We start from the raw sequence: 116131 nt of genomic DNA on the forward strand, positions 1-116131 counted from the left end.
ATGATTGTGCAGAGCGGGCAGTACAATTAGCTACTGACTTCAATGAAGTCCTGACAAAAAATGAACAACAGCTCCAGCTTCTCTATCAGGTGGTCGAGCACCACAGGAAGCTGCTTCCAACAAGTGCAATAAAGTCAACCAATGGCTTGACTCTTTACAAACATTTCTCTTGCAATTTCTGGGCAATGTGTTGTCACCTGAAGCGTTGCGATCGTGACTGGTGAACGTACTTTTATGCGGTTTTAGCTAAAATTTAGTGCATTTAATTTCATACCAAACGCTTGTTAATGTGATCTATTTTGCGTATTATTTCTGTTTTTCTGCATGTGGAAACACTTATTATATCATAAATTCAGAGTAAAACAATGGTTAACACAAAAATGCTGCAACTGCAATGTAGAGATAAGTCAAAAAAGAATTACGTCACATATTCAAGGAATTTTGACAAATTATGCCAAAGAAAGCAAACTTTGAGGTCGGTGGGAGAGCACTTCCTCTTGTCGGATTCACTTCAAATTTTCACAGTGTCATTTTTTCATGAATCCTCCTAAAATGAGAGGGTGTGCAAACAAAAATAAAAAATTTCAATTTTTTTTGGCCACCCTACTACTCGTATAATTTAATTTTGTAACCAACCTTGCCTTATCAATATTACTAGATCAAAGCCAGACATTGTGACGTAAAACTCGAACTAAGTTGTACGTGATTAGTGAAAAAGTACCGGTATTCCCATCGATTCTTAGCGAAGAATTCGCCTTTGTTACGCTGATCATTGTTATCAATTGTTGAAGCAATGTAAAAATCGAAAGTTTTCCTTCGTGAATGGAAGCTAAGAGATACAGTATTCACATTTTCTAGATGCGCGGGAAATTATATTCTCGCAACAAATGTTTGTTCTATGCAATGACGGTTTGAATCGCTATAGTTCCTCTGTTATTTCTCGGCGGACAAATATGACCGATCTAGATGGTACTTCCCGCGGACATCACATGCTGTGACGGCGGACATGTCCGCCGTGAATTTCGAGGCCTGGGGAATGAGTTCGATACTACGCGGAAGTGTTCTTTTTTTTTCATTTTAAACTAAATTTTGACCCGAATTGACTCAATCGTTAGGCTGCTGCATTTTTGTGGTCAATTTTTAATTGGCAGTGGCTATTTAACCGGCGCCGGTCTTTGAATCTGAAACGCTATTTGACCGTCATTACGTCATTATACAGTCACTTTTTTTCTCTTTCAAAGCAAAAGACGAGAAGCGCGTATATAAATTCTAATCCGACCATTTTATTCAACTCGATACGTGGCGCGTGCGATAAGTCGCCGGCTCCGATTCTAGAGGGACTGAGTTCGATACTACCTGGAAGCGTTCTTTAAAATTTCTTTTTTTAACTAAATTTTGACCCGAAGTGCATTTTTGTAGTCAATTTTTAATTTGAGTTGCATTACATCTACATACCATTACCATTTTTTTTAAAAGAAACATTGTATATAACTAACTTGTTGAGAGCAAAAATGTAATGCTTTGTTCGGCAAACACGGTCACATCAATCAATCATTTTATTTTTCGTCATTAACGCGTCCGGGACGAAAAAGATACTAACTACAAAAATCGATATAGACCTACCAGCACGTTAATGAACGGTAAAAGGTGGCAAAACCTTGGAAAGTTTAAAACGTGCCTGAATGAAAAATTATGTATGATACTAGGCTATATATCAGTAGTTAGCACGGCCACAAACGGAAAATTACAGGGGTCCCACTCGGCATAAAATCATAAAAAATCATAAAATTTTGCTTGATTTGCTAAAAATCATAAAATAGCATAAAATTTAGACACAATCATAAAAAATCATAAAATTTAGTTGTGATGGAGAACTGAGCATGTAAAAATCAAAAAATTGATATAGTGTAATGTGTAACAGTTCCAACCATGATAACAGAATAATTATTTGTGCAACGATTGTGACGCCGTCTGTTGAATGCACTGATTTAGGATAACATGTGGTTGCGTAATCAAGTCCAGCGTTGCCTGTGGAGCTGGAATTAGAAAAGGATAGTAGCTAGATACTTTCATTGCATGTTTTAAACGTCATTAGACATAGGCTAGACAAGTAGACGCTGACAAGATTTCAAGACATTGCAGTTATTGTGGGAGCATGGTGAAAGGATAATTTGACAGCAATGTTTTGGGAAAAAGCGTAGGATTAGGCAAGGAAACTATTGAGGCCATTTGCATTGTTCACCATGTTTATCACTCGCTACCCCAAACATCTGGAATTTATTTGAAAGCAACCAGATGTCAAGTGAAAGAGCAATTGGTATGGTGAAAAAATGCATTACTGAAGGAAAAGTAACTTAGGATAGTAATGATATGCACTATGCAGGCACAAGTTGATGACAGAATAAGAGATTATGTTATTTTGATGATGCTCTGATTACTTGTGGCAATCAATGTTGCCAAGGCTGTGGACTGACTGGACTGTGTAGCCACTGTAAGAGATCATTAGCTCCAGCACCATCAAGCATTTATCCAATAGCTCCGGCTCCAGAGCCATCAAGCATTCATGCAATAGCTCCGGCTCCAGAGCAGCAAATTTTTAAAAAATTGCTTCGGCTCCGTTAAGTATGTTTATACCATTTACCACAGTAGGACACAATGGTTTAGTAATTTGCGTTGTAGCATTATATTATATATAAAATTCTGTAGGGGCAAGCACACTAAAGTAGTAATTTTGCAGCTTCATGTCATCAGTTTATCAGTATTCTTACTACAGTACTTGATTTTAAGCTAATCAAGATTAGGCTGCCTCTACCCAACCCTGAAGCTGGAGCAGATAAAAGTTTTGAAGCTTTGGCTCCACAGACATTTAGAAAAAAGGCTCCGCCTGCATACTCCACAGCCCTGAATGTTGCTGCAATAAATTGCAATCTTGTTCGTTTTTGATGTGGTTATGGTAGCATTTAAAATGTTTGTTTTTTGATTGATGTTTCAAAAATTTGATGTTGACAAGCACCAAAGGAGTACAATCAGTACATTGAACATTGTAGTATCGTACTGCAGTAGTATTCATAGGCGCCGACTCCAGGGGGGCGGGGGGGCAGCGCCCCCCCGTGAATTTAGCTCGGGGTGGCTGCCCCCCTGCAAATTATTTAAAAAAAAATCCTAAAGCAAATGTTTCTAATTTCAAATTTGCGTTAGTTTGACCTTCATTGCGGATCGATCTCAATTCAAAGATCTACTTATTGCAACAAGAGCGCTGCTCCTAAGATAACAAAAGAAACGAAGTACGGTAGCTGATAAACGCCAGCATGGTGCCGTTGAAGCATAATAACAACAATGATTGGAAAACGTTTTTCTTGATTTCTTCCGCTTTTTTTTTTCTTGGCAGTGTCAATAACGAGGTGCAGTTTGCTCAGTTTAGTATCTACGCGTATTAAGAGCTAAAGGCTTTCATCATACCAACGACTTGCGCTTGAAGAGTCAAAGCGCCGTGTAGCTGGTCAATACGTCACATAACTGGTTAACTTCCCCCGAACGAGGTCGTGTGGCTTATTGCGTCACAATACTTTGGGCAGGAGTCGGAAAATTTCTACAATGACGCTACTATTTTCTAACTCTGAAACTCTGTGTGCAAACTCTGAAACTGTGAAACTCTGCTGTGCAAAGCAAACCTGCAAACCAAAACTTAACAAATTTTGTTGCATCTTGCTGTAATAGCGTAGTCGTATAATCTAATTTAGTAACCAACCTTGCCGTATCATCATTACTCGGAGATCAAAGCCAGATATTGTGACGTAAAACTTGAACTAAATTGCGCGTGATTAGTGTAGAAGTACCTGTACTCCTATCGATTCTTAGCGAAGAATTTACCTTTATTACGCTGATTCAATGTCATCAATCCTTGAAGCAATGTAAAAATGGAAAGTTTTTTTCCTTGAATGGAAGCTAAGGGATACAGTATTCACATTTTCTAGATGCGCGCTAGAATGCGCTGGAAATTATATTATTGCAACAATTGTTTATGCTATGCAATGACGATTTGTATCGCTAGTTCCTGTGTTATTTCTCGGCGGACAAATATGACCGATCTAGATGGTACTTCCCGCGGACATCACATGCTGTGACGGCGGACATGTCCGATGTCTGCCGTGGATTTCGATGCCTGAGACTACATTATAAAGCTTGGCGATATACAATGGCATATTGACGCAAAAAACATCATTGCTGACAAACAAACATCAGCATTTTGAATGTAAGCAATCAGTCGGTTAGAAAGTTTGCCCCCCGCGGCGATTTTCAAAACCCGGCGCCTATGGTAGTATTGATGGTTTCATGCAGTGTGTACCAAAAATGTGTCTACTTTTTTGTGTGCTCAGTCCTCAACTTACATGTTCTTTTAATAATAAAAAATGGACAGAAGTTATTGTTGCACTTGCTACCATATTGGGTTTGGTGCCTTTGAAGCAGAAGCAAAAAATAGATCAGTTAATGCAAATCAAGAGATATGTTTATTTTTTTGGTACACCCTGTAGATAAGGTTTGTTTAAATGTAGACAAGTGACAGTTGGGACCTCGAAACCATGGAGTTGAGAAAAAATATTTCACATGTGGTCATAACTACTTATTTCCTGTCAAAAAACAATGGTTTTATTATTGGTTTAAAAAAACGTAGTGCACCCTAAGTTGCATGGCGCATGCATCCATACGTCATTCGCTCACATGAGCAATCGAAGAAACTAAGCCCACAATTTTCTTCATGCTTTGTACACATGCACAATCGTGCAATGTTTTTTTTCAATCCACGTGCGTATGCGACTCTGTTATTGTTTGACTGGTGGCTAGAGTGTTTCATTTGCTCCCTTTATTTGAATTTTGATCTGTCCCTAAGTTAATTCTGTTCCATTTGGGAAAAAAATAACCTTAAAATAATTTTTAATTTCATGGCCCCCCATTTACCCCCCCCCCCCACCGCAACTCCAAAATTTCTGCCTACTCCAATCGCCATAACTCAAAAACCGCTTTAGATAGACATGGGTTGTTGGGTATCAAAGTTATTGGCATACCCCACTTTAATTCAAAAATGCTGCCAAACTTTCAATCTGAGCAAAAAAAAAATTTTTTTTGCACAACCTAAGAAAAGCAGTTAGCATGAATATTGAATAGCCAAACCTGCGATGTGAACAACCAAACATACGTGGCAACTGACACAACACCAAAATTAATCACATGATACAATATTATCAAAAACCATCTATGAAGTAATAGGACATCACAATAAGTAATAGCACAGCAGGGGCTCACATAACCTCCATTAAGCAGGCAGCAACGTGGTGTGTTGTGCTTAGCGCATTGGTCTTCGCACCAAAGAGTGTTTGCATTAATTTCAGCTACTGAAACCACTGTGTTGCTGTTTTCTTGTGCAAAAAAGGTCAAAATGATTGCCTCCATCCAGTAATGGGTATTCAGCCCTCGAAATTAGCTTCCATCTACGACGGCAAAAACATTGCCGTCGCCAAATCAACAAACCTTGGATTGCGGCGGCAATTGCCGTAATGCTTTAATCAAACGAAATTTTATGCGCTTATTCTTCGTGTTTCATACGGCGGTAGCGGAGAGCATCACGCAAGGTATTTTATGCGCTGACAATGCTCTTGTGAACTGTAAAAAGTTTGCAACCTTGTAAATACTGGCTTAATTGTTACGAAAAAGTTATTCTTTCATCGAATGCTTATTGTTTACCGGTGTCGTTGCGAATATAAATCATGGTGAAGGATACAGTTAAAAAGTGGAATTTACCTGCTATAGGTTATCAAACAAAGGGAACAGAAGGAAAAGTTAGTGCGGCATTTTGCAAAATTTATAAAGAATTTTATGACGGAAACAAATCGGAATTAGAAAAGCTACGGGGTCAAGTTAAAAAAGTAGAACAAATTTGGATATATAAATGATTTTTCGGCAGTAAAATAATGCTTCCGATCATATGGCATCAAACGTTCACGAACGGGCAGTTTTGCCTCTTCAATTATTCCAGTGACGACGCGACAACCTCATCCTCCGATATAGCATCTGATGATTCCGATTCTGACTAGTTCTTTATCCAACAGACTTTGTGTTGCTCACACGCAGTATCCCAATTGTGCCGAAATTATGTTAGTATAAACGTAAATCGAGCCAATCTTCTCGCAGGGAGCTATTAATTTGTTACCGGTACATGTTTGAGCAATTAACGTTATTTTATGATGGTTCAACGTCGCTAGATGTCGAAAAACAAACGTAAATTTTTTCTTGGGCATTGTTGTTACCCAGGCAGCAAAATTCGTTATTTTTGCATTGATTTTGCATCTGTAGACGTTGAATCGATGTAGAAATGATGGTTTTGCTGTCTGGGTGCGCAATATAACCTGCCAGGAAAATTAAATCGATTTGTGCTCACTCGAACGTTGAATCAACCCAAAATTAACTTACTTTCCCCTGAGTTATTGGCTGTGAATTAACGTAACAGCGTGCGTATTGCGTTGCTCGCTTTATCGCTACTTTTAGTATTATTACATCACAACAAATCAAACGATGCGGTCGTGATAGACTACTCTAGTATATTTTTCCCTTCTTGTTTTACATGTTTTGGTACAATTTTTTCGTAATAAACGTTCACAGCAATTGCCGACGCAATTTCAACTTTTCCGTCCTAGAGGATAAAAATTCAATGACGACAATACAAGTGGGTCATGAATCATGAATAGTAACACAGCAACAGCTAACGCTAATTGAGTAGGAAATGGATAGGATACTAAGGCCGCATTTTAAGATGAAACTCAAGTTTGACTTGGTCCATGTATTTGGTATACCATAGCCCAAGTCCAACTTTTTTGAAGTATTCAGCAGCATGTATCAAGATTCAAGATAGTCTGCAGCGTCCCTTGTTGTGGTCTGCCTGTAGACACCATATAGGGGAAGTCACTCTCTCTCAAATTTTTAATGATCTAAAATTTGAAATTACCAAGTCTCCTGATGTTACGCTGTACTGCTCAGGATAGTTTCCAGAGGGGTGATTAATTAAAGTTCATTGAACTCTGTCGTATTTTCCTGGAAAATTTACTGCAAAATCCAATAACCTTCAAAAACCCAGGAGCTTTGCATAAAGCCAGATGGATGGCAAAGCTGATTTACTCCATTAAGATATGTCTTCTGGGAAAGTGCATTGGAGAGCTTCCACCTGGCACTGTTACTACCACTCAAAGACAAACAAACCTCAAAGATAAGAGGCTTTGTCAACTTCGTCACTTGTGTGTATTCTCAGTGGTGGTTGACTGCATGTTCATCACCCACTGATGCTCCATGGAATGATTTAAAGTTTTACAAGATCCTGTTCACTTCCCTTAAAGCAACATCAATAACTGTATTGCTCTGAAGGCAGAGACACCTTTAGTACTTGACAGAGGAAATGATTTCTCTTTCTCTATTCAGAGAACACACTCCTGTTGAAGAAACTTGGTTTATTGCTGATGGAATGCTACAATGCATTGATACACACTCGTCACTCAGCCACCCCAAAACAGCGACATGGATCTGGGTTTGAAAAACCAAAATTTCCACAATACTTTGGGCCATCAACAAGGCTTGGTGATTTAGTTGGACAAGGTTCATGCTATTTTATCAACTTGTTGAACCGGAACCATAAAATTTTGCAGCTGCCTGTTAATTAATGGCATGATAACATCATCTTAAAAGAAAACCTGGTAAATGTCCTAGGAATCAATGTAATTAATGACTGTGCTGAAAGGTATATAAAATTAAGCTCAGACTTCTTGAGATCTTCTCCCAGTGAAGACCATTACCAAGACACCCTGCAACTGGCAGAAAAACACAGAAAGTGTCAACCATTCCTTCACAAAAGCAGCACCCACTGTTGATGATGCCCAACTGCCTCTTTGACGATGATATGCATGCATCATCAATCATGATAATATGTTAACCAATTGGCTTGGATACTAATCGTACTTGCAGTTTCTGAAAAGGGTAACTATTTGCAGGATTATAGATAACTTAAGCCCGTATTGTAAGATCCAACTTGAGTTCAAGCTGAAACTCAAGTTTGACTTGGTCCATGTATTAGTCATACGGTAGCCCAAGTTCAACTTGTGTTCAAGCTTGAACTTAAGTTGGATCTTAGAATACGAGCCTTAGTATCCTATCCATGTCCTACTTAATCAGAGTTAGCTGTTGCTGTGTTACTATTCATGATTCATGTCCCACTTGTGTTGTCGTCATTGAATTTTTATCCTCCAGGAGAAAACATCATTGAAGCACAGTACATTGGTAATTTTTGCAGTACTCGCTTTGGAGTTGCCTGCAATGCACTGTTTCCAGTGACTTACATTAGTATATATGGCTTGAATTTGGAACTACCCATTACTGGATGGAGGCAATCATTTTGACCTTTCTTGCACAAGAAAACAGCAACACAGTGGTTTCAGTAGCTGAAATTAATGTAAACACTCTTTGGTGCGAAGACCAATGCGCTAAGCACAACACACCACGTTGCTGCCTGCTTAATGGAGGTTGTGTGAGCCCCTGCTGTGCTATTACTTATTGTGATGTCCTATTTCTTCATAGAGGGTTTTTGATAATGTAATTAATTTTGGTGTTGTGTCAGTTGCCACTTATGTTTGGTTGTTCACATCGTATGTTTGGCTATTCAATATTCATGCTAACTGCTGTTCTTATGTTGTGCAAAAATGAAAAAAAATTTTTTTTTTTTTGCTCAGATTGTTATTTTGGCAGCATTTTTGAATTAAAGTGGGGTATGTCAATAACTTTGATACCCAACAACCCATGTCTATCTAAAGCGGTTTTTGAGTTATGGCGATTGGAGTAGGCAGAAATTTTGGAGTTGCGGTGGGGTGGGGTAAACGGGGGGCCATGGAATTAAAAATTATTTTAAGGTTATTTTTTTCCCAAATGGAACAGAATTAACTTAGGGACAGATCAAAATTCAAATAAAGGGAGCAAATGAAACACCCTACTGGTGGCATAACAACATTGAGCAGATGGCCCTTCTAAAGGAGTTGGCTCTGAAATATCTCGGTATATCTGCCACATCAGCAATCAGCATCTTCCGAGTGATGCTTTTCCAGTGCGGGCTTGGCGGCAACTAAGCTCCGCTCCGGTTTGACTGGCAGTCATTTGGAATGCCTTAATCCGTTGTACTGCAACAAACATCTACTCAATGATTGTGTTGTTTTTGTGTTTAAAATTGCAACTAAACATTGCATTTTTTACTTTTTGCGTTGCTGGAGCCTGGAAGTTAATAGGATTCAGTATTCTGGATTCGATTTAGTATTATGGAGTACGATAACTCTGTAATAGTGAATTATTTTGAATTGCAGATCCCTAGCTTATAACCTTTATTTAGACATAATGACTGACAAACGACCTTCGCTGCATTGTTTACTTTCACCAACATCTGGTATAACCAACAAATCTTCTCCATGGCATCATCCATCATTATATGATCGTTTCAACTGCAAAGACTCTATGGTAGTTAACAGAAAACTGGCCGCTTTGTCTTCAAAGAAAAATCAACCAAAGAACCCCATCAAAGCAGTGTTGGCTGGTTTGTTTTATAGTTTGCACAAGTTATTTCATAGCTCACAGTTAAAAGTGCAACTTGTGTTTGTGAACTGCTATGTGATAGCATTTAATCTAAAACAAGACTCTCCAACTTTATACTGGGGGGTTTTTTCGGTCATTTATCGACCATTGACCGATTTTTTTCCAAAATGTCTGAAAAAAATATAGTCAATTTTGTCAAAATGTCCGAAAAAAAATATAGTCAATTGACTATAGTAGTAGGCATGCTTCCATCTTTTCAGATGATGGTAGCACTCTGGGTACGGCAGCTTCTTATGTGGCTCTGAAGTCCAATCCTGGCATGGCAGTCTCGTCCACAGTTTGGACATATGAAATCAGAGGAGTTCTGAGGCTACTGTCTCTCTTTTCTTAGCTGAAACAGGCCTCTCCTGCTGACAAGGTCAAAAGCCTTCGTCAGGTCAATAAAGGCAATGTATGTCGGCCTCTGCTGCTCACGGCACTTCTCTTGAAGCTGTCGTACGGAGAAAATCATGTCTGTTGTGGACCTCTGGGCGTGGAACCCTCACTGAGATTCAGGGTAGACCCTGTCGGCCAATACCTGAAGGCGCCTAAGGACCAAAGACTATTCCCACGATGCTAAGCAGAGAGATGCCTCTGCAGCTGTTGCAATCAGTGCGATCCCCCTTGTTCTTGTACAGAGTAATGATCTTGGAGTTGCGCATGGACTGCGGTACTTGGCCCTCTTTCCAACAAAGACGCAGTAACTCGTGCAGTGGTTTTAGCAGGACAGGTTTCCCACACTTTATGACCTCAGCTGGAATGTTATCCTCTCCCGGTGCTTTCCCACTTTGCATAGAGTCAATGGCTTTACTCAGTTCTTCTAAAGTTGCTTGTTTGATGCCCTCATACATTTTTCTTATGTTGCCACTGTCTGATGCAAGCTGGATACGTTCTGACAGCAGAAGCCAGTGGTTGTTTGCACAGCGGCGTGGGGTTTGCTGAGCTTTGTGTCGGGCGGCTTTTAGGGCTTGTAGGTTCTGACTGCTCGGGTTTTGTTTATAGCTGAGCAGTGCTTTACGTTTCAGGTCGATAATAGGTTCCAACATAGAGATGTGTGCTTCAAACCAGTCTGTGTTCTTCTGCTCCTTGTCTCCATAGGTCTGGACGGCTGCACGGTGGATGGTCTTACTCAGTGACTCCCACATGTGTTCTGCGTCCTGAGTCTGGACAATGTTCAGGCTTTCTTCAAGACGTTCAAAGAACTTCTGGTTTTTGTTTGGAAGGGAGGTTTTGCTGACATCGATTTTTGGCTGGCCTTTCTTCTTGATGTGATGCAGCCTCTTGGGCTTTATTGATATCCTTGAGGCAACAAGACAGTGGTCAGTGTCGCAGTCTGCACTGTGGTATGATCTTGTGTTGCAGACACTGTTTAAAGAGGTACGTCGTGTGATGACTAGATCCAACTGGTGCCATCGTTGCGATCTGGGGTGTCGCCAGGATGCTTTATGGATAGCTTTGTTTTGGAAGAAAGTGTTTGTTACACAAAGGTTGTGGTAGCAGCAAAGCTCGAGGAGCCTTTGCCCGTTGTTGTTCATTTTGCCAGTCCCATGGTGACCCAGCACAGTCTGCCAAGACTCATTGTCTGCGCCCCCCTCCCTGGCGTTGAAGCGGTACACGGCAACTGGGCGAGACAAAGTGGGTGATACCCACTTGGGCGAGACCAGGTGGGCGACGGACCAAGCGGGCGACGAGTCAAGTGGGTGACAAGCCAAGTGGGTGACAAGCCAAGTGGGCGGCAAGCCAAGTGGGCGACTGACCAAGTGGGCGACGAGCCAAGTGGGTGACGGAAGCGAAAGTTTAGCCATTCGGAAAAAAATATGACTTTTAATTTTTAAATAAAGTAAACAATATCACACCAAATCAGAAGAATCGGTTTATTTAAATACAGAGCTTTCGCCACACAAGTGTGGCTTGATCAGTATAAACTGCAACAGTAATAAAGAATGATATACTATTAAGATGATTATAATTGATGATTGATAAAATTTAATGAAAGTGTTAAAAAAGTAGATAATATAGTAAAAGAATAAAAAAGATCAAATATTATACATAACTATAAGACTTTAGGTCAATACACTAGATAATACGATGATAATCAACATGTAAAAATTCAAATGTATTAAAATTGTAATTGAACTTCAAGAGAACTTTTAACTATAAAACTAGTTTCTACGTATTATAGCTCCTATCATTTGTCTGACTTGCCTGACTTCTAACGATGACATAGCCTACACTATTTATTATCGTGGTAGTATATATGGAATAAAGACAAACTGAACCGCTAATTGAAACAGAACTAAATTCTAAGAATGTTGAGATGCAATGGCATTGGCATAGCAACGATAGGTTAAAAGTAAAAATGCATTTCAATAATGATGTCATAATGAAAATTTTATATTAGAAATGAATTAAAAATGAACAACGGAGTAGTAAAGAAAAAAACGTATTGAAATGTTTAAATCAATTAGTGAAAGAAAAGAACATCTAAAACGAGAGAATTAGGAAAATAGACAAAACAAGAAGGTCTAAAAAGTAGTTAGTAAAAAGATCGTCAGTAAAAGAGTGATAAGATTGTTTATTCTCTAATGTTTATCCCAGTAGGTTCTTGTGAGTGAAGTGTTTTAATCCAAAATTGTTCTTTAGTTTTTTTATATTCACAAGTTTTGTTAAGTTTGTCAATGGCAATGGCGTGAAAATCAACAGTGGTATGATTTTGTTTGTTGAAATGTAAAGCTACAGCTGTGTTTTTATTGTTCTTGATGTCTCGTAAGTGTTCACTAATTCTGATTTTAAATTTGCGTCCAGTTTCTCCAACGTATTGTTGGAAACATTTTTGGCAAGTAATTAAATAAATGATGTTAGAAGAATCACAATTAACTGACTGAAAAATATTAAACTGTTTATTTGTTACACTAGTGGAAAAGTTTTCGCAAGGATTAGAATGAGCACAAGTGGAACAACTAGTTTTATAGTTAAAAGTTCTCTTCAATTACAATTTTAATAGATTTGAATTATTACATGTTGATTATCATCTTATTATCTAGTGTATTGACCTAAAGTCTTATAGTTATGTATAATATTTGATCTTTTCTATTCTTTTACTATACATATATATATATTGTGTACTTTTTTAACACTTTCATTAAATTTTATAATCATCTTAATAGTATATCATTCTTTATTATTATTGCAGTTTATACTAATGAAGCCACACTTGTGTGGCGAAAGCTCTGTATTTAAAAAAACCGATTCTTCTGATTTGGTGTGATATTGTTTACTTTATTTAAAATGTTTTGTCACACCGTGCAATCGTGCATCCCAGTGGATCATCAGTTGAATTATAGCAAAATTTGATGAAAAGTTTAGGAACGAAGTTTTGTTTTGGAATTTTAATTTTTACATTAAAATACAATGATTGATTTGTGGAAGGGAGGCAATGAGAGTTCTCACACTGAGTTTCACGAAGCATTGGAAGCAACATTTTCATTATTTTTTGTAGTCTAGTAATAACGCTTGCTGTTTGATGTTAATTTGCATTGCAGGGGTCGACCTTAACTTTTTTTCGCACTGGCCAACCGGACCAGTGGCTCACCATTTGCACTGGTCCGCACGAGATCGCACTGGTCCGTCCCGTTTACTGATAAAAACAAGATTGTTGTGGGAAGCACGAGGCCAACCCAGGGAAAACCACCTTAAAACGACAATAATGAATGGTGGCAATAACATGGAAATATACAATGGCAATAACAGTAACAACAGTTTATCTAGGCAAGACATTCAATCTACGCTGACGTTGAGTCTTCAAGCTACTTGGGGCTCTTCAATTTCTGAATCCGATGATGGGTCATAATCGGAATCTGATGACGGGACGATCACGGAGTCATAGTCGGAATCCGATGTGTGTTTGTCTGGCCTTGTAAACACATAGCCAGTGTCGGGTCTTCTTGACCTCACCGATGAATCGTTTGCCATCCATAGATGTATGGCAGGTTTGGGATCGAAATCTTTTATTTCTGCTGACTGTAGCTGGATGGTCAGAAGATCTGTTACGTGGTCAGCCCGGAGCTTTGTCCTCAGCTTCGTCTTGACAATTTTCAATTGGCTGAAGCCACGCTCAGCTTCAGCAGAGCTGGCTGGCATACTCAGAACCAGGTCTACTAAGGTTAGAATGTTGTTAAACCTGCCCGTGTCAACATAAGCCGCATTCACCGTTTGCCAATTCTGTTTCTGTACAGGGCCTGATCTGCAAGGCAAAGACAGATATAATAACAAAATTAATTGTGCACACAATATTTGCTGCATACTAACAACACTCAGATATTAATTCAACTATACTGCCACGTTTGGCTGAAAAAGACGAATTACACTACAGCTTCTGCTACTTGCAAAAAAGCATGATTGAACACACAAATTATCATGGTTACTTTCAGCTTGATACTATCATAGAGATCATATTATTTACCTGTTGTACAGTGCAGTTTTGAGGAACGTCCACTCTGGTGCAATCTCATCGGTTTTGACCCCAGCCTCTTCCAATGCAACATTGTAGTGCTCCGTGAGGGTGCAGATGCTCTCATCTCCAAAATCTGAGCCACGACGAATAAGAACAGTTAGTAACTAGTGAAAAATGTTACCGTGCTCACTAATTAAAAGTGTCAGGAAAAAACATTAGTTGTTGACAAGTTCACTTTCAATTACCTTCCATATCTTCTTTAGCCGGCCACATTGAAAAGCTGGCAAAAGATGTGGCCAGCACAACTTCTTTTTCACTTTCCACAAACCGGTTTGATAATGCTTCTTGAAGCGTATCAATGACTTTGTCCTTTGTGGACTTTACAACGTCACTGTCACCAGTTAGTGTTTGACCTTTAAAGGTTGTACTGTTTGACCGCAGTGACTTCTCTTTCGGGGTCAAGCACCTGTTAAGAACATCACTGAGTAGAGTAGAAACAAACTAGTGCAATATACCAAAGTTGAACGTAAAGATCCAATAATCAAGACACACTCTCTGGGTGTGTTTAAAATTAGGAATAACAAGAAACTATGGTAATAATCACCTTTTGTACTTGGCAAGTGTTGCCTTTGTCACTTCCAAGACACGGTACACATCGCCAACAGTCGTTTCCCTGCCCTGGGCTATCAATGACAATTGCTTCAGAGCAAGGACAATGTCCCACATAAAAAGTGCGAACGAGATGAGGTCCCTACGACGAAGCTGCTTGAGGAAACGTTTGGCCTTTGCAATTTGGTCAGGCCGGCCAGTCTGGACTTGCATCTGTAATGAGAACTGTTCTAACATTTGAAAGTACAGTATAACTATAAACCAGTAAGTTACACTGACTGCAACAAACACATAATAATCAAACTAACAAATGCAGTGATCATTCTAGAAAATTTAATGTGGTTACCTGGCCAAGGTGAGTCGTGATTGCTTCATATCCACAAATTACTATCTTTATAGCGTGCTCCAGATGAGCCATCCACCTTGTCCCTCCTACACGGCTTGGTACCAATACATTCTGCCCCAGTGCTATATATCGCTCACCTAGAACCGAACTATGTTATGTCCATTTTTCAAGTTTTGAGAAAAACAGGAAAATAGATTTTGAATTGAGTTCAGTTCAGCACAGTTCAGTTTAAAAAGTTTGAAATTTCTGCAGGACTTAATTGACATAGGAGAAATCTGAGCATACCATCAGATAGAGCTATGTCCACAACCCAAGAAAAGTTGAAAAAGTGATTTTTGCAAAAATTGGACATAACATAGTTCGGTTCTAGGTGAGCGATATGTTGTTTTCAAATTGCTTCTGTTGAGAGCACTGTTGTGGTAGAAGAGATATAGGTTTAAGAGTAAAGTACCCAAACTCGTGTACAAGGAACAAGACTTCAGAGCATCTTTATATGCCAATTCCAGTCTGTGGGCAAAGCAGTGGATTGACTGGAGTGAAGGTTGTTTGTGGCGCAGGATGGCTGCAACTCCGTTCTTCTTTCCGACCATTACAGCAGCCCCATCTGAACCAAGTGCTATCAGTCGTTTTAACCATTGCGTTTCAGCCTCCCTGCTAAGAGAGGTTACCGCATTGATGATAGCTGCACTGATAGACTTGGCATCAGCCTTGTCCACATTCACCACCGCCACAAACCGGCATGTAACTGTACCTTGGTAGGCAAATCGTAAATACACAATTTCGGCTTCCTGGATAGAAGCATCGGTGGTGCCATCTGAAATGACCGACAAGAATTTGGCCTTTCGCATTTTTTCGGCAAGAAGATTCCTCTCTACCTGCGCTATGCAGTGTGTAAACTTTTCGGCTTGCTTATCATTGCGATATGTAGACCCCACATCCAGGCCTTTGGCTTCATCCAGGTGACACATCCAAGTGATGTCTGTGTAAGGCCTGGAATGTCGTGCAATAGCGTGGCAAGATCTGCAAATAATTGGATGGCCCAAGATTAGTTAACACAATCTAATTAGTTTGTGAAGGAACTGCACAATTTAAAATTGTCACATTAAAGTTGCTCTCAACAGAATTGTTACATTAAAGTTTACGTTTACCTGAAAAGCTTAACCAAACGATCCATTTGTTGCTGATTCAATGTTTCCAGCATGACTTCGGCTCGGCTGGTGCCTGCAGGCAAGTTGATGGCCTCTTCCCTAGCGTAAGCCTTTTGGTGCCCCTCACTCTGGTGATGAGATTTAACAGAGTCTATTTTAAAATTATCAGTTCCCTGTTTAAAAACATTTTTGTTTCCTCCCTTGCCGACCATCGCAACTTCAGGATGTTTTCTACATATTGCACAAAACATGATGTTTTCATCTTCTTCATAGCACAACCATGGGAACTGTTGTTTCCATGCAAGGTTAAATTTTCTCTACCGCTTTGTTTGATCATATGCCTGATTGCGTTTTTTTTTCTTTTGTGGGTCTTGCTCCGAGTCTACTCCCTTCCTCTTCACGTCTGGCTTCGGAACTGTACTACCCGTGGTCGACGTCAACCACCGCAACATTTTCTTCGTTCAGTAAAGCAAATTTTGTAATAAAGAGAACTTTACTGAACAGAACGCGAATTCTTTAAGCAATCGTGCATAAACCTTAAGTACGGTATTCTTATTCAATAGTACCTAATTCAATAATAACAGTCAACAATCATTATTAATTTAACCTATTTATTAAGTTAATTTGATGCCTCATCACTCACATGCTCTCTAAACTCTAGCACAATCTTAACATTTTTATGCATCGAATCTCTTGAGAGTACTGTACTACTAGGCTATACCAGAGCTCACGTGTTGTTGCGATTCCCCTTTTTCTTTCGATTTAACATCCGATCGTCACGTGATGTTGCGATTGCTTTTTTGTTATGATTTAACACGTGATATTGCTGCCTTTTTCTTACGGTTTGACACGCACGGATCACGTGTTTTCTTGTTTAAATAGAAGCGCAAACGAGAACCACGCACTCTAAACGATCAAACGACATAATGCGATGATATTTTCGCACTGGACAGTCGGACCAGTGCGAAACGATTCGTACTGGTCCGCGGGGAACTTGCACTAGACATTGGCCAGAGGACCACTGCTAAGATCGAACCCTGCATTGTGACATCATCTTGACATATTATTTTGCAATTTGAGGCGTCAGGGTTTATCGTGAAGCTTAAGAGAAACCCCTCAGAAAAGACACAAACGAATGGCCAAAGAATGATTTAAGTCAGTTATGAACGTTCCCTAACCGTTATCAAAGCTTGTCAGTATAAAATATGACTACTAGGGCCATTTTGTTTATGACCTAAAAATTGAAAAATTTGACTTTACCTTTAGAGCATCAAAGTTATGCTAATCTCCGTAGTTAATGATTCGTATGTAAGTTTTTACATGTATTTTAAACAATAACACACTCAAACAACTAACAAAAACTTCTGTTTTGCTTGAAAATCACTACAAACGTTCCAATGTCTAATGCATGTACCTACCAAACCAGCTACTTAGTAGGTAAGATCTCAGCACTGGCTGATCTAGTGACTCACCGCAAGTGTTTATAATATTCAGAGACTGGATTGTGTGTTGCAAAATAATGTGTCAAGATGATGTCACAATGCAAATTAACATCAAACAGCCAGCGCTATTACTAGACTACAAAAAATAATGAAAATGTTGCTTCCAATGCTTCGTGAATCTCAGCGTGAGAACTCTCATTGCCTCCCTTACACAAATCAACCATTGTATTTTAAAGTAAAAATTAAAAGTCATATTTTATACTGACAAGCTTCGATAACGGTTTGGGAGCGTTCATAACTGACTTAAACCACTCTATGACCATTCGTTTGTCTCTTTTCTGAGAGGTTTCTCTTAAGCTTCACGATAAACCCTGACGCCGCAAATTGCAAAATAGTGTGTCAAGATGATGTCACAATGCAAATTAACATCAAACAGCAAGCGCTATTACTAGACTACAAAAAATAATGAAGATGTTGCTTCCAATGCTTCGTGAATGCCTCCCTTCCACAAACCAACCATTGTATTTTAAAGTAAAAATTAAAAGTCATATTTTATATCGTATATTCCTTCTACGCCTTCAGGGCTACGGTCTTTCGCACTCTCTCATTGGATGCACACTGTCAGTTTTTGTTTTATGTATGTTTCGGCGTTTCGCATCCAAACAAAAATAAAAATAAAATGACCATCCATCCCCTCAGAAAAGAGACAAACGAATGGCCAAAGAGTGGTTAAAGTCAGTTATGAATGCTCCTTAACCGTTGTCAAAGCTTTTCGGTATAAAATATGACTTTATTTCTTACTTTGTTGTCTGGTGTATGGCATACAACCCACCTATCGAGTAAGACTCTAAGCTCCACACACCCAATGAAGCAGGTAAGACTGACAGGTCAGCACCTACCTGGCCGGGGGCTGTCCGGCTTAAAGCGGGCGGTAGCTGAACCAGTAGGATTTCGAGGATCCTTCCCACTGTCAAAGACCGGAATGGCCCGTTTGGGCGAGTCCGATTCGACTAGTCCGATTCGGCGAGTTCCCTATTCGGCGAGAGCCTTTTTCGGCGAGTGCCCTATTCGGCGAGTTTTTGAAATTTTTAAAAGGAAATTATCGGGTACCATAGCCTAACTACAATTGCCGTTTTTACATCGTTTTAACGTCGCTAAACGTTGAAATCGTGCAGAAAGGAATAAAAATAAAATGTTTGAACTATTAAATTAAAATTTGTCATGTCAGTTCAGTTATTTTTGACCATACACACAGGGCTGCGATTTTTTCTTTCTTGTCGAACGACCAAAAATTCTGCGTTTGTTTTTTTGAATAGTAATATGACGCCATAAGAGTCAGATTATAAGCGTTTGGCCGCGAATTACCGCACAAGTTGTGTGGTATCAGAGTCACTTAAGTTTTAATCGCACGCTGGTTGAGTGATTGCAAAGGAGTATCAAGCGCTAAGTTATGTACCTACCGGACATGTATATTATTTGTTTTGCTCCATGGAGAACTGTTGTAAACGCGAAACTGAGGATCGCAAAAGAAAAAATCCCTTAGGCTATACACCTAGCGTAGCCTACTGTGAGAATTTTTCCTTTGGCATCTCTTTAGTCTCGCTTAGTACGTAAATGGTTAGGCACGTACCCGCACGCAAACACAGTTAGGAGCGAAATATGCAAGTTACCAAGAAACACAGCGAAGATATATATAGTGAAAAATGAACTGCAGATAAAAGAAAACGGAACAATACTACGATAATACGAAACAACGGCGTAATGTTACAGCGTTTAAGGTGTGCCGAGATCGGAGATGGCAAACAAGCCCCTTCGTACAACATTGCAACTTCAGACCGAAACCCAGATCTTTCCATTGTTGGTGGTACTTCAACATGAGAGGTCGTTTCAACTTCCTGATGAGTTTGAACGTCTAGTGAAGCCGTGCTATCGCCAGGGCCTGACCTTATATTTGCAGATGGTAGCTCACCGACCGAACTGCTTGTGCAAACTCAGAAACGTCATCACTATCTCGTCGAGAAAAGAATGTAGGCTATCGATGCGTTGTTCTTTATGCGCTTGAACGGGTTTATTTATAAAATTTTATTGTTGAAAAGTGAAAACGGATTAGGCGCATTTTACTAAGCATGCTTTTGCTTATACCACTATTAAATTAAACATGTACAAAATTGAGAATGCTTTGCGATGTTAGGCTACTAAACACTATTAGCTGGAAGTTTATCTGAATGATAAATTCCAAAGTGACGTGGCAATGCTTCTCACGATAGCTCTTTCGAACAGATCCCGCACTTCACTCGCTGTTTGCTGAACCTTAACCGCTTTCCGGTAAGACCGACCGAAGCTTTTGCCATCCGTGTTGTAGCAGGATTCTTTCGTTTTTTAGTCATTATAGGATACTGACTAACTGAAGGCTATCCTATCTATAGTTGGGCAAAGCTATGCTGTTTTTACAACTTGCCTATTACCTTGCCTTGTCCACTCCCAGTGACTACGGTACCTACTATTCTTCTAGAAGCGAACTCTAATATACAGCGACCTTTCTTATCTGTGTTTCTGATTCTGAACATCTGGTCAGAAACTAGGCTATTTTCTTGATGTAAAAAACTTGCGTAATAAGTAGGCTTTATACTGTGTTCTTTTATTGTGTGCTTCTGCCATTATTTTCTCCTGTATCAATCGCCTGCTTTAAGTTATATAACGGAAAGGAAATCTTAAATTTGTTTTCGTCATCATGCACTGGCTACATAAATCCATCATTGTTAAATCTTTCAAAGAATGACATCTCGCCTGGTGCGAGACAAATTTCCTGCAGATGTCCAGACTTCCCAGCCAGCAAACTTGTTTATACATGTGATGCATTGTGATAGGCTACATACTGGCTACAATGTAATGGCTACAATGTAAAAACGACGGGTTTTGCTAGCTGGGTTGTGTGCTTTTGTGAATGTGCAAAATCGTCCATTACGTAATCACAGAAACTCTTTTAGTGGAAGGAAGTCGAGTTGCAACCGTGTTGAGCTGTCTACTATTCTTTATTCACATTGCAAAACATTTCTGCAATCTTGGAACAACAAGTGCACTGCATAAGTCAGACATAAATACAAACTTGCAAACACGTTGACAACTAAAAGTAGCCTACTTCGGTTATTTTATCTATAAAAGAAACCCGTTGTGTCGAATAGCACGAAACGTGTGTGGCGAAATGTTTGATGGCAGGCGTTAGACCTTCGAACAAAGCATTTTCCCGCAGTGTTCAAAATGTTCTGGAAGCGAACTCCTTTCCATAAAAATAGCGGATTTTTTCATCTGTATTTCTGAACATGTGGTCGGAAACTAGGGTGTTTTCTACATGTGAAAAACTTTCATAGCTAGTACCCAACAGTCATTTTACCAGAGCAATATTGTTAATTGGCTCAAACGGCGAAATACAAACAGGCATAGACGTTGACAACTCAACGTAGCCTAGGTTATTTCATCTATAAAAGAAACCCGTTGTGTCGAATAGCACGAAAAGTGTGGTTGCGAAATGTTTGATGCCGGGCGTTGGAACTTCGATCAAAGCATTCTCCCGCAGAGTTCAAAATGGCGGCGCTGACGCCTTGGTAGTTTCTCGTGTGAAGCGTCGCTTTTAGACCTTGCTTTGAAGTACCTGGCGCAAGAAAGTTTACGTAAGTCAGCACTTTTATGATTGCATCACGTGATGCCCCCCATGATTGTTCCTCGACCTGACGATGTTTAGTCCTCTCTCAGTTTTTTCCCTTTTTATTTTTTTTTCGTTTTTTTGTTTGTTTTTTTCGTAAGGCACGACGTTTGTCGAATAGTGATGGCGCGTGTCGAGTGACCTCGTCACCGAAAAAGGCAAAAATCGCAGCCCTGCATACACATACACCTAACACTTATGCATCAAGAGATGTTGTTTTTAACTATTGAATTGTGTAGTATAGTTTATAATGAACTAGCACAGCAATCGTTAGTCTTCTACCACAATTACAATAAAAGTAAAGTTATGGGGCTCTGAAAATGGCTGAATTGCTATTCGCTACCCCCCCAAGTGAAAAATAAGGGTAGCGCCGAAATTCAAATGGCCGCCATGGGAAAACCGTTTGAGATATTGATCTAAAACTTAGGATTCTTTCGTTTGAAAGCCTAAGGCATAGTATGACAACTTTTCAGCAAAATATTTGAGGTACCATATACAAGATATCTTCATATTGGCTGTTTTGATATGGAATGACCCAATTATGAGAACATAAAAACACTGTGAGAGGTCACTAAATGTTGGTGGATTCACCCAAAATTTTGCCAGGAAGGTTTTTTCAGGCAAATGCAAAGATTAAATAGGTGTGCACAAATAAAAACAAAAATTTCCGAAAAATTAAACGGTCTACTATATTGCCGTATATCTTTATACTTGCATACCAGTAATGCATTGCATATGCAATGCATTGGATAAGTGATAAAAGTGCAGAGCCATGTGTAGTTGTGTACTGCTTACGTTACTCTTATTTTATCCTATTAATTAAAACTTTTCATCTAGTTATGAGATTGATTAAATTTTTATCCAGCCATTTAGTCACAAGTCAACAGTTCAATCCCATCAATTCAAAAATAGTGTTATTCATTACATTTATCTCAAAATAAACAGCAAGTTGTCACTATTTTAGTATATAATATAAATTGCAGTACGGTAGCCTAGTCTCGCTTATTAAGCCCAATTTGGTTTAGTTTGGAATTAGTTAATGTAAAAGAGTATATGTATACAGAGAATTGTCCCCGCTCAATAAGCCCAAAATTGAGCTTAATAATCGTCGACTGAATTGCCGAGTGGTGAGAGCCCTGGAACGGCAATCGAAAGAGTGCCGGTTCGACACCGCTCATGAGCATGCAGCTGTGTCTTTGGCAGGACACTTAAAGGCATGCCTGAAGGTGGACATGAAGATTGGCTTCCTTGCCTTCCCGTCCACTTAATCTAAATCTTCAACCACCAGGTGTAAGCCTGGATACGACAAACAAACAAGCCCAAAATTCTCTGATCCCGAAGTAGGCTTAATAAGTTGGGACTTGGGTTTTTTTTCCTTGAGACTTTTCGGTCATTTGTCCGAAATGATTTGAAAAAATTCGGTCATTTTTTATTTATTTCGGTCATATTTAGTCATTTTGACCGAATTGACTATATTTTTTTCGGACATTTTGCTAAAAAATCGGTCAATGACCGAAAAAAAAAACCAGTTTGGGACTACTTGATTACATTTTATAGTCAATCGTGCTTCGCTGTAACTTTTCTAATCAGTCATAAACTGGAACACTACAAGTAAGTTTTTTTCACAATAAATAAAACTCATAAAATATGCCCTCATAGTTGAAAACATTGTGGTCAAACTCACCCTTACAGCCAAGTGGTCTCTGATGTTCTGCTACTTAAACTTGCATGACTAAAAATGTATTCAGCCCTCGACATTAGCTTCCATCTACGACGGCAAAAAAATTGCCGTAGCCCAGGGCGGTAGCCCAGAACATTACGCAAGCTATTTTATGCGCTGACAATGCTCTTGTGAACTGTAAAAAGTTTGCAACCTTACAAATACTGCTTTAATTGTTACGCAAAAGTTATTCTTTCATCGAATAAATGGTTCTTCGGCAGTAAAGAAAAGTAATGCTTCCGATCATATGTCATCGCGTTCATGAAAAGGCAGTTTTGCGTCTTCAAGTATTCCAGTGACGACGCGACAACCTCATCCTCCGATGATTCCGACTCTGATTAGTTCTTTATCCAACAGACTTTCTGTTGCTCGCAGTATCCTAATTGTGCCGAAATTATGTTAGTGTATACGTAAATCGAGGCAATCTTCTCGCAGGGAGCTATTGATTTGTTATCGGTACCTGATTGAGCAATTAACGTTATTTCATGATAATTCAACGTCGCTAGATGTCGAATTAATGTAAAACAAACGTAAATTTCTTATCATTGGGCATTGTTGTTACGCATTATAACCCGCCGGAAAATTAAATCGATTTGTGCTGCCTTGAACTTTGAATCAACCCAAAATTAACTTACTTTTTCCTCCCCAATGACTTATTTAACGTGAATCACCGTAACAGCATGCGTATCGCGTTGCTCGCTTTATCGCTACTTTTGGTATTATTACATCACAACAAATCAAACAGTGCGGTCGTGATAGACTATTTGATTATTTTTTTCTCTTCTCGTTTTACATGTTTTGGTACATTTTTTTCGGTACAAATAAATTGTTTTGGTACAAATAAACGTTCACAGCAATTGCCGAGGTAATTTCAACTTTTGCCGTTTGGCCTCGTCAACGTTTTTGCGAAGTAAAAATATCCTAAATTCGAAGACTGACTGCGTGAGTGTTCACAGCAAGTAAAATAGTCCGAGGTGAGGTTTCGGTGCGATGTTTCTGCTAATTAAACTCACTCTGCGAGTAAATAACACAGGAAGAAATTTTAAACAATTTTTGTCTGAATTAAATGCTTATTTTGCGACGGCATTTTTATTGCCATAGCAGAATGGCCATTATGACGTTTGCTGCGGCATTTACCACGGCAATTGCCTTGTGCCGCCGCTAATTTCGAGGACTGTGTATTTATATATATGTCATTAGAATCAGCAATTTTTGAAATCTTACTCATTATTTCGCTGGAGAAACGAAGAAGGGTTGGATGCACCAACTACAGGTCATCCTTTCATGAAACAAATCAGCCGATTAACTCGCTAATCTGCAAATTTATCTTTTTCTTTGAGCACTAACCAAAATCTGTTGATTAGAATTCCTGATCCACACAAGAACTCCGTGCGAACTGATCTTGATTAACTAACCTAAACTAGATTAGTTTAACCTGTTGCCTGAAAGATCTGTTGTGGGTGCGGCCAACCATGAGCCTTACTTATTTTTTCATTCAGATCTCACACATGTGTGTTCGGCCAGTTACATTTTTATTGCTGGCATAGCGATCTCTATACACAGGTCGTAACAACGTGCAAACTGAAGGCCGATGTAATTTCGATTTTGAACTCTAGGCCTAAACTAAGTTTACTTCATATCCCTTTGAAACTATACTATGACAAACCAAATTACACAGTGTGATCACTGGATCTCAAATCACTGCAAAACTCTTAATTTTTTGTTGAAAAAATGACAAATGTTTCCCAATTACCAGTGTTGCCAGACGTTTTTTTGGATTTTCAGCATAAATGCCAAAATCTAACACATTATTTAAATGGTAACAATAGCACTAAAATAAATCAAAATCACACAAAAAGTATGTTTATTAACTAACGCTCAAACTATCAATTTATTTTAGCGACTTTGGCTAGTCAAATTTTAAGCTGCACGTTGTCATAGTCTGTGTATAAAGGTCGCCATGATTGCTAAATGCTAGTTAATTTTTGTTTAGATTATAATCACTACTTTACATCAAAGTTGATCTGCCGTACGTTTTATAACAAACGACATTGTGAGTTGTGCGGTACTTTTGAACTTTGGTTTAGTCTTTTTTTTATGAATGTGTCTTTACTCTTTTTTATTCATAACAAATATCAATTTAAGGTGGAATTGCTGGTGGTATTGAGATTTGCATCACATTTCCAACTGAATATGTTAAAACACAATTGCAATTAGCTGAAAGTACCCATCCACCCAAATATAAAGGTAAGTAATAACTGACATTGACAAGTATTATTTCATTGTAGTAGATCAAAGGTGGGCACTTGGCAACCTATGGGTCGGATCCGGCCCATGTGCAGCTTTTGTGCGACCCATGACAACATTTATAATTGCTCCATGTATCCAGCCCGTCATCGCATAAAAAATTAGTGCTTTTCCTGATTGTACAGATGCAATTTCTGCTTATACGAACCAATGTGTTTTAGGTAAAAAAAACCAAACATTTTAAACTAATCACTGATACTGCTAGGGCGCTAGGCCTCGGAATCGCCCGTTTCGGTGAGTCCGATTCGGTGAGTCCGATTCGGTGAGGCCGATTCGGTGAGGCCGATTCGGTGAGTCCGATCCCTTAACGGGGGATTTTTTCATTTTTTTTTTTAATTATTGGGTACCAGGTCTTAAAACTCGTATTTTTCCCGGCAGCCATTGTGGCCTACCAAGAGCTCCTTCTCGGCGGCCAAATCTGCGTGCTTGGAGGCCAAAATACAAACAACGATAGCACAAGTAAATAGAATTAAACTTGCTACAGTGTGAAAATGATCACTTGGCGTTGTTAAAGTCTGGGCGACGTCCTGCAATAGAATCGTTATACCACGCAATAACTGCTTTATCGGGATTGTCACTGTCACATGCTATTGCGGGACCATCTAACGACACTAAATTGTTGCAACTTCTCGCAGCTCAGGAGATTGTTTCAACTGCATAGCCTACCGCCTTTCATAAAACCTGACTACGGTATTTATTCCGTTATGATGCTGTTTTGTTTTTTTTGCTGAGACTTTTCGGTTATTTGTCCGAAATGACTTGAAAAAATTTGGTCATTTTTTATTTATTTCGGTCATTTTTTCTGATAAAAATATTTCTTTTCAAGTAGCTGATACAAATCAAAATTTGCACTTCCTGACTTGCTACAACATTAAGTTTCGCTGAGAAACGTTGTCGTGTTTTATCTGAGAAAAGTTAGAACAGACAAACGTTTCTTCAACGTTCATCAGCGAAACTAAACCTTGCAACACCCGGTTGCAGACATCTTTTATTGCACCGAATTGACTATATATTTTTTCGGACATTTTGAACAAATTGACTATATTTTTTTCCGACATTTTGCTAAAAAAATCGGTCAATGACCGAAAGAAGTACCCAGTTATGATGTCACCATTGGGGGTGTGAAGTCACTAACCCACAGCGGGAACATTTCTCAACTATGAAGACACGTGTTTTCCCCTCCGATTTCAACTAACCTAGTTCTCCTTTTTAACAACAATTCAATGTCCGACAACATTGTATCGATATAAAAACGACAATATTGCCAGCCGATGTAAACTAGCGCTTCGGATTAACACTTTGTTAAAATAAACGTTGGGAATTGCAAACAAGACTTACAGCGCTGGTGATCGCAGCTGGATATATGCCATTTACATACAATAGCAAATGTTCCCGCGCAATACAAAAGTGGTGATTATGACGCGCTGACCTAATTCTGCGTCACTCTTTGATACTACATATTTTCGACATTTAATCCACGATCATTCTAATGCGAAATTAAATAATTGGCTAGAAGAAACCGGCGGCCAAACTTGGCCGACTGAAGAGGTAGCACCGGCACTCCGGCAGTCATTCAAGCACTACTTGGCGGCCATGGCCGCCGGCTGCTTTAAGGCTTGAGTACCGTAGTCTAATTATCATTGCAGTTTTAGGGTTAGGGGCTAGGGGTTAGAGCAGTGGTTCCCAACCTTTTTTGGTGTCGGGGCCGAATTTCAAACTTCAGAGTGCGTATGGAGCCGCATGAAAACACTCAAGTAATTATAACGAAAATTTTAAAGCATGAAAGCATGTACCAACGAATAGCGACACTAACAAGAAAAATATCACAAATCAATTTAATGTCCAACTTGGCATTGGCTTTGAGCCAAGTTTGTCAAAGCGAGGCGCAATTGCAGAGGATGCAGTAGCTGCTTGAGGTGCTCATCGGTCAATCGATTGCGATATTTATTTTTGATTCTGATCATTTTGCTGAAAAGTGCTTCATATGCGTAAGTTGATCCAAATACAGAGGCATTTTTCTGGGCATTGGTTTTCAAGTTGGGATACTTTCCCTCTGGAACTCGACTCCAAAATTCAAGTAGCAACTCCAATTGTAAATTATCAGGAGCAGTGGCCACATTAACTGCAATAGGATTTGATTTATAACTTCACATGTCGTATCCCCTGCTTTGGTACTTCGTACCCCCAAACGGTACACGTACGCCTGGTTAAGAACCCCTGGTGTAAGATGTAAAATGAAAAGTTCACTGACAGTCCAACCTCTACGGCACAACGACAATGCACAGTTTGTAAACAATTTTGACTTCGTAAACTATTTTGACAAGTCAAAAAATAATCGCCTTAATTATTATAAATAGATTTTTTATATGTTTTGTGGGATTTTCAGGGGTCAATGAGAGCCGCAAGAAGGCTAGCTTGGAGCCGCAGGCGGCTCTAAGAGCCGCGGTTGGGAATCACTGGGTTAGAGGTTAGGAACTCACCGAATCGGACTAACCGAATCGGACTCACCGAATAGTAGCAGACCCGCTAGGCCTACCCTATGGCCTACAGACATACCGTAGTGGTAAGTTCTATGATCATGTTATGTCCATTATTAAAATTCACATCGTAAAATTGTTCTACCTGTGTGAGTGCATAAGAAATAGTAGGGTAGGGTGGCTAGTCCCTTACTCTCAGCCACCTTTCCTGCAGCAATTATGTCCAACCAATTTATTACAACGTAGGTAGAGGTGTGCAGTGTTTTCAACAACCAGCTGAAGGTGGGAGTCGAACCAGGTTTGCATAATTGGAAAGTCAATGCCTATCTTGTTGCCCCATCTTACAATGTAGTACCAGTAGCTGTAAAATTCTACAAAATGCTAATTAACTGAGATTGATTTCGGAAAATGTAATTTTGTCTGTTACATTGTATCTAACAAACATGAAAATTACGGGCACATAAAATTTGGTAACAATTACTACCTTGAACTTTCACAAAGAAAAGATTTCAGAAAAAGCATACCGTAATTATGGAGTTGGATAACAACTATAACATGAAACCAGCCAAGTTATTGAATTGATTACATCATCGCCAAAGCTGCACAATAATACTGATCTGAAGAAATAATTCGTTACATAGGTACTAGGTAGCCAATTTTACGTCGATGCAACGTCGCCAGACTTTTATTGTCAATTGGCATTTTTATACATCAGGTCACAAGATCAAGTATTCTCTTGGATGTACTATCATCCCTTGGTCTTTGTGCAAGTTATGGTCAAGTAATAGGGTTTAAACGATCCTCTACGTAAGCCAAGCGAATAGTGATAATACAGATGAGGTAAAGGACTCTACATGTCATCCCGGCTCTTTCTGTCAGTTGGTAGCAGATAACTTCGATTTTAACGAAGATAAAGGTAAATGAACTCATGATACAACGCATGTGATGGGCATTATAAATTGTCAAACACCAAAAATGGCAACTCGACCACTAGTTATTGAAAAAATGACACGTCAGTGCAACTGACCTGTGACTGGAATTAGGCAATTTTAGCGATTTAGTCAAGTCATATACTTCTGCAAAGACGGGTACTTGGAAAGACGTAGGCTACGAATTAAGCAGCTGAATGCCTCTCTCGTGTTATTTACGCACCATGAATCGCTTGATACTCTATGGCTGTGTTCAAACATATTCAATTCTAATCCAGTACAATGGCAAGGGTTCATGGCTAATGCAGTTCAAGGTGAGTTTCAGGTTTTGTCAGTATCATTTAATCATAATGATACCGCTTAATCCCGCAACAGATGAAGCTGTTTACAATACAATGATATTCGTTTAAGACCAAGCGAGAAAAATCAGTATAATATTATATATGTTGTGCATTCTTAACGTTTGACCAACCCCTCTACTTCAGAGCATTCAAAATTAAACAGGTCAATTTTGTTTTTTTCAACAATATTCATTTACGCCTTGGTGGTTTTCATCAACTGATGTCCATTCTCGGAGCAGGGTAATGCAAACTGATGGAAAGAAGTAGTTTGGATGATTTACGGAAAACTGTTTATGCATCGAAATCTTTGCCAAAAATGATGGGGAAGATTTGTGCAACGTTTCTACAGGGCATTATTGTTGGTACTTGTGTAAATGTGGATAAAGGATTACTCCTTAATTAATAATAATGGTAACGATATTATTTGCAAAATATGTGGAAAGAATCTGAAAGAGATTTCTCTAAGAAGATCTGACTAAGCAAGTCTACCTATAACGCTATGCGAAAAGCCTTAAAATGTGAAGATGAAGAGATACACATATCATCCACCGAAATCTTTCACAGATTACTGTGTATAGCCTGTTTGCAGGGGCCACTGGAACCAGAGATATTTTCATATGAACTTGCCAATGTTCCACCATCACTTTTCTCAGATGACGCAAGGATGTGGAAATCTCTGAAATCTGCATTGTTCAAATACATAATCTTGCAAAATGAGGATATTTTGTGCACTCATTCTCGATTATCTTGTATTTGATGGCTGTGCTTTCATTCACCGACTTTCCTGACCAAAATTTGGGAATATGAGAAATTTGCTTGAAATATTCATTCGATATATTCTACTCAGGGAAAATACCAATATCAGTGTTGTTTTTGACAATTGTGATATTGAAACAACCATAGAACCAGAGCAAAAGTGTAGAAAGCTGACCACAACTTGTCCCGATGTAGCAATTCGCTTGGACACACCCATCCTGGCAAATAAATAGGCGTTTTTATCAAATAAACGTAACAAGCAAAAAGATGCTGATATAGGCTACATTTGCTTTATCACGCACCATGCGGAAACAGCATTTATATGGAAACGTCTAACACGAAAATTTCCATTCGTCGAGCTCAGCTTGCTCTTGGAGAAAATATGTGCCGATTGTTGCTATTTTGCCATGCATTTTCTGGATTCGATACAACATCCTGCTTTCACGAAATGGGAAAAGTGAAAGTTTTTTAAATTTTGTAAGTCTGAACAAAGTGCAACGTAAATGTACCGCTTTCGGAAACAAGGAAGCTTTAAAAGAAAAGATATTTCCAGAATAGTAGTAGAATTTGTCCAAATTTTGTACAAGCAAGTGTTTTCCATGCCTACTTTGAATTTTATTGCGCTACCATTACTCTGTATCCCTAAAATATATATCAGTTGAAAGAATGCCCTCAAGAAGTAGAGCATTCTACTTTTACAACCTTCGTGTGCATCATCAAGTGTCAATATGGTTTCATTTGAAAACTGTGCTGAATCTTACTTTCTATGGATACAAGGAAACAGCTACACCCAAAACCGTTCTGAAAGAAATTAGGCGCAATTGAGGAGCGCTAAACGTTTATGCACATCTTGTGGTTGCTCTAAGAAAGGCTTTAAATCCAGTATTTACTGTGCTTGTGAAGCTCAGTGTGAAAATTCATCACTTTTAAATTGTTAGATACCCAAGAGCTGTGAGTGTACAAGTATATTTACTTTAATAAAACTAGTTGCACGAAGAAGAAGAATCCCTAGAATGGGACCTAAAGTTGTTACTGTGATAGTTTTGCAAGTAAAATATTTTCTGCAATGAATGATTTGTAAATGAAAGTGCAAAGAATACAAGACATGTAACCGAGTCGTTCATATCAAGCATTGTTGTGGGTTTGAGACCTGTCAGAAGATACTTCATTCTTTTGATTGTAAATGAAAGTGAACGCATATATTAAATATACGGTACTCTGCCTTTTCTGTTGAAGCAAAGCAACAGTACTGACTACTGAATAAACGACATTAAATGGTCTCCAGATTAGCATTAATCGCTCAAATTACCGATGTTTATCTTTCTATTATATGTTGATTCTACATCTGCCAACGTTGTATAACCATTTGTTTCAATTGCCAATGATGTTGAAGTGTCATATAGCCTGGATTGCCATACGGGTCATTCCATGCCAAATGAGCAAATGGGTTACACCACATGTCATAGATTTTATTGAAACTTGGCATACTTGTAGATTAGGGTGGTTCAAAAAAAGGAAAATTTGGAAATTGTAAAGTCTCATCCTTTCAAAAGTTTCCATTTACTACAAAAACACCTTGTGTAAAATATTTTTGAAAAATATTAATGTTTAGAGGTAGCTCAAGGCTTTCGAAATTAAGGGGTATTTGACGAAATGGGTCAAACTTTAAATACCTGTATTTCGTAAATCCTTAAAACAAACATACATCTGTTTGGGTTCATTTTCATCAGGTTGGAGAGTACTATAACTTTGTAAAGTTAAACAATGGTAAATATGTAATTTTGGAAAATTGCAGCTTTAAATTTTTTACAAAATTACTTCGATAAGCATTCAACATTCCAACCATAGGCACCAACTCCGGGGGGGCGGAGGGGCGCCTCCGTGAATTTAGCTCGGGGTGGCTGCCCCCACGCAAATTATTTTAAAAAAATCCTAAAGCAAATGTTTCTAAGTTCAAATTTGCGTTAGTTTGACCTTCATTGCGGATCGAACTCAATTAAAACATCTACTTGTTGCAACAAGAGCGCTGCTCCTAAGATAACAACAGAAACTTGTACGGTAGCTGATAAACGCCAGCATGGTGCCGCTGAAGCATTGTAACAATGATTGAAAAACGTTTTTCTTGATTTCTTCCGCTTTGTTTTTTCTTGGGAGTGTCAATAACGAGGTGCAGTTTGCTCAGTTTAGTATCTACGCGCAGTGTTTTTTTTAGGTGTTTTGGGGGACCGAAACGGTCCCCTAAATTTCTCCTGCGGTTTCCCAAAATTTGGACTTGCAACTACAGTAGAAAAGTAATGGTTGTTTCTCGCTATGTCTTGTCGATAATACGAATATAGCCTACGATCAATAGTTCACGTCCGGAAAAAAGAACAGGCCTAAGTGGAGGTACAGCGAACAGCTGAATCAAAGAGTTATTCACAAAAGAAGTGCACCTTCGATACTCGTCAATGTTTATTTCTGATTTATGGCGCATAATGATCAGTTTTTACGTGTGGAAACATAACAAGCAGAAGCCAACAAGCACACTTTGTTTGATTGTGCAGAAAACTTGTTTGGCGGCCGTCTTGGGCAGGCTGTTTGGTCGCTGTTACAATCATTTAAGATGTGCCTTGTCGAATAATTCATTTTATGTTGCGTTGATTGTATGTAGGCCTAGTTATGGCTATTTTTTGGTATTTAAATGAAACACTTGCGGTCTCTTAAAACTACTTAGCGGTCACCCAAACCAAACCTTAAAAAAAACCCTGTCTACGCGTATTAAGAGCTAAAGTTCAAAGTGACTAGCATATAATTCGAAGTAGCCTACAGGCCTCGAAATTCGTTTATGTTGACGGCGGACAAACGTGTCCGGTCTGAGCAGCTATCTCGGCGGACACACCAGTTTTAGCCGTCGATTGTCATGCTTAATCACTTTATCTTGATAATAATTCTTCGCCATTTCAGAACTATAACTACGGTTTTAGAAGGCTTTTTAAAAAATCAATAAAGTCACTCTGAAAGGCTTTCATCAGACCAACGACTTGCGCTTGAAGAGTCAAAGCGCCGTGTAGCTAGTCAATACGTCACATAACTGGTTAACTTCCCCCGAACGAGGTCGTGTGGCTTATTGCGTCACAATACTTTGGGCAGGAGTCGGAAAATTTCTACAATGACGCTACTATTTTCTAACTCTGAAACTCTGTGTGCAAACTCTGAAACTGTGAAACTCTGCTGTGCAAAGCAAACCTGCAAACCAAAACTTAACAAATTTTGTTGCATCTTGCTGTAATAGCGTAGTCGTATAATCTAATTTAGTAACCAACCTTGCCGTATCATCATTACTCGGAGATCAAAGCCAGATATTGTGACGTAAAACTTGAACTAAATTGCGCGTGATTAGTGTAGAAGTACCTGTACTCCTATCGATTCTTAGCGAAGAATTTACCTTTATTACGCTGATTCAATGTCATCAATCCTTGAAGCAACGTAAAAATCGAAAGTTTTCCTCCTTAAATGGAAGCTAAGGGATACAGTATTCACATTTTCTAGATGCGCGCTAGAATGTGCTGGAAAATATATTATTGCAATGCAATGACGATTTGTATCGCTAGGTCCCGTGTTGTTTCTCGGCGGACAAATATGACCGATCTAGATGGTACATCCCGCGGACATCACATGCTGTGACGGCGGACATGTCCGCCGGGACTTTTGAGGCCTGAGCCTACATTATAAAGCTTGGCGATATACAATGGCAGATAGACGCAAACAAACATCAATGCTGACAAACAAACATCAGCATTTTGAACGTAAGCAATCAGTCGGCTAAAAAGTTTGCCCCCCCCGGCAATTTTCAAAACCCGGCGCCTATGATTTCAACGCATCATGCCAACATTCCAAGAAAGTATTTTCTACGAACAAGGATTTGCTGGAACAGATCATTTATGGCAAAAACCATTGCCTTTGATATATCATAGCTCGTATAAGTGCAAAGATTTGTTTGCACTTATAAATACGTTTGTTTCGTTTTGTATGAAAATTTAATTTTTAGGTTTTCCTTATGTTGAGGTCTATGTCGACGGCAACCCTGCATATAGCCTACATTGAATTACACTTTAACGTAGGCAATTATAATAGCGTGCAAATAATTAGACTGTAATAAATGACCAAACACTGCACAAACATAGGCGTCGGCAGAAAAAAATGCAAGGGTGAGGGTCTGAGAGAGAAGTTAGGGGCAAGGAGGCCACAATTTTTGAAACCAAATTCATCTTGTAAACTGCAACATAGGTAAGAAAAGTTCTAAATTTAAAGTAACATTTGAGTGGTGGTGAGGTGTGAAAATTGTGAAAAAAATTACTATTAACGTCTGATGTAAGTGCGCAAAAATATTTAGAGAAATCAAAAGACTGAAGTAGAGTTGGTTGCAAACCTGATGAGAATGTGTTTACGTGGAAGACGAATCCAATTTTTGAAAATTGAAAAATCATAATCCAAGGCACCCTCTGCAAATTCAAAATGCGATTTTGGGGCCGTTTCCCAGGTCAGATATTTGCCGAATTTTGGAATCGTTGGTCTGACTACCAGACAAGCCTCCTGCAACCAAGAAATGGTTGTAGTCAAAAATATCCAAGTCCAATGTCTCTTCTTACTCACCTATAAAACTATCAACCAATGTATTTATTGAATTAATGTTCACCAGGTGTATTGGACTGTGTCAAAGTTACTGTTCAATCTCATGGCATTCGAGGTCTGTATCGTGGGCTCAGTTCACTTGTATATGGATCAATCCCTAAATCAGCCGTCAGGTAAGGTTGGTTGTAAACAATAAACATGATACAGTATACACTAAACAAAGTATACATGGTCATTGGTCACCAATATAATTAACATTGTAACTTCAAACAACTGTATTTAACAAGTGATAGACAATTTTTGAGCTATAAACAATAAACATATAATATTATTGTCAAACAAATAAATTGTGTTGTCGGCTGAAGTAAAAGTTTTGAATACGTTTATTTGCAATGATTCAAACTTAATTTTCAAATTGAATGATTTCTTGTTAATTCTAAACTTTATGCACTTGTTGAGCAATATGCAAAGCTCACGGGACAAAACAGCGGGAAGAGCTGTTTTAAGAGATCGATTTATTTTTATTTTTGCTTGTAGGATATAATCGTTCTTACATAACATTGCACGATCGTTGAAGTCGATGTCAAACCTTAGCGGCCGCATAAAACAATGATGTCAGGTTGGTTAGGTGATAATAGCATTAAAAGACGCCGTTAATGCAAGCAATATCTGCGACCAAGACCATTAAACACCTTTTCTTTACAAAGCGTTCTGTTGAATCATAATTGATCTCACAGCGGGAAGACCTCGTTGAAAATAGCACTTCTAATTTAGCTGGTTTACTTAATATTGCCGTGAATAGTTACGTGGCTATTCCAGCAGCATAAGTTACTCTGCGCTCTACTTTGAAATTTTCTCACCGTATGTCAATGCCAATAGATGAACCATCGAATGATAGTGTCGGTATTAATAGGGGGGTATGTTAAAATTAAAAAATCTCAGTACCCCGCAAAATTGTGCCACTGGGTATAAAAAAACATATTATGAAAAAAAATTTTGGTTGCCCCTCTGGGAACTCCCCGCTATTGGGGGGTCCAACAAGCGATTTCCAAAATGCATGGGATTTGACACCTTACTTTTGAACCGGTGGTCATAGCAAGCTGGGACTAGTCTCAAAAGTTTCGTCTTGAAAATTTAAGATAAGAATTAGAATGTAACAGTTTCAGAAGTGTCAGGTGTATAGTTTGGCCTGGACAAGCCCATTTTGGCCCAAAATGACCCATTTAGCCTACCACAATGGTACAACATCGAAAATTTGGCAATAATTGGACTTAATGAGTTGGAAATGGACCTAAAAATTTTGATTAATAAGCTATGATAGAGTTGCAATATTTTTGCATGAGTCATATATGCCCGACTTGACTATGCTTCAGGTACATCATTTCCTGCAAACATCAGAGTGTGTTACTTCTTTTTCATCAATTGATATGTTCAAATCGACACTACCTCAACCAACAATTTTCAGCTCGATTGATGTTTGCTTGCAAGAACACTGTAATGAAGTTAAGAGCTTGCTTGCTCTATTCCTTCAATCTTTTGCAAAAGGCTTGGCAACTCAAAAAGGGTCTCTGTTTGGTTTTGGTCCTTCTGCAAATGAGGACACAGGATCGCTGTTGAAAATTGGATCGGCAAGTGATGATGTCCTACAGAAACTGGATAATCTGCCAGTTCACAACCTGGGTGAAGAATGTAGTGTCACATTAGTGAACTGCAAGATAAATATTTATGGTGAAAAAAATCTTGATACAGTCTCCAGAAGTTTAGTTCTCAATAAAAGCACGGATTTACTTGAAAATATTCAGAAGATTGACAAAAAGAAATGGGAGAAACCAATACAAGACATCAAAGAAATTAGACTGCAATGGAATGAAAAGATGAAAGCTTATGAAGAAAAAGGTTAGTCTGAAAAAAAGCTCTTAATATCAGGGCAGAGCAAAGTAAACTTGCTGATTTAGATTTCTTGAAAGAGAAAAATCCACCAGGACCTTTTACCACCTCTGAGGAAGTGACTGCTTACCTTCAAAGTGATGCTGTAACAGATCACATAAAGAACAATTTAAGACTTTGCACTGAAGTTCGCTATGCAAAGAAGACATGCCTCTACCTAAAATCAAGTGCTTCAATATTCCGACTGAAACAAGACTATAAAAATTCCAGATTTGAAGACTACGCCAACAACCTTATCAGCTAGTTAGATAATTCACGTTCATGTGCAACTATAACTACGTCAGACCTCCAAAGTGTGCTTTCTGCTATGCATTTGCTTACAGAGGCAAATTCAAGCTCCACATCAAATGACCAGGAACCTGATTCTGCAGCACCAGCCTATCAAGTTGGTAAGTTTGTAGTTGCCGTCTGGATTCAAGGAAGCGAATAACACTGGTTCCTTGCTAACATTGTGAATAATGATGCCTAATTACTACTTACATACTTCAAAAGGTTGGTAACAGTAGAGATGGAGAAATATGGATTTCCCCTGAAAATCCTGAACTTCTTGTTACTGATACTTAGATCATTCATAATAGCTTGGATGTGTCGACTTGTGTCGTATGTCAGATCTGTCCGAATCAAATGCTGTGTTTCAAATGAAACAGTTCAACTATTGAAAGAAGCTCTTAATGAAAAGATAAAAAAAACACTGACTAATTTGATATCTGGAACTACACAATACTTCCATAACATTGGACCTTTGAAACATAACTATTAACAAACTATCATTTAATATTACATAGCATCCTGTTCTTATTATTTTATCAGTATATATATACTGAATATATATAATAATAATACTGAATAAAATATAATAATATATAGAATAAAAAATACAATAATAATATGAATGTATTTTATTTAGTATCATTTATATATATAATAATATTATATTAATATATATATTACGTCTCATTGGTAACTGACACGTACATATATTTATATTTCAAAAGAGCAAACATGAGCAAGAAAATTGAAAATGCTTTATTATAATGACTGGCTGTATGCCTATATTTTAATTTTTATGACATTACCCAAAATGTCCCTGATTTTAAACGTAATGACGTCATATAATCAATCAATTTTCTACAACTAGACATGCATATGATTCATTTGAAAGTACTAATCCGAATCATTACGTTTTAAACAAAAAACTATCCCCTATTACAGGTAAAATTTTGAATTTCATACAATCAGGATAGGCCAAACAGGCCGTTTCGGACCAAAATGGGCCTGTCTATGCACCTGACTTTTCTGAAACTGAACTACATTCCTATCTTAACTTTTCAAAACAAAACTTTTGAGACTGGTCCCAGCCTTCTATGACAACCGGTTCAAATTTTAGTTATCAAATCCTATGTATTTTGACAATCTCTCATAAAACCCCCGGTAGCGGGGAGTTCCCGGAGGAGCAATCCAACATTTTTTTCATAAAAAGTTTTTTTACTCCCAGTGGCAATATTTTGGGGGGTACTCAGAGTTTGTAATCAAAATTCGTATTTTATACATGGGAGAAGGAAATACCACCGATTTCAGCTCAAAAGTAGGGGTTCGATTTATACACGAGATGGACCTATACTCGAGTATAGGCTACGGTAGTGCAGGAGTGTATATAGATGAGTGTATATTGATGAGTGTATGAGATGTATATATTTGCGCAATGTATACAATACATCAATACATTGCTTATTTAGGCAAAACACGGATGACAGTTTTGAAAAATGCATTTTTTCTTTCCCCTGTTCACGTAATTGTTTGTTGTGTCGTAGTTTCAACTTGATAAAGTTTGCTAAAATCGATTTCATGTTTGAAGTCACAAAAAATCTAACGGACGCTTGGATAACTCTTGAAATGAGAATAAACATTCAACCTCGCATTCGCTTTTTTGCTACCACGCGTTTTGACTTTGAAGTTGCTCCTCACGCGCGGGAAGATAAGCAGTGTGTGACTGTGAGCGTGCGTGCCCTGCGCAGTGCGCATCTCAGTAGTAATTCACGTTCCAGAGAAAGCCATGCGACCAGCTGCTGTTATGTAGGCAAGAGCAACGTAGGCTTTTTTGCTTTCGGCGTTTTTAAGTCCGTTTAAATGATCTAAATCTCTTTCGCAAACTATTTTATCTTTAAACACTACTTGTAATAGCCGTTTTTGTTGCTCCTCAACCTTAAATTTACAGGGGGCGCCGTTTCCCCCGGAAGTCGGCGCGTATGATCATGCACATATTGTTTCAATAAAATGGTAATGTCTTAGTTGTCAGTTTTGCCTTCTTAGCAACAGGAGCATCTGACATTTTGTTAATCTGAAAGCACTGCAGAATACGGTAGCCTACAGTAGTACAGTAGGCTACTTAATTTAGCGTTTGAAGAAATATACCATGTGACATTCATAAAATAATTTAATTAACATTCAATAAAACAGCAAATAGCTCTACTCTCCCTAAAGAAACTTGGTAGGTTACAATGAAGAAGCGCAATCTTCGTGCACCGACAGCACAACAATTACAGCAACATACGATTTATTGATTAGGCCTGCCAGCACTTCACTTATGCCTTGAACAAATGAACAGTTCAATAGGATACTTGTCAACTGGTAAAATAAGTTTTGAAGAAGTTAATGAAGAACGTTTTATCAAGGATTTATAGAACTCTCTGTGGACCAACAGAAATTCCAGGTGGACCACCAGTGGTCCACCTGGACCACGTTGAGAATCACTGCTTTAAACGACCCCTACGTAGAACTACAATCTGATTGGTCGGTCGGTGGAATCGTATGCAAAGCGTAAATATGCTTCCCGGAAAGTATTTTTTGCCTTCATGCTGTTTAACTCCTCAAGAAAAGTATTTTTGGTTATACTTTTACGCTGATACCTTCCGCGGGCCGTACATAACAGCGTGGCGAGCCGCATATGGCCCGCGGGCCGCCAGTTGGTGACCCCTGCTTTATGGTATTCATCCTTTAATTTAAATTACTTTCTACGAAACAGTGATTGTAAATAAATTTTGTACTGAAAAAATGACATATTGTCTCGCATGGTTTAAGGTTGAGATTTTTGTAAGATTAAAAAATCCTGGGCAGTATTTACAGTGAACAAATCGCTATGAAACTTTGGGAACTCAACTTTTTAACCATTTGAGGCTCAAAAATAAATGAGCACTTAAAAAAAATTTTTTGGACCATCCTTGTGCACTGTTCACGTTCAGGTCCTCTCAACTCTTGTCCACTGTACTTTGGTAAGAGTTGAAGATTTAATTTTTGTATGTTAATAATGTAATTTCATTTCAGACATGTGGACATAGAGATGAAAAAAAGCTTAAGTAATAGTATGGTACCTGGGAAGAGATTTAATTAGAGATTTACCGATATATCGGTATCGGCAACATCGGCCATTTTTTTAGTATCAGTATCGGCAAAATTTAGCCAATACTGTTACCGATACTAAACATGTAAAAAAGGTGTTTGCTGCGGATTTTCTACAGAAGATATAGATTTATATTAATAATAATTTTTACTATGTCACATTGATGACATAGTAAAATAACAACCTGTTCAAATTTTTGATATCTCACACTCCCATGACTTCTTGCACGCACATTTTGGCATTGGTAGCTTGCAGCGATTCTTTCACTCAAACAACACGTTTTGTTTCAGCAGTTTTGCGTTGTTCGATTCTTAAGTCGTAAAGGAGACTCAATTTCTCCAATATTTATCACTTTTATTTCTTTTTTACTCTCAGCAGAGTATAAAACTTGTAAAAGTTTTTCATCCATGCGACGTGGTCTGGTGAGCACTTTAACGTAACACACTCTTCGAAAAAACGTACACACGAATCAGCTGATTTCAGTCATATGATTTAACACGTGATATTCTGATCGTCTTTATGGAAAGATTTTGATACAAAGAAATTTAACTGAATGCATCGCCACAACCAGCGTGGCCTAATGGGTTAGGGCAAAGGAGTAGTAATTTCGATTGCGTGGGTTCGATTCCCACCCTCTGCTAATGCTATTTTTTTCTTTTGTAACTAAACTGAGTGCAAAAAGGATCTTAAGACTGCAATCAATGCAGTTTATAAGAAAAATTGTGACAAAAACATCAGTAGTCATATATGTTACGCATGATTGCGTTATGAATTCGGACAGTGTGGTAAGGTTAAAGTGCCTACCATATGACGTCATGAATGAAATACCTCAAATTGGCTTAGTGGCATGACATCATCTAAATATTTTATAGAATATTGAATTAACAAATTCGATCGTCACAAGTGGTTTAGTTGTGGTAAACAAATACGTTTTAACTTTGAAGTTTAGTCAAACAAAATATCCATTAATCGATATGTAATATAGTTATGTAGTCACTTGTCAAATCCCATGTCAAGAATAAGTCCATATTTTTTAAGGTTTACATCAGCTCCAGACATCAGTAGGTACAACAAAATCTTTTACTGATTGGTTCAGTGAGGATTCGTGGTCTGTTGTTCTCATTTTTAGTGAATAGACTCGTTTTCAATTCATTCTTATAAGACATGAAAAATGTCTTATAAGAAATGTACTTAATGAAGAAATATGTGATTAGGTTGGAAGACAAATTGAATTTAAGAATTTATTCTTTTGTTCATAGTCGTGTGCTCATTGTCATAATCTGCTATGACATGGTTTAAGCTTGATAAGTATATTACAATGAAAGATGGAAATTAAATCACATACTGATAGAACCAGCTTACTAAAAACAACCAAGTTACATGGGTTTTTTACATATTCAGCAACGTAAAAACGATGCAAAATTATACATTTTTACTACTTGGGTAGTCTTGGCCTGGCAAAAGCTTCTCAACCAAACGACAAAACCCTTAGGTTGCACATCACTTGTTGAATAGTTTTTGTACGACTACACAAATGGCTTGGTTTACATCTTATATCTATTATGATAGCCTATTTGGAGAGTTTGCATAAACCCTTTATTAATTTTTCAGAAACCCCAATTCTGATATAATGTTTCTTCCCCGTATACCCCAGTCCTCAATCACGGTGGCCTTTCATTACTAAAACCTATTATTATGACACAACAATGCTGTTGAGATTGGATTGTTGAATCTTTGATAAATTATGCCAATTCAAAGCTTTTTTTAACAGTTTTATGCAAATAAGGTCAAACTTAGCATTTGATATAATTCCTTGCAACTACCAAAATTGCTTCTTTTTGTAACACTAAAGTATCTGCCAAAATATTGGTATTGGCCTAAAAGAGTGATATCGGTATCGGCTAAAATATTGGTATCGGTACATCTCTCATCACTGACATCTCTAGATTTAATGCTTGATAAAAAATTATAGATTTAGTTTTGATGTCCTGGCAATGTTAGTTATACCTCAACAGCGCAACCTGGAAACAACCAATTCCGGTGGCACTTTGGTCCAGAGTCATTCAGGTTCACTGCATTGGGGCCATACATGAAGGCTTGCTTCAATGTCATAACTTTGAAAGTTATTTCTAAGCGTGCTTGTCAGAAGATATTTCAGTTTCTTTCTAAACGTTTATCAACAAATTATATGAGATATTTCTATGCTGGTAAACACTAAGTTTCCATCTAGTGTTGAGTGCACTAATATTAGTAAGGACAGCATTAATATACAATGTACATCACCAAGGCAATAAATTTTGTTTGTACGGTACCAATGTCTGTGCAGTGTGCATCTATCGTTCACTGACAGTGGGAACAATGTATCTTGTTTTGAAAACCGAAAGTTTAATTTGAAGTTGTATGGCAGATATCTCACATCAAATTCAGACAAACTTCTTCGTATTTATATTTACTGGTGCAGAGTGAGGGATGAGGGAAAAACCATATATATACTAGGGAAAAAACAAGAAAGAACTACAATCTGTACATATTTATCCCAATACCAGTTAGTGGCCTCACAGCCTGGCCGTGTTAGTATTGCTTTAAAGTTGCCGTTTGCAGTGGAATTAATCCTGTATTTGGAAAATTCTTGCTTTAAGAAAACAACATGGATAGCATCATGATCATTGGTACGGTTAGCTATCAAACCAGATTAAACTAAGGTCCAAGATAGTATCTATGACGCATGCAAACACCAAGTGCAATCCTAGATCTTGGTCCATAAATCTTAATTTGAGAATTCGTTACTGCAGTAACAACATTTTTTCAGATTCGGTACCTTTGAATGGTTGTCTAATTTTGTACGCGATGAAAATGGGATTTTGACTGTTCAAAAGGGATTTATGTGTGGCTTAGGTGCCGGATTAGCGGAAGCTGTGTTTGCTGTGTGTCCCATGGAAACAATTAAGGTAAACCTTCTTGTTTTAAATGTTACTATTGAATTTTTAACTGCATGGTGTGAGATATCATTGAATTGAATCCTAGTAGTAGTAAATCCAGTGCGGTGAACAGCATTATAATTGATGTATTGAAATTTGTAAAATCAAAACATTATACAACTCTAGATAATGAACACTTGGAACAATTTATTTGTATAACTTTAACAACACATTGTTCAAGCTTTCAAAGATTACCAGTAGGGTGGAGTGAAAAAAATAAAAATTGCTAATTCAAAAAACGTCCCCTCTCAGTAGTTGCCTTTGGTCCCAAAACTAAGTTTAAAAGTGGTTTTGGGAAGTTGCCTCGAATACTCAGGTGACAACCTTGACGCAAAGGTCATGAGGGGGTCAAATCCCATAAAAATGCCATAACTCTGTGAGCGGTGATGTTAGAGAGCTAATTTTGATGCCAAAAGAAGCAGAATTTGCACTTTCCTATCTGTCTCAAAAGAAGTTTTTTTCGAAATTTCGCTAGATATATGGTTATTTTCACAAAATGTAATTTTCAGGTCAAATATGAATAACATATAGCATTATGCACAGTTTAACATCACCATAATGAGTATGATATATCTCTAACCAATGAAACACACATTTGAGTGGTTTTAGAGCAAGCACAAGCACAGGATGGTAACAACAAACAAATATAACATTGGGTTTCATAATATTACAATAGCCTAGACGACAGACGTTAAATGCCAGTTTTATGCAGGGGGGAATGGTATCGGCAGGAAGACCTAAGATTGAAATTGCTTTTTGGTATTGTATTGCTTCATCAGTTTTCGTGATCGAATCTTTAGCCTGATCAGACCGTCACGTCTGTTGAAGCCACCTATTGCTAATGAAGCTTTGGTTACAAGCTTTATGTGGCGCTCCACAGCTTAGTTGTGGCATGGGTGGCGAATAATGAGCTTTTCTTCTCTGATTTTTTCGATGTTGCAGTTACTCAGGTGTCGAATTGCTGGTGGTTGGTTGGTTTGGTCAGAATTTAAGTTCACAAGTTTGTAGTAAGATTTAGCATGATTGAATTTTCTCACATGGACAGAAGCTACGGATTCTTCCCCATCGGATGGCTCATTTTGGACTGGTGCAGCTTCGCTTTCAGGCACTTCATTTTGGATTGAAAATTGTTCAATGACCCCCCTCAAACTAAGGATTTTGTTCACAGCTAAATGACGAAAATTATGGGTACAGAATCTGTATGGCCGTAATGTTGGGCACTGTTGATGAAGATGTCGAGCTTCTCGAAGTTGGAGGACTTTCCCATGCAAGGTAGCTGACCTTGGCCTGTCGCATACTCCGTTTCTATGTTTCTATACAACGACCAACCACAACATTGACAACAATTGCAGAATTTTGCATTAGAGTTTACTTTCCGGCATAGTTTGAAATCAAGCACTACCACACGATCACAGATAGACCGAAAAACTTCTTCAATATGCTACAAAGAGTCGTCAAATTTCCGAACAATAAAGTCAAGAAGATTGCACTGGATGTCCTTATGCGAAATGCACTCTTTGCGCACCAAGAAAACATTCTCTTGGGGATGTTGGCAGATGAAACAGTTCGTCATTTAGCTGTGAACAAAATCCTTAGTTTGAGAGAGGTCATTGAACAATTTTTAATCGAAAATGAAGTGCCTGAAAGCGAAGCAGCACCAGTCCAAAACGAGCCATCCGATGGGGAAGAATTCGTAGCTTCTGTCCATGTGAAAAAATTCAATGTTCCAGCAATCAACGTTCATGCTAAATCTTGCTACAAACTTGTGAACTTAAATTTTGACCAAACCAACGAACCACCAGCAATTCCACACCTGAGTAACTGCGACATCGAAAAAATCAGAGAAAAAAAAGCTCATTATGCCACCCATGCCACAATTAAGCTGTGGAGCGCCACATGAAGCTTGTAACCGAAGCTTCATCAGCAGTAGCTGGCTTCAACAGACGTGACGGTCTGATCTGGCTAAAGATTCGGTCACGAAAACTGATGAAGCAATACAATATCAAAAAGCAATTTCAATCTTAGGTCTTCCTGCCCATACCATTTCCCCCTGCATAAAACTGGCATTTAACGTCTGTCGTCTAGGCTATTGTAATATTATGAAACCCAATTTCATATTTGTTTGTTGTTACCATCCTGTGCTTGTGCTTGCTCTAAAACCACTCAAATGTGTGTTTCATTGGTTAGAGATATATCATACTCATTATGCTGATTTCTTGTGGAGTGATTATGTTATGGTGATGTTAAACTGTGCATAATGCTACGTGTTATTCATATTTCACCCGAAAATTACATTTTGTGAAAATAACCATATATCTAGCGAAATTTCGAAAAAAACTTCTTTTGAGACAGATAGGAAAGTGCAAATTCTGCTTCTTTTGGCATCAAAATTAGCTCTCTAACATCACCGCTCACAGAGTGATGGCATTTTTATGGGATTTGACCCCCTCATGACCTTTACGTCAAGGTTGTCACCTGACTATTCGAGGCAACTTCCCAAAACCACTTTTAAACTTAGTTTTGGGACCAAAGGCAACTATTGAGAGGGGACGTTTTTTGAATTAGCAATTTTTATTTTTTTCACTCCACCCTAATTACCAGATCAACGACAACCTAAAGTTGGTATTTATAATGTTGTTGATAAAATCTTGTTTGTTCTATTAAACTATTTGACATAAAACTTGCATTGTTACCCATAGCTGTTAACCATTATTTGTATTGGCACTGCTGATTTTGCTCGGACCTCTCTAGCGGAATGACCCGTTTCGGAGAATCCAATTCGGAGAAATCCCAATTCGAAGACAGCCTTTTTCGGAGAATGACCTTTCGGAAAATTTTTGAAATCTAACCACGCCTTCTGTTTATTTAGAGAATTTTGTATTTTATTCCACAATATTGTTTCTGACAAAGAAAAATAAATTGAATTGAAATTTAGCGAAAAATAAAAAGTGAATTAAATATATTTTTAAACTATTAAATTAAAACGTTTGCTCACATAAAATTGACATGTGTCCTGCATCGCAGTCTGTATGCAAACTTAGAATATATTCGAATCCTCAACTATTAGAAAATTTCAATCCCCAGTTTAACAAGTCAATACAAAACCATTGGACATGATTCAATCGATGAATCGATGTCAAATAACTAAACAAACAAAAAATAACAGTTGATGTGTTCATTTGGAAATTATGGCTGATACCACATAGGAAGTCCCACATGGACTGAGGTGGAACATTGCTAAGCGAACGACAATTTTCTTGGTGCGGTCGTCAGCATCTCTATATTTTTTCAACTTTCGTGGCTAACCCAGGTTTATTCTAAACTGCCACTTAGGTTTTAACTTAGTTGATTATGTCAAATGCTATTTGGCAACTGTCTTTTTTTCTGTTTCTCGGCAGCCGATTTGTAGCAAGAATTGACAGCGATAGACACCGTGTTTCGCCCATGAGGCTGGGCTCGTCAGTATCGCACCACTAGTGTTAAACTGTTTTATTTGCATCAACAGCGCACGGGTACAAATAATTGACACGGCGAGAGAGCACAAACAAACATAGCCAGGTCAAAGACTTTAGAAAACCGGCCTGCCACACCCCGCGGCGGCGGGGAGCGGCGTGATTTAGGGGTGACGATGCACCCGGAGGGGTAAGTCCACCAGCTTAGGTCGCGGGGGCCAGGCTGGGGAGTCGAGGTACCTGTGGAGGGAGAGTGTGGATCGAAAACGTTACATGACCCATCCGCAAATTTAGAATGGCGGAGCGGGCCAGGGAGACAGGCTCTTTCTGCATTGCCCAGAAAGATGGCCTGCGACGGGCCGGGCGACCCGTCGCGTGTGGACGCTGGAACCGGCAGTAATTGACCGCCGGGCGGCGCCCACGTCTCCCTCACGCGACCTCGGCGCAGGTACTTGACTCTTATACCCGGTCTGCCAGTAGGCAGAGCGGATAAAATTGGGGTCTACCACGAGGAAGAGAGTCAACTATTTAAGGATAATTTGGTTCTCGTGGCAAACAAAATTCAAATAAAAATGTGGAGCAGAGGCTCGATTAATCAATAGAAACAAAAAATATAGGTGGGATTGTAATACATACTCACTGGAGAAGAGTAAGCTTTGATTCGGCGAGCACGGATGTGCACTGGCCAGACGTTGACGCAGGTTCGCCCAGCTGGGTCGGGGAGGCTAGCGATTGAAACTAGAATGATATTCGACCACCGCTTTAGCAGTCAGTTTAACTCTTATCTTTGTGGAAACAAAGAAAGAGCCAACAAAACCAGCAGGCGCCAGGGCAGAGGACATGTGAAGAGAGGGGCGTTCTTCCAGGCTATCAGCACAAGGCTGAGCACTTGCTAGTACAGCGAGCAGCTGCGATTCGCTAACCATAACGGTGTAGCTTCCACGCAAGCCATTCAGACTTTCCAATCACTGATATGTTTCTCGGCAGCCGATTTGTAGCAAGAATTGACAGCGATAGACACCGTGTTTCGCCCATGAGGCTGGGCTCGTCAGTATCGCACCACTAGTGTTAAACTGTTTTATTTGCATCAACAGCGCACGGGTACAAATAATTGACATGGCGAGAGAGCACAAACAAACATAGCCAGGTCGAAGACTTTAGAAAACCGGCCTGCCACACCCCGCGGCGGCGTGATTTAGGGGTGACGATGCACCCGGAGGGGTAAGTCCACCAGCTTAGGTCGCGGGAGCCAGGCTGGGGAGTCGAGGTACCTGTGGAGGGAGAGTGTGGATCGAAAACGTTACATGACCCGTCCGCAAATTTAGAATGGCGGAGCGGGCCAGGGAGACAGGCTCTTTCTGCATTGCCCAGAAAGATGGCCTGCGACGGGCCGGGCGACCCGTCGCGTGTGGACGCTGGAACCGGCAGTAATTGACCGCCGGGCGGCGCCCACGTCTCCCTCACGCGACCTCGGCGCAGGTACTTGACTCTTATACCCGGTCTGCCAGTAGGCAGAGCGGATAAAATTGGGGTCTACCACGAGGAAGAGAGTCAACTATTTAAGGATAATTTGGTTCTCGTGGCAAACAAAATTCAAATAATATTCGACCACCGCTTTACCAGTCAGTTTAACTCTTATCTTTGTGGAAACAAAGAAAGAGCCAACAAAACCAGCAGGCGCCAGGGCAGAGGACATGTGAAGAGAGGCTGAGGCTGAGCACTAGCGAGTGCTCAGCCTTGTGCTGATAGCCTGGAAGAACGCCCCTCTCTTCACATGTCTTTTTTTTGTTAACACTTTTTCACTGAGACTTTATCTCATTAACCTCTATTGTTAATCATGAAACGCTGCTTGAAAACTGTTTTTTTTTCTCGCTGAGACTTTGTTTTATTTTCACTGCCAGCATTTTGAAAAAATAAGAGGAGTTCTCCTCTTGCTCTTGTTGCCATGGTAATGAAAAAATTTGTTGCCAAACTATTGAAACGCAATTTGGAATTTTGGAGCAAATTGGTGTTTCAAGTGATCGGCGAAGTGACCATTGCATTTACAAACGCGCTGCGCCAGTCAGCAAAACAATTTTTTAACATTGAATCAACCTGTCCAGACGTGAAATCAGTGTAAAGAAAAATGATAAGCCAACTGAGTTATTCAACGTATTCAGACATTAAATGAATGTAAATACAAACTCAGGCTAATTGGGTTCTTTGAACTAATCAAATGGCTTTTGTAACTGTTTCTCAGTAACAACCTATACCTAGTCAGCAAAAGTTCCCTTTTGTACACGATTTCAACGTCTCGCGACGTTGAAACGTCGAAACAGGAGCTAGGTTACCGTACCGAAGTTAAACTTGACCAGTTAGGCGGTTGCAAACATATTTCCTTTCGATGAAACCTATGTGCTACCACGTTTGGTTTGCCTTTACATTACCTACATTCAAAAGTTTTGTTGACATCAAAAATTCTTAAATTTTGTGATCATTCATTTCTCTTACTGTAAGCTAATTACTTTCAATATACCTATGCCGCTGTAATTTTACAATTCTCCGAAAAATTCTTTTTCCGAAAAAGGCTGTCTCCGAATAGGGATTTCTCCGAATCGGATATTCCGAAACAGATTCTCCCAATAGTAGCATACCCCTCACTAGTGTTTGTAGTTTTCGACCAGTAACTTTCATTGAACAAGTTTGCCCAGTGCCCACCCCTGCTAGCCTGATCGTTTCGAACACTAAACCAACGTTTATGATATAAGTCGCCATTTTTACTTGCAGCAGATTACACTTTAGCGGGGAATGTTTTTTTTCTTTCATATCAAAAAAACAATGTAACGTTTAGGCCTAAAATTAACTTTCAAAGTGATTTTAGTCATCTGCCATCTGCACCCAGATGCCCGAAAGGTCATGTGACTTTCAAAATCGGCAACAATTTCATAATTTATGAGCCAGTTGAGCTGAAATGCTGGTTTTTGGCTTAGAATGCTCAGAAGGTCAATGTTTATATCTGCTAAAATAGAACATTTGCTTTTAAATGTACCACTTTGATCACGAATGGCATAAACACATTTTATCTAAAAGATCATTGTCAATGCAAAGAAACACATTGTAACACATCAATATTTTGACTTTCAATGTGTAAGATATTTCACACAGAACGATCATCATTGATCCCCACAACTATATTTGTGTTTGCACCCCACCACTGTATTGTGTTTGCGACTTGCAGGTTAAATTTATCCATGACCAAACCAGCGCCAATCCAAAGTACAAAGGTTATTTTCGTGGTGTCTTTCAAATTGTTAAAGAATCAGGTGTGTTTTTTCTTCAATTGTATTTGTCTTTAGATTTTACATCCTGTCCATTTTTTTTTTATTGTATTTCTTGTACATTTTTTAAATTTTACCTAAAACCTCACTCTCGAAACATTTTTATATCCTAGAAAAGCCATGCTTCTTCCAACGTCCTAACTCGACACCTTTTTAACTTTAGTATCAATTTCTAAAATTGTTGTGAATTGTGATATCTGTAGTTAATATGCCATGACAGGTTTTCGTGGAATCTACCAAGGGCTTATTCCAACCATGATGAAGCAGGGTTCAAATCAAGCGATACGGTTTTCTGTCATGACTACTCTGAGAAACTGGTAAAAAGGTGTTTCCAATTATACTTTGTACTCATCTGAAATATAGTGATTATTTTTGTTACCACTATTATATTATTATAAGCAAACGAAACTTAGCAACGGCATGGCATTTAACATGAGAAAAGAGGTCAATAATCGCCATTTTTTTCACACTGTAGTCCTTGACGTACATCTCACATGTCAATGCCTGCCTTCTAGACGCTCCTTGTGGCATTTCATGAAGATTACTTTGACCTTATACAGTCATGGAGAGACTGCTGGAAAAACACCTCACGGCCCGATCAGGTTCAAGTCATAGTAGTCCAGTTTTAATCCGGTGATGTTCCATTGTCCCCGTTACTGAGGGTGGCCGATTTCACCTCCAAGTGCCGCAATCGCCTTCACACCCTGCCTCCACATCGATCTGTCTAACGCGTCCTCTCTTGTCAAGCCCACCTTTCTGCTTTCCTCCTCAATTTGCCTTTTCCTCATTTTCTTGGGTCTTCCTTATTTTCTAATACCCTCTACTTGCAACTTCAGCGCTCTTCTCAAAACATCATCTTCATCCCTTCTCAAAACATGCTCATACTACCTCATTCCATTCGCCAACTTATCAACATTCTCATTCTATCCAAGCAAGTTCATAAGTTCTTCGGTATTCCTTTTGTCCATCAGCTTCACACCACACATTGCTCTCACCTGCCGCTTCACAACCACCACTGGCATTCAATCTATCTCCTAGATAGCAAAAGGCATTCACTGATTCAACTTCGTCATTCGGCTTTTCAACAGGACCAAACATTCCTTCAATTTTCTTGCATCTTTCACATTCAAAACCATCTGCGGATCTGCATGGCACTCTCTTTGCACATCGTCCATGCACCCAATTCCTGCATTTCGTACTCATAACATAATTTTCCATCACTCTTCTTCCACATACGCCACTTGGGTCAATTTTGCTCATTGTGATTTCCCCTTCCGTTCCGCTTATTACGACCTTTGTCTTTTTGATGTTGACACATACCTTTCCCAGCCAGCAAGCCCATATGGGCCCCATATACTATTTTAATGGGCTTGTGGGCATGTGGGTTCTATGTGGGTTTTTGTGTTTTTGCCATATGTGCCCAATATGGGCTTTCTTGCAGAATGTGTTGCTAAATGACAAGGTGGAATATAAAACTTCCAGTTTTCAAATGCGTGATCATATAAATGCATTTTAATAAATTTAGCCACATAAAATTATTGATCATGGACTAAGCATGAAATATTGATGGGCTTCCCACTTTGTTTATGGGCAGACCATGGGCTGCCCACATTTTTTATGGGCAGACCATGGGCTACCCACATTTTTCATGGGCAGGCCATGGGCTGCCCACATTTTTTATGGGCAGACCATGGACTGCCCACATTTTTTATGGGCAGACCATTGGCTGCCCACATTTTTTATGGGCAGACCATGGGCTACCCACACAGTGATTCAAAGGTTTGTGGGCAACCCATACTAATATGATATACACCTCGATCAGCATTTGTCTAAACTTTGAGATTTTTTAGTTGTCTCAAACGACTTTTATTGATCTTTTAAACAAACACAAAATGAAATTGAACAAGCAAAATTACTGGGGGCACCTTGCTATGCATTGCGCAAAACTCACTGCTTGCAGTTGGAGCACTTTGGCAAGGTTGCCAGTAGTACTATTTTTGGTGTTTACGTACCACAAATAGGAAAATGTCACATGGAGCTATATACCTTCATGGCCATTCCAGTGTATAAATTACTAAACGGTGGTCACTGCGCTTTACTGGGGGCACCTTGCTATGCATTGCGCAAAGTTCACTGCTTGCAGTTTGAGCACTTTGGCATCTGTCTGCAGTTATATATATACCTGATATACATATGGGCAGCCTGTATTAGATTTATGGGTTACATATGGGCAGCCCATATTAGATTTGTGGGTTGAGTGTGAGCAACCCATAAATGAATATGGGCAGCCTATATGGGGGCAATGTGATGCCCGCGGACACAATGCGTATGGGCCCCATATGGGCAGCTCACATGGGGCCCGTACATCAGCCCATATGGGTCCCCATGTGGGGCCCATATGGGCTTGCTGGCTGGGTTACATTGAAGTGACTCTTTCCACTTCTCAAATTTCTCTCTCAGATCTTCCATTGTGTCACTCAACATAACCAAATCATCCGCGTGTAGTATCTCCATCAATGAATCTTCTTCTTCACATTCGGTAATCACATCAATCACAATGGCAAAAATTAGAGGAGAGAGGACGGAAACCTGGTATACACCCACCTTTACCGAAAACTCGTCTTAGAGGGCAGATCCAACTCTAACTCTTGTACTTGCGCCGTCATAAAGACTCATTACTGCTTGCACGAGTGCCTCTGGTATTTCTTTTTTCTCATTGCCCATTTCATTACTCTTCTTGGAACTCTATCAAACGCCTTTTCCATGTTCACGAAGCACATGTACAAGTTCTTTCCCTTGTCCCGATATTCTTCTTGCAACCTTCTCAAAATAAAAATAGCATCTGTTTCCCTTGCCAGGCATAAATCCACAGTGCATCTCGTCCAGCTTCTCCAAAGATCTTATTCTATTCTCCAACACCCTTGCATAATTTTTATGCAGTCAGGTTCTTTTGTCATTTAAACTTTGTACAAGATATATGACTTCAGTTTTGATTTTTGCGCAGATCGTAGAGCTCCATCTTTGAACAGTGACGTTAGGTACGGTGATAACTCGTAGAAGTACCGGTAGTCTGCAATTTCGTTTTCTGGCTTTCTTTCTGACAACAACCAATCTCAAAAAGAGTATTAATTAGTCCAGTCAATCCGGCTCAAAATAGGGCTTGACCCACCACTAATTGCAAATGTTTTGACCCATACATTTTCTGAAAGCTTACATCATACAGAATAACATACTAAAAATCTGCTACGAAAAATTTAGTGGAACACCCCTTTTTGGGGGTAAAAACAAAATGGCTGCCATGTGTCCCAAAAATCTTCATTTTAACGTATCTTTTCACCTAGTTCATGTAATTTAGTTCTGTAAAAGAGCTCGTTTTATATTTCTGGAACAAGGAATTTATAAACAGACACTGGAAAGTTGAAAAATGAGATAAAAATTTGTCTTAATAAAATTTTATAACAATATTTAAAAATAAAATGGCCGCCATGAATCTCAAAAATCTTCGTTTTTCCTTATCGTTTAACCTAATTCGCACAATTTAGTTCTGTAAAAGACCTAATTTTATCAAACAATTAATAGTTCAACCAAGGCATCATCATCAGAGTCAATGTCTTCCATTAGGCCTAATGACGAATTTGAACATGACCCATGACATTCACCACATGCAACCAGTGGCGTAGCCAGAAAAAAAATTTGGGGGGAGGGCCAAATATTTGATGAATTGAAGAGAGTAACAAAGTGTTTGATTTAAGCCATCGCCAGTTGATGTGCAGTGACGTATCCTGGTGGGTTGAGCAAGGGAAACAATGAAAGTGGTGGGGGGGTTAGAGCGTGCCGAAGGCACGCATTTTCTAGGGGGGTCCGGGGGCATGCCTCCCCGGAAAATTTTTGAAAATTTACACTCAAATAATGGATTGTAGCGCTTTCTGGAAACACTTAAGGTAATATTTGTATGAAGTTTATTAGCAGATAAACAGCTATTAACTTATTAAAGGTAGCTCTTACACACGAACGGCAAAAACTGCGGCTAAAATTAGAGAACACCAAAAACTCAGCTACACAAAAACTCAATAACTACAGTACATAAAAACCCAACAGAGTAAACCATTCTAAAATTGCTTCCACAAATTAGTTCAAAGAAACGTAAATCGCGTAAATTTTGCGCGATTTACGATTTGCAAAATTTATTGGTGTCTATCTGTGTGTCTAAAACAAGTCCTGGGGGGTGTTAATAACCAGATGTCTTGGAAAACGTTATAAATTTCTACAAATTTTATTACATTTTCAACAAAGAGCTCAACTTCGGAATCCAATGTTGGAAAATTTGGGGGGGTCATGGCCCCTTTCGCCCCCCCTGGCTACGCCTATGCATGCAACTGTACATTCTAAACCAGATTTCCGACATGTGCATCGAAGTGTAGAACAGCCGGTCTTACAGTTGCAGACAATCATTTTCAGGAACTGAGATGGAGTTGGAGGTTTGTCTGTCATCACAGGCACCAGACTGCCTTCACTAAAACGCCAACCCCACTGTTCCGGTGGCACATCTGCCTCATGACCCAGCCACACCTGCACTTGATGATATACCCTGAGACTGTGAAACCTCGCTGCTGATAACGTGGGAGGAAGAGAACATGGGTCTACTGCAGTCGTACTTCTTGCTGTCTTTCCGCAGAAAATTTGATATCTTAGATCGTCAAGATTGTCATCTTGCTTTCAATTGTAGGCTACATGGCAATTAGAGCCGACTTTCCTGCTTTTACAAACATCATTTGCATTTGCAGAGAAAGACATGAAAGTTGCTGCAGCTGTTCTGAAGTTTTTATCAGTTCTTAGTTTTGTAACAGCTTTCTGTTTGCCTATTCCAAATATCCTTGAAGTGGTAGTATCACATCCCAACAGTGCATGGGCAAAGAGAAGATTATTTGACACAGTGTCTCCAAGAAGTTTTCTGGTGACTGAAATGTTCCAGCACTTTGATGGTTTTTTAGTGCCCTTTTTAGATGCTGTTTGCAACCAGATGTTGTGTGTGGTATTACTCTTCTTGTAATGTATGAGAAAAATCAGAATGTCAGTATCACTTGCTAAAACTACAGTGTCTTGTTGCTGTGCAGATGACATCGCGGTTTCTACTATCAGGACATCTGCATCTCCTCTGGCATGGTGGACAACACATCCTGCTCTTTCGAGTCTGTCCCCTGTCATATGGATTAGTCGCTGTTTATTTTTATGATTAGCAAGAAAGTCTTCCTTTTTGGTTTGGAGCTTCATTGTTATATCGAAGATTACTTCAGCCCCAATCCTACCAACAGTTCTTCGGAAGTGAGCACCATCTTTTGTGGAAGGCGAATCTGTGTAACCATCAAACACAACAATACAGGCTCCATATTTGGACATCACATAATCAGTGTACATCTGCATGATTTCATCCCATGCAGCTCCTTTTGTCCAAGGACATGCTCGACTAAGGGCTTAGATGGTTTTGGAACAGACTCAATTGATGAAGACCACAAGAAGTCAGCCAAGGAGACCTTGTTGGCTGGTCTAATGATGCACTTTGATTCAAATAAGGCTGATGGAAATGGACAAAGTTCATACTGGAATACCTCTGGTAGCTGATTCGTTGTTGTGCCAGCACAGACTAAACGTTGAAATACGAGGATGGGATCAACACTCACTTCCCTGTCCTTGACTTTGACCGATTCTTTTGCACCCATGGTGATGGCTTGGTGTTTCTTTCTGAAGAAATGCTCAGTCACCTTTACTCCAGGCATTAGTGCAAGGGTTTTCATACCTACATCCCATGCTGAGTCACAGTTGACACTGTCATGAGCTGCAATGCCTGTCACTATGCTTCTCAGGCTTGGTGGGCCATCCTTTCGAAATCGATTTCTCACTGTCAAATACTGAATTAGATCTTGAAGATCTTTCATATCTCTGCTCATCCTTGCTGGGGTACTCTCTTTGTGTTGCTCACTGGTGAAAAATTTCACCCCTGTGAACTCTTGCATGGTTTCTTTTACTTGGGCGCATGCTGGTGCAGATAGAACCCAGATGAGTCGTTGTGTCTCTGTCAATCCACGCCCTCTTGTAAGTCCACCCCTTGACTTCAGGCTCCTCATTAGACATTGTTCGATTGTCAGGTCAGTCCAGAGACCAGCCCAGCATCTGTCTGTGCGACAAACAACTTGATGTCCTTCCATGAAGTGCTTGTGGACACGAGGCATCTCACTCTGAAGTTTGGTCATCTTGGCTAGGTACAAGTGGATACTTTTCACATAGTGATTGTGACCTGATGCTGCCAAGTACGGAAGCATTTCATACATGGACTGCAGATGCAATGGCCATAAGCCTAGTCGCTCTGCTTTAATGAATCTGCACAGGATTGTGACCATCGAAATGTATTGTAGCCAAAGTCGTGCTGTTCTAAATTCTTTTAGGGTGTCTTTAGTTTGCTGTACTTTCTGTTCTAAGCACTGGAGCACTTCATTCTGATCTAAATCTGATGGAGACACTGCGCCTAATAGTAGTCGTTTCATTAGATGCCTCAACTGAAGAATCAAGTGGTTGTCTTGTTCGTGGTCATTTGAAAAACACCCATCGGATCCAGGAATATGAGACAAGTTGATATCTAATACTGACGAGGTTAACAGTGCATTAAGGGCTGCATCCACCAAAAGATGTCCTCTGACTGCGCGACTCACTGCTTTTCCGGACAGCATGTGGACCACTGAATTAGGTACATAAACTATTTCCAAGAGTTGTTGAAGTCCAGTTTCGTTCATCAAATGTCCAATGCTGCCGAGGTAGCTCATCATGGTGTAAAATCCTCCGAGTCTTATCACAGATGGTTGAAGTTCTGGCTGACTTTCAACCATGCTAAATGCCTTTAGCCACAATGGTTGATCAAGTGTGATGACAGGACACACTTTGTATCTGGTTGCATGAGACGAAATGAATTTCAGGGTAGAATACATGCATGAGAGATCACTGGGGTCCATGGCAATCATGGGCAGGAACAAGACGGAAATTTTACCTTGATGTTCTCCTTGGTGGATAAGTTGCATGAAGCCAGACCATTTAGGACGTGGTATTAACCCTTTGGCCGCCAGCACTCATATATGAGGGCAAAACTAAACATGCAAAATCTTCAAAACCTCTTTTCCGATTATGGTGGTTAAATTTAAGATTTTTGGGACTTGTGGAGGCCATTTTATTTTTAAATTGTTATAAACTTTAAAAAGACACGTTTTTGTCTCATATTGCAACTTTCCAATGTCTGTTTTTGGATTCCTGTATAGAATGAGCTCTTTTACAGACCTAAATTATATGAATTAGGTGAAAAAATATGGAAAAATAAAGATTTTTGGGACACATGGCGGCCATTTTTTTTTTACCCCTAAAAAGAGGGTTCCACTAAATTTTTCGTGGCAGATTTTTAGTATGTTATTCTGTATGATGTAAGCTTTCAGAAAATGTATGGGTCGAAACATTTGCAATTAGTGGTGGGTCAAACCTTATTTTGACTGGACTATAATAGATCAAAGGTGATAGTATCATGACCAATTTTTAGACTGGCATAAAGGCTCTGAGCACTTATTTGCTTCTTCCTCTTGAAGGAAAAACTAGCAAAGGTTTTACCATCAAGTTCAGTTTGGATAGACGCCCCATTTCCTCAGCTCGGTCACAGGTCACACTGTTGTTGTCATCAATCAACCCTGAGTCTAGAGCCATAAGCTGAACTCCAACTTTAAATGGATTGTGTGAACGAAACCAGATTTGTACTTAAAATCATTATTATCATGTTTGATTCTTCCAGCAAATGCCTCTGTGTTTATGATCAGAATTTAACAATGATGAGACTGTACTGAGTGCATCTGTCACTTCTGCACATCTGTGCATGGTTTTAGTCCACACCCTTAATACAGTATCGGTGATGCCCTTGCCGATGACCCCGCCTTTTCCTTTTAGAGACTTCATGCGAATCTGTTCAATAGACAAATCAGTCCAGAATCCTTCCCATTGTTTGTTAAAATGCCTGACCGTACATAAATTGCTGGTAGATATCTGGGTGACTTGTTTCCAATTCTGCAACTGTTTGAAGATGCAGGCGACATGTTTTTGCATAATTGTTGTGGCCTGTGGCAGAAAATAGGTTCAGCATGCTTTTTGACGCAGAAATGTGTAGTAACCAGTCGCTTGTTCTCTCTGCTCGAATAAAGTCCTGCACAACTGAAACGTAATTAACATAGTTCAACCACAGAGCTGATATACGTGATTTCCATGTGAGCTGCTCCTTTTTGTACATGAAGAATGTCATCATCTTATGCCCATTGCCCAATGTTATCATTATTATGATTAGAAGAACTGTCTGAGTCATACAATTTCTCCAAGGCACTGACTCTGCTCTCCGGGCGTCAACTCACTCCAAAATTCTTTCAACGTAAGGGACAGAATAGCTGTTGCGCATAACAGATGACCTCGAACAGCTCGGGAAAATGTTTTCTCGCTAAACTTTTGCTACAGTTACAGGAGCGTATGCTGCCTCAGATCACTTCTCAAGCCACTTGCTTCCATAAGGGCAACCAATTGATCCCAGAAGACTCATAAGTTGGTGAAAGCAACCCGATCGAATAAATACGCTCATGTTCTTTTTGATGATTCTATGTCGTACGCTTTTAAGCTACATAAAGCTGTTGGTCGAAGATTACACATGGCATTCGGACATTCAGTTTTCGGCACTGTTCAGCCACAAACGATAGAAACGAGTATAAAGCTGTTAAACCTGTGGCGTGTAAGTCGATCACTGGCAACATGCTAACAACAGATTTTGGATTAGATTGCGATGTTGTTTTAGCACTCATGTATCCAGACCAACTGGGGGGTGACTTCTTGAAGATGTAGGATGCGCTCCTGAGAAGATCAATAAAGTGATTGTGAAGGTCCTCCTGAAAGTAAATATGAAAAACAATATATACGGTTTGTGTGGCATTCTGTAATCAAATCATGATTCCAATCCTATATTGACAACGGTGTACAGTCCATATCATTTTCCATTTTTTTACATGCAGCATTAAACAATGTCATGTTTTCATTGGATGTTATACGACCAGTTGTTGAATACTGAGCAGGATTTTCAAACCTTGTTCTGCATGGTAGCCTACATGGCATCTGGCTTCAGTAACCACCAGACCGTGTGCACTAAGCAGTCGTTTCTGAACAGTTTTCGCAAGTTCTAAAGCAAGTTCCTGACGATTTTGTCCACACCTCTTCAAATTTATTTCGATAGGGTGCCGTTCATCAAACATACAATTAGCCTATATCCACAGTAAAAACACTGCTTTTTAAAGTCGAACGACTGTTGATCTGACCGGGTCGATACTCTCTTGTTACTGGATTGTTCATTACTTGAGGCTGGACGTTTCTTGGATCTCGCATGGTTTCTCAAGAAATTATGGCTTAAGTAATATGGCCATTTTCTCTATTTTTCTGCAGAGTTGCGACCAGCGTTTCACAAGCCAGTTTCAAAGCATGACCAATTATTATAGTGTCCAAAGTGTGTGTGGTAGGGCTACTATCACTCTCGCAGAAATAAGCTCCAACATGACACAGTGAATCACCAGTCTGATAGCCTTGTCTACACTTAATACAAATTGCTGTTACGTCTACACTTAATACAAATTGCTGTTACTTCTTGACTTGAATCCATCTACAATGTATCACACTGACCGTAGTAAGTAAACAATAACATAATGAAGTTTTGATGAACAATAGCTCTACTGGTGCCCCCCCCCCCCCGTCTTGCTCACTCTTACCCCCTGAAACGGATTCTGTTTTCATTTATACGTTTTGCATCTATATCCTGGTTTTCTGTTGATAATTCATTAGTTTCTAGCCTTTTGTTCTTCCATTATAGGAAAGATCATAATATAAATATTCTTATGTTAAATTTTTTCTCCTAATTTCAACTTTTACCCCCTGGCACGTTTTTGGTCGTAACCTTTTTTTCCCCCAAGGTAAATTAAATGACAAAACCCATCATTGAAAAGCTGATAAAATTATTATACGTCTTCATAAGAATTTTTTGTAGCTTGACCTATTTTTAGACCAAATTCTACAGGACTACATTCAACATTACTGGCATCCAACCTGCTGAGCTTCGTCGTGAAGAAGCCACTTTGTCTCTCGATCGATGGGCATTGGAACCCAACCATCTTCTCCATTCCAAGATCTCTGCTCCGCCAAGACAGCATCCCCAGTCGACTGAAATTAAGACACCCATTCGTGCCAGCCGCTCAACTTCTGATCAACGAAGCTGATGGAAAAAAAAACATCTCTGTGGCTAATTGGGTGGACCAATGGATGTCGAACATATCAGACTCCATTAGTTCATCCCCGATGCTGACACCCGCCAGACTGGCCTGATACCGTACTACAAAGACAGGCGTGTGTGCTCCTCAAACGTCTCCGTACGGGCGTCGGGCTTTTCCCTTCAACCATGCACCAATGGAGAATGGCTTCTTTCTCTACATGTGAATGTGGTGTTAAGGAACAGACCGCAGACCACATCATCAATGAATGCACCATCTTCAGTTCAATCCACCTAATGGAGTGGAAAGTGTGCGTGTCTTGGATGATGAAACAGAAGCTGGCTGCTCTCTATTAGCCTTCCAGCGTAGTTCTTGAACATTGTGAATCTGGCGTGGTAAAAAGGATACACCCTCGGCCCCAGAGGCTCACACGACGACATAATTTATCAGCAACTCAGCACAAAATGGATAATTGTTAGTTGGTACTTTTAATTAATTATTGGATAATTTTTGTGCGTCTGCTGTTTCGTAAGGCTTTAAATTTGGAGTGGTTACTTATCGAGGTCGAATATTAATGATTTCATATATTATTCGAAAAAACGCGGTAATGGTACTGGAGCAGTTGTATGAAAGAGCCCCAGGGCTGGAGCTATACTCTGATAGAAGAGAGCTCCGGAGCTGGAGCAGTTTCGTTTTTATGCCTCCTCCAAAACCATGGTTTTAAAATCTGTTGACGTAATCCTTGCCCATACCAATACCGAGGTTGGTTTTTGCCTCCTGAACGAAGTTCGACGTTCAACAGGCAATGAGTCTTTAGGCTTAATCCAAATCCGACCGTTTTGGCTATTGAGTATGGCTTGAACAGTACCGTATAAACTCGAATATAGATCGAGATTTTCGCAATCGATTTTCACCTCAAAAATACATGACGGGACAAGGTGGTCTCCAGCTCGGTAGGCTTTAAAATTAACGCATTTTTGCTGCGGCAAAATCATTGCCGATGTAGATTACGGAATGTGAAATGGCGTCGACCGAAATAAAAGTTTTGCATACATTTATTATCAGTGATTCAAACTTAATTTTCAAATTTAATGATTTCTTGTTAATTCTAAACTCCATACACTTGTAGAGCAATATGCAAAGCTCACGAGACAAAACAGCAAAAAGAGCTATTTTAAGCGATCAATTTTTTTTTTTTGCTTGTAGGATATAATCGTTCTTTTTACGTAACATTCCATGATCGTTGAAGTCGATGTCAAACCTTAGCGGTCGCATAAAACAGTGATGTCAGGTTGGCTAGGTAACAATAGCGGTAAGAGACGTCGTTAATGCAGGCAATATCTGTGACCAAGACCATTAAACACCTTTTCGTTTATCGGTATTCGATTTAATTCTCACACGTTGCGAGTGTCTTTGCTTCAAGAACCTCGTTGGGAGCCATAATAGCACATTTTTCTGGCCTAGTTTTGTTTGAGTTCAACCACTCACGTCAGAAGTTACAGTTTTTTCTTTGCACTAGTGGATAAGCTTTTTCGCCCGAGAAAAACAATTGCTGGCGGACATTAGCCCATTTTTTTACATTGATTCAATGTCTACCAGTGTTGAATGTTCATTACGATAACAAAACAAATAAAACAATGCGTTCTGTTGAATCATAATTGATCTCACAGCGGGAAGACCTCGTTGAAAAAAGATCATCTAACGTAGCTGGTTTACTTATTATTGACGTGAATAGTGTTACATGACTATTCCAGCAGGGTAAGTTGCTCTACGCTCTACTTTGAAATTTCCTCACCTTATGTCAACGCCAATACTTAGATGAACTATTGAATGGTAGTGTCGGGATTATGCTATTCGACTTATGTACGGGAGAAGGAAATATCACCGATTTTCAGCTCAAAAGTAGGGGTTCGGCTTATACACGAAATCGACCTATAGTCCTATACTCAAGTATAGGGTAAATAATTTCTCATCAGTTCAGAAAACTTGTGGCTGCGTGCTATCAAGGAGCAGCTACTAGTCTCAGTGAAGTTTTAACTGCCTTGCATACACCAGAACCACTCACATTTAAAGTCTTAGCCATGGGTGTACTGTAACTTTAATTTTCCAGAGAGTTTATAGAATATTAATAATCTAGACTGATTTTACTATAAATCTGTAATAAATACAACTGCTATATTTATGCTGTTTTTCATTACAACTCTGAAACCTGGAATATCTCAACAACAATGGCTGAAAAATTTAATGCTTTTGAAATGTGGTGCTTCCGTAGAATGTAACGTATTTCATGGCTTTCAAAGAAGACAAATAAAGAAGTTTTACACCAAGTGAACTGAACCAGATTTCTGTTAAAAAAATATGAAGACCAGACAATATAAATTTCTTGGCCATGTAACAAGAAGAAAAAACTGGAGCATCTCTCTTTACCTGGTAAAATTTTTGTAAAGCGGACAAAGACAAACTCATCTGAAACAATTTAACGACAAGACAGAAACAATCATCCATGCAACATACAAGAGGAACATTTGGTATAATTATTTCTGCAGATAAACAAGGCCGTCGATGCCTTGTTCAGGCAAGGCAATTGAAGAAGAAAAAGAATAAATACAAATAATTTAGTAGTCTGGAAATGTGTTCAAGTTTAATATGAAATTTAGTCTACACTTCGCTGGGCCATCCTGTAGACTGTAGATGCAAAAATTGATGGCTAATTATTTTCATCAAACTGGTCATGTTGAAAATAATATTTCGATTTGTTAATCGATCGTTAACGATAAAAGCCGACTCCGTTTGCTGTAGTTTGCGGAAAATGCTTTGATCGTACAACCAATGCTGGCAATGCACTCTGTTGTGTGACACAGCACCAATAAATTCCTACAAGTTTAATTAGACTTGTAAACAGTTATATGATTAAACCACACAGTTGTGAAGCCCAATGCAACCGAGTTAGCATACGCATATTCCCAACAATAACGCCTAAACACAATAAACGTCTTTTCTTGAGCGAATTGATCAATTGGATAATCGTATCAAAAGGTCTGGCGAATGGCTGATACGATTCACTGGTTTCGTTTGTATCAGTATTTTTCTCCATTTTGTGGGGAAATGCAGTTTTTTGCACCTAACTTGAAATCTAGATCAGATAGAGCTATATGAATATGATGCATTCAAGTTGGATGGGAAACGATACATTCTGCATCATTTGATTCTTAAATGAAGCTTCTCCCATTTGTGGTTCATAAGATATGGACGTTGGAGTCATTTGGCACCCTGCAAAAAAATGAGGAGACTTGAGCTTCTCTAAACATGAAAATTTTGATGATATTTTTTCACCAAATGGAACACTTTAAACACCTGGCACCAATAAAATTCCAAAAAAAGTGTTTTAAGCACCACTCTACAGTGCCGACAAAAAAATCTTTACATTCAATCGGCAAAAAAAAACTTGACATTATCAATCTGCACAATTTCTTAGCTTACTGTTCCTGCCTGAAGCATTGCGTCACAAAAACGCTTATAGCTACGTCATAAACTACTGTCTGGCTACGCTTCACCGAAAAGCCATTGCTCTGCGTGCCTCGTGCTGCTTTACAGCTTCGTGAATAGTAAGGTCAGTAAAATCGCACAATATTTTTCATTTTCTCAAAGTTTCGAGGTCTTGCGAAATTTATTCAAAAACTAAAATAGGTCGAAAGATGCAAATGGAGGAAATATCTCGTGCCTTGACATTGTTAAAGAAGGGAGATTCTGTGATTGTTGTAGCCAGAGATATTGGGGTCTCAAAAGAGGCAATTTATCAATTAAAAAGGTCGGTATTCAGTCAGTGTAAAGATTTTTTTGCCCGCACTGTAATTAAGATGGACAGTTGGACATATTATGTTGATTGTTGATGCGTAATCTACTGGCAATTAATAAAACCCATGAATCTCATTTGGAAATAATAAAAACAATGATTTACTCTTTGATTTGCAAAATTTCATACAATTTTGTATAAGAATGTTAATACTGTCAATAATGGTATTAATATTAAATTACTACGTATTTTCCACAAAATTATGTGCTTTCGAAATGTTTGGGTGGCAAGGATTTAAAACATTTTTTTGTTCTAAAGCCAACCGAGCTTGTTGAGCACTGGATCCACTGCAATATTTACTGTATCAGAGCAAGTGGTGCAAATTTCTAGACTTCAAAAGGTAATTACAAGTTTTAGATACTTAGAATCTCAGCCCAAGAAAGGTAAAGGGGTAGCTACGAAAAGAGTAAAATTGAACTTCTGTGCAGTTCTTGACAAGCTTGGTAACAATGCTTACAGATGCAGGTTTTGTTCTTCAGTTCCGCTCATGGAACCAGTCTTTGCAGTAGCCTACATCTCTTTCTGTAGAAAAAACACCTTTTGGAAATCACTTCCCCTACCTTTAAATTTGTAAACCCTGGACGTTCACTTCTCCTCTGAGTCACAGTTTTTCTTGCAAGCATTTAAACAGTGGTTTAAGGTTGTTATACAGGGTGTCTCACAAAACTTTTAACCCATTCAAATAGCTTTATTTCATGAACCAATCAACATAGTTACAAAAACTAAACTGAAATGGAAAGCTGAGATGTTAACAATTCTGAAAAACAACATGCCTACAATGTAACACTACATCCACAGTAGTAATACAGCAGTTCATAAAACATGCTCCAGATGGCCACCGTTGCGCTGGAGGCATATTTGAGCACGGCGAGCGAAGTTGTCAATGACCCGAACACATTCTTCCTTTGGGATGGCCCTGATCTTCTGGGTGATGGCTTGTTTTAGTTCAGGGATGGTCTGAGGATTATCCTGGTACACATTGTCCTTCAGATAGCCCCACAGATAGAAGTCAGGGGAGTTGAGGTCCGGGGAATGGGGGACCACTCAGGGTCTCTGCGGCGGCTGATTAGGCGGTCTGGGAACTTTTCATCCAACCACGCCAGGGTGACATTAGCAGTGTGGGGGGTGGCACCATCTTGCTGGAACCATTGCTTTGCTCTTAGGAACGGACTTCTTCCTCTGGCTCTGTTTCTACGCCCCAGAGCGGTCCAGAACTGCTGGAGAACCACAAGGTAACGCTCCTTGTTGACGGTGACTGCATTCTCATTTTCATCTTCGAACCAGATTGGGCCAATGATGCCATGTTTTGAAGTTGCAACCCAGGCAGTGCATCTGACTGAGTGCAGGGGCCTCTGTAGCACTTCATCAGGAGGAGAGGTGCCCCAGAACACATTATTTTTACTGTTGACTTACCCATACAGGGTGAAATGAGCCTCGTCAGAAAACCAGAGGTTGTCAAGGAAGTCAGGGTCCTCTTCGACGATGTCCAATTGTCCATGAACCACTGGCACATGGTAACTCGCTTAGCCTTGTCTGCATCAGTAAGTTTATGCTTTATCTGGATCCTGTATGGATAGAGTTTCAAATCTTCCTCCAGAATCCTCTGTACAGAGGACCGGGTCAGACCAAGCATTTGGGCCCGTTTACGGATCGATTTCTTTGGACTTCTCCCAACGGAGTCCCTAACTGCAGCAATGTTCTCTGGAGTCTTAGCTGTCTTTTTTCTCCCATTTTTTGGTGTTGTGGGCATTGTCTGGTTGTTGTGAAGTGATCCAGTAGCTTGAAACTTTTTGACCCAATAAAAAACGAGTGGTTTTGATGGAAATTTGTTGAAGTCATACTTTTGCCTGAATTTTGACTGCACTTTTTTGTACGATTTTGACTCCAAATACAAAGTCACACAGAAAATGTTCTCTTTTTTGGTGTACTTCATCCTTGCAGATCTAAATTTGTTATGGGCTAATTTAGTTAAATCTAAAAAAGAATAAAAAAAGCATTAAAATTGACAAAGTTATGCAAGGTTATACGGGTTTCAGTAATACAGAGTTTCTTGATCTGTATTTCACAAAAGTAACGAGAGATTATAAGAGCAAAACTTGTTATAATAGTAAATTCGGCTTTACTGCTTGGATATTGTTTGAACATGCATGATTCCACTTAATATTTCCAAAATACATTTGACAGGGCGTCACAACATTTTCAAACTACTTCTCTGTTTTTCATTTTTCCACTGAAAAGTTTGCTATTTGAGTTAATCTGAAATTTGAAACACAAGGAAACTAAGCTTTTGATATGGTTCTTTGTATACTTTTTATGTTTTTTTCCTTTAATTTTAGGTACAGAGGTGACAACCCGGGTAAAGAGATTGGAATAGCAGTCACTGCAGGATTCGGCGCTACTGCCGGTGCAGCGTCAGTATTCGGGAATACCCCTTTAGATGTCATAAAGACACGTTTACAGGTAACATTGTTTAAATCAGTAGTTGTCAGGTTGTCATCTCTTTGGATTTACTCGAAAACTGGTATTCCACCGTCATTCAAGGAAATTTAATTATTTTTCAAGTTTTAAGTCCCAAGTCGAAGTTTTGGCGATGTGAAGCTGTTGCGACCTTGCGTAAATGCTGAAAACACAGCAGCATAAATATATTTTAATCAGTAATGAATTTGCAAACTGAAGTAGTCTAGGAATTTGAAAATATAACTACCCTAATTAGGACAAAGATGTTTTGTGCCAAGTAAACTAACTTGAATCCTTCTTGAAAATGAAAAAAATGCAATTTTTTGGATCGTCTCATAAAGATGCAAACACTGGAACATTTCTTTTCGGTAAATTTAGTGGGAAACGTGCACCTTGCAATCAGGCACAAATCCATCTACAACAGTTCTATGAGACAAATGATCATCCATAATTTGTATGAAACGAAAGTTTGTACCGCGTATGAGGTTGTATGTATGGGCTTGTTAATGCCTGGTTCAGACGAAATTATTGAATAAGTGCAACCCAAGACCAAACCAGGTTTCATCCGCAGCTTCAGGAGTGCAACAAGAGGTTAGATAGATGAAGTGGGCATGCCATCCCACTTGATGGTTGTAATTTTTTTCCAGAATATCCAAGGCATATAAAAACAGCCTAATTCGGAACAATGGTTTGAGTAATACGTAGTGGTCTGGCCACTTATAAAATCGTTGTTGTGTAGGCATGTTGAAGAGGTTTGCGTAAAAGCTAAATATTATATTGTTCTTTTTGTTTGTTTTTTGTTAATACATCATAGGTCAATTATTTCGTTAAGAGTGCAACCTCAACAGACTGTGCAGACCCAATCTCAAGTGCAATAAATAACCAAGACTTGCATCATGCGGTTTGAAGTCGTTCGAACAGCGTCAAAAACTTGTGAACGCAACCTGCGGGTCATCAAAATGGCGCGCAATGTTGGCAGGCGTTGTAAACAAAGCGAGAATGTACTAGTAGACGAACTGTGCATCAATGTAAGTTCAATCTCAAAACTACTGTTAGCCTAATTTTAGTTATTCGATAACACACTGAAAAAAGCACGAAATCTAATACTTAACTAACATTTTTCCGGTGTCCGACGTTTTTTTCGTAAATAGTTGTTCGTAAAACAATTGTTCGTAAAATTAATTCTTCGTAACACAATTCTTCGTAAAGCATTTCTTCGTGCATGCAATTGACCGTAATACTAATTGTTCGTAAAACAGTTACAATTCTTTACGAACAATTCATTAGGGTAGCGTATATGCTAGAGATGTGCTAGAGGTGACGTGCTGTAGACGAGCAGACAGAGTGTAGAGTCCCTGATTCAGAATGGCAGCGAAAAAGGAAAGCCAAAACTTTTGTATGGTGGCCAGCTTTATTGCAAAGATTATAGTGCACTTAGCGCACAAGGGAAAGAAACTACTTATTGGAAGTTTGGGCATTTTCAAAGGAAATGTCCTGCACGAGTAAGGCCAATTTTTTTAAAACTTAAGATAAGATATAGCAATAATGCTCATCTATCAGCTCACTATCGAGTAACGATACAAGTGTCCGGTAACCTACTGTGTTGCAGAATTTGTACTGTGCATATTATTTAGAGCTTTTGATTGAAAGCTTTTAATTAACGATTTCAAAAATATTTTCATTGTCAAATATCTCAAAAACTAGAGCCAATTCGAAAAAAACTGAGTGCATTTTCGGATAGCAGAAATAGTTATATTGCAAAATGTGCAGTAGCTTACATGACTTTAAAAGGGCACCATTGCCTCCTTGTCCCTCCATGATGCCCCTCCCTTCCGGCGCCCCTGAGTAACAACTGAAAAATTGTTCACAAACAATTGACCTATCACCTATTTACGAACAATTCACTATATATATATACGAACAATTGATGTATACGAAGACATGATTTACAAAGAATTATTTTACGAAGAATTAATTTACGAACAACTGTTTACGAACAATTGTTTTACGAACAACTGTTTACAAACAATTCACTTATAACCCATTTTCCCGCAGTGGCAGAATCTTTGCGAATATTCAACAACACGAGGTTGCGAAAGAAAATAGATAGTACACATTTTTACTTACGTTGGTATTGTTTTCAGGGCCTGGAAGCTCATAAATACAGTGGAACCCTGGACTGTGCTAAGCAGATATGGCAAAAGGAGGGTTTCAAGGCGTAAGTTCACTTTTTGATAGAGAAATATAAATGTTTTATATGCTTAGTTTTATGGTTATTTGCTCTATCGCCTACCTGGGTGAAAAATTGCAGTAGTGTTACGCAACGCACCCTGCATCAACTTTATGCCAGCGCTTGAAAATTTAGATTAAGATGACCTTCGTATTCACCTTCAAGCTTGTCAAGCGGTATTTTGCTGAGATACATCCGCGTGGTCTCAGTAGGTCAAAATATACAAGTTACTGAACATGACTGCTTTATCAGCTGTTCATTAAATTGTTCGATGGAATCCAGTTTCATGGATCCTAATGCATTTTTTTTTAAATATCAACTTTTACTGTATTATGGAGATCCAGTCAGTTTGGCAACTCGACAGAGCAAAGCATAAGAGTACATGAGAGTCATTAAAGGCCTTTTGTAAAGTTGCAATCCGCCATATTGTCTTGCTCAAATAGGATGTGTCAAATTTCCTAATTCATTGTTGTCACAACTGTTTCTTTTATCTTAATGAACACTGGCTACTTCCCAACCGACAAACCAGTCTTTTTATATATCGAAGGTAAAAGGGAACTTTTTTGTTGGCTGGAGGGGTTTTTCTAAATGACTTGTCGCATATGTGGTATGAATCATGGTGGTTTGATAGTGGTCACACACAAGCGCAGGGCTTAATACCTACCTACAGTTCCTTCTTCCTGTCACAACCATAACTTGCATTTGCAATCTTTTAGTTGTGCAGGTTTATCGAGTCTGAGATAAAAACCTGATTTTTTTTGTACACACTTGGTAGAGGTGATATACTTGATTCAAGTTTTGGGTATGAGAAGATAAGGTTCTCATTGTACTAAGCCTTCGGCACTAAGGAGAGTAGGGTGGCTAGTTTCTTTCTCTCGGCCGCCTTTCCCGCAGCAATTATGCCCACCCCATTTATTACACCCTGGGTAGAGGTGAGCGGTGTTTTCAACAACCAGCTGAAGGCGGGAGTCGAACCAGGTTTGCATAAAGGAAAGCCAGCGCCTTATCCGTTGCGCCATCCCACCGCTGTACACACTTATCAACTTCAAAACGGTTAAACTCAAATTTAAAGTACACACGTCTCGTAAAGGCGTCCTGGCATCCTCTCTCGCTTGTTTAACCAATGCTGAATTCAACACAAAAAGGTAAGTATCCTCTCCAAACATAACGGCACGCTGCAGAAGCGACAAATTAAGAGTGAAACGCCTGAGTCTGCAGGCAGGCTACTTCATGGAACACAAAGAAGAAACAACGCAAACACAACGTCAGCACAATTACAAATCAAGAGCGCAATTGAGCCGTCGGAACAGATAGTCTATTTTTGCTACCTGGTTGCACGTAAAAGATGTGCTATTGGCGATTTTAAAAACATAGATTGCATAATTTTGCATGAAAGATTAATATTGTAAAAGATTAAGTAGATGGCTATCGTTTATAAGTTTAAAGCACCAACCCTTATGCTAGAATGTGGATAATAAAACCACAAGTTACATTTTAAATTTATTGTCTTTTCAATCATTTGAGATTGGATGTTTCCAACACCCGTAGCGTTCAATAAGTAGGCCAAGTTTGGTTTAGGGCAGCAGATAAATATTTACTTATCATTGTATCTGCAAATGCTGTCACATCGTAAAAATTCGCCACTCCAGGGGTCGAGGGGCTCTGCCTTTTACCACCCTTGGGCACTGGGCAGTGGCGGCAACTCGGTTTAGATTTTTGGGCAGTTGTCGAGCAGCCACTGAATAGATTCGTTATCCAGTTCACTAACAGTAGGCTAACATATCAAGAGTAATTAAGTATTTCTGGTGTCTCTTATATCTCCGTTCTGGTTTCTCTTTGTTAGGAGAATTGCAGATGCAGGCGGTGGATACATTTTTGCTGTTTGCGACAAGTATATCTTAAAAAGTATATGTCTCTTTTTAAGTCAGTCGGTCCCAACCTGGGGGTCGCTCAAAGGCTTTGTGTGGGTTGCGACCATCAGCTTTGTTTGTCGCGACCATCGACATTAATTTTGCTGTTTAGAAAAAATAGTTGGTCGGTGATAGGGGGTTCGCAAGATACTTAAAATCAACATACCAGTTAGTCATCCAAAAAAGGTTGGGAACCACTGCTTTAAGTGTTCTTCAAGATGGCAACTAAGCAAGCAATCAAAGCGTCAAATAAGCAGACTAATTCTGACACATTGTATTGTAGCAGTTAAAATAGCTTACCACGACTTAACAGGCTGTCAATTCGTGATCAATTGGCCAACGTTTTAGCATACAAAAACACAGTTCTATAATCTTTATAACCCAGTCTTGAGATGGCTCTCCTTCGTCTTCGAGGATGATGATCTACAGTTACACAATGAAAAACGCTAACGATGAGTTCTTGAATGGCTAATGAGTCCAATCCTGGCTTTAAAAGTTCGGTTAAATTTTGGGCATTTAAGACCCTTTTGGAAGAGCTGGTTGTGGGTGTAATTGACGTTCTTTTCTTTGTATTTATTTAACCTTTGAGATCTGCTCTTCTCAAACGTGGCAACACCTTCATGAGTGGCAGATCTCCTAAGCAGAGTATCCTGTGGTTTCCTCCCATTTTGTGTAATTGATATTCCACTTTTTAAGATAACCCTTCAGTGAGTCCTCATACTGCTTCTTTGTCCACTTATCGAACGCTTTTCTTTAGCCACTTTAGAGTAAAACATTTGCTTAGAAAGACGCTGATCTGGCATTCGTACTACATGCCCGTACCATCTGAGTTGGTTTTGAATAATGCGGGACTCAATGCTTTTTGTTTCAGCCTCTTCTAGCACGCTCAAAGTTGTTGTTCCCTGCTGATATTCAGAGCTTTGCGCAGGCAGCGTTGTTGAAATCTCTCAAGGGTTGTAATATGGTTTCGGTAGGTGCCCCAGGTTTCTGAAGCATGCAGTAGTGTTGCGATAACTACTGCATTGTAGACAGCGAGCTTTGTTTCGTTTCGTATGTTGCGATTGTCAAATATTCGTGAGCGAAGTTTTCCAAAAGCTACGCTAGCACACTTTAAACAATGTTGTATTTCATCCTAAAGGTCAACGCTATCTGAAATTTCACTTCCTAGATAGCAAAAGTGTTACACATAGCCCAGTGTTACAAAACAGCTATATGTACTTAAATATTTGTGCTAGAAAAATAATACATCGCTTAAACCTTGCTATAGCCATGCATAACATCTACGAGAACATTTTCTTTATGCTTTAGAACAGTGTTTCTTAACCTTTTTTGGCCCAACGCCCCCTTTATAAACTGGCAAAATTTTACCGCCCCCCAACAAAAACGATTAATTACGAAAAGCAAATATATATTTGCGAGCATGAAAACAGTATACTGGTAGTAGTGGTTACGTCATAATGGAACTCACCAGATTTTGTAATACAGTAGAATTCGCCTATAGTGACACCTGAAGGAACCGCGGAAAAAGTGTCACCATAACCGAAGTGTCACTATAGCTGAACTCTACTCAACTGTTGTGTATGCAAACGGGACTTTGCAACAGGTGTCACTATAGGCGAATTCTACTGTATACTGAAAAATTACTGAATTTAAACTTTAAATAGATAGCGTTTGTAAACAAAACGGTTGGTCAATCAAATACGACGATGGTGTAAGAGCAATTGTTTGGCTATCGTGTGCGAGCATGTAGAGTAGATTATCCAGAAAATGATGTGACGAAATTGTTACGCTGGTTGGTAGATCGTTAATGGGTTAAACCAGATTACCCCCTAATAATCAAAACGCCCCCCCCCCCCCCCTTAAGCCGAGGTAATCATACCGCCCCTCTGCAAAATTAAAACGCCCCCGTTGAGAACCACTGCTTTAGAAAGAGGGTAATCAAACAACTATACCTGATTGGTGGATGGTGAAACACCATGCCGGGATGTATCTTGGTGGTTTTATAGCACACTGAAGAAAAAATTGTCGAGATATGAACACGGCTATCCTGCAACGTTTAAGCCAAAAGTTGCTTCCAGCTCGATTTTTAAAAGCATAGGCTTCACAATTGATTTATAACAAAAACTGGATTTTGTTGAATGTGATTATAAATTTTAAATTGAAGTTGTTTTTTTGGTTTACCATTTAATGGGAATTGCCCCAAAACATACGTATTAACAAAATGGACTTATGTGTTATTTCCCTAGCTTTATTCTTGTACGAAGTTACCGTAGTAAGTAAATGACTGCATTTCAGGTTCTATAAAGGGACAGTACCAAGGTTAGGCCGAGTCTGTGCCGACGTCGCTTTAACTTTCGTTATTTATGAGGAAACTGTGAAGCTCTTGAACCGAGTCTGGCCCGAGAAGTCTTAGTTTAATGTGTTATGCTACTTATGGCTGAATGCACCATTGCGATGATAACTTTTATGTTGTATGTGTTAACGTTTCTGCACGTTTACTAAACGTAGGCTAAAGATGCTATTTGTTTTCACCATGTCATTATGAAATGCCAAGCTATTTTTTGGTTTCATTAGCATTGTTGAAGTCCAATCAATTTGCACTAAAGATTTTCCAAGAAACATAAGCCAAGTCATCAGTGAAACGTAATCTACTTTCTGCGTTACTTGTGCCTGGGGCAGAACTCTTTATCGTGAGAGGATCATAGCAAATGCATAGAAAAGATTGCTTCAAAATAGCTTGCCGTAACAAATTGTATTTTTAGTCAATGTAGTACGGTAATTTAGTTAGTTTCACCAGAAGCTTGATTATCTGGTTTTAAAAATAGCTCACTCATTGATGTAATGCTAAATGCGTCCTCGCCTGCATCAAACAAATCCTAAACGTTGGCTGGTGCTAATGAATAATGATTAAAATTATTGCTCCCGATATTGTTATTTTTACAAGAGTACTTTTATTCCTGTGTCAAATGCTTCATAGCCTGCTTAGATTTTGTAATCTGCCAGGTAAACATTTTGTAGAGCCCAAAGAATTCAAGGCATTGATTGATTAATATTTATAGTAGGCTAGTTTATTTTGGGTTTGTGTAGTCTTTTTGGATTACTTTTGTTATTTTATGTACTTCCCCCAAAGTTTGCAGTAAATGAAATAGTTTGGCTACGTTATGTAAACATAACAATGGGTTTAGTTCGATTTTTTTTTTAAATGATTTTGAGGTTTTTTGTCAAATGAAAAAATCTTTAACAAACATATACATATACTCTATACATTATATTGCTTTAACGTCAACAAAAGTTGAATCAATGTGTAATGAAGTCATTGTTTCAATGATGTTGCGACCGAGCCATATTTTAAACTGATTATCCTATTTCGATATCAAGCACATTATGACGTTCATGTTTGTCGCTTCTACCTTATTCCAGACCTCTGTTATGTTTGACATGTAGGCCATTGTTATTTTTGAATAATGGTCTGAAATAAAACCAACTGAACTGATAAATTGTCCCGCGCTTTCAAATTAAAAGGCAGCTTATGTTACCTGCCTGTGGGCCAACTTTTTGTTGTCTACATGTCCAATTGCATTGCTTGGTCATCGAGGATTTGCTTGTTAAACCAATTTAACTTAATTCAAAGAAGCAATGCATTTTAACGCACAAATTTTAATTTTCAAAGTTCTTCATTTGCATTTGGCAATTAGCAGAGGTAGTTTGTGCGATGACATAATTTTGATGTCTCGCAATGATTGTGTTTTGATATTTACCTGGCAACTGATCAGTTGACCAAGATTTTATTTGTGCTTTTATGTTGGAGATTTATCTTAGTAATTTGCATTCATGGAATTTGGTTTGAATAAATGTAAGCTCCAAGTCGCAAGCGCTGCAAGAATGACCGCAAGGAAGTGAAGGGATGGGTCGGGACCGCTTTCCTCAAAGAAGCAAGTCGACCTTCTTGCCACACGATCCGGAAATGTGGAAGGTATGCGCTGAAATAGTGCCATCATGACCACACTCCGCATTTCCAGATTTAGGATAGTGTAACAAATTTGCCGAGAAACATATGAGTTCTGCTTTTGGCAAAACCGAGGATTAGGCCATGGTTCAAGGAATTCATTTCTCTCCTTCGGCAATGCCGTTTTGAGGATTCATGAAGAGTCTGCCTCGTTAGCTCATTGGTTACGCGCTCGACTCAAAATCACACGGCGCTGGTTCGGCTCTTTGGGTGTGTGCTTGAGGCATTTTCAGGACTGCTCTCTCTCCATTCATTAGGCTAGCAATTAGGGCAGAGTGCCCGGGTGCCTACAGTGCCCCTCCCATCGTCTTTGGCAATCCGTGACAAATTATTCACTCAAGCGTGCATTACCATGGCCACGTGGTCCGTAGAACCTGCTGAAACTAAGTTAGGCAGAAATGAAAGTTTGTTTTAGGTGGTAAAAAGTAAATTTTCAGAACTTTATTACTTTTTTGTTACAGTTTTTACGGTGGCTTGACAAGTTTTTCATGTTTGGTCAGTCACTAGACTAGGTTTCAGTCATAACGTTTCAGATCATAGGCCTGGGTAAAAAAAACTGACGCCATTTTATCTTGTTGGCCCGTGGTTGCAACAGTGCCCCAGTGGAGCACTGTTGGAAGCCATGAGATTTTATTAATCCATGTGCAGTGCCAAAATGATTATCAACATTTTATGTTCTAAGTGGCAGATTGTTAGACATTTTCTGAATTAAACAGCTAAGTTTATTTGTGTCCTCTTAACAATAAATGGCAAGACGTAGCCTACTCCTACTCGCTATAGAACTATATGTAGAGGAAGACGGGACATCGCGATTTCTCACGTTTTGTATTCTTTGGCTCCCTCTAACCGAAAGCACTAGTTAGACAACTATAAACTGTATTTGCTGTGAAGAAATGGCGACTGGCAGAGCACGTGAGGAAGTAAAATGTGTTTTGGCATGGTTTGTTATAAGAAAGAGATGGAAAAGTAGCTATCACATTCGTTAGCATAAGCGAATTTGTTGGTAGCTTAGCTTTTATCTTAGACATTGAGACATTATTTGTTGGTAACAAAAGCAACTTTTACCTATAACTACAGGTTTCAGCAGAGATGTTATTTTCTAAAGGCTATACTTTGGGGCAAAGTGGGACAGCTGTATTAGGGCAAAGTGGGACAGTGCATTAGGGCAACATGAGACTCTAGAAGTCTAGATTGTATCTGTGGTTCTTCTGTAAATTTAATTTTTGTTTATAACTCTTTTAGCCTTCAAAATTGTAAAATATTTATCAGCATTCATTTATATTGTAGCCTACCGGTAGGCCTACACAATTTAATTCTGACAATGGTTCGTCGCTATAAGAGAAAAACTGACATAGGTAAATGGACGGATAGGCTAACAGTATTAAGAATGCAATAGAAGATGTGAAAAGCAAGAAGTTATCTTTGAGAGAAGCGGCTAAACAGTACCAAATCATGCAAAAATGAAGTGTCCCGCTTTGCCCCACAGCTGGGAAAAAGCCGAACATCAAAAAAAAAAATTTGATTTGTACAATAACAGTAGAACGATTCCCGCTTGATCTTCGAACCAAATATGCTGACCAACTAAGGCTTTCGATGAAAAAAGAAATTAACTAAATCCAACCATCACTGTTGCTGAAATTACGTTTTTACGAAAAGTGTCCCGCTTTGCCCCGTCTTCCCCTATGCCTATTGTTTAGTAATTTTGTCTGTCAAATTTGGTTATTTTTCTCCTTGAACCAAGGTTACCAAGCCATTTCTTGTGAACCAGTCGGCAGCAGTGGCCGAGTGGTTAGGCTCGCAGTCGAGAGCCTGCATGTTCGACTCCAGCCACCCGCACTTTCTGTTGTTTCTCTGGGCAAGAAACTTTACGATAACTGCCCAGTGATCGATTTCGAGTAATGAGTAGTAGCCTACCAAAGTAGGCCTACTGTAGAGTAGACAACCGGAAACAGACATGGCCGTCGGCTGCAGCGTGGGTCAGGCGTACGTCGGAAGGCGTACACCGATGCATAGCGCTCAAGTCCGCTTTCCCGCAATGCAGGATGAAGATATGACAAACAAACCACATGCCAATATAGGCTTACCAAAGTGTGTTGTGTCTGTATCTTGTGTTAATCATACCTTCCATTTAGGCCAAATCAATGATGTCTTTAATCTCCTGCATTGCATGTTCTTTCACTGATTGACTGTTAAATAAACTTTCCTTGTCATTGCAATTGAACACCTTCCTTGTCATTGCAATTGGTAGTTAAGTCATAACACGAAAGCTTTTAAAAAAGTAATTACAGCTCTAATTAAATCAACTTGGGCTGTTCTATAAACTACAGCTCAGTGTGTTCGTATGGTTCGTTGGAACCTATTCGCTATATCTTTCATTTAAGCACAGTCACCACGACGGGTAGACAGCGTGTCTCACATGTTATGGTAATTGTTGCTGTTATCATTTGTGTATGTGATAATTGTGTAGCTTATGTAGGCAGGGCCCGATTAACAATGAGGCACACGAGGCACAGGCCTCGGGCCCCTTGGTTTTGGGGGCCCCCAATTTTTTTTACATTAATACTGTAGGCGTGAAACTTGTTGTGCCAGTGTGTGCACAGTTGTTATTTTTGAGTAGGCCTAACGATTTCAAATTGTGTAATGATTCACACATCTCAGTATAGCGATACAGTTCACTTTCCCATACAGGAGCATAAAAAATGAAAGTCGAATCAAAGGTGATTTCTGTGCCAGTAGCTATGTCAATTTTCTACTGATGATATTCAGTTAAAATAAAAGCAAAACATGTAAAACGTTGCACATAGCCGCAGTGCTGTGTCAAAGAGGGGGGGGGGCGCCCGGGCCCACAGTCTCAGGGGGCCCACAAGTAATAGACTTTTGCGTGTCAGTGTCAACATGTTTTTAGCTGCTAAAGTTTATTGCGTGTACTTCCATTGAGAAAATAATTTAGGTCCGGTACCAATGAGATGCTGGGCCTGGACCCTTATACCAAAATATCTCTAAAATCACCACATTATCTTAAAGAAAAGTTAAAATAGGCTGCGACAACATTAGTAAAATCATTTGTATTTAAAACAAAACAGGTTGGTTGCAATTGAATACTTGAAATCAAGAAGGGCCCAATTACCACAAAGGTGTGTTTAAGATAAATGTGAAATGTGATGTAGTTATTTTGTGATGGAATTTCAGGGGGCCCACAGGTAATAGACATTTGCGTTTCAGTAACAATGTGTTTTTAGCTGCTGTGTGTAGTTTACTGCGTGTAGCCTACTTGTCCATTGAGAAGATAATTTAGGTCAGGTACCAATGAGATGCTGGGCCCTTATACCAAAACATCTCTAAAAACACCATATTATCTTGGAGAAAAGTTAAAATACGACAACATTATTTAAATCATCTGAATTTGAAATAATTGCAATAAAACAGGTTGGTTGTAATTGAATACTTGAAATCAAGAAGGGCCCAATTCCCACAAAGGTGTGTTTAAGATAAATGTGTTTTAATTATTGTGGTTGTTTATTTTTTCGTATTTTGTGGTGGAACTTTGTAATTGGCAACTGTTGAACTGAAACCGCTTTATACACTGGTAGGGTCACCATACTTTGTGTGCTACTGTTAAAAGTTAAACCACGAAGTAAACAGCTCATTTTAAAATGATTGTCATAAACGGGCAAATTATATAGGCTAAGACATTTGCATAACTTAATTGCAATGCTTTGTCTAAATTTTGCAAAAGCATAGATTGAAACCTTTCTTTAGCATGAGGTGAAAGCGTTCATGTTTTGTAGGTTAGCTTCTCTTTAGCATAAACTTTAAGAGTCAGGTACGATTATTTTGGAGTCTGCCAATAACTAAACAAGACACATGAAATACTTTTTGTAATATTATACTGGACTAGCTGAAAGTTTGGTTGATGTATTGGCATCCCTTTTTAACAATAAATGTTTTTTCTACATCTGCCGGTATAATTTGTAAGGTAAAAGTCTTTTTTGAAGTGTCATAAGCTGCATTAAGGCTGTTGCACTTTTAGCTTAACGTTTTGGTATTACAGGGTGTTTTGTTTTCTTAAGCTTAACTTCAAAGTGAATGTTACTGGTTTACAACTGGTAGTCTAGTTCTAGAATGGTGTAACCTTGCTATGTACCAAGATTTCACTCAGCATTTCATAAAGAAGATGTCTTGTTTGAACTAGCGACATTCTTGCTTTGAACATTTCAGATAAACAAAACTCTCAAAGAGGAATTCTTTGAAATGGCTTGTCATGGAGGTTTGTCAGACAGAACCAAGCAAACTTTGCTTTGCCATTATTGCAATTGGAGTACATTCGTTGACTATGATTACCAATGGTGCAGACATGCTGTAAAAGTTTTGCAGATGTTCCAAACAAGGGAATGTTTTTCTCCAAGCTCTTTGCATAGCTTTTTTTTTTCAAAAGTTATGTGGAGCCAAATGTTAAGCCTTGAATGTAGGCTACCATAAACCATGAAGCATTTAATGCTATCTTTACCCATGTCTTTAATTGCTGTGGTAAGAACCAGATAAAGTGACCAGCAGGCCACAAGCTGAAGAGCGACCACCAAAAGTAAGGCAAACAATTCAAAAACTGGCCTCAAACGTCAGCAAGTAATAAGTGGACACCACATTGGAAAGTTTGGCCTGCGCGGGGGATAAATCCCCCGCGCACTTCAAATTCCAGCCGCGGTTTCAGCCGCGCAATTCACTAAAAATCACAACCTCAGCCGCGCAAAATCGCTCCGGCCAGCCGCGAGACTGCAACTAAATAATGGCAACAATGGTGCTCCATTGCTCGTATAAAATCCGTTTTTAATGTCAATATGACGTCACAAAACGGACGCAACTATTATTGGGAGGGTGAAAAAAGGAATGTAAAAAGTGGCGGAATGGAGGTGATAAGGCGGAATGAATATGGATTTTTTGACAATTTTACTATTTTTTCACAATAAAAACATTACACCAACGTCGAGGGACTATTTTTTTACAATTAAAACATTAAACTAACGTCGAGTGTTCGATATAAGGCCCTAGGATAACTTATAGCTTATCAATTTGCATCAACTCAACTAAAAATTTATCTAATTAAAGTTTAACGTCAAAAATATGAAACCTTTGCCACCATGTGCTGTAGCTTTCTCATACTGCTCGGATTTTAGCAATTTTGCCATCGTTGGAGAGCACGATCGTAGGCCTACATCTACCTGAATCAATTGGCTACAAACCCAAAACAAGTAGGCTACTATCTTTATTTTGTGATAACTTAAACTTCACCAACTTATACCAATTCTCAGCAATTTAATTTTTACAATAAAATTATTATTTCTTTCCAAGCTAAAACAATATGTCTTGCTTTATGCACCTGAAAAGTTTCAAGTTTATGTCTCATCTACAAAACGGGCAATCGTCGTTCAAACTTAATCGCCTGGAGAAGCTTTTTTACAATGCATTGTAAAGGCGAATCGATCATTCATCAGTAGCCTCTAAGCCACCCCTGATTGATTCAGTAACAAGACTTTACATTGCCTGGTTTTGATCGGAAAGAAGAGAAAGGTTACTCAGCCTGCTAAACTCTAAGTTATGACAACAGTTTTGGGTCGAATTCTTTCAGGTAAAAATCCTCCTTGGTAATTGCTTAGCGGTTAAGTCCAGCGAACGCAGTTAGTAGCTATGACAATTGGTCAAAATCTTGTTGTCCATATTAGGCTACTTGTTATTTGTAGACAATGGACTATGATATGTCAATAAACACCCTGTTTAAAAGGAGTTTTAATTCCAGTGTTTTGTTGTTTCATCACACTGGTGCCGCGCCGGGACCGAGCTACTCTCGTGGCTGAAATTATACTCCACATTGCTCCCGGCACCGAAATCCATTTCGATGAATGGGGCGCATAATCGAATTTATCCAGTGAGTGTTTGTTTATCTTTCAGTTTTATCGCAAACATGCAATAAAGCAACGAATAAAGTCAGTAGGCTTGTGTTAGCCTACTGTCCCTGATAAATAGCCTAACAAGTGACTGCATTTAGTCATCTGATTGCAGCTCTCGACACGTAGGCTACCCACAACTTTGTTAGTGTACCGTATCTGATGGAAAGTATCTGATTTTGAAGAAGATTTTATGACAGCAACCAACAACCAATCAGTAACCCAGCGATTGATACGGGTTTATGGGTATAAACGAATTATGCCAACACAATCATTTACTAGGCTATGCCAGTTTGCAGGTGAATGAAACGTTTTGTAGCCAACCAAAGGTTACTACTGGTCATTGACCGATAATAACATACCGCTCAAGAATTCCATAATTAAAACAGCGCGTTCGGTCAAGATACAAAGCAACCCATCGCGAGACATTGCACATTGATTGTGACGTACGCCTCCCCTTAGAATATTGTTGCAAACAATATAACAACACAATCAATACAAAACACATTACAAAACAATTAATTACTCGATAAAACAATTCTCATAAGTTATCTTCAACGACTCATTAGTCCATCGTTGCATGAATTACCAAGGACGGCGTTTTTCAAAACAATAATTACGTTTTCTGCGAAAGTTTCCAACGTCCTCCATGTCTTCAGTGCACCGGCGAGCGAGATGACCTATCTTTTTAAATCGGAAACACTTCCTCTCCGGACAGTCCTTGGCGAGATGACCTTCTTTGTGACAATTGTAGCAAGCCTTTTCATCAAAAGGGCAGCTCCAAGCTATGTGTCCAATCTCCCCACATCGGTAGCAATGGTTGTCACGGCAACGTCTGTTTTCCGAATGTCCGCCGTCAGCAACGCATTCCCTGGCGAAGTGTCCGTGTTTACCGCATCTGTAGCAAACTCCAAATGGCCGTCGCCTGCCTCCTCTTTTAATTGAGTCTTTCATATTAACAAATTTCTTCAGTGTCAGGCAGTGACGCCGGCGGGGGGGGGGGGGGGGCAGCTGCCCCCCCAATGTTTTGGGCATCATCTTTCTAATTTTTTTTTTATTAATACATATTAATATTATTTTTTTAATATTTGGATCCCAACCTCAAGTTGCAAGGGGGGGGTAAAAGCTCTCTCTTTAAAAAAAGTATGGAAAACCTTGATGACTAAATTGTACAGTTACAGTAGATAAAAAGATTTTCTACCGAAGCAAAGATATAGACTTTTTAAAGTTTTAACTAACGTCACATATTGATGTAGAAAAATAACAACCTGTTAAATTTTTGATACCTCACACTCCCACGACTTCTTCCGCGCGCATTTTGGCATTGGTTGCTTGCAGTGATTCTTTCACTTAAACAAAACGTTTTGTTTCAGCAGTTTTGAGTTGTTCGATTCTTAAGTTGTAAAGGAGACTCAATTTCTCCAATATTTATCATTTATGTTTCTTCTTTAATCTCAGCAGAGTATAAAACTTGTAAAAGTTTTTCATCCAAAAGACGTCATGAATGAAATTACAAATCGGCGTAATGACGTGACATCATCTAAACATTTTACCGAATAATAAATTAACAAATTCGATCGTCAAAAGTGGTTTGGTGGTGGTAAATATTACGTAATGAAAAAAATGTGATAAGGTTGGAAGACATTACGTCATGTATTTTCAATACAAATATGAAGTTTAAAATTTATTCTTTTGTTCATAGTCGTAATCCACCTTCAAAGCGGTACTACAAAGAACAATTTTCGATCAGGGGGGGATCAAGAATAAATCGACATGACTTTTAACCCTTAGAAGTTTGGGCTCCTGGAGTCTTGCTCAGTTTGGGGGGAAGCTGTCAATTCTTCTTATGCTTTAGGAGTGATATCTCTGTTATTTTGGCACGGTTTCAAAATTTGAGATTCACTTTGTAAAATTATTCACGCTGAGCATATCCGAAAATTAAAACTATGTGAATTTTAGAACTGGTCATAGGCCTATACGTTGAAATGTTGAGGTCACTTATGAGTGTAATTTGTAGCGTGAGTTTACACATTATGTTTTGGTAGAGTAATGAAGAACGTGCATAGTAATGTTGTGATTAATTTTTTTTACATTATTTTACATACAGCTAATGCCCTTCACGCTGTGAAACAGTTAGGATTAACGAGACATGGACCAAATTAATTACTTTCATCCAGCTGGTGGGAAAATATTTCAGAGGATGTGCTGAGAAATGCCTTATATCTTTCAATTTATAATCTTTATTCGCTCAAAATTTATGCTCAATAAAGGTGAATAAAAGTTAGGAAAAGTCAAGAAATCTCGTAATCGCAGCCTCAGTGGTTTTAGAGATACAACTGTTGATACAAAAAAGTTGAATTGACAGCCCCCTCCCCAACCTTCAAAGGGTTTGCATTGAGTCAACTGATCTATGCCTTAAGGTTTACGTCTGCTCCGGAGATCAGTAAAATATAAGGTTGTCATCTTTAGTGCAACAAGACCATTGATTGATTGGTTTAGTGAGGATTCGTAGTCCCATTACTTTCATTTTGAGTGATTATACTGATTTTCAATTTATTCCTACAAGACGTTACATAATGAAAAAATGTATAACTAAGGTTGGAAGACATTACGTCATGTCTTTTCAATTCAAAATGAAGTTTAAAATTTATTCTTTTGTTCATAGTTGTAATCCTCCTTCAAAGCGGTATTACAAAGAACAATTTTCGATAAGGGGGGCATCAAGAATATGTCGACATGACTTTTAAGGTTTACGTCAGCTCCGGAGATCAGTAAAATATAAGGTTCTCATTATCGTGATTGTAAGCCGCGGGAAATTTTTTCTCTAAAAAACAGATTCCCGGGAAGCTAAACATTTTTTCCAGCCCTGGTAGAAAACAAGAGAAATTAAATAATATACCACTGTCTTGCACCAGTGGCGTAGCCAAGGTGAGGGAGGTTCGGGGTTCCAACCTTTCAAATTGAATTTACGGATGTTCTACATTGTTTAGGCTACAAGACAAGTTTTAGCCTATGATGTACTTTCTCGTCAAACTGTGCAAGGATGCAAGCCATCTGCAACTGCTGAGATCGCTTGTTCGATCTAGATTAACATCTAAACAGCTATTCGTTATACAAAACTTGAATATATCAGAAATAGCCTAAAGTAACTTCATTGTCTCAAAGCTTTTTGTTTGACACTCATCAAGATGTATGACCTCTATGACGTTACATTTTCTAAACTTTGGGTTGACTTTAGAGCATAAAAGTTAGTGATTTACCGGAATAAGATCGTTTTTTGAATCAACCAAGGAGAAAATTGATAAATAATAAAACTGTAATAATCTCGCAAAAAAAAGCAATCAACCTATGTCTCTAAAACAAAGTTTGCCTAATTTTAAACCAAACTGCATTAAAAGAGCGAATTTTGCCAATACCAAACATTTAAATATCTCAGTCTGGAATTAGCAACAAGAAAACATAGAGACTTAGCTTTATTTCCGAAAAATGCCGAAGAAAACATGATCTTATCCTTTTGCTATGCCACCGGACGGTAGCCACTTTAACAAGTCGAAATTCTGCCACTGAAATTGACTACAATGCAACCGCCAACCAATCAGAACATGTTATAAGAGGCTGCCGTCCAATTGTGATCATTCTAGCACTCATCCAGAGAGTTAATGCTTGTTTTGAACTTTATTTGGTAATTAAAGAAGAAAAAGAGCAATAGCAGTAGTGGGAATCGAACCCGCGTCAATGAAATGACTACTTTCTAGCCTTAACCCTAACCCTTAAGCTAACCAGCTGACAAAAATTCCATCACTTAATTTGCTTTCTATCATCTTCTTTTCGCCATTTTTTACGTCACTTAAACCGTAGCTTCTGATTGGTTGGCGGTTTCATTCTAATCAATTTCAGTGGCAGAATTTCGACTTGTTAAAGTGGCTACCCCACCGGACAGCACCATTTTACAGAAATATTCATACCCACAATTTTGTTGAAAATGCTCTTAGAATGCACCAAACTGAAAGTAATTTTTCAAAATTTTCTGGGGGATGCCCCCCAGACCCCCGCCGCTAAGTGTCGCCTTCGGCAAACACGCCATCGGGTTTCGCCCGCCGGCTGTCAACAACCCCCCTTTCAAAATTTTTGATTATGCTACTGTCTTGCACTGTCAATATTTTGCCCCCCCCAATGTTGAAGGTCTGGCGGCGCCACTGGACTGTCAGGTCGTTTTCTTGAATCTCAGCCAATTTATTCCTCGTAACGATTAATTTAGACTGTACCTCAGCTATCCTTAGAGGCTTTACATTATCTTCCATCTTCCTTGCCTGTGCCCTCGTAACAGCGGCAGCACATATACCCCACTCCGGATCAGGTTCACTAGGTGGCCTTGCTTCATCCACATTACCAATTACTAAATCAATGTCAAACAAACACCTTTCCAAACACAAGGCTTCCACCATTCCGCTTAAGGTAAGGAGTATCGATATGCACTCTGGCTAAAGGTTCTTGAATTAAAGTGCTATCAATTGCCCTGGTACGACCCGTTTTACCAGTCAACTGATCTTTACTGACTATAGTGGCAAAGGTTTTATATCTTTGATGTTAAACTTTAATTAGACAATTTTTTAGTTGAATTGATGCAAATTGATAAGTTTTAAGTCATCCTAGGGCCTTATATCGAACACTCGACGTTGGTGTAATGTTTTTATTGTAAAAACATTGTAAAATTGTAAAAAAATCCATATCCATTCCGCCTTATCATCTCCATTCCGCCGCTTTTTACCTTCCTTTTTTTCACCCTCCCAATAATAGTTGCGTCCGTTTTGTGATGTCATATTAACCAGGGAGGCGGATTATATACAAGACGATCCCTATAAGACGATAGAGATCGCCTTGATTCTATAGGAGCACGCTTAGCGCAGTTATTAAGCTGCTGCTGTTATGCTATTTCCAAAAGAAGCTCAACGAGGCAGGACAGCATTGCAATTGCAAAGTTAAGGTTTCAGTAAGCATTTTCCTTACGTTTTTGTAAATAATTTTCAAACGCGCAATTTCCAGCGTTTGATATTGACAACCGCGCAATTTCCAGCGTTTGATGTTGACAGCCGCGCAACTGCAACACCTGAAACTCTTCTCCCCCGCGCAATGTTCAAACTTTCCAATCTGGAGTGGACATTAAGTAGTGTAATAATCAATTCACCTGCCTTTAGCTGTAGGTCATAAAAATGTTTGTCGTATTTGTAGCCTATTCCATTTGTACAGTTATATTTTGTTTACTGCTAAAAAATTGTAAACAGTAAACAAAATAGCATTTCTCATAGATTAATTAGCATTTACAATCCTGTAATTATAAATATCCCTGACTTTACAGAGGTAGCTATCAGCAAGTGTAACCAGCATACATTTAGATACCAGTATAATATAATAAGTACGGCCATTTAAAGTCATATTTTTTTTCTATGCATCAGTAAGTCGTGAAATTAATTTTAACGCAAAAACCGCATCCCTATGAGGAATATTAAGAAAGTTATGAAGTCATATAAAGTCATATTTTCCTGGTTAGGTCATAAATCAGCTTTTTAAGTTATATAGTCATATTTTTGAGTTATAAAGTCATACCGTTGTATGTTATAGTTTAAATAAAAAGTACCAATCTAAGCGGTGAAGCAATTAAGCACTAAGAAAGTAAGGTAATTTCTGATTGAACGAACGCAAACTGTAGAATTAGCCTACATAACACTTACAGTCACAGACCTATATTTTGTGAGGTCACACATTGCATTATGAGGTCACACATTGCATTGTGTTGCAACACAATCTGTTCTACTTACTAAAGTCATTTTTACGTCCAACTCGTAACTTCAAAGACTCTAACATCCCACACTACATGAAACTGTACTACAACAGTGGTTTAAAATAAAAATGAATGTGTATTACTGTTATGTTGCGTATGTTTTACTCTTTACTTCCGTGAGTGACGTTGTTCGCATGTAAAAATAAACGATTTTCACATAAAGTCATATTTTCCAAAAAATAAAGTCATATTATTGATTTTTTAAGGTCATATAAAAATGGCCCTAATAATAAGTATTTTACGACAGTTGCCAGTGTTTTGTTTGTGATTTCAAATCGTTGCTGCTTTGTTTAATTTCTTTCATTCCAAGCAAAGATGAAGCTATAACTTGATAGACCTGTGTTTACTATTAGTTATATTTCTGCTGTGTTCTGTACACTGCTGGGTTGATGGTTGTTTATAAAGTTATAAAAGTTTAATTAGGTAGTAGTTAGCCGGTATTGTGCAGTAAGCATTACGACATTTCATTAAGCACCAGTAACCTATGAAGGCTTTCTGAGTACCTGCAAAGTTGTCAGTGAGTAATGAAGCTGTTAGACCTTACCTAATAGGGTGGAGTGAAAAAAACTTTTTTTTTAAATTCAAAAAAAGGGGGGTCTAGATCCCTGACAAATTGGCAAAAAACAACAACAAAACTGGTTTCGGGGAGCTGCACCTCCTATTGGCCGTGCTACCCCCCATTTTATGGGAGAGTACCCCCAAATTTCTCAAATCGGCTATAACTTTGGAACTGCTGGTGCTAGGAACATGAGTTTGGTATCAAATGATGCAGAATCATCATATTTCTATCTGCTCTAAGAGGACTTTTTGCCTTAATCTCACTAGAAAAAAAGTTATGACAAAAAATGTATATTTTACCATGTTTTGGACAAAAACGGTAGCGCAGGCACAAGGTAATGGGTAAATGTGTACTGCATATGCACTATGCAGGTTACAGATAACTTGGATACTTTGGCTTATTTTATTTGCAATAAATATACAGCATAGTATGCATAATATATGGCATGATACACATGACATAAAGAATACAAGGGTTAATTGAGAGCATGTTGGCAGTGGCAACCATGGTCTAACGGTACAGTAGTGTGACTGCGGACTGGTAATACAAAATAGTGCTCATGTCATGTATACACACACTTGCAAGTAACAATTTTACTGCATGAGGTGGGGGTTACTAACTGGACACCTGTTCAAAGTGTAGGTGCATAAAACATGACATATAGAGCATATACTGTAATTGGTGATGGGTAGACTGTGATCTGCCATGAAATCATTGTCAAGAAAATACCAGCACACAGATTGATATGATCCATACTGCTGCACGTGCTAGGCCACCAGTACTACGTTGAGACTTCAACCAAAATGGTGAACATGTCAATCTTGTGGGAATTCCTTCTTGCTGTTGAATTCTTTCATAAGTTGACGAGGTTGCACCTTCTGACGAATCAGCCAATACCTTCATCCAAAAGCTACAACAGATTCTTGCTTCAGTCACAAGCTTGACATGATGCTCCACCACTTGGATGTGGCAAGGATAATCGAGCTGCAGAGGTTAGCCAATGACATTGTCAAGCTGTTGATCTGTTAGCGATCTCATGATAGGTGGCTCAGACTTATGAACTAAGCCAAGCTTCACAAGTTGGTGGTATGATTTTGCTTTAGTAGCTATGGCACAAGTAATCTGCGTATTGCAGGTGGCACCGCTGGTGAAATTTCCTTTCTCAGCTTTTGATTTTCATCTTCTGCTTGTTGTGAGCAGCCAACATTATTCTTGCTTTGCTTTTTCTGTTCTTGTGAACGTAACGGATGGATTTGTTGGACTGCTTCTCTTTATAATTGGCAGTCTTCATCACCTAGCATACCAACAATGACATTTTCAGGGTGATAAAAAATGCATTGCGTTCCAAAACCTTCCAGAAATCTCTTTTACTTCTTGGTTTGGGAAGGACAGATTTCTTTGCAACATGTTGAAGAAGTTTTTTGACTCATCAGATAATGAATTGTGGTGTTTTATTTTAAACTAAGATGTGAAGCAAACCTTGGTGCAGTACTCAGACAAGATCATGAAACTTTTTAAAGGGTTGATCGCAGATGTGTATTTACTAAGTAGCCTACAAGCAAGTGTTTGCCACCTTGAATGACATAATTACCCGACTGACAAAAATTGCAAGTCTTCATCAACATGCCCAAGCAGAAGAGCTCAACATATTCTGTAGCCATAATACTAGTCAGAACTAAGGTTATCGATCACACTGTTGGGCAACACAGAAAATTTGGAATTGATTTGATTTGGACAATTTTCTATGCAGAAACGCTGGCTCCCAATTCCTTTCCTATGATTCCAGAAAAAGATGAAGGGTTATTTGTTGTCCCATCTAAGTTTGTAAATATATGTCGCAGAGGGAGATCGTTGCAATGCAGAAAGCCAATAACCCACTGCACTTGTCTTTTGAGTTGCTCTTTCAGATGACGAAGTGCTCCATGTTCAATTGTTCATTTCCAGTCATTGCAGCAGTACTATCGTTTCCAACGAGTGCGAGCTTGTCATGAAGTTCAGTATCTGCAATTTCTTGCAGCACACTTTTGCTACAGATAAGCCAGTAGGCTACCATCCATTGCACATGCAGCAGTATGGATCATATCAAACCTGTGTGCTGGTATTTCCTTGACAATGATTTCATGGCAGATCACAGTCTACCCATCACCAATTACGTCTACCAACTACAGTATATGCTCTATATGTCATGTTTTATGCACCTACACTTTGAACAGGTGTCCAGTTAGTAACCCCCACCTCATGCAGTAAAGTTATTACTTGCAAGTGTTTGTATACATGACATGAGCACTATTTTGTATTACCAGTCAGCAGTCACACTACTGTACCGTTAGACCATGGTTGTCACTGCCAACATGCTCTCAATTAACCCTTGTATTCTATATGTCATGTGTATCATACCATATATTATGCATACTATGCTGTATATTTATTGCAAATTCAATAAGCAAAAGTATCCAAGTTATCTGTAACCTGCATAGTGCATATGCAGTACACATTTACCCATTACCTTGTGCCTGCGCTACCGTTTTTGTCCAAAACATGGTAAAATATACATTTTTTGCCATAACTTTTTTTCTAGTGAGATTAAGGCAAAAAGTCCTCTTAGAGCAGATAGAAATATGATGATTCTGCATCATTTGATACCAAACTCATGTTCCTAGCACCAGCAGTTCCAAAGTTACAGCCGATTTGAGAAATTTGGGGGTACTCCCCCATAAAATGGGGGGTAGCACGGCCAATAGGGGGTGCAACTCCCCGAAACCAGTTTTGTTGTTGTTTTTTGCCAATTTGTCAGGGATCTAGACCCCCCTTTTTTTGAATTTAAAAAAAAAGTTTTTTTCACTCCACCCTATTACCTAACCTATTAACTAGTGTTACACTGTAAATATTGGTCCGTTTTGTTAAAGATCATAGTAATTTTCTTATGTATGCTGTGATTCCTGTGAAGTAGTTGCAACATGTGATGAAGTTATTAAACCTCATCTACATAAGTTAGCACTCATGCACCATTTCAATAACAACTGTTTTTTAGCATGACCAATGGTGTTTGCATAAGAAAAAAATAATTACATGTAGAAAAGTTAATTCAACAGTTACAGCAACTGCTGTTCATAATTGTGCTTCTTAAATTCAGCAATCATAATGTTTCATGATTACTGTTCGTTGGAAAATCTTGTATACAATTCTATGAAGCTGACAATTAATTGTAAGCTACTAATCGAAGTATTAGTCTTGTTTGTGTTTTCTTTTTTGATTGTAACCGATTTGTTTAATTGTTGATTAGTTTCATAACTCAAATTATTCTTTATGCCAACCTTCCATCATATGTAAAAAAGTCAATACTTCCATAGATTTCAAGGAACCATGAATAAACTCTGCTCATTCAAATCCAAGTGTATATTTTGCTAGTGTTTCCAGTATGAAATGGGCCCAATTTCCAATCTGTTAGAGAGATTTTTTATCCAATAATTTTTGTAACAAGTATAAGAGTGTTAATACTGTTAGAAAGTTGTAGGTAAATTGGCGAAATTAATATTTATGAAGTTATAGTTTTGCTTGAACTATTTGTTAGCCCATATTTCATCATTCGCAGAGACTACATGGCATTGCGTCGAAAGCGATTGCCAATAGGGGCCCCTAAACTTAGCTGTGCCTCGGGCCCCCATGACCTTTAATCAGGCCCTGTATGTAGGCTACCACTTTTTGAAAGTTTTGTCTGACCTGACCAGCTCAGTGACATCCATCATGTGAAACACTACCGGTACTAACAAAGTTTCATACCTAGGGTAATCATTGCAAAAAGAGTGGCTCAACATTGCAACTAAAGACATCAATTACTTTGATAGGGGTCACTGTTGGATACCATATCCAATAGTGCCCCACTTTGACAGGTGATTTTAACGCCTGATTATGAAATTTGTGTAAAACTTTTTAAACTTTTTTTTATGTGGAAATACTAAAGAAAAGGAGGAATTTTCATAGTAGAAAAAAAAAATTTGATGTCTAAACCTCAATTTTCCAAAAAGCGGGGCACTGTTGGACACTCTCCCTTATAGTGGATGGAATAATTCCCAGAGAACATTTCAACAATAGAAAACTTTACTCTACCAATCTCGCTAACTCGTCCTGCGTTAAAAGCCTCTAAAGCAGGGGTGTGCAACCTTTATTACAGGAGGGCCAGATGCCCAGATATAATTAACTGGGTGCCGCGGGCCGCACGTTTGTTTAACATATGATTTCTAGTAGTTGCACCACAAAAAAGTTTTTTTTGTTATTCTTATGGCATTATTAGGGGTTATCTCTTTGCAGAAATAATAAGTCAAGGCGCATAAATTCCTGAAGAAAACTGCTAGGCCTATTCAAATTTATTGTCACACCGACTTTATACGAGGTCAGTGAGAAATTTGCAGCTGACTTCTTTTCTCGACTGCTCTTTCCCTATTTACTTTAATGGAAGTGCTTGCAATTCAAAGTCCATTTTCCGAATGTTCGTCTGTCAGAACCGATCGATAGGGAGATTTCATGACGCCTATTTTAGAAAAAAATTGTTCGCACAAATGAGTTGAGCCAAAAAGAGCCATTTTTGAAGCCATGAGTTTTTTCAAATGTGGAAAGTCATCTTGGTTGAGATGTTTTCGGTAAAAATCGCCAAGATTCGTTTCTAAATAATTAGCATTTAAATCCGTTTTCTCTTGAAGATCAATCAGTTCAAGTTGGATATTAGCTGGTGCTTTGTCACTGTCTGTGTTGAATGGCGATGAGAATATATCAAACAAATGTTCATGAGATTTGAAGTCCTTGAAACGAGCCAAAAATTCATACAACAATTTTTCAAGTTGGTCTGCAAATTCAGTTTTCTTCTCAGGATGCATTCCATAGTCTCTCAACGTTGGAAGTGGAAAAGATTTTCTGTCTGTATGTGAGCTTTCCAAAGTCGTAATTTGTTCATAAAGCTTTTTATATGACCATACATTTTTACGTACCAAATGATTAAATAGAATGGATTTGCGGTGGCCAGTGGGAGATTTCTAAAATGGTTAGCAAAAGGTGCTAAATCTAATCTACAGTAGCCTACAATAATCTACTCCACAATGAATAGTTCACACGTAGACCTACCAGACTAAACTAAATTAGGCCATAAACACGGGTCGCGCACAATTCAAAATTGGCACATCTTTGCGGGCCGCACAATTTTTCTTCGCGGGCAGCACGTTACACACCCCTGTTCTTAAGTATGCAAAACCACCAGGAATAATTAAGGCTTTGTCAGTCCGAGGATAAAGATTCAAAACCAATCAACTATTAAGTTCGACGCTTAGCCTAACGTGCTCTACAAAAACCTTCGTTTTGGTACTTTTTACAAATCCTGCCATATGGCAAGTGAAAATGCTTTTATTGTCGGATGTTAAAAAAATGATGATATCGGTAATGATTTTTGGAGAAAATATGAACGCGTCTGATCCTTTCCCAACGAATACGGTAATGGCAATGTTTTTAAGAGGTGAAAATAATTGTCGATCATGCTGAAAGACGCACGTGCCCCGCTATGTTCTAAAAAAGCTAGTTTTTGCAAAGCCAAGTTTTAGGAAGTTCTTGTACCATCCCCAGGCCTGCATTGGCGAAGTGAAGTTTCCAATTGTTGTTGTCTATGAATTATTCCATCTACTAGGTGCCGCTAAATGGAGAGCAGACCTAAGCATTAAAATGCGTAAACTGAACCAATAACACATTTCCAAAAAAAATTGTTTTCAATAGCACTGGCAAGCCCTAAAGTCCAATGTTTTATTTATTCTTAATTTTTTCAAAATGACCAAAAAGTATAAACACTGCTCGAGAATACGTCACTATCGACAGCAATAACAAAAGCCACGTTACCACATCTGATGTTTTAACATCAGTTCTGATGTTTTGAGCAAACTGTTTGATGTGTTGATATAGGCCTACATACTTAGCCTACAGTTAAATCGCCCACAATAACAATTCGCAGTAATTTGCTCGATCAGCTGAAATTGCTAGTACGGTAGTCTATAGTTCAGTTGTTTTTATTTCTGACCATCATATCAAAACAATACACGTCAACATAGCAAAGGTCGAGAAAAAGGTAGAAGCGACAAAACGCGAACGTTAAAAACGTGCTTGTGACCGAAGTAAGTTATTGAGTTGAAAAAAAAAATTTGGCACGGTCGCAACACCTTCAGAAAAATTTAAGATATAAGAAAATAAAAAAAAGAAAATGTTAATAAACAAAAAAAAACAAATAAATTTAGGCTATAGCTTTATTAGCCCACATAGCTTTAGCTGATATATTTAAGATTTGTATGGACAGTTGCTATGAAGATCGGCCATGGTGCGTTATCAAGAGTGCTGATGGTCTTAAGGGGAACACGTCTTGATGCGTTTAGCTCATAGCAAGAAGAGCAAGGCAGGCAAAGAAAACCCCACAAAGAAATCCTACCACGGGCAAAGCCATTTCAAGCGCAACGCACCATAGGCCTTGCACGACTCACAAAATAGATAGGCTATAACTTGACGACACTGAAAACAATGACGAAAACAAATAAAACAAACTAGCAAAAACAACATCATCATCTTTCGGAAACTCAATTATACCCAGGGAAGTTATGTCTTGAAGATATCAAGCGTGCTTTGATAAAAGTTGCGTTGATAAAGCGATAATTTTAAACCCCAGTCAGCTAAACTCGTCACTTCCACACTGATCCAACGTTAGCAAACGTTGAATTAATGCAAAAACGACAGGCATCGCTAGCTGGGAAGTAGTAGTGGCATGTCACAGTAATATGATAAATTTGGGTTACCGTGTATATGTTTTACACGTTAAACCATAACAAAAGTGATAAAGAAATCCAATTTGGCATGTTAGAAAAATAGATAAATAATCAGACAATAGCATGACGATCCAGTCCAAGATATTGATATAAAAAACAACTGGTTGGAGCACATGGCCACCGCTTCACCGAAAGATGGCGATTGGTCAAAGAGGATGGAGAAACTTCTGAAGACTCTGTAGAACTTCTGTGGACAAAAAACACAAGAACCAGAAGGCCAGTAGGAGTACTTACAACCTTACTATTTTGCTAATGAATCTACACACATTGGCCTATCATTTCTGGGCAAAAAAATAATATTAGTATGTTTGGTGCATGTAATACTTAGATAGGATCATTTTAAGAAAGATTTAGCTTGTTCATTTTTAATTTAAAGCCTTTTACAGTGTTGCATTCATTTCTTATAGTAGGGGGAAGCTTGTTCCAAACTGTTGGCCCCATGTACCGTATTGATTGTTTGCAAGTGTTAATTCTACAATATATCGGAATATAAGGAGAATTACTTCTTGTTGTTAGGCTACTTGATTGTTTACACATAATTATATCATTGAATGTTGTGGGAAGTAGCCTTTTTAAATATTTAAACATGAAAGTTGCAATCTCTGTAGTTTTCATGTGGTTAATTGATTCTAAATTGTTGAGTTCCATTACACCTTTTACGCTTTCTCTGCGGTCAATGTTAAATACAGTACGAAGAAAGTTATTGCATGTACGTTGTAGCTTTTGCAATGTAGTTTTGTTTTCATGACACCATGTTGAGATACAATATAATATCTGACTCTCAACTAGAGAATGGTAAATGGAGAGAAGTGCTTGTTTGTTTAGGAAAGGCTTAATTTTTTTTGTCACGCAAAGTGTTGATCTTATTTTTTGAAGCAAGATTTCCATATGAGATTTCCATGACAAATGCTCGTTTACAATATTATTCCCAGAAACTTTATTGAGGCAACTTGTTCTATGTTGTTTTTTCGAATATTTAAGGGTGGGTGGCTTGATAGTGTCTTGCTTCCTTGACTTGAAAATAATATATGTTTGGTTTTGGTGACATTTAGAGACAATCGATTTGTTGATAGCCATTGATCTATGCATACAAGCTCTTGATTTGCAATATCATATACAGCAGAAACGGTTTTATTTTTATATATAATGGTGGTGTCATCTGCAAACATAATTGCAGTTCCGTGTTGAAGGCAGTTAGGAAAGTCATTTACATAAATCAGGAATAGAAGAGAGCCTAAGATAGACCCTTGTGGGACACCCAAAGATATGTTGTTAATGTTAGAAGATAGTGTGCCATTGAAAACAACTCTTTTGTGCCATTGAAAACAACTCCTCAAAATCTCGAAATTTGGCCTTGTCTCCGGAACCGCTCATCATAGATCGACAAAATTAGTATCAAAATGCGCAGAAGGGTCGGTTTCCTATACCTGATCTAGAGAAGAAGGTACCCTGCCCAAATAAGGCCCGTGCCTAAATAAGGCCCACCCTTTCATATCTGGAAAACCAAAGCAAGCACGGAACATCTGTTGTAATCTAATTGGCTGCGATAATCATGTGAATGAACAGAAAAGTAATTTGGTTTCCTAGAAGAAACCACATGCCAGCAGAGTTTAGTTGTAAATTTCTGAAAGCTATCTTGCAGGAGTAAAATTTTGTTCAGTTCTTAATCTATCGGCGTTTTTCGTAAGTGGTGTTTGTTTTCTACCTTTGTTAGAGTTTCAGGATACTCTAAAGGGTCTAAAGTTTCAACATGTATTGACATACTGACCCTTCTTGGATAGTGTATTTAGGTAGTTCATGTTAAACTGATTGTGAAGACTTGCCCTAACAAGGCCCATCAAAATCAGCCATGGGCCTTATTAGGGTAGGTACCCCTGGCATTCAATTGTGGGCTTGTAAGGGCTGTTAGGAGAAAGACATTTCAGTTGATACTCCCTTACTGGCAGCTAACAAGTACAACCTCAGATCAAAACACCACCACCATGTGGTTAGGGCACAAAATAACTTCGGCTACCTGCTTCCAGTTTTGCGAAAATTGGGTTTCGCTTTTATTAGTATTTGGAAATTTTCCATTTGCTAACAAGGCTACTGCTGACCATGTCTTTGCTCCAAGTGATGTCACCAACATTGACCATACAGTCGGTGACCAATCTCAGCTGCCATCACCGAATCATGAAATGTTTTCATAGCCACCAACAAGTTGTGGGATGTCTCCCCAACCGTCAACAAGTCATGAGTTGTCTCCACAAATATCAACAAGGTATGGGATGTCTCCACAATCGTTAACAAGTCATGGGATGTCTCCACAAATATCAACAAGTAATAAGCTGTCTCAACAACCATTAACAAGTCATGAGATGTCTCCACAAATATAAACAAGTCATGGGATCTCTCCTCAACCATCAACAAGTCATGGGATCTCAACACAGCCCCCCATATCAACACCATGTCATAGCATTATGGCTACACCGTCAGCAAATACTCTAAGCAAGAAGCGGGGGCAAAGAAAAAGGAGCATTAGTTATCGCGCAACAACTGTATCGAAGTCTCTGTTTGACACGTATGGAAAAGGGAGAGAAAAGGCAAAACGAAAGGGGAAAACAGTAATTATGAAAAGACGTCCAAGTGTAGGAAATTGGTGTTTTCCAGTATGTTTAGAAAATACAGTCTCCGACATGAGACAACGTGAAAGTTGCAAAATGTGGTAGGCAACCATGAAGACGGCGTTGGTTTAACAAAAGATGATGATGAATTTGCATGCCCTGATTGTGATATGTAAATGTTTTATTGTTGAAAAAGAATTTCTTTGAAGAAATTTATTTGAACTTGTGATTGAAAAAAAAACTTGTCTGCACGAACTTACGATTGATTGGAAAAGAACTTACTTGAACTCATTACGTGAAGTTTAATATTTCTTTTTGTAATAAACTATGGTAACGAAATTGTTTTTGGGATTTTTTGCGTTTTGATGTTGTGTATTGTTTTTTTTCCGCACTTTATGGTTTAAAAAATTGAGTTTAGATGGCTGGCCTTATTAAGGCAATGGTGCCCTTTTAAGGCTCACTCAGAAGTAATTAGCAAATCAACTATAATTTTAAAACCGTGGTCAATATGTTATTAAAATTATTCTAAAGAGGTGCTTTAAAGATGCTAAAACACAATAAAACACACAGTGGTACCCGCTTTTTCCATTTCATGATGAATTTGCGAAAAAATCAAAAAGGCGGGCCTTATTAGGGAAGGGTACCTTATTAAGGTCTATGTGCTTCAGAAAAAAATGTATTTCAAAAAATCTTATTTTCCGTCTATTTTCTCCTGATGAACAGAGATCAGATGATCAAGATAAAAGTTTTTCTGTATTTTTCCACTCTTGGAAGCTGTTATTGTATAATTGTTGGTGTTAAGTTTTCAGTACTGGGCTTGTCTAGTCTTGCTGTCTGGTTAAGCAAAGCCCCATCTTGCATTGCTCCGGGACTCTTCTTGGCGCCGTCCACAAAAGAAATGAAATAGGAAAGATATATTTCGTTTATGTGGAACAGTGTGGTCCAACTGCAGGCCCGCGGGCCAACCTGGCCCGCAAGCTCCGTTTTTTTGGCCCGCGAACTGATAGTCAGCTTTGTTTTAATCTAGCAATATCACTTCAATTTTTGTTTCTTTGTTACCGGTAGCATATTTACAAAAGGTTCCCTATCTCGAAAACTGACCAATCAGAAGCCGTATCGTTTTCTAACGTCAACTCATTTGCAAAGTTTCTTTGCGTGGTTGCGTCGAGTTCGTAGGTTTTCTCCAGGATTGCCAGTTCTGCGGTTTTCCCCTGGAGTTAGGCTAGTTTTATTTTGAAGTCGCGGAAAAATGTTAGCAGTGGCGTTTTTTATTGTTTTGTTCTATATTCATAAAAAAAATTCTGACTGTATTCTGGACTTGTTTCATCACTTTCGACGACTGGGCTACTTTTCAGTAGCAGTTGGGCTATAAATTTGAAAAACATCTGGCAACCTTAGTTTGCTGGCTATTTGTGTCTGCTCCTGTGTTGCCAGATTGGGCTACTTATCGCAAATTGGGCTACTTTCCATATGTGATTTGCGACAAAAAATTGAGCTTGGCGACTTGCGACTTTTTGGGCTACTTTTAAATTTAGATTGGCGACAATATAACAAGATTGCGACTTTTTTACATCGGAAATTTCTTACTAAAGTAAGTTTCGCTTGCAGTCTACTGACAGTTTATTTGTAGTTTACAAATTTTACAGTGCATTCTCATGTTTCCAAGACGTAGCAAGAGACATGGTTGAGTGAGTTTCTAGTCTATTCTAGCGTTACGTTATCACCGTTCTATGTCTTTACAGTTTACTCTTACTGTAGAAGTCAGAACGCAGAAGTGCTTGAAAAGTAGTGTGTTGAAAAAGTAGTGAGAATCTAATCTGCACCCGATAGAGCCTGATGTGAACATGCCTTACTGTATGGTAACTCTGTTGCTATTTAGCAAAGTAATTTGTGCAATTGCACTGGGTTTGTTAAGCTGATTTTTCATATGTGTGTTTTTTAGCTGTAGGCTACATTCAAGAGCATTTGACGGCTTGTATGTTATTATTTAACATTTTTTTTCAGGTTCTTCCACTGACTGGCATGCAGTTTTTACATAGTTTACTAATCAATGTAGTAATAATTGGAATAAGAATGAATGGCTTGATGAAAATGTATGTTTGTTGAATTTGTGTAATGATGATTGTACACCTTGTCCTTCAGTGAAAAAAAACCAACAACAGATAACAAAACTGAGGCTAAGCAGTTCTGTTATGAAGTATGCCTAACAGAGACATCCAAAAATTTGTGGCTGTGTCAGTGTTAGAACGCCTCACGGGGGGTCTGGGGGGCGAAGCCCCCCAGAAGTTGGAAAACATAATTCCCGCGCCCCCTGCTATAAATTGGGCTACTTTGGGAGCAAATTTGCTACTTTTTTGGCTACTTTTTTTTTCAAAATCTGGCAACTCTGGTCTGCTCTGCTGTCTGGCACAGTGGTGCTGGTGCCACAGCTTGTGTTTTAGCACAAGATCTTGTGTTTTTACTTTTGATCTTGTGCTCTTGTGCTTTCCGATCGATTTTTGGCTAAATCTTGTGTTTTTTGATCAAAGTCAAATTAACTGTTACCACCATGGTTTGAATTTGGTAGAGAATTAAGGACTGGCACTAAAAGGTTTTGGTGGCTAGGTTTCTGGTACCGTACTTAGGCATATTGACCAATTTTACACATTGAGTTATCAAGCCTGACAAGATTAGCTAAAAATTTGATCTGAAGAGAGTACGGTATGTGCTCCTGCTCGTCGTCAGACTCAGAGGTTGTGTTGCTAGATAACAAGAGCAGCGAAAAGAGTACACCAGCATCAAATAATGCAATTATTCACCAAGTCCCATAACAAAAAAAGTGGTAGGCTATAAGCAGCCTTTTAATCGTCAATGGTTGAATGAAACTGATTTTAAAAGTTCGATACAAGAAGACAAAACTGATCGATATGATATATGTACCGGTAGCCTATTATAAGATTTGTGATATTAAATTAAAGACCACGAATGGAAAGAGAACAGTGATTTAGTAAGCATGTATCTTCTCTAAACTGTTGATTTCAGAGTCATGTTATTCTTCAAATTGGCACAAAATTGATCGCAAAGATTCAATTTTGCAATCTTGTGCTTTTGTATCCAAATTTGCTGTGGCAGCATTGGTCTGGCAGGCTAATTGCTAGGCTAGTACTGTGGCAGGCTATATCTCGTAATATTTTTGTATATATCAAATAATCACTGAATATACAATGTGCAGTAATGAACCGTGATTAGATTACACTATGTTTCGTGATATAGCCTACACAAGTAGACGTAAATATACTTAATCAATGACTAAGACAGTTAATCATGCAAACAGCTATAGGCCTATCCCTTCGTAGATAGGGTGATTACTTATTAAAATCAGCATTTTGTGTCTGCTTCGTAAAGATGACCTGTATATTATATATTTAATAAAATAAGTAAGCATACAATAAACATTACAGTACAATACCAAGCACGCTTGAAAAAACTGTTAAGGTGTAGGCTATATGAGAGTAGCAACTCTATTGGCTGTGAGGTATAACAAATAACATAGGTGAAATGATGGTTGGTTATCAATGTTGCGCCAACTCTGGAACCGCACCCATGGTCTGAATGCATGCAGTAAATGTCTGTGAAGTGAGCCCAGAAAGGTTTCTTTTTTTTCCAAAGTATAGCCTACATAGATCTCTAGCTTTTCCCAAGAAGGTCAAACTCGGTTGTTGTTTGATTCTATCAGCTTCAATTGGAGAACACATCTCATCTCTTTTTCAAAAAGCTTAAAAAAACAGTGTAGGCCTACATTAGCAATTTCTGAGTAGTGTTCAGTGTTCACCCATTGGTACACAACATTCAATTTAGACTTACTATCCTCGCCATTTTTTTGCCAACGAACCTTTTTTGCCTCGAATCAAAGTCAGAAGATGGTGAATAAATGAGCAAAAACTTATTTGCTGGGCCGTAATAAGTACTGTTGTCACTCTACACAATTTCAACCTAATTAAATAAATTTAACAACCAAACTAAAGCCATTCTTTTGATCTTATTCTTACCTTTTGTAGGTGTTGTAACAGACATGATTTTCCACACATTTGCAATTAAATTTATGAAACAGGCAGCATCTTTTTTTCATTTCTTCATCTTTCGGAAATGAAAACATTGGTACTTTCACTGCAGTCTTGCAAGACTTGTACATACCCATTTTTACAGCTTGTTACACAACACACAAACCCCATTTCACAAATATAGATTATTAAAGCAATGAATTAATCACAATAAAACCTAAATGAAAGATCAGATTAAAACCTTGGTTTGCTACTGAAATTTAACATATGTAGCCTATATACTTTTGTTTATAAATAACTTTCTGGACTACTAACAAGCTATCCCTGTAGTTAACCTATATTGATTTACTTCATATTATAGCCTAGGCCTATAGCTATAACCGTACAGAACCACTTTAGGGGGCAAAATGTGTGCAATTTTAGTGAAACATTACTTAATTCAGTGTCGTATTCTCCATACATGCAAGGTATGCACTGCATGCCTTACAATTCTGATGAAATCAGAAATCTTTCAAGGACAACGAATTTATGCGTAGAAATAGAAAATATTAATAGCAGAACCTCCTCGCTCTCTTAATTTTAATATTCGAAACAGCTGTTCGTTTTTAAACTTTGGCAACTTTGCTGACCCTGGCAACCCTACATGCTGAGAAGAGCTCAGCATGCGCTGATAAAACAATTTGCCTATTTGTTGCTCTTTTACCAACACTGTTGCGCAAAAGCGACCAAGGCATGCAGATTTGAAATTGCATGCAATACAAAAATCACTTTCTGTAGACAGAGTTGCCAGATTGGCTTTTTACGACCAAATTCAATAAATTTGACTTTTTTGAAAAGTGTTTGGCCACTGGGCCTTTTTTAGTTTCCCGATTGGCATTTGTTTGGCCCATTTTTTCTTTTGGTCTTCATAGTTTAAGTCCTTGCGGCTTTCTACTGTAGATACTGTAACTCTAGGCCTATACTGTATCTAGGGACAGTGGAATACCGGGACGACTCACTTTATTGAATTTTCTTGCGAAATGGACAGCTGGAGGGTTACTAAAAAGTTCAAAAATTAGCAGAACTACACAACATTTTCTTTGATTTTATGTAAATTCATTCTCACCAAACGAGTTGCTATATTTGGTTAAAATTTTGGGTGCTAGAAAATCTGCAAAACCTTACTGCAGCAGTGTGAGGCTACTACCGGTGTTGCGTGAAGTCTATCACTGCACTATCATGACTTGAATACTATTAAATAAAAATAATATCACATATTTCCTACATTTGTTGTGGCAATACACACTTTGTGCACACGTGGGCAGGTCATATAAACTGCACCTGAGTATGCGACATATGGCAGTAGACCTCAAGCTGTAGTTGCATCAAATTTTGTCATAACATTGTGACCCTCCAGTTGTCCACCTTAATTTTGAGTGAGCAATCCCCTACTTCTACCATCCCTAACTGTATCAAAGATTTCAGTCAGATTTCGGCATTGGCGATGTCACAGAGCACCAGGGATCTTTCGGTTGGGTGGTCGGTAATTTAATCCTACTTCAGCTGGTCAGGTTTAAACTGGTATTTGTTGTATTGCATTGCAAAAGCTTTAGCCAAACTGGTTTTGAATGTTTAACATGACTCATGACATATAAAATTAAGACATTGGATTCATGATGTGTTTCAAACCTCATTTTTTGCAAAACAGCTCAAACAAGCTCAGATTGCAAGAACAGCTAAGTGTCAAGTAAAGCTCAGATTGCAAGAAAAGCTATAAAACCTAAGGCAAATTTGCAAAATATTCCTGGGGGAGCATGCCTCCAGACCTCCTTACACTGGTTATGACCCTCCCTCCATTGCATGCCTAGTAAAATCAACCTGAATACGCCAATCTAATTTGACAAATTAACTCTTGAAAGCTCTCACTACAATGACAAGGCTACATATCCAATGTAGGCCCACATACTAATCATTTGTATAAAAAGTATCCTCAGACCTCAGTCATGTTTTTAATATAGAAAAGGAACCTTAGTAAACTCAGAACTGCCTGTTTTGTTTCTTATATTCCACTTTGCACAGAAAACAAGACTGATCAGACAAATTTGCTTCAATGGACAATACAAAATACCGTAAATGTTTTATAAACCTAGTCTAAATCCACTTGCAAAGTATTCAGATGTGTATTTGCAGATAGCTTACAGAAAACCAGCATGCAAAAGACGTTCATTAGCCTTTCTGACCCTATTGCACAACCAAACTTCATTACTAACTAGTCTTCAACGTGCAGCCTAATCAGTAATCACCAACAGCGCTGTTTAAACTTTGAATACTTGCCAAACAGTGACACTACTGTGCGCAGAAGTACGGTACTTCTCGCGAGGTCACGTGACTTCATATCCCGAGCTCACTATATCCCCGATTCCAGTAAATAACTTCAATGGTCTTACTATAGCTATCAACAAGTAATAGGTAACTGTAGCTAAACTAACTATAGCAAAACAGCTAGCTATCAATAAATTATATCATCACATCAGCATAATGTTTCAATCCTAAAACTAGCACTGTTACCACTATACCCTCAAAAACCTTTTTTCCACCTGCCACAATTGGAGCCCTTTTGCACTCACCCAGCCAAGACTATCTGTGGTTTTATTAGCCAGCTTGGAGAAAGATATTAATTGCACAGGCTTTCTCAAGTTCGCAACTTTCTAACCGCTTTACCAATTGCACAGGTGGTAGGCTACCTGAGAAGCCATAATGCCAGCAATTGCCTAGGTTAGGCTACCGAAAAAAAAATTAACATTGCCAATTTGTCTGGCTCAATTTTACATGCACCAGTACCTAGGCTACAGTTAACTGACTAACTTGCTATAACTGCTACATCGAGTGCCAAGAAAATTACACTAACTCATTTTCCATTGATAATTATTTTATGCGCGCTTTCATTCATTTCAATTCATTCATTTCGGCAGCAGTGGCCGAGTGGTTAGCGCGTTGGCCTCGCAGTCGAGAGCCTGCATGTTCGACTCCAGCCACCCGCACTTGCTGTTGTTTCTCTGGGCAAGAAACTTTACGATAATTGCCTCTACCCAGTGATCGATTTCGAGTAATGGGTAGTACCAAATTTAAGTCATAAGTAGAGTAGACAACCGGAAACAGACATTGCCGTCGGCTGCAGCGTGGGTCAGGTGTACGTCGGAAGGCGTACACCGATGCATAGCGCTCAAGTCCGCTTTCCAGCAATGCAGAATAAAGATAAACCAAACCAAACAAAAAACAAACAATTAACTGACTAACTTGCGAACTTAACCTACAAGCCTGCTCCTGTACCAAACATTAAGGCAAGTCAGACAACTAGCAGAAGACCACAGGGTTGTCAGACAGCTTTTGAGAAAAAGAGCCAAATAATGTCGAAAAAAGGGCCAAACTGAGTAAAAAAGAGCCAAATTGTTCAATAATGTTAATAACGTTGCTAATAAAACATAATAACGTTAACAACGTTAATAACGTTACAACATTACAATAACACAGTCTACATTCTACAACAGGGGTGACGAACTTTTTTGCGGTCGTGGGCCACTTTGTCAATTACACATGAGTTATCGGGCCACACAACTTTTTAATCGTAACCTACTATGAAATATTTTAGAAGCGACTCAAGATATTATTCATGAAAAGTAACAAACGGCAAATGAAAGTAATAAAACCCACACAGTTGAAATTATCTTACGCAGAATCGAAACATACAACAGTAAAATAAAAACAAATCAACTTAAGCAGAAAGGATAGAGCAACAGTACTTGCACTGAAGACAGTTTAATTTTCTAAGGTTAATTTTCCAGTTTAAGCGTTTGCCTTCATATGAGTATGATTTCTTCTTTTTTTGACTCTATCCTTTTTGCTCTAGGGAACGTTCAAATATTACGTAACGCCTTCGAGGGGAAGGGGGGGGGGTTTATGCAAAGCGTTACGTTAGCGTCACATCGGGGGGGAGGGGGTTCAAGCAAAACGTTACGTAACGCTTTCGAGTACGGAATGGTAGTTTTTGTGCTGAATTTGTAATGAAAAAGCGTTACATGGGGGAGGGGGGGATTGAAAAAAGCGTTACGTTGGCGTTACATGGGGGAGGGGGGGGTCAAAAATTTGGAAAAAAAGCGTTACGTAATATTTGAACGTTCCCCTAGTTGACAAAATGTTTCGACCATTATGCTACTAAACAACAAATCAGTTAATGCAATTTCTTTTTCAAACAACAAACAAAAGCCCATGCGAATCATACAGCTGAAGCTATCTAATGCAGCATTGAATTTATTTTTTTTGCTTATTGGGATTTTTGGAAAGTTTTTTGCTTGACTAAGCAACCTAAGCGTTCAACATTACGTCAAACAGACAATGTGGCAACTCTCAACTGCACGCTAAGATTTTCATCTGTCAGCCTCGACCTGTAGCAAAGGAAAGGCATACCAGTGAAGGCATAAAACAGCTTTGAGATGTCTTTTGTCTTTAACGCATGAGCGATTGTCAAATTGTTTTGCGGGCCGCACAAAATTTTTTGACGGGCCACATGCGGCCCGCGGGCCGCAGGTTCGTCACCTCTGTTCTACTTCTACATGAACAATTCCAAATCTTCATTTTCTACAGTGTTTCCACTCGAATCTTTGGCATTGGCATAAACACTGTCAGCTAAACACTGTCTAAAAAATCGTAATAGGCCAACTGTAACACTTTTCAGTCTCAATTTCCGAAAGACATTTATTTAAATAGCTACCGTAGTTTGATAGTAGGCTATGTGCCAACTGCTTCAAAAAGAGCCAAATATTGAAAACAAAGGGCCAAGGGGCCAAATGATTTTTTTTGGGGCCAACTACTTCTAAAAAGGGCCGAATTTCACAAATTTGGCCCCAAAAGGGCCAATCTGGCAAGCCTGGAAGACCAAAGAAAGAAAACGTAATTGACGCAATAACGTAGCCTAAGGGAACGTTCAAATATTACGTAACGCTTTTTTTCCGAATTTTTGACCCCCCCCTCCCCCATGTAACGCCAACGTAACGCTTTTTTCAATCTCCCCTCCCCCATGTAACGCTTTTTTACTACGAATTCAGCACAAAAAACTACCATTCCGTACTGTAAAGCGTTACGTAACGTTTTGCTTGAACCCCCGATGTGACGCTAACGTAACGCTTTGCATAAACCCCCCCTCCCCCTCGAAGGCGTGACGTAATATTTGAACGTTCCCTAAGAAAGCGATACGGCATCTGATTGGTCAGTTTTCGAGATAGGCACAAAATAGGGAACTTTTTGTAAATATGCTTACCGGTATTGTAATTGACAAAAACTTTGTGATGCATAACAATACCACTTTGTTCAAAAATTTTCCCATGGGCGTGAGAGTTAGTAGGCTACACAGCCCCCAGAGCTTCAACTCCAGTTATGTGAACTTCAGAACGATCCGGTTTTGCTGTCAAAGAAAATGGAAAAACCTGCAAAGGTTTTGGAAGTTGGTGTCAAAGGAGAAGTTTCCCCTTTTAAAAGATGCTGTTCTGAACCTGTAGGCCACTCGATGTTTGGAAGTAGGCTACATACGTTTGCGAATGTAGCCTACGTTTTAGGCAATGAACAATATTAAAACCAAAAATCGAAATCAACTTGGAAACGAGGCTCTTTGCGCTTGCGTTCGCATGGCCACAACTTCGATTCTAATGGATACCAACGCTATTGTCTAAAATTAAAATCTAAAGTTGATGAAGTTACTTTAGGGTGAAACAAGCTGTGTAGAGGTTTGAGAGAGAAGTAGCTATAGGAGAGACTCGGGTAAGTTGGCCCAGCAAAATGTAAAATTGAATTTGTGAGCTAATAACAAAACATATGTTAAAGCGAACGTTATTGAAGAGTAGAGAATTTATCACTCTAGAAGTGGACATACTCTTGCATCAAACCAACATTCTTAGGTATGTAATTTTTCAAGTTTTCCAAAAAAATAAAAATGGACCATCTTGCCCGCCTGTGCAGGTAATTTGGCCCACCATGGGAGGTAAGTTGGTCACGTGGCCAACATGTCCATCTCTCAGTATACTAAACAGGGGAAAAGCTCTCTTTCTCCTCAATTTTACTTTCTTTCTAATTATTGCTTGGTTTTATTCAGGCATACATACATTGTACGCATTCATGTAGCCTACCTGTATGGTTTATAATATAATCTACTATTATAATGCAGCATTTTACCTCAGTAAACTTTTTTTACATGAGTACACCAAATAAACTTTCGAAAATAATGAAAGCTGTATAACATATCATGTAGTTGAAACGGCATGCCTTTATATTCCTAACGATACTGAAAGGTAGTAGGACCTTGTTTGCAGTACAAACTCCATTTTGCTTGGGTGCCAATATCGGAACACTTTTTAATGTATCTCCTAAGCGAGGTACGTTTTAGTTAGACCGTCGCTTGAGAAATGGTTGCATATTTTTCTTTGATTCACACCATTCCTCAACATCTTTATCTCCTCTTCACACACCTGCTGAGACACATTTCCGCGATTGGTTTTTTTGATCTAATTGCTTACCATTATTCTATTATTACAATATGGATTAGGAATAGGCTAAGTTGTCGCAATCTGTGGCATAAAAACGACGTTAGGAAGTGAATTATTGTTATTGACCGCTTAATGCTGATGTAAAGCCGCGATTTACTTACTTATGGATACTTGATAGGCCTACTTTAGGGACAGCCTACTTCAATCTTGAAAAAATAAGTCATCGTATTAATTAGTCCATTATCATTCTATATAATACCATTATCATTCATTATCATTCTATATAATCCATTATCATTCATTATCATTCTATATGAAGGCAAGTTGGCCATGGTGACCAACGTACCCACCCACGAAATGGGCCAACTTTCTTGCATGGCAGCCATATTGCAAAAAGTAAAATTTATGTCATACCATCGAGCTTCTAACAAAGACTTCACCGTTAAAGTGAGCCCAAACAGTTGGTACAACAGTTGGCCAACAGTGGGCCAACAGGGTTAGTTACTTGGCTGTTGGTCCACTGTTGGTCCACTGTTGGTCAACTGTTGTACCAACTGTTTGGCCTTCTGTTGGTCACTGCGTTTCCAGTCCAGATTCTACTATTTAGAAGTCCATGCATAACTGCATGGCAGAAGCTGTGTTGAGAAGGTTCTCACTTTCCATCAGATAGTTTTCTTTCGTTTTTGTCGTTGGCGGTATACTCTCAAAGGTGACGCAGTATGGCAGCTACTTGATCTTTTCCAAAAACCGACCTTCATAAGATCTGACTGCTGGCGTACCGAAGCAGTGGCGCCGCCAGACCTTTAACAATGGGGGGGCAAAATATGGACAGAGCAAGACAGTAGCGTAGTCAAACATTTTGAAAGGGGGGTGTTAACAGCCGGCGGGCGAAGCCCTATGGCGTGTTCGCCGAAGGCGACACTTAGCGGCAGGGGGTCTGGGGCCCCCCCCAGAAAATTTTGACAATTACTTTCAGTTTGGTGCATTCTGAGAGCATTTTCAACAAAATTGTGGGTATGAATATTTCTGTAAAATGGTGCTGTCCGGTGGCATAGCAAAAGGATAAGATCATGTTTTCTTCGGCATTTTTCGGAAATAAAGCCAAGTCTCTATGTTTTCTTGTTGCTAATTCCAGACAGAGATATTTGAATGTTTGGCATTGGCAAAACTCGCTCTTTTAATGCAGTTTCGTTTAAAATTAGGCAAACTTTGTTTTAGAGACATAGGTTGATTGCTTTTTTTTGCGAGATTATTACAGTTTTATTATTTAGGCCTATCAATTTTCTCCTTGGTTGATTCAAAAAGCGAGCTTATTCCGGTAAGTCACTAACTTTTATGCTCTGAAGTCAACCCAAAGTTTAGAAAATGTAACGTCATAGAGGTCATACATCTTGATGAGTGTCAAACAAAAAGCTTTGAGACAATGAAGTTACTTTAGGCTATTTCTGATATATTCAAGTTTTGTATAACAAATAGCTATGTTTAGATGTTAATCTAGATCGAACAAGCGATCTCAGCAGTTGCAGAGGGCTTGCATCCTTGCACAGTTTGACGAGAAATTACATCATAGGCTAAAGCTTTTCTTGTAAACAATGTAATAACATCCGTAAATTCAATTTGAAAGGTTGAAACCCCCGAACCCTCCCTTGGCTACGCCACTGGTGCAAGACAGTGGTATATTATTTAATTTCTCTTGTTTTCTACCAGGGCTGGAAAAAATGTTTAGCTTCCCGGGAATCTGTTTTTTAGAGAAAAAATTTCCCGCGGCTTACAATCACGATAATGAGAACCATATATTTTACTGATCTCCGGAGCTGACGTAAACCTTAAAAGTCATGTCGACATATTCTTGATGCCCCCCTTATCAAAAATTGTTCTTTGTAATACCGCTTTGAAGGAGGATTACGACTATGAACAAAAGAATAAATTTTGAACTTCATTTTGAATTGAAAAGACATGACGTAATGTCTTCCAACCTTAGTTATATATTTTTTCATTACGTAACGTCTTGTAGGAATAAATTGAAAATCAGTATGATCACTCAAAATGAAAGCAATGAGACTACGAATTCTCACTAAACCAATTAATCAATGGTCTTGTTGCACCGAAGATGGCAACCAAGGGCGCGGGAAGTAGGGGTGCTCAAGGGGCTGCAGCCCCCCCTAGAGAAAATTCAGCCCCCTGGAATTTTTAATAATTGCTTGAGCCCCCCCTAGAAAATTCTGACAATTTAAGGTAGGCCTACATAACATAATTTCAGAAATTTTTTCGAACACTAATTGCTATGATGAATCGAGTTCCTGTTACGTGTCGCGCTCATCATTTGCTATAAAGAGTCGTCAATCACAGGGATCTATACCTCTCAGTGGCGGTGCTAGCCACCTTCCCTACTAACACGGCGGTACATCGTTTATTGGACATCGTTTTGCAATATTTACATTTCATGCGTAGGCTACTTCTGAACATTACAATAATACATGATATTGCTTTGTCAAGTCTGACCGACATGACAGAAGATACCGTAGTGCAATGAGAGGAGACGCACGTGCAAACATATTCGACTTGGTAAAACAAGCACGCACGACGCGGCTTTATTTTGCGATTACCTGCAGCGGGGAAGTTTTTCAGCCTGCAGAAGCCGTCGCAAGACAGCTCCAAAACAAGATCTTTGCTTCTTCAGCTTTGGAATCAATCACCACTCTCCGCGAACGGATCAAAAATCTCAGAAAAGATGAATCCGTTTCCAAGCTTATGGAAGTAGCGAACGTCTTTGCGTCTGTCAATAACCTAAAGACGCCAAAGGATCCCCGAGTGAGAAAAACTCCAGCAAGATTTCGAAACACAGAGGAATCGGATGCTTTGTCGTCTGCGGGAGAAGGAGCGTAGAAACGGCAATACATCGAAGCCCTTGATTTGGTTCAAGCTGAGCTTGGATCTGCTTACAGCAGCCAACAGAGGGAAGGTCCTTTTGATCTGTGCAAACGGTGAGGAAAGATCTGATACTGAGATCAGCTTACCCAATGCCATCAGAAAATATCGCCTAAAAACGGAACTTACTTTGCTCAGCGATGTTGTAAGTGGAAAAACCGCAAACTCCGTTCAAAAGGTTGCTGAGATACTATTGCAACTAAACCCTCAAACACTAAATCTTTTCAAAGAAACGCAAAAATTCGTGGAGCTCTGCTTTTGCCTCTCGGTTTCGGTTGCATCATCACAACGTTCTTTTTCTGCTCTAAGACGCCTGAAAACGTGGTTGAGAAGCTCAATGACACAAAAACGACTTACGGTAGGGGAGAGTGGGGCACAGTTGGACAAAAAATAGGAAAATAAAAATCCCGTCTATATTAAAAGTCTAACAAAATCCAGCTTTTGCACAACAACAAAGTATCACACTGTTAACAAAATGAGACAGTGAAACAACACTTAGACAATGCATATTAAATACTATATTCAATTGAAAAATATATTATTTGTGTCCAATTGTGCCCCGGTATTGGGGCACAATTGGACATTTGCAAATTTTATCAATGGTTTAGAAACAACAGTTTAAACCAACACAAAAGCCATCAAGAAAATGACAATGACTCGAATAAATAGGTTTTACTTGTTTATTGCGGTAAAATCAGGGGCGTTGCCACGGGGGGGGGGGTCTTGGAAAAGCAATTTTACCCCCCCTAAAATGTTATCGTGTTTCCCAAAAAAATGGATTTTTAATGTTATTACAACGTTTAAATGACATTGTATTACATGAGACCATACAATATTAAAAGAACTATTCTTACAGTATTATCTATCATATGTGTTGCTGTCCTATTGTGCCCCAAAATTTGTGTCCAATTGTGCCCCACACTCCAACATCAACTTAAAGTTGGGCAGGGACAACCCGTTCTAAAAGCCAGGTCAATGCAAAGGTAATGAAAAGATACTTTACTGTATATGACTTGAACAGAAAAAAAAATAAACTAAAAATATTTGCTTTATATAAAAAAAATTACGATTAAAACAAAATCCACAAAAAATACTATACAGTTGCTAAAAGACTTCCCACCACCAAACTCAATACACAACTAACACAAACTCTTAGAATTTTCATAGTACAACTATGTAAGATATCTATGGTACAACGACTGATGTGAATCTAATTTTTTGCCAAGGCAAGGACTTCCAGAGTTTTCAATTTTTTCTATAAAATGCGATGTCCAATTGTGCCCCACTTTCCCCTACTCATCTTGCGTTGATGCTTGTCCACCAAAACATTTTGGACACTGTGGATGTCAAAGAACTTATGACACAGTTTATAGAGAAAACACCTGAGCAAAAATCAATCTTCAGAAGCGTGTGAGAGCTCATTTCTACAAACTGTCGTTTTCAAATAACTTTCTGATTTGTTCGTTTTCATTTTCTGAACAGCTGCTTTGCTGTTTGCCGTTCTTCATTTGTTACAATTTGCAATGTGTGTGTTTTAGCGTCGTTTTATTTACACAGGAGGAGACCGAATGCCCAGTACCAGTTGTAATTGTACCCCCATGTAAGGGGTTTGGGGGGCGAAGCCCCCCAGAAGCTGACAACACTACGACAGCTTCAGCCCCCCCTAGAAAAAAAATAGTTCCCGCGCCACTGATGGCAACCTTATATTTTACTGATCTCCGGAGCTGACGTAAACCTTAAGGCATAGATCTGTTGACTCAATGCAAACCCTTTGAAGGTTGGGGGGGGGGGGGCTGTCAATTCAACTTTTTTGTATCTCTAAAACCACTGAGGCTGCGACTACGAGATTTCTTGACTTTTCCTAACTTTTATTCACCTCTATTGAGCTGAAATTTTGAGCGAATAAAGGGTATAAATTGAAAGATATAAGGCATTTTTCAGCACATCCTCTAAAATATTTCAAATTCTATTGTGAAACATTTTCCCACAAGCTGGATGAAAGTAATTAATTTGGCCCATGTCTCGTTGATCCTAACTGTTTCACAGCGTGAAGGGCATTGGCTGTATGTAAAATAATGTAAAAAAAATTAATCACATTACAATGCACGTTCTTCATTACTCTACCAAAAAATAAAGTGTAAACTCACGCTACAAATTACACTCAAAAGTGACCTCAACATTTCGACGTATATGAGCAGTTCTAAAATTCACATAGTTTTAATTTTCGGATATACTTATCGTGAATAATTTTACAAAGTGAATCTCAAATTTTGAAACCGTGCCAAAATAACAGCTATCACTCCTAAAGCATAAGAAGAATCGACAGCCCCCCCCCCCCCCAAACTGAGCAAGACTCCAGGAGCCCAACCTTCTAAGGGTTAAAAGTCATGTCGACCTATTCTTGATGCCCCCCTTATCGAAAATTGTTCTTTGTAGTACCGCTTTGAAGGTGGATTACGACTATGAACAAAAGAATAAATTTTAAACTTTAATTTGTATTGAAAATACATGACGTAATGTCTTCCAACCTTATCACATTTTTTTCATTACGTAATATTTATCACCACCAAACCACTTTTGACGATCGAATTTGTTAATTTATTATTCGGTAAAATGATTAGATGATGACACGTCATTATGCCGATTTGAGATATAATTTCATTCATGACGTCGTATGGATGAAAAACTTTTACAAGTTTTATACTCCGCTGAGATTAAAGAAGAAACATAAATGATAAATATTGGAGAAATTGAGTCTCCTTTACAACCTAAAAATCGAACAACTCAAAACTGCTGAAACAAAACGTTTTGTTTAAGTGAAAGAATCACTGCAAGCAACCAATGCCAAAATGCACGCGGAAGAAGTCATGGGAGTGTGAGGTATCAAAAAATTAACTGTTATATTTCTACATCAATGTGATGTTAGTTAAAACTTTAAAAAGTCTATATCTTTGCTTCTGTAAAAAATCTTTTTATCTACTGTACAATTTAGTCATCAAGATTTTCCATACTTTTTTTAAAGAGAGAGCTTTTAACCCCTCCATTTAACTTTAGTTTCAGCTACTTTCTCCCTCAAGTAAAAATTGTGACTGACTGTATCTGAATTAAGGGGAAGCACATTTCTCTCCAATTCCTTGAAGTTTTGCATCGACTTGCTAATACCTGATTAGATCTTAATGCCATAATGACACTTAATCTAAAGCAGGTGAGCAGCATACCTTTTCTTCAACGTTACATTAATATTATAATAAAATAATATAACCTTCAAATTACCATTTCATCTCTTGCAAAACGAACAAGGACTATTATTATGCAATAGCAGCTTCCAAGAGCGAAAAAAATACAGAAAACTTATTATCTTGATCACCTGATCTCTGTTCATCAGGAAAAAATAGATGGAAAATAAGATTTTTGAAATACCGGTAACCTTTTTTCTGAAGCACATAAACCTTAATATCCTCTACATCAGGTATAGGAAACAGACCCTTCTGCGCATTTTGATACTAATTTTGTCGATCTATGATGAGCGGTTCCGGAGATAAGGCCAAATTTCGAGATTTTGAGGCCCAAAAGTTGTGGACCACCTCAATATGATGTCATAATTGAAAAATTTGGGGTGTAAACTTTTCACCCCAAATACCATCAGATGGGACCCCAGGCATTTTGAATTTCAAAAATGGTGAAAAATGAAACACCCTACTGTACACTGTACTTTAAGTATTGGCTATTTGTACCCAGAAGTAGTTAGTTCAATTGCTATTATGCCAGAAGCAAGACTTGACGCCAGTGAGACATTGCAGAAATTTGAAAAGTTGCCAGGGAATGTATTACCCACAAACATAAGCGTTCTTCACCACTACAATTTTTTATGCAAACAATGCAGTGAAACGAATCCCAAGTTCTTTAAGAAGCCTCCATGTTTTGCTGATGTCAAGGGACAGTTGATAAATGATATAGTTCATGTTTGGGTTAGTGCCAGCCTTCCGGTGATAAGCATCATTCGAGTTGAGACCAGGTTAAAACTGCTCATCAACAAATTTAAGGCAATCAAAAAAGAAAACAGCCACAGACGGGAGCGACAGAAGGTATATTCCATGAGCTGTTTGATATCTGCAAGTGTAAATGTGCCATTCCATCACAGATGAAGTTTTACAACAGCAGACTTTCTTGCAGTTGTCAATGGATGCACCGTATTCCAGAAGAGGAGGTTGAGTTTTTGCAAGATCAAAGGTCTGCCAGAAAGATGTTTATTACTGCATCTCGCGACAGATCTTTTACTTTAAGGGTAAAAAATAGATTAAGTCATCAGAGTTCTTACCAGCAAAAGTTACCAAGTGAAGATGAACCATCTTGCTCTTATTCAACCAGCTCAGAAACTTCCAGCCTGGTAGCACAGAAGAGGCTAAGGTGAAGACCTGCAGATATGATTACACCTGATATAACCGTTTCCAGCAGTGAGTCTTCGGAAGATGAGACACGAGACTTAATTCTTGATCCTGATTTCGCCAAGAAAGCAGTAACAGGTGGCAAGATGTACACAAAAAAACGAAAAATTGCCGTAAGTTCTTTAAGCTGATGTTAGCTGACCGGCGAAACACTTCTATTCGCCAACAATCTGACCAGTTGCTTGCAAGTGCTGGTGACGATATTGCTGCCTCACCGACTACCGTGTACTGTATAGATGTAGGGAGAAAACAAGAAAGCTGTGTTTAGAAAAATGTGATGATGACATCTCTGCTTCCGATTTTCTGCAGCTTCATTATGATGGTCGAAATGTGAATGGTATGGATCGTTATGTGTTTTTGGTTCAAACGCATGATCGAGCAAAGAACAAAACTATGGAAAGAGTTATCGGAGTAAAGTCTTTTCTCAAGGAAATTTCTGTTAATAGTGAAGCTGTCTTTAATGCGATTATTGGTGCATGTGGTGAAAATCTTTCCAAAGTATACTCGATCATGAGTGATACAGCGAGATTGAACACGGGCAAAAAAAGTGGTGTTAATAAACGAGTGACTGATTACATCATCGAGAATATTGGACATGTTTTTTTGAATGTATGTTTCATGTAAATGAAATTTACTTGTCTCACGTAATTGCTGAGGTTGAAGGAAAAAGCAAGGAACCAGGTGCAATGCAAGAAGACGCACTACTCAACAAAACTAAGTGGATTACAAAATGTAACTTAGAAAACCTCAGGAACAATCCATGGCTGCCAATCACACCCATGGCTGCTCTCCACCTCAGAAGCAAAATTGAATGGTTTTCAGATCTAAAACGCTCAAGAATTTCTGACAACAGTTTTTGAAGTGACCAAATGTGTCTGTTGGTTTTAGCTTGTCAACTGTTTATGGATGTTCCAGCCAACTTGAAGCATTTGCTTTGCTACAAACAAGAACAGATAAGTCAATCACGTTGGGTGACAACGGCAAATGGGTACCTTAGAATGCTGCTTTTTAGTCCATTTGATCTCACGTCTGCTGAAAAGAGCAAATTGTCACGTTTAGTTTCGTACATTACTTCTGTTTATGTTCCGTCTTTTATTATGATCTATTTCAATCCTTTTGCCCCAGATGCTCCTTTCCTGACTGTTCCAGACAATTGTTCACCTAATCAAACGTCATATAAAAACCGTTCAGGTCTACTGAATCTTAGCGTATTACGCCATGGAATTTTTCCTAAAAATGAGCCAAAATTGCACCATCGTTCGTAAGACTTGTGTCAAACCTGTTTAAACATGAAACATGGCATCACCACCTTTGAACACCTGTTTGAATTGCGTGACAATGTCTTTCACTATTGCGTCACAGTACTGCGTACGTGAGTTTGAGATATTGCTATTTATTCTGGTCATTCGTGAAATAGTTGCTTGAAGAGGTTAGTCGCACATTTAACTGTTTGCTTAGTGCTTGCTAGCTGGACAAAAATTCCGTCTTTATCTAAGTAGTTTGTTCTGTAGTGACAGGTTTTAGTGGCGTACCGTGTTGCGTCCCATTTTCGATAGCCGCGGGCTAATTTTACAGAAATACAATTTTGAATAGACGTTTCAAAGGAGTGTTTCTTTCGGTCATTACATTCAGACGAACGGATTCGGGAATCTTATGTTACAATTTTCCCACGAAGAGATTATGGTTTACCGCTGTGACCACTGACTTTGTTCCAGGAAGATCTCCTACAAGCTTTTGAAGCAATTGATTCCACACTCGTGACTGTAGTATGGCGCTACTATCTGGATCATGCAAAAAGCTGGCTCTCTCCACAAAATGTTGCCATAAGCATATATTCAGACAATCCACCTTTCTCTAAAAATGTACTGACAGATCTTACTTCACCACCTAGTGAGGTAAGCATCGAAAATATGCTGCAACAAAGAAATTCGAACCTGAAGCATTTCTTCACTGTTCAAAGCAAGCAAGCACCCTGTGTTTTGTTTGGGAACAGGCAGTTCTGGAAGAGCGTCAACAACCACAATAGATCAAATGAGAGGGAAATAGGGAAGCTCAAAGAATTGCTACAACGAAA

General features: G+C 38.7%; 1 protein-coding gene across 1 annotated transcript; it reads left to right on the forward strand.

The window, feature by feature from the left end:
* Positions 1–9390: 9390 nt before the first annotated feature.
* LOC145774268 (tricarboxylate transport protein, mitochondrial-like) lies at positions 9391–74212 on the forward strand. Its single transcript, XM_082585466.1, has 9 exons — positions 9391–9613; positions 25215–25316; positions 34558–34663; positions 42644–42782; positions 49482–49566; positions 49802–49898; positions 66081–66204; positions 68346–68419; positions 72637–74212. Exons 1-9 carry the CDS (start codon positions 9418–9420, stop codon positions 72752–72754), a joined length of 1041 nt encoding a protein of 346 aa, XP_082441592.1. The 5' UTR covers positions 9391–9417; the 3' UTR covers positions 72755–74212.
* Positions 74213–116131: the final 41919 nt, after the last annotated feature.

The sequence above is a fragment of the Aplidium turbinatum genome, chromosome 7 (genome assembly GCF_918807975.1).
Source record: "Aplidium turbinatum chromosome 7, kaAplTurb1.1, whole genome shotgun sequence".
NCBI lineage: Eukaryota > Metazoa > Chordata > Ascidiacea > Aplousobranchia > Polyclinidae > Aplidium > Aplidium turbinatum.

Excerpts from the sequence above, each read along its gene's own strand:
- LOC145774268 (XM_082585466.1), top strand. The coding sequence starts at position 9,418 with ATGACTGACAAACGACCTTCGCTGCATTGTTTACTTTCACCAACATCT. Across the intron at positions 9,614-25,214 it reads CATCAAAGCAGTGTTGGCTG|GTGGAATTGCTGGTGGTATT; the intron begins GTTTGTTTTATA and ends TATCAATTTAAG. Across the intron at positions 25,317-34,557 it reads CCATCCACCCAAATATAAAG|GTGTATTGGACTGTGTCAAA; the intron begins GTAAGTAATAAC and ends AATGTTCACCAG.